The sequence below is a fragment of the Brienomyrus brachyistius genome, chromosome 13 (genome assembly GCF_023856365.1).
Source record: "Brienomyrus brachyistius isolate T26 chromosome 13, BBRACH_0.4, whole genome shotgun sequence".
NCBI lineage: Eukaryota > Metazoa > Chordata > Actinopteri > Osteoglossiformes > Mormyridae > Brienomyrus > Brienomyrus brachyistius.
The window spans coordinates 5490235-5601046 of NC_064545.1; the positions used below are offsets into that span (position 1 = coordinate 5490235).

General features: G+C 45.5%; 5 protein-coding genes across 8 annotated transcripts; 1 reads left to right on the plus strand and 4 right to left on the minus strand.

Moving 5' to 3' along the window:
- Positions 1-2142: 2142 nt before the first annotated feature.
- LOC125706504 (ras-related protein R-Ras2-like) lies at positions 2143-24862 on the minus strand. Of its 2 annotated transcripts, none has more exons than XM_048973228.1 (7): positions 24758-24862; positions 24471-24649; positions 5354-5441; positions 4658-4760; positions 3693-3801; positions 2407-2525; positions 2143-2265 (listed from the first exon to the last, which is right to left on the minus strand). In XM_048973228.1, exons 2-7 carry the CDS (start codon positions 24570-24572, stop codon positions 2178-2180), a joined length of 609 nt encoding a protein of 202 aa, XP_048829185.1. In that variant the 5' UTR covers positions 24573-24649; positions 24758-24862; the 3' UTR covers positions 2143-2177. The 2 variants fall into 2 exon arrangements, with proteins under 2 accessions (XP_048829185.1, XP_048829184.1); XM_048973227.1 differs by having other exon boundaries at positions 24471-24652; positions 24758-24856.
- A 5313-nt stretch (positions 24863-30175) lies between these two features.
- Positions 30176-42585, minus strand: LOC125706257 (coatomer subunit beta-like). Of its 2 annotated transcripts, none has more exons than XM_048972853.1 (22): positions 42431-42585; positions 40520-40669; positions 39925-40154; positions 39682-39851; positions 39395-39509; positions 39159-39251; positions 38721-38858; positions 38278-38397; positions 37155-37262; positions 36775-36921; positions 36516-36661; positions 35613-35709; positions 35291-35451; positions 35057-35177; positions 34731-34958; positions 34085-34264; positions 33356-33500; positions 32786-32905; positions 32254-32399; positions 32084-32173; positions 31224-31379; positions 30176-30834 (listed from the first exon to the last, which is right to left on the minus strand). In XM_048972853.1, the coding sequence occupies exons 2-22, from the start codon at positions 40608-40610 to the stop codon at positions 30775-30777; spliced, it is 2862 nt and encodes a 953-aa protein (XP_048828810.1). In that variant the 5' UTR covers positions 40611-40669; positions 42431-42585; the 3' UTR covers positions 30176-30774. The 2 variants fall into 2 exon arrangements, with proteins under 2 accessions (XP_048828810.1, XP_048828811.1); XM_048972854.1 differs by having other exon boundaries at positions 42441-42549.
- A 2625-nt stretch (positions 42586-45210) lies between these two features.
- psma1 (proteasome 20S subunit alpha 1) lies at positions 45211-51079 on the minus strand. The gene is made up of 10 exons (XM_048972968.1): positions 50944-51079; positions 49498-49542; positions 48863-48964; positions 47980-48083; positions 47797-47885; positions 47556-47626; positions 47229-47358; positions 47066-47145; positions 46867-46971; positions 45211-45511 (listed from the first exon to the last, which is right to left on the minus strand). Exons 1-10 carry the CDS (start codon positions 50944-50946, stop codon positions 45452-45454), a joined length of 789 nt encoding a protein of 262 aa, XP_048828925.1. The 5' UTR covers positions 50947-51079; the 3' UTR covers positions 45211-45451.
- Positions 51080-53322: 2243 nt separating this feature from the next.
- Positions 53323-100026, plus strand: LOC125706143 (cGMP-inhibited 3',5'-cyclic phosphodiesterase B-like). Its single transcript, XM_048972700.1, has 16 exons — positions 53323-54377; positions 84246-84296; positions 86279-86527; positions 86850-86998; positions 88284-88387; positions 88798-89011; positions 90331-90422; positions 90872-91026; positions 91160-91294; positions 92239-92350; positions 92599-92712; positions 94243-94442; positions 95144-95347; positions 95531-95692; positions 96034-96277; positions 97229-100026. Exons 1-16 carry the CDS (start codon positions 53496-53498, stop codon positions 97432-97434), a joined length of 3273 nt encoding a protein of 1090 aa, XP_048828657.1. The 5' UTR covers positions 53323-53495; the 3' UTR covers positions 97435-100026.
- Positions 100027-102172: 2146 nt separating this feature from the next.
- Positions 102173-107084, minus strand: LOC125706144 (vitamin D 25-hydroxylase). 2 transcript variants are annotated; one of them, XM_048972702.1, is made up of 5 exons: positions 106727-107084; positions 105921-106062; positions 104860-105492; positions 103663-103992; positions 102173-103206 (listed from the first exon to the last, which is right to left on the minus strand). In XM_048972702.1, the coding sequence occupies exons 1-5, from the start codon at positions 106964-106966 to the stop codon at positions 103025-103027; spliced, it is 1527 nt and encodes a 508-aa protein (XP_048828659.1). In that variant the 5' UTR covers positions 106967-107084; the 3' UTR covers positions 102173-103024. The 2 variants fall into 2 exon arrangements, with proteins under 2 accessions (XP_048828659.1, XP_048828658.1); XM_048972701.1 differs by having other exon boundaries at positions 102173-103202; positions 103659-103992.
- Positions 107085-110812: the final 3728 nt, after the last annotated feature.

A 110812-nucleotide genomic window follows, 5' to 3' on the forward strand; every position in this document is an offset into this window, starting at 1 on the left:
TTGTAAGCTCCAGACGCATCAACAAGCCCGCACCACCAACGGCGCTAAGGGGAACCGGAGATGGTCCAGAAATTCATCGTGTGCATAAAGAAGGAAAAACAATGTTTTAAATAAACCGGGAAGGTGAGAAAGAGTATCATCTCTGCAGTGTCACATGGGAGGAATCTTTCACAAGCAGCTGACGAAGATATTAACTACTGGAACAACCAAATTCCTGACTGCAGAAGGAAAAACACATAGGCGTACAAAAAAACTTTAATCAGTGAAGTTTTAATTGGCTTAGTCATGTCATTTTATTATAGCACTGGAAACTATAAGGGAAGTAAGAGTTATTTCCCCCCACGAGAAAACACCATATGTACTGGAGGTACATTAATTCTGTAAAAAACTGGGCAGCATGCACTATTCTGTTGATAGGGGAACAAGTGTGCCCATCACCCCAACACAGCCTACGGAACACTTAGCTGGTGTCCATTCACCGTCCAATCAGGCAGGACAAGCCATACGGTCAACAGTCCCCATGGGAGGAGATCAGAGAGGGACAGGGAGCCGCAGCTAGTCTCCAACACACCAGTGGATGCTTGCTGACTGGATGGAAGTGTGCCAAGCGTCTGTCTCCAGCTTCAAACCACTAGGGGCAGTATACATCACAGCTTTACAAAATGGGCCTGCAATTTTTTTTAGTCAAAGCAAACAGTTTTAAATACTCTTCTGTACATATACACAGTTTTGCCTTGAAAGTGTATTCGATTACAAACATATAAAAATACTTGTTAACTAGTCTGATAAGAAAATAATGTATAAAAGTATATAGCAAACACAAACATTCAATTATCATTCAACATTTTCTTTATATATTACACAATGGTCGAATGCACCATTACATAAGGTCTTTATGGTTTAATACTTCAGAGGAAGACTAAACCAATGGTGAAACCTAGCCAAAAGAAAAGCACGGTGAAAACAGGCCCAGAGGCACAAAGTGTGCAGCCACAAATGAGCCCAAAACAATAAGGTTCTTCTTTTGGCCAAACCAAAATCCTCTTTGATAGTTCAGTTGGGATCGTTTCCCATTGAACTAAGTATGACATGGAGGTACCAAAACTTCCCGGATATTTCTTAAAGGGAGTCGGATTTTAGCGATGTTGAATCCCTACATGGATACCGAACCAACATGGCCGCCTTTAAAGTTTCTAAAAGTAAATAACAGACATGTGTTCTCCTAATTATGCTTCTCAGCAGTTGTGTTTGTTTCAGCATAAATACTCAGCTTCTACCTTAAACAGTAGTTTAAGTATAAATAATAAGTAGAACCTTCTATAGAGAAAATAGAATTAAGGAATAAAGGATCGACTTCGGGTGTCAGTCATTACAACAAATGAATGAAATAGGCAATATCCTTCATTCGAGATACGGAGTAGCAGAAGGGCAGGAATCTCTGCATCTTGGTCACGTCTTGGTAACGAAGCGGCCTGCTGGAACACACAAACACTGTGGAGTTCACGGTTCATGGTGTAGGACCAGGTGGATCTGGCCGAGCGGCTGCGTCAGTGTCAGGGCCAATTCACGTAAATCACAAGGGATCTTTACTTATGTACAGTAGTCGAGTAACACGCGCACGTACACGCGAAAACGTCGTGACCTACACGTCTGATCAGCACACCTCACTGCAGACGGCAGCTGTAAGCTACCTTCAGCTAAAAACAATTCTTCTAAAATCAACATCCCAGATATCTAGTCACATGGTCGTCAGTCGTTGTGTTGAGAAGTACAAACGTGCCGCCAGGGTAGAAAAATGTCAAACTGTAGAGCAGTTTTAAAAAGCAGCGATTAGTGTCGCGAGGTCTCTGTGCCTACTGGCAGGCAGGCGGTTGGGCGCCGCCCCTCCGCCCCCCCGCCCATCCATGCTCGCTGGTTTGCTTCTTGGAGGTTGGGGGGTCCCAAGTTAAGGCTGTCATGGGAGCCTCGGCCTTCCGGCCACCAGGTGCCAGAGCGCAGCGAGGATCCACGTGGGAAGTGATGTCAGACGGGAAGCCGGCGGAGACAGTGGAAGAGTGAGGCGTGGATGTGGGGTGGGGGGCGTGGATGTGGGGTGGGGGGCGTGGATGTGGGGTGGGGGGCGGGGCAGGGGATGTGGGCGGGGCAGGGGATGTGGGCGGGGTAGAGCATGTGCCCAGTCAGACAATCACGCAGTGGCAGCCGCTGTTGTCCTTTTCTTTGCGGGTAGGTTCTGGCGAAGGCGGGCATTCCTGTTCCTGGAACTTCCTGTGTTGAGAGAGGATGCCATGCATGACAAACATTTCATTTATGGTGTTTTACTTTGTATGCATTAGGGATGGTTCCTCAATCTCCAGACAGATGACACTGAGCTTCAAGCAGACTGAGGAGCAGCCGAAACTCACTCACCTTATTACTCTAACCAGCTCATGAAAAGCTTGGTCCACGTTCATTCGGATCTTAGCAGAGGCCTCCATATACGTGACTTTGAGCTGCCTGGCCAGTTGCTGACCTTCCTCCTGAGTCACCTGAGAATGAAACACTTGACATTAGGCTCACTGTGTTTAACCGGGAACACGAAGGGAAGGTATTCTGTTTAACAGAGTGGGGAACGGGTGATTAATACCCTCTCCTGGCATGGTTAGAATATTTCACTTCAGAGTCTTTACTCCAGAACATTTTGAGCCAATGCAACACAAATGAGGCTTTGTGAGCCACAGGAGGCAGGCGGCAGGTGTCTGCAGGAGAACCGCTTACCTTTTAAGGTCTAATACGCTGAACTGAACGATCCGATCTCTATTAATATATCTGGTGGCACCTGAAGGTGAAAACGTCCATCTAACCTTGTTTAAAGGGATTTTTAAAAACCCTTTGAGGCCTTTGCAGGTGCGTTACAGAAGCCTTCTCAAAGCACAGCAAACAGAACTTGACATTACTGCTCTTAATACATCCATCCATCCATCCATCACTACTTCTCCATTACAGGTTAGGGTCACAGTGATCCAGTAGCCAATTCCCAGACGCACCCTACACGGAACCCCGGTCCGTCACCCGTTACCACACTTAATACTGCACATGTGTACATTTAGTTGCTTACAGTCTACTTTTATGCAAGGTCACACCTGCCCATTTTCTGTGCTGCATATTTCCACTGAGCGCAAGTGCTTAAAAGCCCCATACAGCAGTAGCACATTGCGTCTCAGACCTTGGATCAGCAGATATATTTATGCACTTTATTTCCACAAGGTGGCAGTACAGTGTCACCCTCTGGCCCCATTGATGCATGGTTGCCATAGCGAACAGGAACATTTCCTTTTCTCCATTCCTCTAGGGACCAGTTCTTACTTCCGCAGTTTTTCCTTTAACGATTTCCTAATCTAACAATTCCCATCTGTGCTTAGAGTACCAGAACAAACTCACTAAACTCGTCAGCTCTTACGGATAGGGCCGGTTTACCTCTAGATACTGTATCTCACTAACTTTCAGATAAATGCAAAAATAAGAGTCATTTTTGTTAACCAGTGCCAGGTTAACATTTTCAGGACAATCCCAGGAAACCCCTTTGAAATCCAGTTTTCATGAGCAGAAGTGCATTCGTTTGCACATTCAGCCCTCTCTGTCTCTACATTGAAATGTCAGGCAGATACACGAGAGCCGTGAGAGCAAAGCCCAAAGAAGCATGCCACACCACTCACCTGCCTCTGCAGCTCCAGGTCGGCCTTGTTGCCCACGAGGATCATGGGAAACTCGTCGCGGTCTTTTACTCTGAGGATCTGCCTCTGGAATTTATAAATTTCCTCAAAGCTGTGGAGCAACAGAAAACGGCGTCCCCGTGGATTAGCGTGACACCCCAGTGACACATACACACGGTGAGAGGCCTTTGTTCCAAGGCGGTTTTCCCTCCTTTTCTCTGAGCCGTTACACAGGGAATACTGGGTAAACACCAGCATACCGTCACAGCCCACGTTTGCAAGAGGGTGAAGAAAGCCATGTTATCGTCTGACGGGCCCCTATAAAACTCACTTCCTGCTCAATGAGGGCTGTTTAAACACCAAAGCTCAGCTTCTACCCAGCAGCAGGGTAAACACAGTGTTCCGGTCAACACCGGAATGAAATCCAGCACAAAGGCCTCGCAGAGGACCTGAACGGCGAGTAACATAAACGGAGGAAGGGACGTCTGTTTATGGTGGTACAGTGGGGTTGGGGACCCGTCCTGGGCCGCCGCTTTCTAAAGGGCAGCTCAGTAAGTTTGGTCCTGTTATCCAAAATAGCTTGTAGGTCACTCAATGTGACAGTTTTCATGAACTTGCATGGTATTTAGGATGACGTGTCCCACGAGGGGGGGCATACAAAGCACAACAGGATCTCTTTTTTTTTTTTAACATTAATGGTGGCTGACCTTGACCTGGGCGGGGAGGTAACTGCCAGTTCAGTCATGGTGCCAACCCAGGGTGGATGTCTGATGCACCCTGGTTTATACAAACCAGTAAGGTGGGGTAGGGTGGTGTGTGAAGGAAAGCCAGAGAAGGGCTGAGATATGTCCAGAGCAGAAGTGAGTGGGGGGTACGATTAAGGAGAGGGGTAAGGGGGCAGGGAGGGCAAAATGGAAGCAGCCAGACCGGGAGAGGGGTGTTTGGTCAGGGCGGGTGGGGTCACTCACCTTCCCCTGTCTGTGACGGAGAACACCAGCAGGAAGCCCTCTCCCGTCCGCATGTACTGCTCTCTCATGGCTCCGAACTCTTCCTGCCCCGCCGTGTCCAGGACTGACAAGGAAACACAGGGGCAGTCATGCCGGTCACTGCCAGAGCAAAGACAGCCCCACGGCATTCTGGGTAGCTACAACAACATGCGACTGGGTCTAATTACAGCCCCAAAAACTACGTCCAAAAACTATGGGGGATTCTTTAAAAAAAAAAGACAAAGAATATTAAGAGGATGGGTGCTATTAATTAAGTTTCTCAGGCAACATTCAATAGAACATAATAAAATAGTGATATTCTATTAATCCCCTTGGGGAAATTCTCTTGTTGCCTGTCCCATCTTGCTCTCCATGAAACACACAGACATATATACAGGTGAGAGCAAGCTTGGGGGTCACAGCGCAGGGATAGTCAGCCTCTGGAATTGTGGGTTACTCATTGGGTTAACTGTGGTTGATTAACCATTGTAATATAAAATATACATCTGTGACTGATCGTGGTGTGACTCAGGAGAATCAGAGACAAGCAGTAAACCTTTAATATATGAAGGGGCGGAGTTTAAACAGCAGAGCGACTGCCCACCCAAGTGCCCATGTTCCTGTGAGTGTGTCATGTGATCTGGCCACACCCCCTCAGGTCACAGTCGATTCACTTACTGTCCAGGCGGGCCGCTCTCTCGTCAATCACACACTGCTTGGTGTAGGAGTCTTCGATCGTGGGGTCGTAATCAGTGACGAAGTAGGACTGTAGAGAAATGAAAATATTGCTGTCAGCATGGAATCCTCGAAGGAGTCACCAGTGGCCCCAAGCGGCTTCTGTACCGTGAACTTCAAATCTTAAGGAAAACTAACACAATGACGGATTGGTTCTCGATTTCTTTCAAAACTGCAGCTCAATCTGGTGAAAGGAAGTGAGCAAGAACAAGAACAAGTGGGTTTGTTTTGGAGGGGGCCAGACATACGGCAAACACTGCCGTCCACGGGGAGAAAAACAAGGTCGAGTCATATGTTTGCTGTCAAAACAACACATATGTGCCCAAACTCTGCTAATTAGTCGCAGACCTTGGCGGACAGCTGGCTGGAGAGATTCCCCAGAAATATCCAAATTCGGCAGCCAGTTGAATTCATGGGAGACATTCCATCGATGCATTTCTTGCATTTTTTGCATGGTTTCTAGACCTTTCCCAGTCTGCTGGCTGCTGCCGGTGACGTGCAACAATTATTAACAGAGCGAGTGGTTTACCCAAGACAGTCTACCATGCTTGAAACAAGCCATCCCTGCTCGGCAAGCGTTTCTGAATAACATTGCAATTAGCTTGTCTGCGGTGATCATGGTAACACAAATGACCACATTGCATTTTGGTGACGTCTGTCCTGACCCTCATACCACGTTTCACTGTATTATTCTGGTTTGAAACACAGAGTTGATGAGTTGGGGGGGGGGGGAAGCCAAACCTTTTCAAAGCATGGGTCTCAGAGCCATGTGCTTTGTCACAGGCCAAATACCTAGACCTCCTACTCAAACTGACAGGGCAAATCTGCCCACCTCTTCACATCTGTATGCAATACATGCAAGTCTACATCACCCAGACTGGCCACTCTGATGTATTATTCAGCAGCACCCCCAGGACGTGTGTGTATGTCTGTCTGAGTGTGTGTGGGTGGGTGGGTGTGGGTGGGTGGATGGGTGGGGGCTGTGAGGATTATGGTTTTGGCAGAAAAGCATGACACCCCCATGTTTTAGTGCACAACATGTGTTTTTGCACATGCCTTGTCTAGACAAAAAATGGCCATTTCGCATTTAAACAAATCCTGCTAAAATCACTCTATCAGAAAAGATCAGTTACAAAAATGCAAATGGAGACCTCAAACACAGACTTCCTAATTATAATCTAGAGCAAGCAAGACACAAATTAAGTCAGCGTGTAAAGATCACTATGCTGGATTGCACAAAGAGCAGCAAACCGATGTGAGTTCTCAGTGTGCTGCGTTAGTCCTTCCAGGCAGGAGTGTGGCGGAGTGAATTAGGCTGGCACCCAATCCCATCCCAGTGCACAAACACCACCCCCAGCTTCCTCCCATTTCATGCCACGGTGCAGTCTAGGAAACGGATGCGAACCAATGGGGGCCCATTCACGGTGCATGCACATAACCTCTGTCAGGAGGTGCATTAACAACAGACAGTCTCCCAGCGAGGCTTGGGGGGAGGGGTAGCTTCACCACTTCCTGAATCTGTTGAGGTTATCAAATGAAAGGGGGGGGCACAAAGGGGTCACAAATGCTGAAATGCAGCTTCTGTAAAAATCGTTCCTACACTTTCAAAGAAAAATCGACAGCTGACAGTTTCCACAAAACTTCTTTTGTCTGAGAAAATGTGTGTTATACCTTTGGTGCAAATTCATTGCAGCCCTAGAGGGGGAGATGCTGTCCTTAATTAAATACCTGAATCAATTACCTGCTTGATTAGCTGCACGGCTCATACTGACATCCATCGCGAGAGCACAGCCGAGCTGCGGATATCGCACTCTGTGGCAACGTTTTCTTTCGTAAAATGGGGCCGTTGCATAAATGGTGCTTCATTTTTAGAGCGTGTAACATGAGTTGCTTTGCGCACGTGTGTGGCCATGCGCATGTCTGCGTTACTGAGAAACAGGGTCCTCATCAGCCCACAGATGGCTTCTGGGTAATGACATCACAAAGAGATCATTCGATCTCAGCCATGGCATCCGCTGTAACCAGGGCTCCCTCACCCCCCAAAGCCCCTGTCCCCCACTCTCACCCCCCCCCTTTCTGTTTTGGTGATCCACGTCTGCCCCGCCCCCCACCGCCCGCTGCCCTCACACCGAAACCTGGGTTTTAGTCAACGTCCCGCGACCACATTAGCCGTTCTAAACCACTGCCACAGACCGGAGGCGGAATATGACGGTGCCGCGCTCTGCCGTGAAGGGGAGCGAGGATGCGTGTGGGCGGGCGGCGCGCGACATGCTCAGCGCTCACATTGCATGCCCACCTCCTCACGACGTGACCGTCGCCCGTATATGTTGGCATGACATCAGAGACGCTACATGCTGCATGCATTGTGGAACTCGAGATCTAGTCTAACAATAAAATCTGTGCCTAGCACACATGCACAACTGTACAGTTAGCGGTTGAATAAGCCCTTTTGATGGGGGGGGGGGGGGGGACTGGACGTTTCTTACATTAACAACCCAGGAGTGTGAAACAAACAGATACCCTGAGCTTTGAAGATGCTTTAACGATCTGCAGCTCATTCCTGCAGGCTTGGCGGCCGTGTCGCCTAAATCCGAGGCGATGTGAGGGGCCTCGCCGGGAAAATCGCACATCCGAGGAAAAAGAAAGTATCCACACAATGATCAGTTCAGCTGGTCCCTCCAAAAGGAGCATTGGAAGACTGACTCCCGATCCTGCCCACTGGCCTTACGAGTCATATGACAGGTGTGCAGTGCTTTCAGACGGCCTTCCTGTTATGACATCAAAGAGGAAACAATGACTCAGATATGACCCACCCCCCCCCCACACACACACACACACACACACACACACACACCATAATACTAGATATCAGTAGACTAAAACGACAGCGAAACTTTTCCTTAATGCATCACGCTGACACTGTGTGAGATGGCATCTTGAATCAGGACAGCTAACAAAGCCACATTCCACGGTGGTCAACATTTCTGCTGGAATGTTTTCCCATGTCCGGAACAGACAGGGGCGGCCTGGGGATGAGCTGCGGATGGATGTCATGCAAACGTAAACACTGACATTCAAGGAGACGGGCTGTCGTGCTTATTGGACTGTAGTCTAGGTTTTTGGGGCCAAAGCTAAAGAGACCAGCAATACTAACAAGCTGCTGGGAATGAGGGACATACCGAGGCAATTAAACTGGGTAATCCTTCTCACCAGCCCCCCCCCCCCCCCCCCCCCCCCCAGGTCAGCCAAAGGCCACCCCCCCCCCCCCCCCCACACACACACACACACACATCCATCATATGTCTCGTACATTTTCTCTTTCGGTTACCCATGACTCACGAAAATAACACAACTCGCGTTATTACACTATCTTTGCAAAAGCAGCCTTTGTACCTGCACTGAACATTGTTATACTAGTTATTGGCTGCCCCATTGCCTAGTCCTGGTGGGCAGATTTCCCCGTTTGAGCACATCTACTAACCCCGGTAACTGACTGATTAAGATGTGTTTGAACGAGGAAATGTACGAAGCGAGTAGGATTCTGGCCCTCCAAGACTGGAACTTGGGAGCTCATCCAGAGAGGCATGCAAACTCGATGTACAACAGCACTGACCGCACTGCACAAACTGAGGCTTAGCGACAGGACAGGCAAAGTAGGCAACTGCCTGGAGCCCCAAGCTGGGAGGGAGGGCAACGGCAACGACAAATCTGCTTTATTGCTCAAAAGTGGAATTTCCATACTGATATTATTTAGAATTCACGCAAAAATAATGCCAATAAATAAGTTGGGGGAGAGTGAGCTGGAGGTCACCATTGAGTGTTTTTTTTTGTTTGTTTTTTTGCTGAAGATCCCCAGATGCTGTACAATTGCCTCTGTGCACAAAAACTGGCAACAGCTCCCCAAATACACCTGCATACACCTGTACCCACACAGAAGCTCACCTGACTGGTGCCGCCCTCTGCAAACCACCCAATGGGATCCCGGCTGCCAATCCAACCACTCCAATCTGCGTGTCTATTTGCAAACATCACATTTACATTCATCTAAGGCCTTTATCCAAAGTGACTGACAGTAGAATGAAGGGTTACAATTTGCGTGTGATCCTTGGGATTTGAACCCACAACCCTGTTCAGCTAGAGGGACTATTTGAGAAGAAAATGAGAAACAGGGCACCTTCACCCCTCTCTGCAACCTGGGCTGGTCCTCAGCAGGAAATCGAAACCAGTCAATAATGGTATTCAGTACACACAATCCCTCAAATACCAGTATTAAGTTGCCCACCAAGCACACATGCAAATTTTACATTCTGTAGAATAGACCTAAAGGTTTCTAAAAGCTACATATGGATTCTTCATAACATCTGCAGGCTTCCTGCTTGTCTGTAACAGTTTAAAACCCCAGTAAAGCTGAACAGATGGACGGGATTTGAAAGTCATGATTGGTGAAGCTGTTGTTCATAGAAACAGCTGTAATTAGGGGCTTGGCTTGGAATCACGGTTATCATACAGGCGGCAATTACTCCAGACCAACACTGCTCTGATCTGCTGAGGATTTCCACCGAGCAGCACTGCCTACTAAATATTTCCTTCGGGCCCCTTCCATCGTCCCACAGGCTAAAAGCGGAGTCAGATTATGTAAGATTTCCAATATGAGCTAACAATGAGCTAAACCTCCTGGACGGTGGGGGGACGTAAGTTAGAGGTGGGGCGTCAGGAGGCAGCAAAACCACCCCTCTCTGGTTTTCCTTTCCAGGTTGGCATTCCTCCTTAAAGAATCATGGTTTGATGTCTCTTCCCATTTTGACAGATAATCGAAGTCGATCACTGCATAGACAAATGCCCAGCTCAGTACCAAACACCCCGTACACTCCAAAGTCTTGGAGATTGTCCTTCTGTAAGTTAAGTCCAACATCTCACTCCATCAGCAGGAATGCTCAGGCCTTCCAGCTACATTGTACAAAGAGCATCAAACCGATGTGAGTTCTCAGTGTGCTGCGTTAGTCCTTCCAGGCAGGATGGTCTATGCAGTGATCTATCCACTAAAGTTATAAAGTTATAAGTGTTAGTATTATTTAAAACCTAATATGCTTTGTTTGCATTTTTTCCCTGGTTTGTCCCGGCTGTACAGAAACACACTGCAGTCCGAAAAGCTGCTGGAAGGAGCTTCATGTTGAGGATCATCATCAATAAAGCAGGGCAGCCAAAGGCTCCTCACTGCTACGTATTCATTGAACATCTCCATCCAGACAAGAGTTTTCACATTGCTTACAAAAGTATTTCCACACACACTAAAACCACCAAAAATGTATATAACAGAAAAAATGTGGATCATCTGAGGGTCCCCAAAGACCAAGTTGAGAAATACTGTATTAACCTGCATTGGGCATGTGCGGAACAACACAGTGACCGGTAAACTAGTTTGCAGCAGTCACATTGTGTAACTCAATCATTTAGCTCCATAAGATCAGTAACAGGGAAACTGCTATTGAAAGCAGCTCCTCCACACCCACCTTTGGCGATACTGTTTACTTCCATGTAGGGCAGGGTTTCCTAATTCCATTTTTGGAGGTCCACAATCCACAGTTTGCAGATTTCCCCGCTCAAACACACCTACTAAACCTGATAAGCAGCTGATTAAGATGTGTTTTAGCAGGACCTGAACTGGGGAACACTGGTGTAAGGTAACCAGGTGATCAATCAGATAATGACTAGTGTAACTAGTGGGATCAAATCAGAGAAGGACCATGTGAGAAGTAGGGACCAATTAGGGCACTTTCAGAGTTTTCAAATCTCTATTTTTCAATCATCCTCACTGCAACTCTGAGTTTTCAGTATCATATGCCTGTGAGGGCATTTACAAACATCTCCTCTTTTGGAGGTTGAAAACTCTGAGGTAGTGTGAATAAAAGGCGGAAACAGAGACTAATGACTTTGTTTTTTAATGAAAACGTGACTATTTGGATAGAGACTAAGAGTATATCGTCCTCGAATGCTGATACAGCTGCACTCTGGTAGAGAACACTTCCTGAAAAAGCCTTTTGAGGGTATTACCTATTACCATAGGCTTGGTCGTGAAGGACCTCTGCTCAGAAAGAGCCTGTAGGCTGTCGGAGTATGAAGAATCAACAGCAATATCCACATTGAGCCAAGAAGGTTGAATGCCCCATCTCCAAGCCCCAAGACATCGCTTCCCATTGAGGTTTGATGGAGTGAAATTTCAAGCTTTCCGTGAACAAAGGAGACTCTGGAGATAACCAGCCCCTACATCGACTCAATTTGAAGCATCAAACATTTGGCCAAAGATCACCCCTTGCGCATGTGCACTGAAATCCTTGCCCTCTTTGAACTCAGTCAGGGGTACGCATCAATGACCGGCCATGAAATATCCAGCCATTCGCGGACTTGACCTTCACCCTGTTTGTATCCACGGTTCCTGCTCTCCTTTCACTCACAAAGAGAATGGCAAAGAGGGTTATATTTGTATACCTCCATTGCTCATTCTCTCTCTGCTTCCCGAGCAAAGAAGGACAGTTTGATGTCACTCTACAGGGTACCTGAAATCTGCGTGCGCGCGATCCAGAGTTTAAAAATAAATTCATAGAGCGCCATATGTTGACAAATGCCTCGTTCTTAGTTCCACAGACGTATTTATATGGAATTTGGCAGCCGCTACACAGTGAATCAAGGCTGGAGCACTTCGCAGAAATAGCGATGATTTAAAAATAATCCGGTTTGGCTGTAAAGTGCGGATTTCGTAACACTGATTTCGTAACGATTTGATATGATATTAATAGTAGCGATCCGAGTGATGTGAAGCAAAGAATCATTTGTTACAAAAATAATGTAGAATGTAGCACACAGGGTTTGTGTCAGTCATCATGCAGGGGAAGCCCCCCACCCATCACAAAAATTTGATTTTGGCTACCCCCCCCCCTCGACCTCCCATTGACAGAATATGCAATCCACCTTTATAGTCATTTCTACCTCAGTTCCCTCACAAAAAAAAATCAGGGTGCCATCCTTTCCCCCTTTGATCAGAGTGTGCACATGCCCCCAACTAAAATTTTGTTCGTGCTTATTTCTCAGCTTTTTGACTTTTAGTTATCGGTTTTGCCAGGAGGGTCGGTAAAACGGAACAGTTCTTCATCTGACGTCTCAGAGGCCACCAGAGGCTGGACAAGGATTGTGTAGCCCTGAGATTTTGGGTGCCTTCTATTGTGTTTAGGACACAAAATGACCCACCTGGCTCCTTAAAAAAATAAACATAAAAAGAAAAGAAGCGAAAAGGAAAGTTATCCCGGCATCGGCACCCCACAGGCCCTCTTACTCTCCACAAGTGAAAGCGAATCTGAGATGCATCGTGTTATATTTGGACAGCTTCCATTTAAAAGGAAGAGCTTGAGCAGGATGGCAGCTGGGGAAGAGGATGTCGCATTCTCATATGCAGGCCTGCTATAAAACACCGTTTTGATAAGGCTTTATGTACCCCGGCTGACACAGCCCCGGCCTTTTCAGACACTACAGGAAGAGGTCTGTGAGGTCATAATCAGACGACCCGCTTTCATAAAAGGAATGGAATGTCGAGCGAGTCCGGCACGACCTCAGCGAGAGCCACCAGCCTGACACATAGTCTCCTCTCCTCTTCCATCTTCCTGGGGCTCCGCTATGCTTCCCGACCTCTGGACGCTCGTGTACCAGTAGTCTCTCCCAGATGCGCCTGAGGGGCTGTCACTGCCCATCACTGCATTGGAGCCCTTTATTAGGCGGCCGTGCCGTCCAAGGTGCGGGGCCCTTTCCTGGCGCCGTGTCCGGGTACCGGCACGAATGCCATTTTAGGCCAGAGTCCCTTCGTCACAGACAGCAGAAATGTTATTACGGCAGGGACAGGACGTTCACAAATAAGGCCCGAAGTGTGCCAACCTGTCTGGCCTGCTTTTGAAGGCTGCTACGCAACCTAATATGAGAAATAACAGAGAAGGTGAGGAGACTATCCCTAATCAAAGAGTTCTGCTACATGAAATGCCAGCTACATACAGATTAAAAAAAAACATATTTAACTGGGGGGGGAAGCGGCACGGTAGTGCAGTGGTTAGCACGGCTGACCAGAGTTGCCACCATGGTCTACCCATGTCATCCTGGGGTCACGATCACTGGAGTCAGCAAATTGCCCCTAGGCGTGCTCATGCGTGTGAATAACCTCTGGGATAGGATTCCGGACCCCCCCGCAACCCTAAACAGGACAAGCAGTCACAGAAAATGTATGGATAGATATTCAACTAGGACGCCATCCACGATCATCCAGGCATTTTTTTTTCCAGCAGCACAAAGCTCACGTAGCATGATGCCGCGGAGGAGAAGGACGATGTTCCTACCGGATGATCGAAACTGCAGAGGCCTGAACCGTCACACCTCAGATTAATGGGGAAGAACGCAGCATCCGCTTGACCACTGCAGAAGCATTCCATATTCCCTCATCCATACTGGACTGCACATTAGACGGGATTCCTCATCACATCAGAGAGACATGACAAGCATAGGAAACATCTGCAGCCTGTTTTGTCAAGGTGATGGACTCCCATGTCCAGCCTTGTGCACTTTCTGGGACAGATACCAAGCTCTCCATGATACTAGATACACGGTTATAGAAGAAAGACAGATGACTGATGTGTCAAGCTCAGCCTCTTTAGGGATGACGGCCAGATTTAGCGTCACCCAGGCCTATAGCAGCTGCTTGGCCATGGAGGAGGCTTGGGAAGATGGAAAATGACCACCCTCCTTTCCACCATGTGCAGTAACCCTTCTCCCCATCTCTACATCTCAGCTTCTCAAAGTGGTATTACCTCACAGTTCCCTGCTACATTCCTAATCAGAGGTACACTACTGATCACTTAAAACTTTTGAACAGCTCTGCCCAAAAACTGATCAAGTAGTTTATTTCGGAGCAATCTCAGAATTCTCAGATTCCACAGAATCCAGCATAACACAACATAAGTCTCTAGACAATTCTTCAATGCATGCACATTTGCAATGAAAACAGTTATTCGATGGACGCCTCAGCTTCCCCCAATGACATAATCAAGATCAATATCTCATATCTTTCTTCAATAATCACCCACTTTTAAGTGACTCATCTTGCTAACAAAAATGAAGTGGAAGGAAAAAAAACAGAATTTCCTCATTTTTTCAGACCCAATGACTTGCATCAGCCTACGCTGAATAAAAATCATCACTCCATCCTTCTGGTTATCCAGTTCAGTCCCAGTCACTCAACAAAATCTAAAAGATAATACACTGTACAAAAAGGTCCCATTACGTATTACTAACCCCTAATTTTCCATCTTGAACATGTCCAATAAACACCCCATACACTCCTTTGCCTCTTCATTACTTCGCAGCAATAGTACATCCAAACAAACTTACACGTCACATGCTCAAAAAAAAAAGTATTTCGGCAGATATATATTATTAACTGGTCTGGAGTGAAAAACACCTTCAATCAAGTCTCTCTGTAAACAGAGCCAGGGATGCTGACTGCATAGAAAAAGATGCTTCTGAACACAGATAATAAAAATGATTCAACACATTGAATATTGCCACTTTTACCAATTGTAAATGGTATTAACTCATGAATAAAAAGACACTGTTATAACTTGTCCAAAATTGTCTATTTATAATTTACAACCCAATTAATAACCCTTTACATGGGTAGCCTTATTGTAAAGTGGCACCCACTGAACAGAAGAAAAATATGTATTAATTAATATTCTATATTTGGTTAGGCTGCATTTTTATAGCATAAGAATCTGAAATGAAGCATTCCGCACCACAATATTTTGTGGAAACGATGATGCTACATCAGCAGATTATAGATGATTAAAATCGATGAACATCACAGCAATAAATGAGTCACGCAATGGCGTTTCGAGTGTTACGTTCTTACTATTATTTATTGCTATAAAACAAACGCAGAAGCTTTTAGTCAATTAATATAGGAATATATGAATAACATGCATATTAAGTATGAATGCTGCCCCCTGGCCTTAATGATCTGAAGACTGAAGGGGTCTGATTTCAGGAATCAGGGATGGGGGGGGGGGTGGTCAGGAATACAGTGTGCTGGTAATAAAACGCGGTGTGAAAGTCTGCTAGCTGCCCACACAGAATTGCCAGAGAAATGAGGCAGTGAGTATAAACAGCTATGACTCATTTCCAACCCTATCTTGTTTTTTCTGAAACAGAGATGCGGGTCACGATACCAGCTCATTCTGAAACGGGACCCAACAGCTTGGTGGGGTATCAACATCACACATTTCCCGCCACCCCCCAACCCCCCCACACCTGCAGGGACGGATTATGGGTTGTGTGGGCCCCTGGGCAAAACGTTCGCGAGGGCCCCAACCCACCACCAGCACCACCACCACAACCACCACAATTCTAGGGCCCTTGGCAGCCAAACGCCCTCCCTATAGGGTCATGGGCCCTTGTAGGCAGAGGATCAAAGAATGTAGGCCCTCTAAAATAGACAAACGAAAATACATTGTTGATAAGCGTTGCAAATTGTTTTGGGCTAGGGGCCCCAAGGGCCCCTGGGCAGCGGCCCCGCTGGCCCGGTCCGTAATCCGTCCCTGCACACCTGCAGCGGACACAGAAGGGGAGACACAGGTTTGGCCCAACCCACATGTTTGGATCAGAACCACGGAGTGGAAGTCCCCCACTCCCCTGGGTCAAGATTAAGGTATTACAACGCTGCTGAAAAGTGGATTATTGAAATAGGCATTTTTGACAACATGCATGCAAATAATCTGCAGACAATCATTCCAATTCATCTGGAAGCTAAACATGACACGATGCTTACTATCCAGATCTCCATGTTATCTTCACTCACTGGTTGGTTACGTTCTATTATTAATCACACACTATCAAAATACATTCTTGCCTGAATAACATAATATTTTCTCAAAGGTATTCAGGGCCAGTAAAAAAAAAAAAAAAACTCACCATATATGGCAAAAGATTGATGTTCAGAGATTATGCATAATCTGTGTGATATGCTTCAATGAAATCATATTTAATAAGCAGAAAGTATAATCAGCAAAATTAAAGGTAGAAAATAAATTGATAAAATCCACAAAGGTGTTTAACTTCAGCAAAGTATCTCACCAAGGACATCCTACTTCTGAAAAATAAGTACAGAAAAGGCTGAAACAAAACTTTCCCTTTATCTGCCTGGCCGTAATACAGCCATCGATAAAGGGCGAGGAAATGTGGAGATTACAAAACCGTGACAGGTCAGGAACATATGGGGGCTGGGAGAAACCCTCCGTGACACCCGGGGCTCGGATTGTTGTTGGGACTCGTGTGTCACACATTCTCTCCAGGAATCATCACCCCGGTCTCTCCCGGGTGACTTTCAAATCCGGTGGCTTGCCGTTTTTTTTTTTTCATTTCTTCTTCTCAAACATAAAGGAAACTCCAGGACGGGAGGCGAGTGCCCTTTGGTCATTCCCGACCAGAGGCAGTTCGCTGAGAAACCACAAGCTCAATGCGTCGCCAGGCCACATGTGGGCTCAGCTGGGATCCTTCCCAGAGCTACGGGAGTCTTCGTGTGCTGCCTGCGGTCAGGTTTTTAATTTGCGAGTAGATTCACACGCTGACATGTTACATAAACACATCCGCCAGTTATAAATCTACCCGTGGCCGGTGCTGAGGAGTACTGGGGGCACAGCAGTGTCCGGAAGGCAGGCACCTTAATCCATCACAGGGGGCTCTTTCGGGGACAACTAACACACCACACCGTCTTACATATAGATGCCATATAACAGCACCTCTGCAATGATTGAAAAGTATTCACCTAATCGTGATACTATCTAACCACCAACAGTAACTGTTTAAATACTGTGAATGTCTTCACATGACTGACAGCAGGCAGCAATAAGCTGAAATGAGTCCTTTTAGGTGCACGGCTCCTCACTGCCCGTAAATACGACAGGTAAGGTTGGTTATGCCCCCCCCCACTTCAGAAATGCCAAAACATCCTTAATGCAGCAAAGCCAAATGCCAGCAGAGAATGCCACCGGCAGAATTTTGCATTCAGTGAGCAGTTAAGCAGAATGCAGACTGTTTCTAACATCAGTTTCCTGTTTTTTTTTTTGTTTTAAATAAGTCACATCTATCAAAATGATGTGTTCTTTCTCACATACTTAATACTCAGAGTCAATAAATTGTCAATAAATAAAGTCTGGGGTTTGATAAAACCAAAGAACACGGGACCTTCTGATGGTTACCTAAAATCAGAGCTAATGCTTTTCTAAAACATGGACTCTGAGGTAATTTTGAGGTGATACAGGTTTGTGCGTCTGTCAGCCAAAGATGCAGTGACAGGCTCCTTCCTGAGCTACTGTTTTGGGGCCTAACGGCCTCATATCTCTTCCAGCTCACATCAGCCGGCCTGGTCACACGTCAGCTCCTCATCACGTGCATTCCGCAGTCAGTGAGAGTCCGCTTGAGTGACTTCTGCAGAGATAATGCACAGGCTATCCCCAAGACACGCTGAGCACCGAGGTGATGTTCTTCAAGAACAGAACGTGCTGCGGGAACGCTGGGTCACTCACTGGCTCGTCAAGAAGTACAAGCGTGCTGGTCGAGAGTTCGCTGTGAAGCAGGTCACGTTCGGGAGAAAAATGACTCTCTCGCATGCTTGGTGGTCATTTCAGAGCAGTACTGACAGAGATTGATTGCGGAGAATGGAATGGGGCTGGGGCTTCCGTCAGGCCCCAGAGTCTGGCTCTGCAGACCCAGCCTTGGCCTGGAGGGACACGTGACCAGGGAACCATTGGTAATTATGGGTGGCACTCCTGGAGCTGAGGGGGCCAATGATGAACATGAGAGAATTTCAGGGCACATCTGCAAAGCCTTTACACGGCTGTCAGGCTGTGGAGTCTGAACGAGGCTCCTCTGCAATTGGCACCTTCCGGAAATGAATGAAAGCAGGGTAGGTGGAAACAAACAACACCCCAGCACGCCCCCATTCCAACTTACAAACATACGTGCCCTCAAGGAGGTAGGTAGGTAAGTGCGGCTAGGCTGAGCTTCCAAAGAACATTCAGATAAACACGTAAAAAACAACCAAAATCTCTCCCCCAGTGGTTTGTTTTTTTATCATAAAGCAGTTAACCTGAAGTTTAACTGCGTGGTTCACGCGGTTCAATCAGCCGCCTCGACTCGCCAATGCAGTCAGGTGCTTATGAGCGGGTGTTTTCAAGATGAAGGCGACGCCACCTCTTATTGTCCTCTGTAAGGTCGCGATAAAGAAACCGCAGAGAACTATGGTTATTTCCCCACTATATGGGTCACTGCTGATCACAACTGAGAAACCGTCAGGGTGACACCCAACAGCTCCCATGGGAGACATTTCTGCTCTTCGTGGGACCTTTCAGCTAGGCCATCTGAAAGACAACAGGACCCAGTCCGGCTTCCATCCACTCACTATACTACCTGATGTATCGGCAGAGCGTTATCCAAGCTGAAAAGGGCGAGTCGATGTGTTAATTTCACATCTCGCAGACGTGAAATTAACCAACAAAAATTCCCCAAACCGAAGCTCAGACGTTCTTTCTCAAAACAATCTTTGAAGTGTTAGTTTGCGTCAGCCAAGTGCGAGCCGCACATTTTCTGCGTTACTTTCTTTTTACGGTACGTTTTGATGTCACTTCAGAACAAAAGCAGTTGCAAAAAAAACACAATGCATAAAGCCCAAGTTCAGTATCTTCTCGTCTAGTCTCCATTTTCCTACCAAGACAACAGCGAAGCGGTTAAAGTGCAGTAAATATTCCACCTCGTCCACATTCAAAAAGCTTATTTCTATACTTTCTCATTACGTTACCTTATTTTCAGCAGTCTGTTGCTGATATGAGTGGGTGTGTGTCAAGCTAATTACATTTGAATAGCCTTTGAAAGAGCAGAAAATTACAAATCAAACAAAAAGCATATTTAAACACTCACTCTAAAAGTGACGTATCAGACGAAAGGTTAAACGAAATGAACGAACACTCCCTCCCCAGACGAAATCAGTCTGTGAATCAGTTAAATCTACACTCCTGACAAAACACTGCAGAAAGAGCTTCTCCGGTCTCCAAGCAGATATACTGAAACCTGACCTATGCGCTGAGAGGCATCTGAAGGTCACCACAGGCAACTTCTTCCTGACCTTCTGGTACCCACAGCGTTCCCATGTTGGAAGATGGTGAGGGTCCCTTTCTGCCCTCTTCTTTAAGTCTGGGTTGGTGGTGGATTTGAGGAGGACAGTGACACAGTAAGGAGTGGGCTGCCTGTTGACATATCAGCGCCGGGGTTCCGATGACAGGCGCTCCCCCCCGGGGCTCCGCTTCTGCTGCCTTGCCTCCCGGCGGCTTTTAGAACTTTGAAAATCGCTCGGGGGCTTTTATTTGTATTCTAACACACTACCTCTAAAGGACCAGAGGCATGAACCTCTGGCCTAAAAGCAACTCATGCAGGTACCATTACAGGACATGAAGCCCAAGTCCATTTTACAGTATTTATGCAAGGGGTTTTAGACATGTTAGCTAGCTTACCATGACATGACTGGCCAAATTAATTTGCAATTTTATTTTATGGACTGTTTGTACATAACAGCAGGGAGCAGAGAAGAACCATCCGGAAAGAACATATCTAACAGGAATCATTCCAAAACTCACCGAAATGTGGACATAACCAGCAACCAGACCACATGAGCAATGTTTACCCCAAAGCCAGTTCCCCAGAGCACATCGTGTCATTAAACTGTGCATGGCCATGCAGGCTGGCGCCGACACTGCCGCTTAATGATTGGCTCCTTTCCGTCGTGTGACCCAAGTTCCCTCCTCAAAGCACAGATTCTGCTTGAGCTGCCGACTAGCTAGCTGCAGTAGGTATGAAATCGACAAAGTCATAATCTGTTCCCTAGTTCCTTAAGGAGAAATAGCTTAAAAAACAGCTAGTTAGACCCGCCTACCCCTCCCTAGACTGACTAAATGCATTGCAGTGATGGTACGTAATCAAGGCCCGCCTACACTGTAACCAGTGTGAGAAATCCACAGGTGACCCCCCCCCCCCACACACACACACACACGCACAAACACTCCTCAAAGCTAAATTCGGCAATAATTTCCATACACAACCACTCACATGTTGGGAAAATCCGGACAGCAAATTTAAGCTGTACAGCTTTCAAAATGTATTTATTCCATGTGTCAAGCATTAAAAATAACAATGAATGATGGATGTTGTTGTTATATACTGAACATCACTCTGTTTAACATGAGGGTATTAAGAGTATTCCTCTATATATAAATCACTTTATAAAAAAAAAAAAAAAAACATGCGTTAATGAAATTGCCTGCAAATTCTGTCAAACTGAAAACAACATCTTCTCATACATAAAATGCAGTGTGAGATTCATCAGTTTCTGATAAATGGCCGAAACCCAAGGCCTCGTAGAAACAACAGCTTGGAAATTGATGGGGTTTCTATTAAAGGCTTCTAGTGCATCGGCAGCTCATTACTTGGAATGTGATCAACCCCTCCCCTCCCCTCCCCTCCCCCCCCCACCCCCCACCACCACCTCCGCCACACTCACAAGCTGCATCTTTCCACATTCATCGCATGGGGGATACGCCTGCACCTCTCAGTAGCTTCCGTCGCTCACAGCTGATCTATATTTATTCAATTTACTGACCAGAGTCGCATGCTTGGAGAATGACCTCACATCTCCGTAATCACAACCAGCCCCAGTGGGGGCCAGAGAACAAGGGGCCAAAGGCCGAGGGCCAACCCCTCTTGAGACCCTATTCAAGAGACAGATAACCCAGGACACTTCCAGGATATCTGCCACTGGATTCAGATGTCTGCAACACAACAAGAACAGCTGCAGACCAAAGATTTAAAAAAAGTTCATCCTCTCCACTAAAGACAAACAGAAGCCTTCCTTGGATTCACTCTAAAAATCTTTGTCCGTTAAGTAGGTAACCACTTTACTTAATCAAGATAAATATTGATTCGCTCTCTTTCAGTGGCGTAGCGACATCGAAAAATCGTCATGAAACTCTCCACTGCTGAGTAATCTCATTGATCTTCCAATCACAATGAAGAATCGGGGGACCTAACATGCAGGGATATTCACTCTGGCTTCAAGAATCCAAAACTTCCTGTCCTGGTCAGATTTTAAACACATTCCCATGAGGGCAAACATTAAGCGGGAACAGGAAATGAGGAGGAAAAAGTTAAACTTGACTGTATTTTCAACATGACAAAACTCGTCCTGGCTTCCCCACGAGAACGGCTGACATACTAAGGTTTAACTGCCTTCACGTCCAATGAACTGATGTCAAAACTCACCAACACGCTCCGGACCCACTGATGTAAACAGTGTCTCATGATTTCCCACACTTATTGGAGAGGTCTGTAGGGACTACCCAGGCCTGCACAGTGACAGCCTTATCCAGTGCTTGGATTTCAGCTGTTCCACGGTCATTAACTGAACAAGGATCAAATATAAACACCATTTCTGAAACCACAGGACTTGTGTAACAGTGAGCTAGAGTACTTGAACTAGAAATGGCATGAACACCATCAGAATTACTCAAATAATGCTACTGCCGCTGGGTATTTTTTACTTATGGTAACACCAATTACAATTTTGCCGTCGAATAACTATCAAAACAAAATTAAAAAAAAAACAACTGTTATTGCACCATTTCGTTTCGCAGCATCCTAACGTTTTATCCTGTGCTGTAAATCCAGACCCCTTTTATTCATTTCTTATATTCACAGTTCAAGGAAGTCCGCTAATAAAAAGACAAGCTTTTTTTTAAAAAAAAAAAAGTTCAATGCATGCATGATATTTCCAAACTCAATAAATAATCATGTTAAATAATCATGATCTCAATACTGACCAAAATGATCGTGGTTTTAATTTATTAAAACCACAATGGCTAGGAGTTCATTGTTCAGCTGCAGACCTCATGCTCTGGCTGCCCAGGTTATAAAATGACTAAGGGGACAAATCAGCAGCAAACAACCTGAGGGTATTAGTGTGTGTGTGTGTTTGTGTGTGTGTGTGTGTGTGTGTGTGTCCCAAACATCATAATTTTAGTAGTAAGGTATGTGAGACACTGAGATCATTTCAGAGCAAAACAAAATGCTTATCATTCATATTAGTGCTTTTTCTAGATTTTAAGCTTTGAATAATAAAGTCCATTCTGGTCAATTTTAGCCATGAGAACCAAAAACTTTGGTGATATTAATAAATTTAATACGATTGAACGGTTTAACATGTGTATGTGTGTAATCCCAAATTGCACATTTTTGCTGCCTATACAAATTAGCTTTAATTAAACTTATTATACAACAAAACCTGGGGAAAAAAGACCATGCACGCTCCTCACTACTCAAAGAAGTACATTATGTCCAAGTATGCAGCACATTTTTCAAACAGTCAATTACCTTGAGAAACACAGCTAAGCAGCTACATTAACAATGTTACAATTTCACCAGCAGTTCGGGTGTATTGGATTCATCAGCCGGGGGCATCGAGTGGAGCATAGAGCTGGACACTGCCGCTTTAAACACTGGACGGAATCCACAAGTAAAATAAAAATTAAGTGACTGCTTGCCTTTTTAACTCTGCACAGCCATATAGCAAAGTGCTTGGTGGCCGTTGCCTGGAATGTCTCTGTGACAGGGTGACTCGGGACAGCTGGGATGCACCGTACAGCTGTTAGGGAGTACAGCTGCTTCAGACAAAAGGACTGCTAGCTGAAGTCGCAAAACGCACTTTTCTATTAGTAAAAATCATACCAAAAATACAATCACAACGTGACATCTACGAAAGCCTTTCATTTATTCGCAAACCACTGGGTTATGTTAAACGGACACAGAACTTTACATCTTTATAACATGCATATTTTCACCACATAAAGTAATTTGCGCGCATGTAATTATATTTATTGCGTCATTGAGGCACAAAAGTATCATATACCGAATTATAGTGGATACAATGTCCAAGCGTTGGAAGTGGGTGTGGCACGTTATATTTTTCATTGGGATTTACTTATGGTACGGGAAAATATTTAAATTTTTGTGCCAAAGAAGAAAGCTGCAAGATCCCTTTTCAAGACATTTCGGATATAAGTCGACGTCGACAAACATTCTCCTAGTTGGTGGGTTGGAAACTTTTCCATTAAAGAGCATCACGTTATTGATTGAATTGGACCTTAAGGTTATATTTCGCCATAACGTGTCCGTAAACGCAACCGGAGGGCAAAAACAAAACTCAGTTTTCCCTTCTTTTAAAAAAAAAAAAAACTATGTTTAAATGTGTATAACGCTTTGCGAGTGAGGACAAAAAAACGCCATCGGGAAGTTAGACAATTTCTGAGAATGATTAATGATTACAAAACTGTTTTAACAAATCATTTAATCTGGGGCCGTAATCCAACCTTTCACACTCTCATACATCATTCAGACACCGTTTATCACTCCTTAGTCCCTTGAATATCAGAAAATAACCCATAAATAATCCATAAATATGTATGCATCTAGGCTATGTATACATGTATGGATGTACTGTGCGTAGCCTAGATACATGTGTCACATTCGGTCTTATAAAGAAACTAAAGATAACTGATTTATCGTTCAAGCATTTAAATAGTAAAACTCATCCTGTATTTAAGTCGAACAACCTGGTGAACAATGTGCCATACGAGTTGAAAGCGTGAAAGTCTTTGTAAATGTGTCAAAACTCTGCATTTCTTCCCCGCCTATATGGTTAATGTGTTGTAACGGTAAATGACTCGGCTTACTTTCAAGATCGGAAACTTTTCTATTTCTGAAACAATTTCTCGTTTTTTTAAAACCGAACCTTAACTGTGGTACAGGCCCAATCTACCGTAGAAAATAAGCCCCCTTACTGGGGACCCCTTTTCCCAGCAAGATCCACCCCTTTAAACCCCGACTCGCACAGACGCAGCTCAACGACCGTGCAAAGCGGCCAGCGTTTACTGACCTGGATGAATTGGATAGTTAAAGCGGACTTTCCGACGCCGCCGCCTCCCACCACGACCAGCCGATACTTCTCCTGCACCGATCCGTCTTTCCACCCTGCCATCGGGGACACGCTGCCGCACTCGCCGCTGTCTTCAACAACCGATGAACGCACACCTTTATACTGCACGATCAGGCCTTCTGCTTAAAGACCGCAAAAGAATAAACCCCGTGTAAATAATGGAAGAAAAACCGAAATCCGCTTGTAAAGAGCACGCAGTGATGATGGTTTCCCTATTCGAAGCGCACCGAGAGATTGCGCCCGTCTCAGTCCATAGGCGCTGCTATGAAGACGCTCCGCAGCAGTGAGATGTGGGGCGGAGAGGCTCCCTCACTACAAATGGCCGTCGCTAGAGGCCCTTCTCTCGGCTCGGAGCACTTTATGAATATACATGAGGCTATGACAATATCTGAGAGAGAACTTTGATTCATTTTCGGTTTTGAAAAAACGGTGCCGCTGCCAGTTTTTCGCTTTACACAAATTTCACAGAAAAAAAGTTGCTGTGGTCGTATGGATTCTGCACTCACATACTGGTTTGTTGATCTTTCAAGATAAAAAAAACAAAAACAATTAGGCCTATATATAATTTTGATAGTGATTTTGTTTTTTTTTTTAAATCTACGAAATCAACATCCTACTTTTATTAAACGGCAGATTACAGGGTACACATTTGTTTCATGAGACTAAAAGTCATAGGAGATTAGAACATAAGAAATTGACAAACGAGAGGAGGCAATTCAGCCCATCAAGTTCGTTTGGGGAGAACTTAACTAATAGCTCAGAGTTGTTAAAATCTTATCTAGCTCTGATTTAAAGGAACCCAGGGTTTTAGCTTGTGCTACACTAGCAGGAAGACTATTCCATACTCTAACTACATGCTGTGTAAAGAAGTGCTTCCTCAAATTCATTTTAAAATGTTCTCCCGCTAATTTCCACAAGTTCTAGTATTTAAACTAATATTGAAGTAGCCATTTGGCTGAACAGCATCCAGACCTGTTAGAATCTTATATACCTGGATCATGTCCCCCCTTAGTCTCCTTTGCTCTAGGCTAAACAGATTCAGCTCAGCTAACCTCTCCTCATAAGACATTCCTCTAAGACCAGGAATCATTCTCGTAGCCCTGCGTTGCACCTTTTCCAGATGTAACTTTTATATTTGAAAGCATCATTATATATTTTATGTGTGCAGATAGGATCCTTCAATTTGTACCCTTGCTTGTTATTGGCGCTGTACCCTCAAGAGTCTGCCAATTGTACCCTAGCTGTAGGTAATTGTACCTTTCAAGGTACAGAAATGGACTCTGAGGTACATTAATGCTGTTTGTACCTTTGGGATGCTCCTTAAAGTCCATTTCTGTACCGTATAAGGTCCAATTACAAGGGTACATTTTTTTTTTTACCATTTTTTTTCTTAGTGTACTTTTGGAGTAATTAAGATGTGTAAATGATGTGCTGTTTTTTAAGGTGTCTTTCTTTTCATGCTTAGTTCTGGCAGTCTAAGCGTCCCACTTAGAATGCCCGATCTCCATGCACCACGCCGGCATGTTGTGGGGGCTGACGTGAGCCGCGTCACAGTCTGCCTGGCATGCCACGTGTAGGACCAACTATTCAAATGAACTGGGTTGCCAGTTCAGGCTTTTCGTTAATGGCTCTTATTAGGCTTGGCACCGCGCAGTGTTACCTGTGTGGCGAGGCGCTGCGAAAGATCCTGAATACATTAACCAACATCAATGACATTGGTGGCGTTCATATCATCATCGGTCTTTTATTAGAGCGTGTTTTTAGCCATGCATTTACATCTCACATGGGCAACTTTGAATTCTCTAATACTGTTTTATACAGCTTGCTGATGCCGTTACGTAAGGATATTGCAATCTTAAGGCCTGGGCGCTAAAAGTGAATAAAATTACAGTATTATAGAAAATAGGAAAAGCCTTACTCACTGAAGTGAGAATGATCTTAAAATTATATTTTGACATAGTGTTTATTTTGGCTTCTCGAGTATTTATGGCTTGTTCCTGAATCTTGCCATGTAATGCGTGCTGTGAAATCACTCACAATAAGGGTGAATAGTCATAAATCATTTGCCTGGCTCAGGTATCTCAGCCCTCCACTGTACTGTTGGTAACAATGTGACAAACAGCCATCGACTGACACCATCATGGGTCATCATGGGGGTGGGGGGGGACACGTGCTTCCTGCCAGTGGCTTGGGGAGGATCTCAGCTGTTGTCACTGAGGATCATATCTAAATTTGTTGTTTTATGTGGCTTGCGTCGAAATACTGCTAATATTTAACGCAATGCTCCCTGTAGGGCAAAATCCTATAAATACCCATTGAACAGGAAGCGCCCAGCTGAGTCTGACTGACAATGAGTGCACATGCATCAAAGCCAAGATGCTGAGGAACAAAGGAAGGACGGCTCCTTGTTTGCACACAGGGACACTGACATCACACTTACCATCAGCAGGTATTTTAGAGCAGAACGTAAAAATTGACTGCTAGAGGTTAGTAGGGCGGCTGATGCTCCCACACTTCTCGCTAGGGGCTCAGCCAGGGGAGTAAATCCTTGGCAAAGCCCTTGGAAAACCCTGGCTCTGCTGGAGATGTATTTTCTCCTGGCCTGGTGCCATCTGAGAACATTATTGCCATGTAGCTTGTCTCTGCTCCTTTGCATTTGCCCATTTATTATCATTTTTTCGATGCCCTCATTTTCACTTTCCAGAAGGTTCTGAACGATCCAGCTTTTGCCATTAGATGACCGGCCGAATTCCGAAACACTCCTACAACGGTGACACGGCCTCCTCAGGAATCTGAGGAATTTCATTTAATTCCCAATCCCTCGTTACCTTTCGGAATGCCTGAGCTCACAACAACAGAAGCAGTTAACAACCCACCTCCCTCTGGGGGCTTGGGTGGGGGGTAGGGCTGTTGGTTTGAAAAATGTTGGATCATATAGGAAGAGAAGTGTAGTCATAGGAAGTGAATTAAAAGTAAAAGAAGCTGACATAAGATACTCAGTCTGGGCTTCAAGTGTCTTTCAAGAATCCTAATACTGGAGTTACTCAAATGCCCTATCGGACATACTCCCATGCAACAACATACAAACATACTTTATTTGCATAACTACATTGGAATGCTTCTCTTTGCTGATCACATCTTGATCTCCATAGTTTGGTAGGGTCACAACACAAGGTTAGCTATAATGTTGAACCCTTGAAGCTGGGGGGGGGGGGGGGGGTTAAGGGCCCACAGACATGGGACTGTCCTGTCAAGGCCAGGGCTTGAACCAGAAACCTTCCGATTACGAGCCCATCAACTTAGCCCAAGAAGCCACTCACCTTTTTCAGCGAAGCATACACTCCACCAATGAGGCAAAATCAGCATCTAAGCAGAGCAAAATGAGAAGAGAGCCTTCTCATGTACCCATGAATTTTGGGAACATCTACAGTCTCTGGCCTGTTCCAACAGCAGAAACATCTGAACGTGGAATGGGGAGTGCAATCTGATCTGTGCGGCCTCTTTCCTGAGAATGCATATTTATTCCATTTAGAAAGGTACCATGTCCTCCATCCAAAAGCATTCATTTTTTAAAAATCAAAAGTAATTTCACAGGAATAAAGCAGCATTTAAAACACATGGCACTGTAATTTAAAACCCAGCAAGTAAACGTGCACTTCAAATTTGGGGAAGGGGACTGAACTGGAAAATTTAATCTACACCCAGGAAAAGGAGCATGCATTTCCATATACAGGGCAGGGAGTCGGCGTCTCGCGTCCGTTGTTCCTGACAAAGTTCATAAACTGGTGAGAAAGAGGGGGATTGGAGAGGTTTAAGCTAAACACGTGTGAAAGAGCTTAGTAATCGAGTAAAGATTTCCAATCAGTCACAGCTTCCTGGAGTTAATGCTCTCTCTGCGTGTGATGAATATAACTTTGATTATGCTTCTTCTTAATCAAATTATTTAGGGGGTGGGACAAATAGATCCAAGGCTGTACTTTAAGGTTCAAAACCCAGGAAGAATACTGATATTGTAAGAAAAAAATTAAGCCGAATTCAAAACAATCCTTAAGAGTGAAAGAATCAATTATTAAAATGACAGGGAAGATTGAATATGGGTCATGTGACCTAAAGCACCGGCAACGCGCTGGCTGTCCTGAGTGAGGAGACACTGGCGTTCGATCTGCGGGTGGTCAGTGGAACGTGGGGGGTGCAGTGCAGAGGTTAATGCTCAGGGCCTAGAGAGCACAGCTGTCAACCGGAGCCATAAATCAACCCTTAAACAGGCAACACGGGCGGAATCAAAGCAGAGTCTGTTAGCCTTTTAGACTTAATCGCTAACCACACCAATCCAATGGAATAGCAGATGCATTTCTGACTACTAGCCCAAATTCTGATCCCTGAAGTTAGCTGTGGATTTACGAGGATTGGAGGGATCAGTCCTGAAAGTTGTGGCCAGTGCAGATTTCAGTGTCAGGAAATAAGAACACTGGCACGTGGGCCATTGCCACCAGACTTCAGCACAAGCACTTGGCTGAATGTCAGATCGTAACTAAGGCTTTAAAAAAGTGAACAGACCTTAAAAATTAGAATGCCCACCCATTTTACACTCACTTACCCTGTATGGGCTTACTATGAGCCAAGACTCTAGCTCATAAAACTTATGGCACAAGATAAGGGTGCACACGTAACCACACACACAAACATTCTCTCTGGGTAATTTAGAGGCACAGTTTGCCTAACAGCGTGTTTTGGGAATGTGGAAGGAAACGTGCATCATAGAAATTCCACATAAACAGACCAGAGAGGATTCAAACCCTGATGAGAGGCAGTGGTGCTACCCACCAGTACTACCATAAATAAATCTTTATGAAACCCTTATTTTTATTAGCTTAGCAAACATTCGTAACCAGAGACTAGCATACACAGACCAGTGCCAGTATGGACATAACTAACTGGGAGGAAAGTGAAAGATTTTATTGTTGAAAAAAAAAACCAGGTGCGTCCAAAATTGCATAGTTGTGTAGTATGTAGTAGGCAAAATATAGTGTGCGATGTGTAGTATGGATAAGTAAGCAAACAGTACCCGGATGACATACTACATTCTGAAAAGGGTGCAACCAGTAGATGCCACACTATCCCACAAGGCAACCGGAGCTGCGACGAGACCAAGAACACTGCTTGTTCAGAAATTTTTGTGAAGGTGGTGGAGGACGTTCCACCGCTGTGGAAATTATAGTGGAAAACAACAGTCAGTTACATGTTAACTTGATTATGTGTGCATACGTTTTTTCCATTGATACTTTTTCACAGAGGCCAAGCTACATTACTGGCAAACATTCAGGTCAGGTAGTATGCAAGATGGCGACTGCCAGGCGTCCGAATGCATGCATACTGTTCTCATGCATACATTCTGCACACACTACGTTAATAATGGAGTTCAGGCAGCTGAAGAAATTCAGTACTTACTGTGTAAGTATGCGTTTTTGGACACACCCATTCCTCCTCTCCTTATCACGGTACTGAAGTTGATACCATTCATGCTTTTAATGAGTGGAACTCCAGAGATGATGCGGATGCTGCCGCGAACCTTCATGAAGTGCAACATTAGCCACCTCAGTGGTTTCGATCATATTTCTCCCACAAAGGCACTAGGCACCAACTGCTGAGATCCCCTTTAGCATTTATTAGCATTTGCAATGCCTATGTTTTGCTCCCCTTGCATCAGGCACTGTGACCACTCTCTGGAGGTCTGTATACGTTGGCAATACCATACAGACCACAATGGTACCTTCAGCAAGATGTTGTCAGTCTACACCTAAAAAGTGTGGCCACAGCCATGCCCACAAACAGCAACTTTCAAATTTTCTCTGGGTAAACAAAAAGGACAAAATGTGAAATAATCGACAGGAAAAATTTCTATTGTGAGAATATAAATCATAGCAGATGAATAACAATGGTTGAGAATGTGTGACCTTTAAAGGAAGAATGACCTTGTGCTCATATCCACGTACTGCAAGCACACATCAGGCTGTAACAGGATGAGGGACACAACAACGATGCGATCAAATCAGATGTCTTTATCGCGAGGCACACGGTTAAGCTAGTTACAGAATCGTAGCCATCCATACTTCTGCACACCAAGGAAGTTGGACGGCTGGAAAGGGACAGTAAAGTGCATCGGCACTGACACGAGTAACAGAAACATGAAGGGGAAATGTCCGCATAAGGCGAGGGTCATCTACCAACAGCCTCCCTGGTCCATTCATATGCTGGTCTTCTTCTGGGATAGGTTAATCTTGTCTCCAAGGCTCAATGCCATGCCCTGTGAAGAACAGGAGAGCCACGTTTAAAAATGCCTTTCCTTTCAAACACTGCTCTAGAGGTTTATGTCTTCCAGATGGATCGGATTTCGTCCCATCGACAGAGCAATATCTCTGAGGTTTGCCCCCCTCCCCACCCCTGGTTTAGAAGGCTCACTTAATTCTGTACCCTGCCCCCACTCTGCAATTAATATCAAGGACAGCTCAGTTGGGAAGATGGAAGTGCTGGAGGAGATGTGTACAGGGAAGGCCTCTTCTGTCCTCAAGCAAACATAAGCATTAAGCAATCTCATCGTGATGGGGGTGTAACTCAGCGCTAAATCAAAGTCAGTGAGGCTGAGCACCAAATGGCTGAGCTGGGACCGCTGGCTCGGGGGGGGGGGTCGCCTACCTGACTCTTGGCACGGATCCGGATGTGGCCGCTCACTGGAGCATCAGGGCCCAGGTGCACGGGCTTCTCGATGCTGACGTTGGCGAGGGCATCTTCCCCGAAGATGGAGCGGGCGTACAGGTTGGCCGCCATGAAGCCGCAGAACCCCGATAGAGCCTGTTATTTGGGGGCGGTGTTGGAGTGTATTAGCTTCCAGTTTGCAGCAGAAGTGCTCAAAAACAAAAGTGACAGGACATCAATGAAAGCTTATTTAGCAATGATAACGATGCTGGAGAACAGGGAACCTATTCAGGAGTCACATGGCACCAGAGCCACGCACCATGTTTGAGGTTCCTGTCTGCTACAAGAAGGTCCCCTTTTCTGCTATTAGTGTCTCACATATGCAAATATCTGTCACAAGGGGGCTCAGTGGTTACTGGCTGTGTATTTATCAGCCAGCAGACTGAAAGCATTATCAACCAGTGAGACAGAGAGTGAGATTACAACAGAAAGCTCTGCTGTTTCTCCAAATGCGTACTGGACCGTACTTGTGTTCTTATGTACCCATTTCACGTCATCTTCCATTGCTGAAGACCAGTTCCAATTCTCAAGAACAGAAGTAGTACAGAGGATGGGTAAAAATACCCAGATGTCCTTCTTGTCCTGCCCCAAGTATAAAGGATGCATCGCTTGCATCCTTCCGGAACGAGACCAATTCTATGACTCGCTGCACCTCAAGTTTGTTTTTGGAAGGCGAGTTAGCAAAACCGGTCTTACCAAAACACAGATACGATCTTTGCATTCTTGGTATTGAGAAATGCTCCATGATTTACTCCGGATGTATCATTAGCAAAAATAGGGGGGGGGGGGGGGGACAGTACCTTCTCTGGAGTCAGACACTTCATGTTGGTGGAGGAGAGGATGTGCTGCAGGTAGTCATACAGGTCCATGATGTTCGTGTTCACCGTGACCTGGAGAGGCAGGACATGTGTCGGTATTCGCCAAACTTTCGATTGTGTGACCCTGGGACTTTTGGCGGACAACGTCCTACCTTGTTCTCCCACTCAAACTCGGCCCACATTTGTCTGAACTCGACATCAGTGCAGGAGGCTGGCTGGATGTAGTCCATGATGTCTATGTGGATATCGCTCAGCACCACACAGTTCCTGTCGCTGGCCGCGCCTGACACGTCATAGACTGGGACGCAAAGACACCCAGTTATGACAGCAATCTGCCCACCCATTCTAAGTTACTCAGAATGGGCATTTATAATGTGAAGGTTCCTTAACCTCAATTGCTCCAACAAGTAACAAAAAAATCTCTCACTGAATAAATGCAATAAGTATCATCTGCTGCTTTGGATAAAAGAACCAGCCAACAAATCGAAATACAACCGCAAGTTGAAATCCCAACAGGGGTTCTGCTACAATTAGCCAGGAGCTAAACCCTTTAGTTAAATAACAAAATACCTAACTGGGTAATTTAGTGAGCAATGGGCTCATTATCCCTGTTAACATCCCTGACTTAATACAGAAAGAGTTGGAACAGCTCTCTTCTCTAAGAGGGGGATAATGAGGTCTAACCTATGTTTCCAAAGATGATGCCATTTTCTGTGGACGCCACTTTGACGTTGGCCTTGATGTTGGTGAAGTCGTGGGGAGCCAGTGTGAGGGGGGAGGGCTTCTCCACTAGCTTCAGGTCACCTGTCGGGGGTCACACACATCACACTCCATCTACAGCACAGTGATTTCATATCCATATTTGTTTAGATTACATTAGATTCAGACAATGAAATGCAGGTTTGGTGACTAATTCATTGTGATTCGGTTGAAAAATATTAAGAAGAATACATAAAGCAAAAAAATATATAGTATATAATAACTGTGTGTTCATTGTGTAACATGCCTCATTTTAAGTTGACGATTCCACTGCTTTTAGTTTGACAAACGACAAAAAAATCATAGCTCAATTTTGTGCAAGTAAGTTTTTACAACACACACTTAACATTTCCAAAACATTGTAAAGCACAGAAACAAATATGTGGGTGTTCTGTGATCACTGAGGTGAGCGTACACACACACACACACACACACACACACACACACACACACACACACACACACAGATGAAGACCCCCATGGAAAGGAGCATACCCAGAGTGGCCAGCTCCAGTGTACAATTCTGCAGGGTGTCACTGGTCTGGTTGACGACCAGCACATCCAGCACAATGTCATACTGGTTGACGTGGACGTAGGCCTCTGCGTACACTGGGTCAGAGAACCCAGTCAGCTGGGTGACCTGCAACAGAATGACTCCAAGTGGGTTCATTTGTGCAAGGTCCAATGATGATGCCTCAAACGTACAATCACCCACGGAATAACAGCGCTAACCAGAATGTGAAATTATGTTGAAGGACAGAGCCTGGAAACAGGTACAGCACAAGGACTGAAGGACCAACAACACTGCTACACTGTCAGCACTGAAGGTAACCCCGGGAATCACATCTACTATTGGGCACAAGTGCCACCTACTGGAAAAATACAGGAACAAACACCATACACTGATGAGGCAGTAACACCTAGAGATTTAGCAACCATACAGATATCCTTCAAATTTACAAATTGAACAGGTGTCTTGAATACTTAAATACTTACTTTAATCCAAAGAAAAGATATCCATTGTTAGTTACCAGTTTTAATAGAGATGCAAAATTCTGGGCATTTTCCATTATTTCCCATATATTCCCAGCAATTCCCATGGAAAGTTTCTAACTTGGAATACATCCGAAATTCCCCAACTTAATTTCCCACGAAATGGAAAGTTTCTGGAAATGTGCCACCCCTATTTAATAATACTTTCTGACACAAGGGACATGCAGGTACCTTGTTGAGCTTAGAGGCTGATGGGTCGGCGGCCTCCTTCCTCTGTGTGTTGCCCATAGCCGCAAGCAGGCTGAGCTGGAACTGGTCCTCCTTGGAGGCCGTCTCACTCTTGGCAGTGAGCTGCATGAAGGTGAGGGGGTCGTCGGCCTGCACTGTCACGCTGCGCTTCTCTGACTCTTTCTGGGGGGAGAGACAGAGGGAGTTTTATAGACGCTTAGAAACCTTTGAACCAAGCCCGTTAGAGTTGAATTGTGCCACAGGTTAAGAATTTCACTAGTCTAGAAATGTTACACACTAACGGAAGTATCTTATACTTATATTTCTAACTTTGGAATTCCAGTGTCATGTTTACAAACCAAGATGAGCTGAAGCATTTTGTTGCTAATTAGCACCCAAGGGAGCATCCATCTCATAGCGACGGATAAAATAAATAGGGCATTCCTCATAAACTTCCTGGCTGGGGGGGGGTTAACAGTTGCATTAAAACAAACCAGTTTATTCACTAGTGACTCTACTAGTCCACAAGTTCACAGAGAAAGGCACAAGCATAAAAGTTTGATGTACAATAAAGATGGATGGAGCACATAAAACTAACAAAAAAAAAAAACAAAATCAAAATGGACAAGAAGTCCTGATCCTGCCCCACCTTCTGCGAGAGCTTCTCCTCCTCCAGCTTGACGGCCAGCATATGCGACAGTGACCTGCGGCACTCCTTGTTGAAGATGTCGTCCATGAGCGGCGAGCACTCAGACAGCACCTTGATGCACAGCGACATGCGGTCCACATCGTCGTCCGTGATCGGCTTCTTGGGCAGCGACGACTTGCCCAGGTGGAGCACGGAGGCCATGATCAGCATGGCCTCGGCCATAAAGGACTGTGGGTAAAATGGGGGGAGGAACCACGCGGAGAGTGAGATGGCAGTGTGAAGCCATAGACATGGACAGCAACATAAGGGTTTCCTCCAGAGCTCACATTTTGCTTCCTTTTATCTGGGATGATGGACACATAGCGAAGGGCAAGTTTGGTCAGGGTGGTCGCCAAGGCAGCAGCAACGTAGAAATCTCCATCCATCAGGAAGCCCCTTAGGGGAGGTCTACAACAAATTCATTCTCTGTTACCATTTAGGGAACAAAATTACAATCATTAAGAAAGGGATTCTGGAGTTCAAAAGTTCACTCTACATCTTCACTAAATTGTCTCTTCTACCTGTCCTCATCCTTCTTAGTGGGCCTTGTGGAGACCAAGGCGCTCTGAGTCACGTAGGTGCCCATCTCCGTCACCAGTTTCTGTGCGGGGGTCACCGTCGCCTCATCCTCAGGCTTGATCTCACCCAGCTCTCTCTTTAACTCATTCTCCACGATCGGGATCTGCGCGTGACACAAAGCGGGGGTAAACGACTCATGAAGCATAAGAAATTAAGCATCTTAATCCGTGTAGTAACATTACGTCAGTAGTATGGCATATTGTGTGGCTATATGTCACAAACGGGCGGCACTCTGAATTTTACAGCCTTGTTGAAAGTCCCCACCTCTCCTAGGGACCTTCGGATTTCTGTCATCACGCTCTGGATGTCCTCCTTGGTGCAGCAGTACTCGCCCAAAATCCACAGTGCTCCTCTGAAAATCCTGGCACAACATCGACACAGTCACACAGTGTCCATACTGCCAACAGTGGAGATCTAGGCCATGTGGACTTGTCCGGAATTGTGGGGGGGGGGGGGGGGGGGGGGGACTGAACAAACCACCGTTTCTGTAATAACACTCTATTTCGAGTTCATGGCTGGCTACAAACCTCAAACCCAATCCAGCAACAAGCTAAATACAAAAATTACGGTCGCTATGGTTTACGGTTTAAAATTAAACCGCTTATCTTACTGGGTCACGGGTATTTGTACAAACAATACAATTCAAATATCTGGTCGCAGACACTCAGAAGAGTCGTCCATGGTACACAGAGGATCAACCGAAAGTAGGGGTGTGAATTGCTGGCCCCAAGGCGATTTGCTTCAATTACAATTTTTTTAGGGAACGATTCGATGCATCGGAAATCTTTCATTTCTACAAGGATTCAATTCCATTAATCGATTATTCAATCATTCTGATAACCTAAATGCAAACCTCACTGAAGAAAATTCACAAACATGGCCATAGGAACTCCATTACACTCTATTAATGGCATACAAAGAAAGATCGATGCAGCTGATTTACCACCTTAATAACCGACTCATCAACATGCATGATGCGTCTCTACATCCCCAACTGAAAGTAATATTTTGAGGCTCAGCATTCAGATTTCATGGTAACGCCCAATAAAATCTAACTAGGGCTGAGTGGCTGTGTGTCTTCATGTATTTCACGGTATGGTTTCTTTCTGCTTAACCGCTCAGAGACAAAAACGGCCACGAGCTTGTGTCTGAATGTGGCCAGCTTACTTGACGGCCTTGATGGAGTGGAACACCTCCAGCAGCTTCTCGAAGACGAGGGGCCGCAGGCCGTCGAACCTCTGGATGGCCTCCCTGATGAACTCCAGCACGTTGGCGGCGGCCGCCTCGTTGGTGTCGCTCAGGAACTCCATCAACTGACGAGGAGCACAGACAGCACCGATTCGTAACAAGGGTGGAGGAAAGCAGCCGTGCAGGTCCGGCGGAGGGGGACCCCCGCTGGAGCAAATGGGGCGGGGGGCGGACTCACCACGGGGATGACGTTGGCCGCCATGTCGGGGAAGCGCACGCTGCAGGAGTGCAGCGTCCGTACCAGCAGCTGCCTGTATTTATCCGTGTCCTCATGTTCGGTCACATTATTGGTCTTAATCACCTCTTTCTTCAGTACGATCACGAGCTGTGAGGTACACGGCATCGTGGGTAAAAAGGCTTGCCGTGTGACTCGGGATGGCAGCAGGGCTCAAACAAACAGAATCTTCAGAACCACCGTCATCGAGCAAGAGAGGACATCTTTTATGACTTTGCACAATTACCAGAGCAGAACAGTAAAACGTAGATCATTTAAAAAACAGAGGGGACACGCATGTACGTGAGCGGATGCGCAGACGCCCAGGGAAAACACACACATACCTCCTCCACGTTGCGAGATGAAACCAGGTCCAGAGCCAAGTGCAGGGTCTTTTTCCGGACTTCCAGGTCAGGCGTGGCCAAGACGCGCAGGACGTCCATGACCAGATCCTGCACAGCACAGGTGAGAACGACACTGCTGGGGTTTGTGCTGATTTATACCCCTCTGCCGCACCTGCGGCCAAGCCAGTGTATAAACATTAATACATACATATCACACTGTAGGGACACAAATGGTTTGAACTATAGTGTGAAAAGGGGAAAATACACAGATAATTCCTGTGACTGAATAAGGGACTCTGGGATTAGGAGGAAGCCAGGCGGGTTTTAGACACTTTAGAGATTATTTCAAAGACACTTGGGATGAGAACTCAGGCATTATAGAGTCTCGTATCTTCAGTTTCAATAGTGTTCTGTGTGCAATAACATTTTGCTTTGTGAGATAAACATAAAACACTGTCTCCCATAGGTCACATTAATGTATAAATGTCTGAAGTAAATGTTTCACGTGTTCCTCCCATGTGATGGGATGGCATGCCTGTCCATCGAAGGCCACACACTAAGGGTAACTAAGAGACAGAAATTCATGGAGAGGAGAGTATATAGCGGTCACTGCTAAGCCAATCCTTGCTTTAAATCACATTAGTCACAGTATACAAATAAGCAATACCATCTCTAATGAAGAGATTATACAGCCTAAAAGCACACAGACTAAAAATACACACTTCCTGTTTTTGAAGCCCCAGTGAAATCCAGCCATATACATGCGGGTGTGGGTGGGGTTAGGGGTAGTGCAGCGGTGCCTGGAGCACACGGTCGTGGGTGGGGTTAGGGGTAGTGCAGCGGTGCCTGGAGCACACGGTCGTGGGTGGGGTTAGGGGTAGTGCAGCGGTGCCTGGAGCACACGGTCGTGGGTGGGGTTAGGGGTAGTGCAGCGGTGCCTGGAGCACACGGTCGTGGGTGGGGTTAGGGGTAGTGCAGCGGTGCCTGGAGCACATGGTCGTGGGTGGGGTTAGGGGTAGTGCAGCGGTGCCTGGAGCACATGGTCGTGGGTGGGGTTAGGGGTAGTGCAGCGGTGCCTGGAGCACATGGTCATGGGCGGGGTTAGGGGTGGGGGCAGCAGTACCTGGAGCACACGGTCATGGGTGGGGTTCTCCTTCAGCTCAACCAGGCGATCCAGGACAATGAGTTTGACGTTATTATCGCTCTCCTTGATGATTAGGTCAATGTAGCACTGAGCGGCTGCCTGGAACCCGGGGAGACACAAGGTACAGCCAAAACCATCGCTACTAAACTCCCTCTTAAAACACTAAAACATATTCACAGAGAATAAACATTACTAGCATTCAAATCCTATAGATACCATATAAATAAAAATTGACAAACCCAGCTTGTTAATACACAACAGAAAATAGAAAAATAAAAAAAAATCTGAAATCAATATTTCATACATAACATACATAAAATTCAAAACACTTTGGGAATTCCTGGATGCATATGATTTCTGTTTACTGAACATATAAAGGAGAACCGCGAGTCTCAGCAGGGCCCATTAGAGCCCAGCGCTACCTTGATGGCCGTAGGTGCGCTGGAGAGGGTCACCAGTGTTCCCGCTGCTTCATACTTGACGGCGGGGCTGGAGGACTGCAGCAGGTTGTAGATGCAACGGATGAAGCGGGCACGCTCCAACGGGTTGGCGTGACACACCTGCGTGGGTGGGTGGGCGTTTGATGAGCGACTGCCGGTCACCATAGAGATGTAACCGTCGGTGGGGGGGGGGGGGGGATCACAGCCAGCAAAAGTGCCTGACTTAAGCCCTCCTCTGGATGTAGTTTACAAGAGCATGTGTGATTCCATTTACCCAATATGATCAGACTTTATAGTTTCTGACCATCAGGTACGTAACGTTATTCATACCGCCCCCCTTTGTTTTGTCGTTCTGGACTGTTCTATCCAGACACTGTGATCACAGGTACCAAATTACAAGATCCGCACCCGCTCTCTCACCTTGTAAATTAGCTCCACGATGACCAGCTGCAGAATGTCCCCGAAGGTATGGACCTGGTCAATGCAGGTGCTCAGGTAGTCCAGTGCTCGGTCCTGCAGCACCAAGGGAAGAGAAACAAGTAGATCTCCCCTGACGTGGAAGGACACGCCGTGACACATGGAAGGGGAAAACGTCAAACCAGGGATACGGGGATGCCGACGCCCCCCCCACCCCCATTCCCCATCTCCCATTTTACCTGGTCTGCATGAATTAGCATCATGAAGGCATTCCTCTTACAGCTAGCGTCTTTCTCATTCACCAGAAAATCGTGGATGAGCTCTGGGGCGTCAGGAATCAAATTCTCAAAATTCCTGCAAAAGAAAAAAAAACAAAAAAAAAACACTCAGTTACACATTCCTAACACAAGGGGCACTGGACTACCGTAGCCCAATGTCTGTCCAAATGCACACAGTTGAGAGCTATGTTCTCATCAGTTTTAAGAAGTGGTCCATCACACAGGCTCAAGCACAGACTGTTGCGCACCTGTATATGGTGTAGACAGCCAGCACGGCATTCCGCCGCACGTAACTATGGCGATGCTCTAAGCAGGCACGGATGGCTGGCATCAGGGGCTCCAACAGCTCTGCCTCCTTCAGTTTGCACAGGAAGCGCAGCGTGGAGCCGCGGATGAACTCGTTGGGGTGCTGTAGGTCCTGGAAGGGGCAGACTGTGTCTCAGCAAGCCGCCGCAATGCAGTTCCCACCTCACCGCCCAGTCCCTGGGTACCTTCCGATAGGCATCGCAGACCAGGATCATCTCCTGGAGCAGCTTGCCATCTGGTGTGGTCTTGGGCACAATCTCCCAAAAGACCAGGAGAAGCTTCTTGATGGTGTGGTCTTGCAGAGGAAGGACGAAGCGGATGATGGTCATCAGCAGTCCAGGCAGCTTCTCCCCATTCAGGATCATGATGATCACCTTCTTCAAAGCTTCGGTCTTGGCCTTGATTTCACCCTTTTCTGTATTTGAAGCAATCAGAGGTAGATTTCAGGCCCAGAAAGTATAAATCCAGACCAAGATTTACAAATTCAGGGCAAAATTTTGTTTCAACCATCCAGTGGAAGTCATAGAGTATTGAAGAGGTTGTTTGGTTGTTTGTACTCTATGACTTCCACTGGATGGTTGAAACAAAATTTTGCCCTGAATTTGTACTTTCTAGACCTAAATTTAAATCTACCTCTGGAAGCAAACATGCAAATAAAGTATGAATAATTCTGGGCATTACACTTTTAGGAGTGGGAGGTTAGGATTCAGATTTTTTCCTAATTATGTGATCAGATCAGGAAACCTGCAAATCGCAGATGTCAACTTATCAGATACTTACCTAAATCTGCTTTCAGGCTGATTTCTGACGGAGGTTCTGAGTCCGACTGCACGTTTATAAGGGTATAACACACATTTTCCGCGGCTGTCATTGTGCCGATTGGGATGTCTTCTTAGAAGACTCCAGTCGATATTCCCCTCTGATGATTCTCTGCAGAAATCCATTGAAATGGACAGAATGAATCTAGTTTTAATGGAGCTGAGCTGAGATGTTTAAGGTTATAGTTCAGACTTATTTCATCCGGAGAACAATCCCCTGTCCTACAACCGGTGGGATAATTATTTCACGTGTAATCAAAACCGCTCAAGTGGTTTTAAGTACGGTGTTCACCGTTTTACCACCCTCAGCATTGTCACTTTGTTCTTGTCCGCCAACCTGCTATTTTGGCTATGTATACTTCGTAATAATTTCACACACTACTTTTTCTAAAAGCACACCCCCCTCAATTTTTGAACAACCTTCCACCGTCACAGAATCTGCATCTCTGGAACAGTTAAAAGATATGTATTAAAAATGAATATGTAAGCGTTAAGCATCATAACGGAGGGCCTCTCCGGTGCCGAAGGCTACGCTGCACATAAAAACAAGCAAGCAAGCAAGCAAAGGTCATTCAGACGGGGTAACTCGTTAATGCCCAGTTACCTAGTTAATGTTCGTACAGTCGAACCTCGTTACTACGTACCCCGGATACAACGTTTTCACCTTTTCAACGTACAGGTTTCTAATTCCCGTTTTTAGCCTATGTATTATTCCAATGGCAGCCATTGTTTACAGCGTACACCCTTACAGCGTAAACTTCGATACAACATCCAAATTTCTAGAGAAAAGACTAAAACTAACCATCGTTACAACGTACAGCGCTCTCCCCGCCCACCACAACTTGTGTCCCTACATCTACCTGTATCTACCTGATCTTCGCCAGACAATGCACATTTGTATATTGCGTTGTAACTTCCCTCGTTAAATGAGTTGCCTTGACCGACAGTTACTGGACTGCGTAGTAATGGCTTGTTAAGTGTTGTGTGCGTATTCTTTGTTTATTAAACCTCGTGAAATACCGGTCATGCCGGTAATTGTGAATTCAGAATAATAATGGAAGTAAAGGACTTTATGATTTAATTTGACCAATATTTCATTAATATTTTCAGGCTAAATGCCAATTTGGATGCGAATGTGTATTTTAAATCCATTTTGACCAGCCGTTGTATATTTTCGTTGCCGTTTATCGCCGGCCGGCACTAAGTAATCGTGAGTAATTTAAGGAAAATTTCAAGGATCCAAATGAGCTTTGTCGAATTATTTAACAATTAATAATGTGTTCGTTTGTTTTGTATTCAATTTAAGGGTCTGCTCTATTAAAGTTTTACCATTTACATGGATATTTCGTGAGTTCTTTCATCCATCTTGCACTAAGTGGTTACAACGTTCTATGCTTATAACGTACATGTTTTTGATATCCGGTCTTGTACGTAGTAACGAGGTTCGACTGTGCATTACTTCGCATTTTTTATTGGCCGTATTTTATTACAGCCTAAAATAATACTCCAAGGTCAGGTAAACTATCTGACATTAAATACCATCTCACACAAGTCACGGAAAGTGTCATCAAACTATTTCGCTATTAGATTCGCGTCCACTACGGTGGCTAAATGACACAAAACCTGCAAAAATGTCCAGAATACTGTACTGTAGCCCAGCAGGCAAAATATTACTGCTTTGCAGGTTGCATGACCTTTTTTAACTCGGACAACAAGTTAGCAGGTAACACCTGGTTTAGTTATCCTATCTACTCCGCTAATCACCTTTAACGAATTTAACACCAAGACAATAAGAAACACGATACAGAATGTATTTCAAACGCTTCTTACGATTAATGTACGATTTTATAACAGTGCTTGTTTCATTCCTTACCTGTTTTTACCTTCTTAGCCCCTTCTACTCACATCGACTGTTTCCCTATGACGTGGAGGTTCCGCATTCCGGGCCGCCTCGTTGAATGGGTAGCGAAGAAGGACAAACAGTACAAACGCCATATCGCCATCGCTTTTCAGCCCGTAAATCTTTATAGTGTGTTAAACCTGACATAACTTGAGTCAGAGATGGACTGGCATACCGTCCAGAGTGTACCCAAACTTTGTGTTATGTGCTACCTGGGATATGCTCTAGTCAGTCGTAGGTCACATACACACAGTTTATACACACCTGTCATTCCCAGAATCAGTGGTGGTTACTGGTCTATCAAATAGGGGAAGCTCATTCTCGGCCTACGTCATAAAATTGTCTATTTATTTAAAAGTAAATTCTGCCCTACGTTCCTTTTCAAGAAAATGGTCCGTGACCCTGTCGTACCAACTAGGCGTCTTTTCCAGTGACTTGACCAGTGTCCTCTCAATGGCCAGCAGAGCTAGGCTGCTTAAACGGCCTTGGCCCATTGTGTTTCGGGTGTAGGACTTGAGCTGCTTTAAACAGGAGAAGCTCCTTTCTACACCTGCAGATGTAGCTCCAATTGTTGCCACTAATGAGAACAGTTTGTAAAGCTGAGGCATTGCACTGTCCAACTCCATGTCTTTAAGGAACACCAAGTAATCACACAGCTTTCCCCTGTTACCCTGCAAGTCCTGATCTGACCTCAGTCTCCCTGAATCAAAGTCATGGCCATAACTTTTCAGGACACTTTGGAAGGCCTCCTCTGGAAATACTTGTCTCACGTCATCAAATTTCTCTGGCTAATTCGACTCGACAATATTAGCACTGTCTGCCATCGTGTGCAGTTTCACCCACGACGCTAGCCTAGCCTAAGCCTACTATATGAATGAATGAACGATCTAAAAAAAATATTAAACTCTGTAAAAGTGAAACAAGGAATGTGGTGTATAATTGTGTGAAATGTATGGTGAATATCAAGCAATTTCGCCAAGCAAATATAAAGAAATAGGTTGCAGCAGTTTTTATTTCGACTGAACTTGAGAAATCCGCGATGGGACTGAGCGCGAATAGTTTCAGCGATTCCTTATAGTACAAAATCGCTGTCAGTCAAAAGGAGATGCAATCTTTCGACAGACCCTCCAATCATCACGCAGAAGCTCGGAGTCCAGGCCAGCCCACTCCTCATTTTCTCCTCATTCACCCCCAGAGATGGTGAGCGTCCGTGGGCGGGACATAATCGCAGCATTTATCCAATGACCGTCTAGTTTCAAAGCACTGAAAAAAAACGTTCAAAGCAGCCGCATTGAAGTCAATGGACGCTGGGCTTCAACGGGGTAATGTACTGTGACGCTACGGGAATGTATGAGAAGAAAATCAAGTCAGCCGACCTGCTATATCTAACTGATTCTGAACGAACTCGTCTTTGAGATGAACGTTTTCTAACGCATTTTTACTCAATAAAATGTTAATACAATAGTACATAATTCGACCATTAATTTCGTGACATTATAGGGGAAGCTGAGCTTCCCTTGCAGTCTTAAAGAAATCTCCACTGCCCAGAATATAGCAACCAACTTGAGCACTTGAAGCATGCACGACGTCGCTAGAGGCATGACCACCGCGTCACATTTCTGTGGTCACATCATTTTTTCAATTTAAAACATAACTTGATACATCTTATTACCACATCTGCTGCAAATCATACCTTTAACAGCAAATACTAAAGCAATGGACCAGGCACACATTAATTTTTGAACAACCTTTTTTTTTAAAAATAAAAAATAGTTTGGACTAATTAATATATCACTAATCACATATTTTGACTTTTTTAGTGCTTTGTTTTCCTTTTTTTGGTTTGTTAAAAAGAAAAAAAAAACCTTTTCATATTCTTGTCTTATATACGTGAATGGAAACAGGACTTTCTACTGATTAAAAAAATCATTCTGCAGTTTAATTTTCCATCCTTCCCTTGTCGTATTCTGCCTTCCTAGTATGTCATTACCTATAACACTATTTGAATTATGGCTATATAGCGTATTTCAAAAGAAGCAAGCCGATAAAAATTTTTCATTCCTGAGCACTTCACAAGTAACCCACTAGACGCTCCTCTACTTACGAATGAGATATGTTCCAAACGGACATTCGTAACTTGAAATGTTTGTAAGCCATTATTCATCATTTTAAGGGCATACGCGAGTACAAAGAGATAGGATGCTGGGAGTACGCACGCTACCCTGCTGCGCGGCGGGAGTAGCAGCCAGGAGTCGTACTAGGCGGAACTGGTACACAGAAAAAACAATTGATGTTGCAGACAGGAAACGGGAGCCCAAGGAACACAATTTGGACTCAGTCCCCTTCGTTCATATGTCTGAAAGTTCGTAAGTCGAAAGTTCGTAAGCAGAGGAGCGTCTGTATATGTTTGCATTGCTGTGAGTTCCCTCAGCCAGGTCTTGAATCATCCTCATTAAATACGTGAACTAATTCTAGTCACGCTAATGTAGTGTCATTTTACTGAAATCATCAAGCTACTTCATAGATCCATATGCATAATAAGTGATACCACTCTGTATTTTTCAATATGAACTATATTTAAAGTCGTTAACTGTGGGGTATGGCAAAAGATCGCTACTACACCTGCAGGATACCTTAATGCATTCCCTGACAAAACAGGTCAATCAGACAACGCAGTGTCTTAATTCATTTTGGGAAGCAGTGCCCTTTGAACGCTCAGGCGGAAAGCAAAAAGAAACATGACACCAGAGGCATTTTCAAAAACAAACGTGAATTCCTGCTCTTGTTGTAATTGAAACTGCATTTTGCACAATACATTTCTCAGTACAAAACAAATTAACTGCCATGGGATTTCTGTGCAATGTTTCCAGATTTTCCCATGCAACCCGATTGACAGGCAGACTATATCTCCGTGGACATGGCCGCTAAGTGACAGAGGTGGGTGGCTGGGGAAAGAGCTCTATGACGACGGTCTGAGAGGAGGAGTGGGCCGGCTTAGTGCTCCATGGGCTCCTCAGCCTTCTCCGCTGCTGGCTCCTCTGGAGGTGGGGCAACCTACAGCACATGGGTAAGGGGAGCAGCACTTATGAACCCAACAGCATCATTACCGAGCATTCATGCTCCCCAGCAGCAATGACAATCTTCAGTCCCGCAATTCATACAGATGTCCTGAATGTCCTGAATTTTGCGACCCTAGAGGACTGATGATGATACATCATCAGTCCTCTAGGGTCGCAAAATTCAGGACATTTCCAAAGTTGGGAACTCTCCATGGGAATTAACGGGAATATATGGGGATTAATGGGAATTAACTGAAAATTTGCAAAACTGCAGGTTAGCCTACAAGAGGGAATTTAAATGTAGTTGGAAAAAATGACATCTTGATACAATATCACAATAGTAATATTGCATAACCAAGTGCTTCTGAGTAATTGTGTGCGTAAAACATTCCAAAATGAGCATCTGCATCAAAATGTACTGCTTATAAGTCATATTCTGTTTCATTATTCGTATAGTTTGCTTTCTTTATTGTATCTGACAGCTCATGCTGTTTTGCGGAGTTCAATATTTCCAAAATTCCCCAGCTTAGCTTCCCATGGAAAGTTTCTGGAAAGTTGACACTGCATTTCCTAGATAGACCCTGGACAATCATGGCCGGTATTTACAACCTTACAACACCCCAAGAATCTCACACCACTGCTTCCCCACCTTAAAGTTCCCATTGTATCTCACACTGTCTGCTTGGCCTGTCTTTTCTACTTCGTTGAACTATGAGGGAAAGTATCTAACAAGAGTCCAGTCCACCCTCACCATTAGTAAAACACATTTTACACCAGAAAGTGTGTTGAAAACACACGTTCCAACATGTTTTATCAGACTTACTGCTGGTTTGCTACTTCATCCTGAGTATTAGTTTCTCTTAAAAACCCTGAAGATGTATCCATTACAGACGCAGACTTAGCAATCATCATTGAGTTGTTCCAACTTGTAACAGTTAAGTTTCAAAGGGGACTAAAATTTAAAATTCTCTGCAAATAATCAGTTGTACATAATCAGTATTGCAATTTTGTTTACCTCCACAAAAAGTTTGACTAAAATCGAGTGGTAGGAAAAGGGATCTTGCTTGAAAAATGTGTAAAAGAGCAATACTATCGTTGATATAACCAAGTACATGTTTTTTTGCATTCTGCAACTAGTTATTACATTCTGCATGCATAAATTCATGGGCTTCTTGTTTTAATTATACAGTGCAGCACAATCTTCATTCCCAATCAATAAGCACATGGCAACAAAACCCTTAAAGGCAAGCTACTGCAATGTAAAATCGCAACATTATTTTGGAACATTCCTTCCAAAGTGACAAGGAAATCACAAACACCATTTTTACCATCTGCATGCATCATCCATACCTTTCTCTGGGGTCTCTCTTCAAGGCCTTCCAGGAACTGGGCCACATCATCATCATCGTAGATGGTGAACTCCATTTCCTTTCCAACAATCCCGACAGACACGTTCTAGAATAAACAGAAGCACCAGGTGATTCCTTTATTTCCAGGTAGGATGCTGTTTGTGCTGTTAAGCAGCCATTTCACCACCAGGTGTCCTTACTTTGGTGGTGAGATCCTGCTCTGTGGGGAGGGTCTCCCTCAAGGCAAGCAGACCGTGCTGGACCAGTTCATTAAGGCTGCCTGGAAGACAACCGTGGGAACCTTTGGATGAAACACTCCATCATCAGCAGCAACAACAACAACAACAACGGTGTTTTACTCACTGTCAGGGAAACGTTCCATTTTCTGTTCCAAGTAAGTGCGAGCAGACTGAGAGCGGGCACCGATGGACATGGCCTTGCAGTCAAAGTAGTTAGCTGAGGGACACGTCTGGAAGATGTGCGGCCCCATGTCCTGAGAGCAATACGGATGAATCCATTCAGGGTTCTTCAATTAAAATGCTACTTATTATCAAGAAGCTTGTTAGTGACAGATCAGAGGAACGCACCAGATACAAGTGGTAGAGTGGATGTACTTAACCCACCACACTTCATGATGAAGAGTAAGCTGCAGCACAGTCAATGTTTTAATCTCCTTTTAAATCTACTTACATCATAGCCGGCAATGAGCAGGCCGACACCGTATGGCCGCCTTCCATATCTCTGCGTTGGAATTTGGGTTTCTGAAGAAGCAGTCAAGGGCAAAGCTTTGTACTGCAATAGTACAGCATTAGAAGAACACTTAACTGCTTCAGAGAGAAGGGATCCTCAAAACAGCATTCACATTACTGAATCTCAAAAGCAAGCTGAATTTGAGGTGATATGATAATGAAAGTGAAATTCTGAAGGATACTGCTTCCGATTAGGGCGACCAGGCGGGACACGGGGAGCGGTCGGTCAAACACAAACCGGGAGTCAAGGCACTCCTGACGCATGAAGTTACTGTTGATAAGCGAGAGAACAGAAGATGCATCACAAGTGGTGTGGCTGCCTTGGTAACGCCCACCAATGGTGCTGAACATGCAATTCTGCTGACCAGAGGAGCCGGGCGTCCGCTGTCAGGCCTGCAATGGAGATGCCCACGTGGTCGTCCACATGAAGAATCTTCTTCTGGTGAGCAGCCAACTCTGACTGGGCCCTCTTGGAAAGAGAAGTACCAAACAGCATTAATTACAACAACATGCTTTTGTTATTTGCCCCCAAAAAAGAACAACTTTCACTTATAATGCAAAGTGATTATGACCAACAGAACAAGTAGATTGATTTCTAACTTCAATTACAACATTGTCCAGTCCAGGCAATGTCAATATGAATCCATTACAGACAGAAGTAGAATGTTCTGGTCCAGAAAGGAAAAATCCAAACCAAGGTTTTGTTTCAACCAACCAGTTCAGTACTCTGTGACTCCTCATCCTCAGCTAGCTGGCTGAAGAAAAAAAACTTGGGTCTGGATTTGTACTTGCTGGACCTGAACGTTTCACCTCTGTTTGGAATGAATTACTTTTCTAACATCCCCAACATTGATGAGTCCTATGCAGGATACGGAACAAAGCAGCAGAAAGCTTTCTATTGAAAACAGACATAAATCAAGCAGCAAACCATTAACCCAGCGTTTCCCAGCCCAGTACCCAGGGACTCCCAAACAGTCCATATTTTTGCTCCCTCCCAGCTTTCAGCCAATCAAGAACACCGAACACCTGGAAAGAATGTGCGTGGAGATGGAGGAGAACAAAAAGGAGGACTGTCTGGGGTTCCCAGAGGACTGGGTTGGGAAACACTATACTGCTTGGTCCACCGCAAAAAAATAATATAATCTTTGAAAGAGACCATATCTTGGATAAATACACAACTCAGATATTAAAGTAGTGTATTTAAGATGAACATTTGAAACATGGAAAAGCAGAGAAAGAGGCCCATACCTTAAGAGCCACGAGCACAGCATGGGTTCGAGACTTAAGCCCCACAGTAGCTGATCCCTGCTTCACTGCTTCCATGGCGTATTCAATCTGATGAATACGCCCCTGAAACGCATACAACACCATTTATTTGTATTCTCTAAACTGTTTAACACAAATCTTATATTACATTTAAAAGAATATCTGAATTAGTGTTGGGCGATATGTCGATAAAATATCGTGTCGTGATTATGAACATGCATATTGTCATACATTTGAATATCATGAATGTTGTGATATAGCCTAAAGGCTCATTGTCTTGCATAATTAACAGTTATACTATATATAAACAAATTCCATCAAGGCGCGAGTCTGTTGTTGGCCTCATTTATCATTATACCTGTCACAGGCGCCATAATCATTAAAACAATTTGGTCATTATAATCAGAAAAAGTCTAAAACACCTATATATTTTACTGTTTTCTACATATTCATTTTAAAACACAGTAATAAACATCGAACATCGTGAACATCTCTGAAAATATATCGCCCAGCCCTATTCTGAATACAGTTTTGTCATAACCTAACAGCATTAGGTGTTAATGACTAATTTTTGCTGAATTATGGGATTATGAAACGTAGCAAAATTTCCTACTTACCTGAGGACTCCAAACTGTAACATCGTTGTCATACTGGTTACGAAACTAGATAGATTTTTTTTTTTAAAAAAAAAAAAGAGGAAACAATAGGAATTGTGAGCTTAATTTTAAATATACCGATATTTTTGTCCCATACATACTTACTGAATTGTCTTGATATTGTATCCTGGAGGACTATAGCCACACAACGAACATCCTCTCCTACATCCTTATATAGCACAACATATAAAATGTCCAACTTGTGAATAATTAACAGGGCTGTTTTACACATACCATCTGTTCTGTAGTCTCACTTGACATCACTTCTTACCTTGACAGGAAAACTGGCTGCTCTACATCTCACTACCTGTTACTAGCAATGTTTTTACAATGGGATTAGTATATATTTACGCCTAATCAAAATTGGCAAGAATCACATTACCGATAAGGATGTGACTGCAGCACAGAAATATGACAGTTCATATAATAGGTTTCACAACTATAAATGTATTTAAATGATTACATCGATTCCTTTCAATGAGGTGTAGTGAAATACATGTGTATCATTCTTGCATGTATGCTTGCCCAGTTTCATGTTAGTTACAAGTCTAACATGACTGGGTCGACCATATTGTGCTTTGCAAAAAATGCACACGAATTTTTTTATTACGTTGTAAAAAGTCTGCAGGGTTTGCAAACTGCCCCAATGCTTCCGATGCAGCTAATTTTAGGTTTATAATAGAATAAGATTTTCTACGTGAGTCTGAAAGCGCGAGTGTCGCGCCAGACGCGTGAGAGTTGGCAACAATGACGTATGGTCACTCTAACATAAGCACACGCAATTAACATCGTTCGGATTTTCGTTCCCCTCTTCTCTGAATGAAAGGCATAGTGTGCAGTTTCTCCACGTACCCGCCATTAATTCTAGATTCCAATGAACAAACTTGAAACCGAAAGTAAAATTTATTTCCCAGAGAAAAGTCTGTATGTTCATAGTTTTATTACATTTTTTTTACTGAACGTCGCGTCTATGCGAGCATTTCAATTATTTCCAGGCTAGAGAACAAAAATATTGATGTTGATTGTAAATCACAAAGACGCCTAGTCAAGGCCTCCCTACTTGCAAAGCCTGGCTAAAAAATGTCAAATTAACGTTGAATTCCCCTTAAAAAGAGAAAGCCATTGCAATTTGTAAGATGCATAAAGTCAGTGTATGGGTTTCCTCTTGTTAAACAGTAACTGAAATCTTTCTACCAGCTTATATGATACAGTAGCTTAGCAGGCCGGCAACGCAGGAAAGTAAACGCTTACTCACTGCCCTGTGCGTTCGAGTAAACATTCTCTAAATCAGACTTGTTTTCATCGCTCACTAGCATTATTCTTAGAAATGAGCATGAAACATCAACTTTGGAGTAGCTTATTACGGATGCAAAATAAAACACATTATGTACGTTTATTCATCCTCACCATTCTGTTCTCCCTGCGACAGGCACTACTTCCCTTCGGTGATCGACGATCTGTTGCTTTTCCTGGATCTTTCGAACGTTCAGGCAAGAGCAATAGATCGTAGATCTGTAAGAAAAACTGATTACAATTTACGATGTATGGAGGTTTACCCCAGAGGATGAAAATATTTTTCTCAGAATACAAACACACAAGGAAATGATCAATATTTATATACATTTTTGTATGGTGCTATCATTTTACATGGACACAAAATATCTTAATAAAGGTTTGATCTAGAATTATAGTCTTCTAGATATTATTAACAATTTAACTGTGTTTCATTCATAATCTAGCCACTGCCTGATCAGGCTCGCGAGAAGCTGGAGACTTTACCAGAAAGCATAGAATATAAGGCTGGGCAACAAGCTGCGTGTCTTTGGACTTTGTGACACAGGAAAAACATTCAAACCCCACATGTGGTGCAGGTGGAATTCGATCCAATAACTTTGGAGGAGATGCAGCACTGGTGGAACTATAGGCAATGCAGCCTGGGCCCACAGAAACGGGGGGCCAGATCCCCTTTACGGGGAAGATCTTGAGACTATTGATCAGCATATTATATATGCTATTTTATATATATATATATATATATATATATATATATATATATATATATATAAAAGATACATAGTACACCTGTAACATTTAACGGTTAAGGGCCAGAGGCTTTGTTTGTGTGTATGGACATGAGGAGGGGGAGACATAACAAGAAGTTTAGGCCCCTGGGGGGAAGCGACACGGCTAACCTCTGACCAGCCCTAATCTAAATGCGTTCTTTTGGATTAATGTGACTCCATTCATTTGCTTTTACATTTAAATTTTACACCATGTAATGGCACAATTAAATATTGTTCAATGTGTGCTTTCTAATGTAGAATATAAATATATTTTATAGATCCATGGATTTTGACTGTATGCCTTGCTAGATGTTTATTTTGGTTGTTATTATTGTTCAGTTCTTAATTGTCCTTGATTGTGGTGCTGTGTGGGTGGAATGTATTAAATTAGAAACTGGAGCTTCATATTTTTTAAGAGTCATACTGACTCTGTGAATGAGTTATGACTATAAGAACATTGGATGAACACTATTGCCTCGTGCCTCCTGAGTTGTTTTTGTATGACATCCATCCATCCATCCATCCATCCATCCATCCATCCATCCATCCATTCATCCATCTTCTAGACCAACTTGTACTATGCAGGGTTTCAGTGGCCCAGAGCCTATTATGACCACAATGCGGGGAAAAACTCAGGATGAGGTGCCATCATATTGGAGAGCACACACACACACACACACACACACACACACACACACACACACACACACACACACACACGCAAACACACACCATTTGTGCCCTGTGAAGAAATGGCATCCCATTCGGTTTATGAATGAGCTTTGTGCGCTGCACTCCCCAGGATAGGCTCTGGCCCATGACCCTGATCAGGACAAGTCCATGGAAGCCAAATGGATGAATGATCGTTGTTAGATTTCTTTATATTTTGTCACGTCTAGGGGGCGACATAGAGTCTTTTTTAACGCACGTAATGCAGTACACTACTGTAACGGTGGCAGTGGTTCGGGATTGTTGTTAAGCAATAGCAATTAGCCAGTAGGTAAAGTAGTATTTAAAGACAGTGGCTCATAATCTTACTGTAGCCAGTTCTGAGTAAGGACACTGCAGTTGTTCTATGAATTTCTCCAACATAATATCCATGGATATTATTTTGTCACTTTGGACAATAGCCCCATGCCACTAAATGAAAACGTCAATTGATCAATGGCCACTTAATCAGTAGCCCTTTAAAAGTTAAGTGACCAAATGGCTTATTTGATTAGAGGGTAACTTGTTCTGTTTCTTTTTTGTGGTTCCAAATGATCAATGAATAATTCAATTTAGTTGCACAAAACGTCCTTGTATCCATACTATACGTATTTTCATCACTTTAGCCCTGGGCTGGAATGCCCAGACAGGCCCACCAGACATACATACCCAAGGTACATTTTTTCCGATCGGGGGGCACTAACCCATTGGCCCACCAGGAAAATGCCGGTTATGCTAGATGGCCAGTCCAGGCCTGCTTTAGTTTACGAGATTCAAATTCAGTTTATCATATCTTTAGATATGACGTGAATTTTAATTAGACAATATCCAAATAAATGAAAATTAACAGAGAATCTACCAGGAGGAAAAACAGTATGCAGGGCAAGGCATGGAAATATGTGTTTTAGTGCAGGACGCAGGCAGTCAGCGTTCAGGCTGTCCGCGCATCCCTCGTGTCAAACGCGAAGTCGATATAACATCATGTCGCCTCTAGGGGGCGCCATAGAGACCATCTTCGGGGGAAAAAAAACAACAGTTCACCTTCTTTTCCTTTTACCCAAAATGCTCGAGTTACAGTGGCCATGGAGCGCGTACGCTGTCATGCAATAACACAATAATACGGCGAGGGGGAAAAAACGGGGGGCAAGGAAACTTTTAACGGGAATTTAAGGGTACGCCTTGCGAAACATGGCTGTGAGAGAAGAAGGAGATGTTGTGCACAGTAAAAGCAAGCACCACGACGGGATTGGCAGTGTAAACAGCACAGAAAGCTTCAGGAACGGCTATGCGAAGGGCTGCGTCACCCCTTTAAAACAAGATCACCGGAGGGGCTTTTTATTTAACTTGTGCAGATTTTGCAATCCGGATCGGCTGGGCACCCGATTGCGGGCTTCGGCTCTGTATCTCGGCGCATTTGCGGTCCTTGTCGCCTCGCTGCTTAATTCCCGGAGCTTGCAGAGTGGACTTTGCTTTCTGGATCTGCGGACTTTGCTGGGCTTTTCGCAATCCGTCAGTCCCTTGTTCAGCATCGGCTGCGCGTTTTTCTTCCTGACGTTTTACCTGCGGAGGAAGAAGCAGGAAAGTTGCAGATGCTGGCTGGCGTCGCTGCCGGCGTCCTGCTTCTTCGGGGATTTCTTGGTCGTGCAGTTCTTGCAATGGGGGGACGATCGGCAAATGCAAATGGTGGGCAGGTTGCTCTTCGTCCTGGGCTGCGTCGGCTTGCTGACCCTGATCCCGGCTCTGAAGCTCAGACACAGTGTCCTCATCCTGGTCTTCGCCAGCTCCGTGTGGCTGGTTTCCTTCACCAGTCTGGACTCCCTGCCCCCGTCCCTGAGACCCCTCTCAGCGTGTCTCGCAGGGGTTGCCGGCTCCCTCCTGGCTCTCTGCTTCGAGAACTGCTACCCATGGAGGGACGCCTCTCACAGGATCCCAAACCTGGAGGAGAAGGTGCCCGTGATCAGACCCAGGCGACGCTCCAGTTGCGTTTCCCTCGGAGAAACGTCCACCAGTTACTATGGCAGTTGTAAGATGCCCCGGAGACCTTCGCTGCCCTGTATTTCCAAAGAGCAGGTATGTGCTCGCAATTAAACACGGATGGCCGTTTAAATATCAGCGACTGTCATGCTAAATAATACATTACACAAAATATTAATAAACAGCCAGTACAGTCTTGAACTTATAGGAAACAATGCGAAGATGCATATTGTCATTCCATTTGCTGCACGGAGTTATTAATGGCATCTCAGTGGTTCATAGGGAGTGTGCATTTATTATTACATGTCTTTCTGTTTTTAATCTAATTATTAGGCTCCTATTATTATTATTATTATTCAAGTAGAAGGTGTTTACCACTGGAATTCCTCACCTCAAAATATGTAGTTCTATGTAGGCCAAACAGTAAAAGTTTCAACATCGAAAACAAGTTTACAGAAAAGCAAATACATAATAATAAACACAAACAGTTTTTTTTAATAAACCAACTACTGTTAATAACTTACCCCGTATGCAGAAAAACATATTCATTACTCTTTTTGAAAAGTTTTGAATACAGTTAAATACAGTGTGCTACTTTTGAATAATTCAAAATTTGTGTAATATATTCAGATGAATTCTCAAACTTAAAATATAAAATATAGTGAGACAGGATGATGAAACTATTCGCTGTTTGTCTTTTCATATACGTTTTTCATGTTGTATAAGGCAAGCAAATGTATATTAAACATAGTATATAAAATATTTTTAAGTATATATATTAAATATACCGGTTAATCGGTTTAGCATCCGGATGCAGAAATCGAAAATTAAAACCCTATTAGTCATCATAAAAGTGAATTTAATTTTCATTTAATTGCATTTTTTCACCTGTTTATCTTTCTTCCATTTGGTGCAATTCTGAATGGATATCCTTCAAAAATAATTCAAAAGAACAAGATTTTTAAACTTAAAAAAATACCGGGTGATGTATAATATGTAGTGTACAGCACGTACCCCAAGTACAATTTTATCGCTTTTTGCCAGTTGCCAGTGAGAGATGTTGTACAGGCACTCTGAGGCCTCAGTGTTGTGTGACAGGGAAGCGTAACTTCATACATCCTGTTAACATTGTCATAGCCATGGTCTTAAACTGAAGCTGCTTGTTTTAATAATTTACAGCACTTTGTGCAGCTTTACTGTGGTTTTTTTACAGATTGCCCTGGGAATGGTTCATTGCTTTTGCAAAAGAAGGTCTTTCTAGACACAAAACTAACTGTGAAACATTTATTGTTTAATTCCAAAGATAGACATTTTGGTGCCAATGACAAGAGTCGGTATTTAATCACGTGTTTTTGCATGACTGTGTACATGCAAATACACACACACATGCACGAGCAACACTGGTAAAAATATCTCGAGTAAAAGGAGAAAAGGGATTTTATTTGATTTTAGTCCATTGCAAAAATTTTGGGGGTGTACAGTTGCTTTGGCTAGTACGCATGTACGTCGGTAGCTACTCACAGATACATTCATACATTTCTGCAGTCATCTTTCTGTAGTTGTCTGCTATAAGTCAGGCCTTTGTATAAATCTGATGTCTCTTTCAAGCTAAATGTCTGCATTCACTGAATGTCACATTTCCAGGCTTTGTAATAAAGCAGAAAAAATATTTTGTCTGTGTAAATGCTGCACGTTTTGAAACATGAGGGTCTGCATGTCATTTCGAAGTGGATTGTCTTGAGTTTTCAATCAAAGGCTGGTGATTAAAATAACAATGCTGAAATTTGGCTTTCATTTCTGGGCAGTCCTATCATGGTTACCGCTGTTCTTTTCAGCAGACTGAATAACTTTCTCTTTAAATGCAAGGTTGGTTTCACTTTTGGCATTGGATTGTTATAGACAAAATGGATTTATTGCGACCACTGATATGCGTTAAAACAATCTGTGAGAAGGCGAACTTGCGGAAGTGTCCGTGTTCTTTAGGCACCAGAAAGTCCTGTAAGCGCATTTGGTGTCTTGTTTTCCACTTACGGTTATTATTTCACGCTTAAGTAATTTTTAGTTACATGGCGCAGAGGCTCCTACACCCTGCTGTGAAATACCCCCCTCAGTTTGCCCCACTGCCCCGCATGCCGAGGTGAAATACCTCTCTCTCTTTGAAATACCCCCCACCCCAATGCGAAAAACGCTTTTCTCTGTGCCATACTGTAATAAGGTTCCCTCCCTTTCTGATGTGATTGCCCTACTTTTGAGCTCCCAACCACCAATTAAAATCGATGTCTTAGATCTGAAGATGAATCCAGATGGTATCACGGCACAAATACCCATATTGGTGGTTAGTAAATTACTTATTGTTCAAAAAAAACAATCGTGGGGCTCAAAAAAATGGCTGGGCTGAAGTTTTGGTATTATTGCTTTTTGACTTGACCTGCATTTATTGTGTGGTTTTCTAACATGGTCAGATTTAGGCCACAACTGGGACTTTAGGTTTTTGTGAATACTTCATATTGCAGTAATGTGTTTTTTTTTTCTCTAATAATCTTTATAAAATCTAGCTTCAGATCTTGTGGTTCATCAAATGTGATGTGACCGCTGTGTTTTACTCCACGTCAGGAGAACCGCGTTTGCATTCTCACCTCTGGGCTGGTTATCTGTGTCAGGAGGCGTGTTGCTGCCTGTTGTCGGACTCCGTCGTCGAGACGCCGCGGTTTTGGCGGTGCCACCGGAACCCTCGACACCTAGCGTGTGTGTCTGCCCCTCCCCGACTCGGTTTGGGATAGAAGAGAGCAACAGATGCCTGTGTCACCTATGGTGTGCGGGGGGCACCAGCTAGGGCCGTGGATCAGACGCATGCGGGTGCTGGTGGGGGCTTGTGTCGGATGAGCAGCATGGCGAAACATCCCATCGGATGTAGTTATTTACTGTGGAAACGTACCTGCTGATGGTATAACAACTAGCCCTGTTCTATTTACAGTTGATACATCCAATCTGACATCATTAATAGCTATGCGTTACCGTCATGCACTTTTATATATGTGGTTGCGAGGTTTGTGGCCTTTTTCCAGAATGATTTGATCCATAGGTAACTGATGACCGTAACAGGAAAGAGCAGCTCTGTATTAATGCCCCTCTCTCCGTCACACACACACACACACCTGTAACCATATATTTGTGTGGACTGTGCATTCATTTCTTTTGGGGAAGAATGCTAATGCTAGCCATGCTAACATTTAGTCCCCACAAGGTAGGGTATAATTGGACTACACACACACACACGTACACAACAGTGGTTACTGGGATGTGGGGTCTGTCACATGAGAGACAGTAAATACCCTAAGTACTACCCCTTCTTTTCTGCCATTGTGTCTTGATATGCATATTGCCAGTAAACATAGACCCAGGCAAATTACAGAACAAAGCCGTGTTCAGTTCGGTGAGCAGTAAAGATTTAAATTTAAAAGATACAAGACCCAGGTATTCATGCATTGTATTGTAGCATTTACTTATTTGGTTTTACACAGCTGGCTGTGATAAAATATTATAGTAGAGTTGCCCCGTAATGAAGTTCTGGCTTTGGGGGGGCTTTATTTCTCTGAGTCCCCCCTCTGTCCTGTGTGTTCAGGAGGTCACATGCTGACGCTGTGGAACTCGGGGCTCCTCCAGGTACGTCCGTTTTCTCCAGAGACGTCCAGTTCTGCTCATTGGGGTTTTTAAATTGCCCAGAGCTGTATGTGCGCATGCTTGTGTGTCTGTGTGTGTGGATCATGTTTATATGACATTGTGGTTGACCAAATGTTCCACACAATGTAATGAAAACCTGTTATTTTAACATTGTGGGGACCATTTTTTAAGTCCCCACAAAGATCTGTGAATACAATCAGAAAACTAGTCTCGTTTTTTGTTTGGCCACTTAGGAGTTAAGGTTAGGGGTGGGTTGGGGTTAAGGTCCTCATGTTGGGATTAGAGTTTTGCCCATAGAAATGAATGGAGAGTCCCCACAAAGATATAATTTACAAATCTGCGTGTGTGTGTGTGCGTGTTGCGCACGCAAGCGCACGTCCCCTGTGATGGACTTTTTTTCCACCTAGGCTGTTCCCCAGGCCCCCTATGACCCTGACTGGGATAGGTAATGGATGGATGGATGGATGGATGGATGGATGTTCTTTGCTGTGCCGGTAAGGTGCTTGATGAGCTGCTGCTTTCTGGGGCTGCCTGCTGTAGTGCCCATTGAGGGTGTGAGTAATAGAGTCTGTTGCATGGTGCTCCCGGCTCTCCTCTATCTCTCAGGCTGTGCACCTCCTCCACTGTGACCAAGCGGGGGGGGGGGGGGGGGCACTGTGCATCGTGGGCAACTTGGCCAGGCATAAGAGTGCGCTGCCATTTAGCATAAATAGCATTACAGTGTTCAGACGCTGAGCAACTCGGTTTTTTAAATAATTCGGGTATTTGGGTCTTTGTTTTCTCATATGTTCTGTATTTTGGGGGAAGTGGCTGTCATCCATGAAAGTGTTACTATGCATTACATTTGTACTTTATTTATCCGACACTTCTATCCAAAGTGATGTACATTTTTGAGAGAGCGGGGTCAGTCCCCGGAGCAAGTGGGGGTTAGGGTCCTTGCTCAGGAGCCAATAGGCCATGCAGCACCCCCATTTATGGTGGTGGTATTATTATTATTTATTATTAACAGCAGCTTAGCCATAATTTATGATTGTTCAATACTGTGCAATTTGGGAACAGAAGTTATTAAAAAGTCAGAAGTTTTATTTTCTGAAAAGGTTTTGGTTGTCATCGATTATACCTTTAGAAACGTAAGGTTGAGATCAACCCAGATGCTGGAATGGAGGCGTACGGGGCCGGGAGGAGGGGGGGTTACTGGGCAGGGGGTGTGTGGGGCGGGGGGGGGGGGTTACTCTGCCCTGCAGAGTTTCCCTCCTTCATTCATAAGATACGCCTTCGGACAATAGAGGCGTTTTGTAATGTGAAGGCTAATGCGCTGTAGAGGAACAGTAATAAAACACTGTCACGCCGGAACAAGCTTATTTTCCATTAATAAAACATATGGCATTAAAATCAGTGACAAGACAGCTACAGCAGTTCTTAATTCCAAGATATGCAGGAATGAACTGTCATCAGCACAGCAGTCTATTTTATTTATGTTGCGCAGGTGGGACAAAACTAGGATTTTTGGATAAATACAGTGTGATAAATCATTTCCACCATCCAAGGCTCTTCAGCCTATCAGTCAGGTCTTTCCGTGTCGCTCAGTGTGATCCAGAATTTGGGGGCCTTTGCACTGTCCAAGGAATCTTCCATTGTCAGTGAGTCCTCACAGCTTTTATTTAGAATGAAAGCACGTTTTTGTTTAAGATGAAAGCAGGACAGTCTTGCCATATGCACTGAACGGGTGGGGAGAAAGTCCCTGGGTGTTGTGTCGATTGTTGGCTGTTCTTAATGACTTCTGATTGCTGGACGTTCGGACTGGGAACTGTCACCGTTAGTGTCCTGCCTAGATGATGGTGACCACACACCCCCATCAGTCCACATGTCCAGGGAGCCAAGTCTCCCCACACCGTCTCGCAGCGTCCCTCATTCCAGAAGATGACGGACAGCTGGGTGTGTCCTCTGCATCTCGGTAACTCGTTCAGCTTCTGACATTTCACCATCGTTCGCTGTTGCTGGGTTGATTTGCGGAAGCTGAGCCCGGTTAAAAGTCAGCTGAGAAATTGAAATGTTTATGGACTTGATATGTGTTGTTATTCCGAAACAAAGCAAACTGACCTTTAGCCGGGTGTGTGTGTGGGGGGGGGGGGATTGTCAGTGGATTGGGTAGGGACATTGAAGGGCCATTTAGAACAGAACCTGTCTGCTCCGAGAGGTAATTTCTTTAATGAGCTACACCCCGTGTCCCCTAGCACTCTGCTGCGATATCATGGACTGGAAATCATGCAGGGAAGGACGTGTGTTAGATGAGCCAAAGGTGGGCCATCTGTACACAGAAAGCGCGCAGGTTATGAAGCAGCTGGGCTTGCTGGATCCTAGCAACTGCAGCCAAACAGTCGCTCCTACGTCAGCATCGCGGTGATGTCAGGACCTGGCCACCAGCGCTTGCGGTGTCCCTCTTTCAGATGCTTTTTTTAAAATGGTTGCTCTGTTGGACGTGACGTCAACTCGCAACGCTCTGTTCTGGCAGGGTTTTTGCAGGCAGCTTACACACACGCACACACACACATCATGGGCAATTTAGAGACACCAGCTAACCTAAATGCATGTCTTTGGACTGCAGAAGGAAACCAGCGGACCTGTAGGAGATCTATGGGATGCAGAGAGTATGCAAATTCCACACCCCTATCCCTGGGGGGTGTGAGGCAATGGTGCTAGCCACCGCACCACCCCCCAGATTGGATTCTTTCTTTCTTTCTTTCTTTCTTTCTTTCTTTCTTTCTTTCTTTCTTTCTGTCTGTCTGTCTGTCTGTCTGTCTGTCTGTCTGTCTGTCTGTCTGTCTGTCTGTCTGTCTGTCTGTCTGTCTGTCTGTCTGTCTGTCTGTCTGTCTGTCTGTCTGTCTGTCTGTGTAGTAGACATTACAGAATTTTGAACACATTTTGGAAGCTGTGGTCTGCTGGGATGCGGCCGTTTTTTTTGTTGTCGTGGCCAGGCCATGCACATCCTCAGTCAGGTAATCCGAGCTTTTATGTCAGGCTTGTAGGCTTTGGGGAGGTGAGGAAGAATCTGAGGATGCCCGTTTAATCGGCCATCCGAAGGAGGACAGCGTTTTCAGCGTGCCTCCTGGGCTATTCATTAGCTTTCTTTGTCTAGTCGCCGGTTTCCACACCTCCGTGCCTGCAGGTTATGCCCAGCCTGGTGGAGAAGCAGAGCGAGCGGCTTTGCTTTTATTGCATGGTGACATCAGGAGGCTTGATGGGCCCCCAGCAGACATGGGGGAGCCGGCAAGGGGCAGCTTCGCCGAAACTGGGAGCACGTGGACAGACGGGGTCTCGCGTAAGGAGACATACATTCCAGAAATGGGGATATTGGTGTTGTGGGCAGAGTTACAGCAGAGTTGGAAAGAAGTGTCTGAATATTAGGAAAGTGTCGAATCTCTGGCCAGGAGGAGCATCGCTTTGCCTTATATTCACTGTGTGCTGAACGGTTCGTCTTAAGCATCCAAACACGCGATGTTTACCGGCGATCATCCCGTTTTAAAAGGACCGGCTGGCGGCAACAACACTGTCGTTTTCACAAAATCCACAATAGCTTTCTAACCATTAGCTTAAACGTTGAAGCTTCGGAGTAGTTAATCATTTGCCTTCTAATATCTGTATGGTTGTCAGCTTTTTGCCCTTTAGGTTGCGCCTTTTTACATGTGGAAAAATGAAAATACAACACTAACACTTCAGGAAATGTCCACAATGATTTTATTTTTATATATTGCTTTCTGACTAATCACACTCGCATGATGCAAACTGGCTCATATAAGCATATAATGTATTATCATGCACGTGGATTGGTGTAAGCTGTGTGTCGTACATCATGGTTCTGCCCTGAGCGATTGTTTTTACACCTTATCTGCTTTTAATTGACGTGTGTTTCTCCTGATCAGCTTGGCTAAATGCTCACTGTTCACACTGACAAGCAAATTGCTTTGGTCTGCATCGTAGGTTATTGCCTTTAAAGCATCCGCGTAAATTTTTTTTTTCTTTGACTGCCAGTTGCTTTTAGTTTAGAAGCGATTGTTTTACTGATAATAAAAGCCGAATTAAACTAAATGGACAGGGGGTGCAGTATAGTTCAACAGGACTGTGTTGGCTTTGTCCCCAGCTCGAGTCTGTCACAGCTTACCGGGAGAAACATTGTTTAATGGTAAAACCTGTAAAAGATGAATCTCCAAAGTGCGCATAACAGTCACTGCAAAGTTGTTCCTCACTGGCGGAAAAAAATACATTTAGGTCATGGCTTGAACCTGTAAACGGCCTCTTTTTCATGCATCTCGCAACAGGAAGCATGGGACAGGCAAAGATTAATGGGGAGCCGATAATCAAAAGATATACCCGGCCGAGAGCCGGCAGGAAACGGCGGAGGAATTAAAGAGCTGAAGCACAAGCTGAGGATGTTATGGAAGAACAATTATTTACTGGAAAAACAAGCATAAATATTTTTGCAGTTTTTTTTATGCACCATTCTTTCATTCTCCCATGATGTAAAGTCTGGCAAACTCGCATCGTACTGCTTGCTGCTCATCCACGCGAGGCAGAACTTTGCATGTTATAATTCACGAAACAACATTTGTGGGGTTGGGGGTGGGTTGGGGCTGGGAGGTAATGACTTATCAGAGTGTAAAATTATTGCATCGAGTGAGATGAGTAGCCTGCAATGAAAAAGGCGGCTACAGCCACTCGGTTTTTGCCAACCTTTAGGTGAAACTGCCCAAGATACGAAGAGCCGCATGATTTCATAATTCACACCAAAGAACATTTTATTTCTTGTAAATCTGTTTATGTTTTGTGCATTTAATTGATGGAGTTTAAGCTAATGTAACGGGGAGGGCAACACATTATTAAATTGCAACTGCAATAATACAAAGGTTTCTTATACGGTCCATGTCACAGAAATAACCCCTAATTAAAGGGATGACGTGGGTGAACCCTGGGGATGTTTTTTTATCTGCGTGGTAAAAAAAAATAAAAAAATCAGGAATTGTTGGCCCCTCTGCTTTGCCAAGTGCCATTGTGCTTGTTATTATATTTAAAAAGAGTCTGAAGAGCGTCCAAAGTATGCCTGCAGTTATTACAGCGTGCCCTGGTTTGATAACTCCGCCCTCCAGCACAGTGGGGTTCTGTGTGTCTGTGGATGGGGGGGCTATGGGTGTTATGGCAGTTACAGTATCCATAGACAAAAAGACGGTGTTCTTTTGGTCGCATGCCTTCTTCAGGTTTAGTTTGACCCCGAACAGGAAGCTACAGGAAGTAAGTCATGCGTTCAAGAGAAACGCCCACAGGTTAAACCTAGAAGTCGTCAAGTGGCTTTCAGTGTTGAAACAATGAGAGGGATAGATAGATGGATGGATGGAAAGAGAAAGAATGAAGGGACTTTATTGATATCGGGGTGTAGTTATTTTGTCGGGCTGCCCACAAACAGTTACTTTTGAATTTTATACCAGCTGTTTCATTTTGATCGGGCATTCACTTGGTCAGCAACTTAAGAGTTGAGAAGCGGGTCCTCATCAAAGCTGCAGCAGGGTCACGCATGTCACGGATGTCTTTAGCTGAGTAGAAGCAGGTGAAGAGACTAATATCTGTTCTCTGTGTATGTTACACCGATCCTCTTCTTCTCCTATCCATCACATTTCTGGCACGTGTCCCTTGATGTGGCATGTACTTTGGTTCCCGGTGTATTGATGCGGCTCACTGCCTTAGGGGTCAAGATTAGTTTTGGATGGCATGTTGTGATTGGAGTTGAATGAATTTTTTTTTTTCCCACACAAATTTGAGAGGTTGAATTGTTCACTGTAAATTTGGAATTTTCAAGTGCTCTGTCTTGTCTGTCTATCTATCTGAAAGCTTTCCTCTGACTCTTCTGTTCCTGTAAAGACTGTTACTGAATGTTTCTGGCCCCTACAAAATGCTTCTTGCTCACTATCTTCTTACACTTTGTAAAAGTGATGGTGCCAACATGTCTGTATCAGATCAGCTTGTGCTTAATGACCTATAGGTCTGCAGGGTTTCGTTGCTTTCAATCTGAGAAAAAAAAGAAAAAATATATTAAAAAATATATATATAATTTTTTGAGGGAGGAGTCTATAGACTCATGTGGGGGCAGGAGGGAGCTTTTTTGTGTCAGTCTGTCCTTTGTCTAATCTCTCCTGCTCCTTGCTTATAAGGTGGTTACATCATTAGCGTTGCTTCTAGCCTAAGACCCCTCCCACTGACAGGGTGTTGGTGCCAGACTGGCCCATTTTACTGTTACAACCGTTCACAGTGAATCGTCAATCAGTAAATAACCTTGCGGAAGCTGCACTATTGAACAAATTAAAGCACAGATTTGCATATGCACGAAACCTCAAATTGCACCAACGTGTCATTGAAAATGTGGCATAACCTATAAAAGGTGGATGTCTTCATGGGCTGGTGGCTTGTTTTTAGCTTGGGATCTTTGCTTGGCGGCTAACCCCATTTATTAAGGAAAAAATGTAACGAGATGTTTAATGACCTCAGGTAGGCCTGAAAGACCCTTTTATCTTATCTGTGGAACATACTCTGCACTCAGGTGTGCTCAGGGGTTAAACCCCACTAGAGTTCACCCCCACCCATCCACACACGCACACACACACGCACACTGCAGCATAGGTTTTGCCCTCCCTGATATTTTCGCCGGGCGGGTAGCACTGTTAACTAACTCACAGACATGTCGCCAGAGCCGTGGGCTGCAGCGAGGTGGTGGTGGTGGGGGGGGGGGGGGGTAGCGGAGAGGTCTGCTGCTGTCACGTTCTCTCGCTGTGAAGCCATGTGGAATGATGTAACATTGGCGTCACCAGCCAGTGACGTAGCAAGTGCCACAGCAACACACACAAAAAAGGACGTACAGGTTTAACTTTCTGCCATGTAGAAATCGGGCTATCAGCTCTGCCGCAAAGAGGAGGAGGGAAACGAGAAACATCCCACCTTGTAAATAATGACATATCATGTGCCAATGTGAGCATAATTAAAATGGGCATGTTTTACAAAATATGTACACAGCAAAATCACACTTGTGTTCCATCTTTACATTGTGCATCCATTTATTCAGAAGTCTGTCCTCTGTAGCTTGGAGATGGGATGCTACTCCATCCCAGGGCACATACAATCAATATAGGCAATTAATTAAAATTTTTGGATTGCAGGAGAAAACCACACACACACATACACGCACATGTTGGATTTGAACCCCCAATCCTGGAGATGTGAGTGCTAGCCACTGAACCACTGTGTTAGCTAAATAATCGCCACTCCACATCAGGTGAATACTTAAAAATGTACTCTTCAATTTAATGATTTTTTTTTATTTAATGATCTGTTGACAAAAATAGTGGATTAGAGAGTTTTCTGTAAGATTTGATTTATCTAATTGATGTGTAGTGTGAAAATGAAATGACCGCACAGTTTATATTTTTAAAATATTCTTTCGTGTGAATATGAAGTATGCCATTTAATAGTGACTAGTAGCAATCTGATTTTTAGATGTTAGTGTACTTATCAAATGGCTGGATTTATCAGATAAGAACCCTCCTTTTTAACTAAGACGGACTTTTCACTATTTAGCATTCACCTTTAAGGCTTTGGAAATAAGGTTTTTAATGTAAAACAACTATAGGAATCTGCCCCAGTTTGCAACAGCACCTTTATTTTCACATCCTGTTTGCGCTGCCTTCTAGTCAGATGAATATTACAATTAAATCGTAGCATCAGCTTAACTGTCACTTAATTCTATACGTTATAAAGTAATCTATAGGATAAAATAAGTGTTTGCCTAATTAAATGTTTTATATTGATGAATGCACTCTTGAGAATTTGCATTGATATATAGTTTTTTTGGTGTAAGGAATTCATTTGAAATGTCATTAGGTGTGATTCATGTGTCAGTACAAAGCGACCAGTACACGGGGAACATGGTGTGCTGTGTGCTAAAAGGCACGCGGGCAGGGTCCTCTTTTCGCGCGGCGTCACGTCAGCGAGCCGGTGCTTCTCCCCTTTTCCCCACCTGTCATTCTGTCCCGCTTCCCCGCCTGCACAGGTGGCGGCCCTGGGCGTCGTTTCACTGGCCCGTCTGGCTGTACCGCGCTGATGCTCGTCGTCTGCGTTTTAACGCGGTTGGCTGCCAAATGAACGAATGTAAACGTAAATCCTGTTTCTCTGTAGGCATTTTCTAGGCTTACCGAGGATGTAAGTAGCTTATGTTGTCATAGAGAGGAAGGTATGTGTTTTTAAGGAGATAGTTGGATGGAGCGGGTATCGTGCGGTCGTGAGTTGTTTTTGGTTTGTGCTAAGTGGCGTCCTGCGCGGTCCAAATCTGGAACGAAAACGGAAGCAGAAGAACACAGGCAGAATCATTCATCTTTTGTTTTGATGGGCAGATTTGCATCGTGGCTCACAGCAGCCTGCTGCGTTTCCTGCTGGGGAGACGGCAGGTGTGTGTGTCGGGCAGGGGGGCTTGGTTAACAGGGGTGCTGCACTGTGGTCTGAGTTGGTCCGTGTGCAGGGCTGGGAGGGGGAGTTAACCTGCTCCGTATGCTCCGATCGAGGTTTTGGGTGACGGCTGAACCGGACGGGGGCTTCGGTGACGGCATTGGAAATGCTAGAGTGGCCACTCTCCACAACTCCGGCTGTTACCCAGGCAACCGCCTGCGTCACTATCGCCGGCAATTAGCTTGTAGCTCTTTAGTTCCGACGACTGCTTTACGGGGCCGAGCTGAGCTGGGGCAGCTGGCGAGCAGAGAAGCGCCGACTCGGGGCACGGCCCTCACAGTCCGGCTGCAGGGCGCGTATAAAGGCCAACGAGATCCGCCCAGCTCCCTTTCAGCTGCTGCGTATTCCTTCTGGTTCTTCATATTCTTTGTCGCTTTGATTTAATTAATTCCCAAGTTCGTACATATCCTTTTTGCACTTATACTTCTGAATATTGATACAAGTTGCAAAATGAAGCATTAAAACGTACACCATCTTTACAAAACTTTCACGTGTGAATTTTTATTAAATACACTGCTGCTTGGAAAATTAGGCATTTTTATGGTCGTGCACAAGGAATGCGATCTCCATTTTGGAGTAGCTTTTATGCTATAGATAGAAAGTGATGCATGTGCACTGAATTAATGCCATGCTTGTATTGCTCCATAGGTGGTTCAGTGCTGGACTGGATTATATGTAGTTATGTGACCCATCCTGTGGGCCGTTGGGCTGTTTCCAAGTTTTTTTTTTGTTTTTTTATTATGTTTATGGCGCTGACTCTCAGAGCAGTTAGACTCAGTGGGGAGTCAGAGGAGTCCATGTCTGTACGTTTTAAAATGCAACAGGGGACCGACTTCAGCGGTACGAACAGAGATACTGATCTGCTTTGTTTTGTGCGTCTTAAAGTCATGACTAAATTGATACAAAATTAGTAGTTTTTGTCATAGATTATGCTATGGGCTGAATTTCTGTTGATGTTATGACTTCTGGTTATTATATTGATGGGAGATCTTTTAATCGAAATCATATCTTAAAAAATTCAGTAATGAGCGCAGAAGTGCAAGGGTGTAAATACTGAATTAAGATGTTTCATAATTTAGAACATTTATAAAGGCAAAACACTAGCTGTGTTAGTAAGCAGCTTGCTGAATCAGTACACACGTTCCATCTTCTAAGGTGTCTTGTCTCAAAAGCACTTGGTAAAAAATTAGTACGTATATGCTACCTTTTTTATTTACATATTACAGTGGTAGGTTAGGCTTATTGTGCCAACCCTGTGTGATGTGAAATGAGTGGTATGTGTTTCTAACAAATCTTGAGAGCTTAAATTTAGCTTGGATTGTTCCTGTGTACCGTAGTCATGAGACGACTGCGTATTAGAGCCGATATGTACATAGCAGATGTGAAAGTCTAACCTTCCCGATTCCTGTTACATTCACAGTTACTTCTGCCTGCTGCCCCATCAAAGCTTTTTTTTTTTATTGCTAAAAAAAAACCCCAAAACTTTTTATTCATGCTTCGTGGTCCATCTTTATGAATGAACGTTTTTGCCATTCTGTCATGCATTGGAAAGTTTTCATATAACATTGTTAAATGTTTTATGTTAACATAACCCTGCAATAGGCCAGTTTTGCATTGCTGTAAGTCCTGCCTTTCGCACTTATATTTCAATTTGCTGTTTCACGTGTCATTTTCATCTTATCTTCCCGGCGTTGCAACGGGCTTGTTCTTATGTGTGTGTGTGTGTGTTTGTGTGTGTGTGTGTGTGTGTGTGTGTGTGTGTGTATGCGTATAAATATAAATATAAATATATATATATATATATATATATATATATGCACACATATGTATAATGTGTGTGCATATATATACGTGTGTGTGTGTGTGTGTATATATATTTTTTTTTCGAGGTCACTGCTGAAATGTGTACCAGGTTCTGCTCGGACTCCTGTTCCTTTAAAGTTCTCCAGCCCTGCTGCTTACTGTCTTTCTCTCTCAATTGAAAACAGTGTCAGCACCGGCGCTTCTACACCAAAAGGCCGTTGCTAGGCTACGGCTGACGTCAGTCCCCGCTACAGAGGAAGGTTTGTGTGTTTAGCTGCTGAGGGCAGACCCCAAAGCAAAGGGCAAACCTATGAAGTGCTGTTAGTCATTGCAGTGAAAAAACCTGAGCCCTCGTGTCCAAGGATAGCTGCTCTCTAAATAATCGAGCGCATTGCCACCCATAGAAGTCCGATTGAGATTTACCGCATTTAAAATTTTTGCAGTACCTTCTTTGTCGGCGAGCCCGTAACTATGCTACCCTCTTTGTGACGCACGCGCACACACACACACACACACACACACACACACCCCAGTCCTGATCCCCCTTCTCTCTGAAAAAACTATGACGTTAGTAGGATTTTTTTCTCAGATGGGGGAAGGAACAAAAATGAAAAAAAAAAAATCAATCTCTCATCTAAGGAAGGGCTCTGAATCGTCCTCTCTGTTACTTTCACACGTCCAACTCAACCTTGTCTGTGCTGGAGTCTTCACACCGTCGTTTCCAGTAATCTCTTCACGTTAGGCATCTCTGCAGAGCCGGAAAATCTGTCCCCTGTCTCAACTGAAAAAGTGTCACAAAATGCAGGATGTTTTACTGGATTTGACGGAAAATCCGATTTTTTTAGGTTACACCCACTGTTTTGTTTTTCTGTGTTGTCCTGTTTTTACTGATGTTCGTACTGATTTCCTTAAGGAAAATTTTACTGATTAATTCCCAGATAATGTGTCTGATTTCTCTTGATTGTTAGAGTTTGCTTGCTGTTAAATGAATCATAATGTGATTTTTTTTTTTTTGGCGTAGATAAACGTGATGTATTAGGATAGAAATGCATGATATCATACTTGTTGAACTCTGCTATATGGTACATTTTCTGGAGGATGATTTAATTTATTACACCAATGCTTGAAGATTTTGTAGTTTTCCCCACATTTTCCTTGTGAATTTTAGACATTTGTATTTCAGCTTTTGTGGGTGTAAAATTAATAATAATAACTGTTGCGAGGATGAGATTCCTTACACTTTACACAAAATGCTTATAGTGTGTCTGATTACTCAGAATAAATGCAAATGAATTTTCAGATTGGTATAGATATGAGGTGGATGGCTTCTGGTTTTAGTTTTAATATGTAGATTTGTTTTACTTTTTATATTAACTAATGCATTTTTTAAAATTATTTTATACTTTCAGAAACACGACCTCTAGCCTGGGATGTTTTAATGAGCGTTGAATTACCTATCGTACATGTATCTCTGTACAGGAGGGACCTGTACAGAGTGTTTCTGTACTTTGAGAGGGCTGTACACCTCCTAATCAATGCTTGTAATTAAGCATAACGTTTGCCGTGTGAAGTGACTCGATTATAGGGCTGTAGGCTGTTCCGTGTGGATCCAGGAACCCCTGAGCTGCATTGATTTGTGACTGAAAGAAGGCTTCTGCTAACAGTACATGGCACGCTGTTCGGGACGGAGCCCATCAGTTGAGCGGGCCTTTTAAAAACGCACTGGAGCCACCACCTGACTGAGCGCCCCCCCCCCCCCCCCCCCCCACACACGCACAAACACCGTCATGAACATGTCATGACAGCAAGGCCACGCCTCCCTGAGAAATCTCGTGTCGGAATGGTGCACGGAGGTTGACAGCATTCTCCCTTCACAAGCTTGTCCTGCCTTTAATGTGATTTAACCTAGCGCTACCTGCTGGGGGGACAGTTTAAAGGGAGGGGCCCCCAAGGACCCCAAACCAGCCACAGCGAAACGCATCGACCGGCAATCGATCCCGCTGACCTGGGCTACTTCGGCCGACGCGTGTCAGACGCAAAGGGGGCTTCCGGGATGGAAGAGGCAGTGTGCTTTTTTTCACCGTGCTCCGACTTCGATCCGCGTTGACAGGCACTTAAGTTTAAAGGCGCCCTGCCCGGGCAGTGGATGGACGGATTAACGGGCTGTGACGTCTGCTTAATGCCACGGGAAGAAGCCGCGGGTTAACGGCGCTCGCAGGCCGAATAGGGAGGGGGTCAGCGGGCAGCCGGTGACCAGGATTTCTGCAGAGGTTTAGGTAGTCATGACCTCTTACTCGCTTCAGCCTGATGTCTGCAGGTCGGTTCTTTCCGAGCAGCATAGCACAGTGAGCAGCATACCACAGTGAGCAGCATACCAAAGTGAGCAGCATACCACAGTGAGCATCATACCACAGTGAGCAGCATACCAAAGTGAGCAGCATACCAAAGTGAGCAGCATACCAAAGTGAGCAGCATACCACAGTGAGCAGCATACCAAAGTGAGCAGCATACCAAAGTGAGCAGCATACCAAAGTGAGCAGCATATCACAGCTCCCACCAAAAACCACTTTTAGTTCTGTCAGTGTCACATCTCTCACCTGCTCCATTTACCCTCTGCTATCTAACGATCCACTGTACCCACTCGTCCTATTCATGGTTGCGGGGATCCCAGAGCCTCTTTCAGAAAGCAATAGGAACAAGGCAGGGAATAACCCAAGATGGGGGCGCCAACCCATCACAGGGCACTCACACCATTCACACCTACGGGCAATTTCGCATATTACCAGACTGTCAGGGGTGGGGGGGACTGGAGAACCCAGAGGGAACCCCATAGTAACACGAGATGCTAACAGTGCTAACCACTGCACTATCGAGCTAATTATTCTTATTTTTCATTATTAGATTTTCCCTCTCTGGCTTTTTCAGTTTCGCTGCCTCAGATCGACATGCATGTATCACTTCGTGTTTCCTGAAGACCCACACGAAGCGGCTTAATTATGATCATACTGGAGACTCTCAGATAACATTTATTATTGAAAATCAGTATACATATTTAGACGTGCTCTCTTTATTGGATAAGACTGTCTTGCTTTGTTTCTGTATGGTTTTCATTATTTTAATTGAAAGCAATTTCAGTTTAATGAAAATCAATGGTTTCCATGACCCCAGGCGATCCCGCGTGCAGCGCCAGGGCCGCGCATTCCTGGCATCCTTCCTCCGTAGATGCTGGACGAGTGCAAATTGCCAGCACATGTTTATCCCAAGAGCAGAAGATAAGATGAAGGGGCCTCATGCCTGTGAGAATCCGGGTGGGGATAGGTGGAAAACAGGGATTCGTGAAATCATTCGCAAAGCCCGGTCGGTCACGCTTTGGCGCAAGCGTCTTTGGACGTTTTTTTTTAAATTTTTGTATTTTCCTTCCTGTCACTGTGGGATGCATATTTTTGTGTCTCAACCCGTGAACACAACCCGATATCAGTCTGCTATTTCCCCAGCTCTAATTTGTAAGCCAGTGTCTTCTTAACGAGATAAAATTTGTCGACATTTGTAGCCTTTCCGGTGGTGTCCCAGGGGTGGAGTGCGAGGCGACCAAACACGGAAAAGGCTGGTATAATTCAGCCTCCGGGGGGGTCAGCCACTTCAGAATCGGGGAACCTCCATCGCATGCGGCCCTGCAGCATCACTGCTCCGATTTCGGTGCCTTTTCCATTTCTTCCCAGGCATCTGTCCCACAAACATGCGCACCTGTGAAAGCGTCAAAGCAGGACTTAGTGGAGTGCGTTTGGTCGCTTTAGATTATGGAGTAAAATCACGGCGGCATTTCTGCCGTGATGAATAATTTGATAGTGAAGTGTAGGTTCGATTAGCTGAGAGACTGCTTTACGCCCGAATGTCCAGCTGCTTTTACTCGTTAATTTTTTGCTTATGTGTTGATGGGATCTTCCACCCTATGTCCTGAAGTGACAAGAGGCTCCTGTCTCCCTCCAAGGTGTCAGATGGTTTATTCTGCGTTTAAGATGATCCCACCAGTGTTTGCTTTCCTACAGTTAGTGTTTTTTTTTTCTTGTTGCCAGGGTTTGTAGCTGCTGACCTGTTGCAACATAAAGATATTGAAAGTGGCCAGTTGGGCCAGGTTAGCGAAAGAGTGAAGAGTGTTCGGGTGGCAAATCGGATCTCCTCCTTTCTCTTCGCTTTTGCAGATGCTTTCTCCTCCTCTGACTACGATGGAGGCTGCGACCTTCTCTCACTGTTTGTAAAAGTAAAGATGATGCGACAGTTTGCGGGTTGGTACAGTGTCCTGCAGACGTGAGTCTGTGTCTGTAGGGGGCGCCGGCGAGCGATGTGGCCACCATGCTCACTCGGCCCGCCGCTGACCCGGCGAGGCATGTGCGTCGTGGTCGGCCAGTCCCCCCCCCCCTCCCCCCCAAAGTTGAAAGAAAGCTCCCGTTGTTCCCTAAGAGTCGCGCCTTTTATTCCCTGACAGTTGCGTATTCAATTGACCCAGCATTTGGATGGGGGGTGGGGGAGTGATAGAAAACAGCACTAGAGCTGAAGGCATTTCAAGTGTTTGACTGTGTAAAATTTCAGCCTTGGGGGGGCAGGCTGCAGCTAAAATAACAGCGCGAGAGAGCATTCTGGATCGGGCTGGGACTGTTTGAAAACCGTTTGCTTGTCAACAGTCTGATTTCTTGTCGTCATTGCTTCTCTCTCTCCATCCCTCCCTTTCTCTGCTGGCTGCCGTTCCACGCCTCCTGTGTCCCCTGTTTACGCCAAGAGGCTGCCACGATTCGCCCCGATAACAGCAGACGTTCCCTTACAAGGTCTCCTGCCCCGCGGGTTGTACTGCTCTGCCCATATTAGGCGCCGGTTTCCTGTTTGCTGCCGTCACTGGGATGCGGCCGAGGGCCGGCTGGGGGCCCCAGAGTGGGCCAGGTACTGGGGATGCCTTTTACCGCTTTGCAGCCTGGCCAAGAGCAGATCAGGCACCGCTGACCTTCTTGTGGTGATGTCTGTGGTTTTGACAGTAGATTTTGATGTGAACTATCTATAGTATGTTAACATCTAAGATCTAATATTATTAATAAAAATTCCTTCTTCAGTGTGCAGCTCCTTTCTCACCAGAATTGACCAGGTGCTTAGCACATCTCTCAACGCATGTGTCGGTGCAGCCTGTCTTGGTCCATTTTTGCTCTGCTGTTTTTCGGTACAGAGTATCTCACAGGGTGTCTCTCGGCGCAGCATGTTTCGGCACATTTTTCAGTGCGGCACATCTCTCAGGGGGTCTCAGTGAGGTCTTCCACTGCAATCTCTTGTAGGGTCTCAGGGCAGCTCATATCTTGCTGCATCTGTTGGTGGATCTTAGTGCAGTGCATCTCTTCACGCATCTCTCATAGGTTCTCGCTTTAGCGTGTCTTTTCGATGCAGCTTGTTTCTCACTGCATCTCTCGTAGGTTCTTGGTGCACCGCGTCTCTAACCACATTATTTGGTGGGTCTCAGTGAGGCGTCTCTCGCTGCATCTATTGGTGGGTCTCGGTGCAGCATGTCTCTCACAGCATCTCTCAGCAGGTCTCAGTGCAGTAGGTCTCTTGGTACGTCTCTCGGTGAAACCCACGTCGAAGCGTCTCCGCACTGAGCTTCCCTCAGCGTCTCGAAGTGCAGCTTGCTGTGTCACTTCATGGAGCATGTTGCTTGGTGCCTCTCCTGGGATCTCTTGGTGCACCACATCTCTTGGGGTGGCGCATGTCTTGCCGCAACATATCTCTTAGCATGTCTTAGCATGTCTCTTTGTGCATTTCGCTGCAGTGCATTTCTTGCTGTGTCTCTTAGTTCATCTCGATGCAGTGCGTCTTGGTCTGGCACATTCCCCAGCACAACACGTCTCCAGGCATGTCTCTCTGCACATCTCGGTGCAGTGTGTCTCTCAGCTCTGCACGTCTCTCGGCACAGCACGTCTCCAGGCATGTCTCTCTGCACATCTCGGTGCAGTACGTCTCTCAGCTCTGCACGTCTCTCGGCACAGCACGTCTCCAGGCATGTCTCTCTGCACATCTCGGTGCAGTACGTCTCTCAGCTTTGCACGTCTCTCGGCACAGCACGTCTCCAGGCATGTCTCTCTGCACATCTCGGTGCAGTACGTCTCTCAGCTCTGCACGTCTCTCGGCACAGCACGTCTCCAGGCATGTCTCTCTGCACATCTCGGTGCAGTACGTCTCTCAGCTCTGCACGTCTCTCGGCACAGCACGTCTCCAGGCATGTCTCTCTGCACATCTCGGTGCAGTGTGTCTCTCAGCTCTGCACGTCTCTCGGCACAGCACGTCTCCAGGCATGTCTCTCTGCACATCTCGGTGCAGTGTGTCTCTCAGCTCTGCACGTCTCTCGGCACAGCACGTCTCTAGGCATGTCTCTCTGCACATCTCGGTGCAGTACGTCTCTCAGCTCTTCACGTCTCTCGGCACAGCACGTCTCCAGGCATGTCTCTCTGCACATCTCGGTGCAGTACGTCTCTCAGCTCTGCACGTCTCTCGGCACAGCACGTCTATTGGCATATCTTTCAGCGCATCTCGTTGCAGTGCATCTCTTGTCTCTGCACGTCTCTAGGTGCAGCCCATTTATCGGCGTGTCTCTAGGTGAATCTCTCAGTACAGCGCGTCTCTCAGTTCGGCACATCTCTCGACACGGCGCATTTCTCGGTGCAGCATGTCACCCGGCATGTCTCTTGGCGCATTTCCAGTTTGGACTGAGTGGGGAGGGGGGCTTTACTCCTGATGGTGAGAAGGCGGCCTGGAATGTGCCTTGTTTACACGTCTGTGTTTCCGCACCCGCCGGACACCATGACAGAGTCACTCCGCTCCCTGCTGGCCGTTTGTGCGCCCCTGTCACTCCCCCTCTCACCACAGCGTTAAGATCGGCTTCTTGCTTCCTGCTTTTCTGTAACCACTCTGTATCCCTTCATTGCATTTTTTCTTGAGCGGCTTAAACTGCGTGATGACTTCATGAGTCCGGATCGTGACCTTAAACTGCAATTGCAAAGAACATCTTTTTTTTTTTTAACGTTATGGGCTGGAATTGTTTTACACCTGTCCTCATCCCGGAAGCCTTTAAAATATGACATTTCTTTTAAGATTTTTTTAAGTAGAACAGCAGCTGTAAAATCCTTATGAGGATCCACCTTAGAAAACAAAAGGGCTCATTGCACATTTATCGTCAATCTTTTCAACTTTCCGTCGTTTTGTCTCGCACTTTTCATCACTTTCAGTGACAAGAACACTTCTTGTGCTTTCGTGGCCTTTCTGGGTCTTTCTAGTAAAGCCAGGGATGGGTCTACTACACATCTGGCTTCTGAACCTGTAGTAGGTGGGGCTTCTTGGGTCCTGGTCATAGGAGCCAGTTAAGTAACCAATAGGAAAAGCTGTAGACCAGTCGGCCCTCTACCAGTATCTTTTGGCTGCATACAAGTTATTCTGCGTTTCTTTTATTTAAATCTATCTTATTCTGTCTTTTTTGTTTTTTTTCTTAAACCCGGTTGGTCACTTTCTGAAATGCCCCCAAGACACGGTCACAGCCGTATCTCTTGTGTCCTCCCGCCGTGACACCAGCCTGTCCCCCTTTTTCCGGAAGGAATCTTTGCTAGACGGAGCTGAAAGGAGTGTGACAGTTCTGGGACTCTGGTTGGCTGGGGTCGTAAACGTAAGCATGTCATCACCCTGCCACCCCCCCCCACACAAACAGTCCCATGGTGCTGCTTCTGTCCAGGCGGCAGAGGTGCAGGTCTCAGTGACAGAAACGCCCCCCCCCCATCATAAACATGCTCTGTCTCTCAGGATGTCGGTACCTCCCGGCTCCCCTTTTGCTACGTAGCCTTGTTTGCATCCTTTCCGTTTCTGTCGGCATATTGGTTACTTCCCGTGTTCCTGTGCCTTCTGTAGTTTTAAACCTCGTCGCCGCTCATCCCCTTCCGAGTGCCCTGGTTAAACGTCACGAGTCACAGGCCTCGTCGTCGCCGGTGTTCAGCACTCAGTAAGCGGCTTTGAGTCTGAGCTGTCCGTCGCTAGAAAGCGCCGACCACATGCTGTGCCCTGCGTTTAGGTCCAGTTACAGAGGTCACCAGGCAGGTTATGGTTCGGGTTAACCGCTTGGTTAGATTTGGTGACTGCTAGTTAGGGATGTTTTCGAAGCAATGGCTGCCCCCACTCTATTTGCTTACAACCCCCCCCCCTTCATTCCATCTGTGTTTCCTGTGGTGTTGGTCTTTCTTTCTGTCTTTCTTTCTGTCTTTCTGTCTTGTCTTGTCTCCCCCCCCCCCGCAGGCCCACTACAGTCCCCTTGCACAGAGATTTGGTGGGGGGGGGCTACTGCTGCTGTCAGTGAATACCTCTGCGCAGAGGGGCCAGCTGCATGTCTGCCTGCGTGCGTCTGCCTGCGTGCGTCTGCCTGTTTGTTGTGGGCTCCTGCGCTCACCTTAGCTGCCTTCTGTTTCGCTCATGTAGGCGCTGTTTGTGGCGTATTGCTTCAGCGCTGTCACACACTGATAGAATCAGAGACACAGTGATGCCGGGGCCTATGCTCCCCCCCCCTGCGTTCTTGCTGAGAGGAAGGGGTCAGCCAGGACTTGACGGTGTGTGCGTGTCGGCACGCGCATGCCTTCCTCCTCTCCGGCACACGGTCTCTCACGCCAAACAGGCCCGTGGTCGTCCAGGCACCACACCGGGCCGCCCACGCATCCGGTAACCTGAAGAGAAGTGCTGCTCTTCCCAAATCACGTGGGTCACTGCAGTCACCCCCAGGCGAGTACAGGATGGCCATCAGCTGTCCGCTCACACGTTCCCTTCGTGCCGAATGCCGCCTCTCGCTTTGTAATTGGTCCGGCAGCCGTGGCCTCGACCTGCTAGCTTTTTTTGTCCAGGTGCTGTGTTCCCGATCAGAGGGGGGTCCTGGTGGAGAGCTGCTTTCGATTTCGGGGGAGTCTCTCACACGCACATCTGCATGTACCTTCTTTCCAGAACACAGTCATGGCTTTATTATGTAGGGGAATTTGTAAGGTTGCCTGTTGGGCTCCTGTAGCTGAGCACAGAACACAGAAGGTCGTGGGTTCGGATCCTAGGGAGCGCACGCAAAATGTAAATGTAAAAAGAAATAAATGTGAATGTCTAGGTTTTCCTGCCCAGAGGGCTGTGCTGCTTACAGGCTCCGCTCTGCGGAGAAAAGTGCAGCACAGGCGTGAAAAGACGCACGGACCTACCAGCACTGCCGGGCGCCGCCCCTCCGCCCCCAGGAATGTGACATGCATCCTCCAGCCCCCCCATCCCCTCACAGCCGACTCCTCGCACATAAAGTCCAGTGTGGGGCCTGAGACCAGCTTGAGCTGCCTGTTCCTGGGTGCACGCCACTGTCTTGCTGGGCCCAGTTCAGGCCCCCGGCTTGGGTGGCGTGTTCAAGTTTCATATTTTCATGTTTTTATTTGTCACATAAGCGATCAAACACTGTACTACTGCATAGTGAGATGCTTTGCCACCTGATTCCTGCATTGTGCTTGAAGGGAATAAAAGGAAAACAAAATGTTATAAGAAGAGTAACTAAGAATAAAATAACAATAAAGGTAACAGACGCAGGGGCGTGGTTAGGCATATTTAAGGGGGGCTTTAGACCTCCTAAAATACTTCTCAGTCCCCCAAAATAAATGTGTATTTATTGGCTTGAAGTCATGAATAATTTGCCATCAGCCCCCCAGTAGAGACTCAGCTCCTCATCCATTCATCTGCAACTATGCTTCTGAAAAGGCCTACAAAATTAAAATGAGTATATCAACAGCAGTAAAAGATATGCAGTGACAGTGTGGTATGATAGAAGTGCAGTGGTTTGTTAGCTTTGGGGGTCCTCGAAGGGGAGACAATGGCCTGAGGGCAGAAGATTTTCCTTTCCTTTCTTGTTTTGGCCTTCAGGCTGGCCACAGCAGTGAGAGGAGGCCGTTGTTGGGGTAGGTGGGGGCTTTTATTATTATTTTATTATTTGTATTGCTCTCTTTGGGGGAGGTACATGAACCGGAACCTGTAGATAAAGTGCTTCGCTTCCTGTTTGGTGTGCATCCCCCACCCCGTCATGGAGCCAAGGACCAGGCTCTCCTATGCCACACCTGAGGGCAGTTTTGATCCACTGGTCCGGCTCCGGCGTTATCTGGCTGCTACCACTGATTCAGCACCCCAGCCCTGCTGACGGGGGGTGGCTTACTGTGGAAAGCGGGTTTCCTCTTATCTCTTGTTCTTCAATCTCCTGCCGTCTGTCGGGGGGGGGGGGGTGTCGGGCGAGTCCCAGCTGGATGGACGCGTGTGCCGGGTTTGTCCTGGCTGGACTGGGGGTGCCGGGTGAGTTCTGGCTGCCAGGTTTGAATTTGCATCCCAACGAGTTGTTGTCTGCTGTCTGTACGTGGGGCTGCGGGATGCTTGTAAGAGTTTTACTTACACAAAAATGTTCTGAGGATGAAAAATTATTGGTTCCAAGTAGGGCTGCAACGATTCATCGAGTAACTCGAATAACAAGATTACAAAAAATCCATCCATGCAAATTCTTTGCTTCGATGCTTCGTGTAATCCGCACGACTATGTACTGCTTAGTGATCACCCTGTGTCACTCGGTGGATTATTACTGTCGCACAGTGTGCTTACGCTGCATTACGTGTAGCAGGTTTGATTTAATGGCGCGATGGAGGAAGACTAAGAAAATCGCTAGGAAAGTCAGAGAAAAGGACAAAAAATGTCTGACGTTTGGGGCCATTTCAAACAAAAGAAAAGCGAAAATAGTGTACAATGTGTCCATTGTAAAACCGAATTAGCTTACCACAGAGCGGAACCAGTACAAGGTAAGCGCGAGCGTGTCACTCACCTCTGCGGCTAGGCATAGCCATGCGATAGAAACGTATTTATGGGCACATGTCTGAATAAAATAGTATAACGCGATTCAGGCCAAGCAGCTCATATTTCTCCTCAATAAAAACACCGATAACACAACAACAGTGAAAATGAAGCTATAGTTAATTAACGCGGAGCTGGAGTTTGTCTATACACTAACAGCAAAGAGTAAAAAGACGGTTCCGTTACAGAGGTGGTGAACTCAGGTGGAGTGACGGAAAAGAACAGCAGTGCTTGTAATCGCTACTAAACCTTTACTGGTAAAGAGCTGGCGAGAGTCCTTAACCAAACCAGCTGTTCTACAAGCTGAAAGGTGAAGAAAAGCGATGTTTTCAGCTGCTCCCATCCACCGCCGTTTGTCTTCCATAGCAGCAAAGCTACAGTAAAGCTGTACAAATTAAAATAGAAGCTATTTGTATACAGATAAACTGTTAGCTTAGTTCGAGTATTTAAATTTGGCAACTTGCAGCAGGCTGACAGCAGCCGTAGGTCACACTTTGTCACAGTGATACCTGCAGCATGCAGGGGTGAGTCTAAAGGGGAGCATGGGGTGTACTCAACTACATCTATTTCAAGGCTTTAGTAATATTATTCTGCAGATTTAGATTAATATGAATAATGTTGCATAATTATAATAATATAAATAATATATTAGAAATATAACATAAAAATTACCCCCCCCTTTCCCAACAGCCTTGGGCCAGTGAAACTCAGACACTGAATTATCCAACCGCCACATATGCTCCTTTAAAGGCTTACGCACACACACTCATTCTCTAACACACTTAAACACAGACTCTCACTCACATTCACTTACACACACACATGAACACAGCATTCTCTCATCCAGGAGATACAATCCTGTCAGAACTTTTTTTATGCCTCCTATAAATGTACAAGAACACAGAGAGTAAAGGCCATTTTAATTTATGCCTTAGTTTAAGATATATGTATACCTTTTCAGTAATTTTATTTGACATTTTATTTTTGCATTTAAGAAAGTGTTTTGTTTTAAAAAGCAAAACAAATATCTACATAAATGCACTAAAAGGGTTTAGTTCTTTTGTCAGTTGTATGGAGTTCAGTCATTAAAAATGTTACTAAAACAGAAACACATGAGTTATTCATTTTAAGAATAGTTACGATTGCTCTTTAATAAGAAAAAAGTATTTCTTATCCGATTACTTGATTAATCGATGGAATAATCGATAGATTACTCGATTACTAAAATAATCGATAGCTGCAGCCCTAGTTCCAAGACATAACCAATCAGATTGTAGAGGAGGTGGGTCCAAGCAACTAGTGGAGGCGGGACCAAGACATCTGATTGACAAGGACGTTAGAACGTCATGAGCAGCCAAACTTACCACTATTCAACCCAAGTAGTTGTGTGTATGTTGATGTATGCGTTAATCGTGACCTTGAGCTTCCAGAGGAGCTACTGAAATCAGGCGGTACGTGGTCTCGTTGTAGCATGTGGTAGTGAGATGCTCCCACAGTCTGATAAGATGCTATCAGGTTTCATTTGTGATATTTAATTGAAAACTTGTTTGATAGAAATCAATATGAAAGCATTTCAAAGGCAGAAAAAACAGGAATTTCTGACATGCTTTACTTAAATTGCTTGTTAAATTAGGCAGTAAACAGGTTAAATAAAAAGTGTACCCTTCACTGATAAACTTTTTGTTAATTCTTGTTTTTAAAGATATTCTCTGTTGTTTATTTGTCATATTTTTCTAGGCTTTTTCTTAAGTGCTTGGTGTGTTTTTTGCTGCCCACTGACAGCTCAGGAACATGTGGACCGCAGCAGAATGGGGGCACTTGCTCCCATTGGCCCACGTAACCTACCTTCTCTCTCATTGGCTGTTTCTTGTGACCTGACTCACCACTCCTATGACATCATGTAGCCCCTGCTGACTGTGCCCTATACTCCTGTGTCCAGGTGTCCTGTTTGGGGCAAATGGATATGGGAAGCACAGGTATGTCCTAGGGCAGCCGAAGTAAGTTCCAGAGAAAGATTCTCATCTTTTCTTTGGGAAACGCAGTGTACAAATTAGACAACAACTAAGTTCCTTCATATTGAAGATAGAACTGGGTCACTGCTCTAATATTGGTAATAACAATTTTCAAGAAAGAATCCCTTTGTTGTGCTATCGTAACTATGGGTGAGGGAGTGTTTAACCAGATTGATCATCCATAAATCTTTCCGAACGGTTAACCTGTACATGGCAGCACAAGGCACAAGGGGATGTTCCCCCAGGAAGGGTGCCAGTCCATCACTACTGCCAGAACTGTAATCGAACAACAAGTGGCTATGGCTTTCACTCATTTGCGTGTAACCTTCAGACTTTAAAAACCTGTAACATGTTACCTTTTTCCAGTCCCCACAAGGGGAAATTCAATTTTATAAAAATCTGTGACTGCAATCAAAAAATTAAAAATGCCAAAAGTCTTTTATTTTGTTTGATTACTTAAGTTATGTTGAAGGTTAGGGCTGAGGAGGGGTGAAGGTTGTCATCCCTGGGGTCATGCCTATAGAAATGAATGGATGGTCCCCACAAAAGTTATAAATGCAAACGTGTGTGTGTGTGTGTGTGTGTGTGTGTGTGTGTGTGTGTATTTACCTGTGTGTTTTGCACGTCTTCCCACATTTCTCTCATTTTGACTTTTCTGCCATGACGTGGAAGCCATTCTGTTGTACCGCATGCACACAAACTCACACGGACGCACAAACACAAACACACACACACACAGACGTCCGCCCGCTGACCTCTCATTTGTGCTTTCTCCGCTTTCTTATTGTTTGGGGACAGGCACCAAGCGAAGCTGGCGAGAGACGCAGATATAACGTTTCCGCGTCGTTCGCATTGCTCTGCCAGCTCGTCCCATCGCCGCTGCGTCACCATGCCAGCCCACCGCAAACAAACCCGGCTCCAGCCCTGCTCCTTCCCCATCTCTCTCGTCCGCCATCCAGTTGCCATGGCGTTTGTATCATTGTTTGCTTACTGTGCCTCTGGGTTGCCACGGCAACACTTATTTGCTGAACTAATGTCTGGCGAGTGTTAAGCAGATGCTGATGGCGGACACGGATCATTTCCATTTTGTTCAATGAGACGTCTTGTGTTGTAAGAGCGCAGGGTCCCAGGACCGGCGTGATGACAGATCAGAGAAACGCACGTGATTGAGTTGGGTCATTCATGCACCTTATTCATGGTACCATCCATTCCCGGCACCAGACGTGCTTTAATAGAGGCTTTGCTGATGAATCTTGGTTATATTGGCATTTTGTTAGCGAAGTCTCTATGCTGGTTGGCTAGAAGTGACATTGTAGGGATGCATTGTGCCTTAGCGTAAATTATGAAGGCCGGTCTTGCTTTCTCATCGCTTGGGATCTCCACCGCTACCCCTTGCAGAGTTAAGAACAAATAAACCACTTTAACTAGGTAGATGCTCCCTGTGACAGAAGGGCTGCACCACTTCAAAAGTCCTCTCCTACCTTCCGCCATCCTGCCACCTTGTGCTTGACCCTGACCTGGATGGACGGATGGATGGACACAGGCTCAAACCGCCTTTCGTGCTTTGCAGCGAGACACTTTGCACAGGATGTTCTGAATCGCAAGTACAAAAAGTACAAGGAATTTCTATTGTTTCCGGTGGTGCCCTCACATAAACGGACAAGCATGCAATAAAACTTATAATCGGGACAAAAATGCAGAAGAACAATAAATAGAGTGAAAGTAAAACAGTCGTTTTCAGTCTTTTTTCCCAGGAGTAGCTGCCAAACTGAAGCGGAGTTCAGACTAGCCATTAAAAAAGGGCGTTAGGAACTCGTCCTTCTTTAGCCTGGCGGGTTTCTGAAACTACCGGCCTCGTCACGATCGGCATTCTGCCACGATCGCGGCTGTCCGGGTGCATCTTCCATGTGGATCCGATTGAGTCAGTCCACTTTCCCTGTCCACCTTACAGCCACCATCTTGGCTGCTAACCCCCCTCACCTGCCCCACATATGCTGCTTTTTTAACCCTAAAGTAACAGTGTACTTTTTAAGTGGTGTGCGGTGCGGCCTGAAGGAAACGTTACCCCCCCTCACCCCCCCCCCCCCCCACTCCTCCAACCCCCCAAGGAGGTTGAAGCACTCTGTCATTCTTTGGCGGGGGACAATGCAGGAGCTGCATGCGGCCTTCTCCTCTGTGTGGTTTTTCTTTTTTCTGTCTGCACAGATAACATGAAAATCCACCCAATTGACGTAATTAGGCCAGATAGGATCTGAGAAGCTCGTTGTTGACGTTTCTCTGTGGTTTCAGTGGCTTGCAGCTCTCTTTCGTTCGCTCTTTCGCTCTCTCCCTCTCTTTCATTCTCTCTCTCTCACCCTCTCTTTTGCTCTCCCCTTCTGGCTCTCCCTCTCTCTGCGAATCTGTTGTGCTATTCGACCTGAGACACAATATAAACGTTAAGAAATGTGGAATATAATTTGGGTCCTCCTCCACAACATGCCGTCGTATGAGGCTGTCTCTCTTTGCCCTGAAATGCAGTCTGCATATAAGTGGTAGTATGCAGCAATAGTTGAGTGTCTGAATTCCTTGTGTGTGTGTGTGTGTGTGTGTGTGTGTGTGTGTGTGTGTGTGTGTGTGTGTGTGTGTGTTTTTGACCAATGTTATCCTGCCACTGAATGGATGTCATCTTGTGGGGCTGGTTCCCTCGTCACTGTGACGTCTGAGCCTCTGGGGTCACCTGAGGATTCGGCGCTGAGTGTGTGCGAGTTGGGAAGAGCTGTCAGGGGTGAGGTTCCCAAAACGCCGTACCACACACCGCGACGGATGTGTTCACACTCATGCAAACGTGCAGTCGCTGCAGCTGTGGTGTCCTGAGAAAGTGTTACGGTGTGACGTGAGGAGTGATAGTGTTGGGGGTCAGGTGTGTCTCCCCCAGGCGTACAGACTGTTTCCCACAGCCGGCCCTGGCTGTCTCTGCAGTCTTGCCCCCCCCCCCCCCCCCCCCCCAACCCTCCAGCTAACCTGTGTTTCTCTTCTCCTCTTCTAGATGATTCTTTGGGACTGGGACTTGAAGCAGTGGTACAAGCCACAGTATCAGGTCAGTGTGTGTGTGTGTGTGTGTGTGTGTGTGTGTGTGTGTTTTTGGGGGGGGGGACTTCATGGCCTCCACACCTATGATGTCATCATTCTCGCCGCATACGGCTGCACGTGGTTAGCCTGGAGTTATGGTGTGGACAGCGCTCTCTACGGGGACCATCATCTGAGAGGGACACTGGGGGTGGATTTGACCCGGAAGTACGAAACCAGATACCCAGGCTGGTCCTAAAGATCCTGCTGATATTTTCTCACCACATGGGAAATTCTAAGATTGAAGGTGATAAGAAAATAAATAAATACCCCCCCCCGCCCCCCCCCGGCGCTTATCTGCGCTAATCTTTATCCTCCATCCCCTTCTGTGTGAAGGTGGTACGTCCTGCAGTAATGTCGGTCCGCTCACCTCTATGTGTGGCTCTTGGCCGTCGAGCGTCACAGAGGCACCCCAGCGAGTTTCTGTTTCAGGCCCATAGACACTAATTTCCTGAAATAAACTGCCCCCCCCCCCCCCCCACCATGGTGACAACCACACAGGTAGATGAAAAAACCAGCTGACGTCAGTCTAACTGAAGGCCCACTTTTTCTGCTGCTCAGTCACCTTAAGCAAAGGTAACCAGGTCATTGATTGGCTGGGCGTCTCCCTTTGGTGGGGGGGGGGGAGAGCATGCCGCCACACTGCAGCAGTCCCACTCCTGCCAGCCCCTGATAAATCTCCATTCTGGCATGGCTGCGGCAAGATTATTGCTGGTGTTATTTATGTGCGCGCCCCCCTCCTCCCCTTCCTGCCCCACACTTTTGACGTCACCGAGTCAGTGGGGCGGTGTTTGTGTGGTGGCAGACGGGGGGGAGTGTGGGCCCACTTTCTTTTATTACTTTCACGGCTGCCCAAAATGTCCGACCATCTTTTAGCCACGCAAAATCGATAGGATTGGCCCAGCTTGGCTCTGTGTAGGCAGCCCCCCAGCTGGCACGGCCTTGTGGGGTTGGGGGGGGGGGGGGGGTGCTTTATAGCTTTATGATAATAATTCATCACCACCTCAGTGTAGTCGGCTGTGTTTAAGGGAGCATGTACATGCGTGTTAACTTTGCGCATCCTTCTGTGTGTCTGTGTGTCTCCTGCAAGGACTGCAGCGAACATCGGCCTGCAGGCCTTTTGTGAGCTGGCCTGACGGTCTCCAGTCTCACGGCTTCTGTTGTCACGCGTCCCGCCAGCTTTGGCCACGAGGGGGCACCAAGGCGCAGCTGCGGCATGCTAGCCGTTCATATGGTCCATGACTCCTGGCCTCGGGGTTATGTCCACTAAACCTAAAATTAGATTGTTTTATTATGAATTTGAAGCTATTTTATAACTTCCTGTTCACATTATCTAGTAATAAGAAAGCAGCCAAGCATTTCTTACTTTGAGAAAAAGTGTACTTTCGAAGATAACAGGACATTAATGCTCGAAGTCATGGGGCCATTCCGTTGAAGAATTTTCAGCAAAAAAAGTACTTTTTTTTTCCTTGGTATTTTTTTGCATAATATTTTTATGACAATAATATCCCCTTTATCTTCTTGCAAACAAAATTAAAAAAGAAAAACTCCTGGCCTCTTTTGCTGATGGAACACAGCACATTGAAAAGGCGAACTCTGCAGAAAATCACTTGAAAGATACAGGAAATGCACGTTTTTTTTTTTTTTTTATTTACATTTTTTTTGTTAGATTAATAAAGCATAAAGGGCGGAAAACGTTCTCAACGGATAAAACTTGTTAGACGATGCTTAGAAAATTCACAGCAGCTTTAAAAAAATGCCCAGAACCAGTAAAATAAACACCAGGGACCGATGTTGGGAAGCAAGTCAGTGCGTTTTATCGTTTCCTTGTAAATGACAAGAAATCGGCCCCATAAAGTTTTATCCGGTTTAACAAAAGCACCAGGCTTAACCTTGAGAACTGGGCCAGAAGCGTCTTGATGTGAACAGTTTGCCTCCCCCTCCTGTCGCTAGGGGGCCTTGGCCGGGAATGTGGTGGACCTGTCCATGATCAACGAGGCGCGTAACCTGGTAACGGAGCTGCTGGCGGACCCGGCTGTGCCGGCGCAGGTCGCCTCCTCGCTGCGCTCCGTCAGCAGCCTCATGGGCACCTTCTCGGGCTCCTGCCGGCCTCGCGTCAACCCTTTCACACCCTTCCCTGGCTTCTACCCCTGCACCGGGGCCGAGGACCCCGTTGACAAGGGCGACAGGAAGCCGCACAAGGTAGGACCCGGATTCTGGAATCGTGCCCGTGTTTGGAGACCCTGCGGAGAATGAACATGGGCTGGTGTTTGATTCCCAGAAGTTGTACTGTTTTATATCTGATCACTAATGACTGGCAAACGGGTGTCTTGTCATATATGACGATTATATTCTTATCTAGTCATGGACTCTAATTGCTGGATGCCAGTGATATTCCTTAGAGTTTATTTCAATTTTTTAAAAAAATATTTTCTATTTAGCGCTAAATGAATGATGAGATCCTGACTAAAAGGGGCCGACCACAATTGTAGTCGCCATCGTGTCCCTCTGTCTCCCCCTACAGGTCATGAGCAGCAGGAACAGCCTGCCGACTCCACAGCCGCGGCGCAGCTCCACCACCTCCACCCTCCCGCCGCTGGAGTTGGCAGCGGCGGCGACACGCTGGGAGCGCAGTAACGGCAAGAGGCCCCACGCGGAGCTCTCGCTGACCAGGTGAGGGCGCTCTGCCTTCCAATGTGTTCATGTCGTTTTTAAGGAACCACGATATTAACATTGTCTTTTAATTTTACCTTTTTGTTTTTTGGCCGCTGTGGGGCTGATTCGGAAGGGTATTTAAAAGTAAACCTAGTTTACAATGATGATTGGATGAGTGTTTGATTTGGAAGGTATGATTTTAATGCATAATCTCACCATCCATTACCCTGGGGCCTCGAGCCTGTTCCACCTGGCAGAGATATACCCTGAACAGGATGCATGTTTACAGCAGAGCACAGATACATGCATGTTCACTTACAAACACACACAGTGGGCAATAACAAGTTGATAAGGCACATAAATATATGTGTTTGGATTGTGGGAGGGACCTGGAGTGACACGAGGAGAACATTCAAACTACACGCAGAGCAGACACTGGATTCAAACCACACATGATTAGAATAATAGGTAATGCTTTACATTAACTTCACCCTGATAATGAACTCATTTAGCATTGATAGAACATCGTAAGCTGCATGTAAGTATACCTACACATCCTAACATACCTTAACAGCTTTAATATACATATAATATATAATCTTTGCTACTATCATATAATATTTGGTAGTATATTTAAGCTGTTAAAGTATGCTAGAATGTTAAGGTATACTTACATGCTGCTTATGAATGCTCTATGAATGCTTTATAAATGCATTATGAAGGTGCACTGAATGTTGGAAAGCGAAAACCCACAAACAGAACTGCTGGATAAGATTACCTACCCTGTTCTATAGCCAAGTGCCTTGTTATGGGTAATAGTGTAGCATTGTTTAAATGTGTTTCAAATTACACATGCAAGGTAAGAAATTGTCATTTATCTGTCATTTAAGGCGTTTTGGATTTTTTGAAGGTAAATTTTATTCTGATATAAGACATGGACTGGGTTGCATTGTCTTTAATTTTCCACTAGATGGCAGTAAACAGCTGAGATGCTGTGTATGGTTTTGTCTGCAAAATATTCATGAAACTTGGTTCTTTTATGAAGTGGTCTTTTCTGGAAGCCCTGTTTTTTTGCAGTTTTTTTTATTGTCTTACTTAAGCGGAACCACGATATTAACATTGCTGTTGACAAGTCATGCTTGATATTAGTTGGATATATTTTGCACACAGCCGCTTGGGTGTGTATCGATATGTGTGCAGTGTAATTTCTCCGGATGAGGATCGTACAGGCCTGGCTCGGGGGTCATGTGATCTGCCAAGGCCTTGACCCGTATGACTGACACGACGACCTTTTGTTTCAAAGCCAGGGTTCCCCACCCAATGGACCGAATGCCAGCCTGCTGACCATCCCCAAACCGCGGTCCTCCTCGGTGTCCCTCACTTACCACGCAGCACCCAGGAGGGCAGGTGAGTTGGGAGGTCGGGGGGGGAGGTGCTGTATTTCCCATATGCTACATATTTCAGCTGTGAATAGGATAGACAGGGACTTGCCCAGGGGACATTCTGGATGGGATGCCAGTCCATCACAGGATGTAAAACATTCAGGCTGATTTACAGGCCCAGTCCATCTGCAGTGTGAAACCACAAAGCACACAAATGCAGGAGAAATATTCAGGCTCCAAGTGCACTTCTGGTTAGAGCCTCGAACCCGTGACCACCTGAGCCACCGAGCACCTTCAGCTGTCTTGTGTGTAATACGCTGAAATAGAGGTGCTGCCTGATAGTATTTCCATTTTTTTAGATAAGTGTTGCCTATAGAAATGGAGAGTCCCCACAAAGATATGAATGCAAACGTGTCTGCGTGTGTGTGTCCGCAGGCACGTCCCCCAGCTTGAGCCCGCTCAGCTCCCCCAGTCACAGCCCTCCGTCTGCCAGCCTAGGCCCAGTGAAGCGCTCCCCCGTCGAGTTCCCAGACACAGCGGACTTCCTCACCAAACCCAGCGTCAGCCTGCACAAGCCACTGGGGTACACCCTCAGCTCACCTGACTTCCATCCCCAGTTCCGGGTGTCCGGTGCGCTCATCTGCGCCAGGTATGGCCCATGCACCGCCCACCACCCTTAAGCCCCGCCCACCACCCTTCCAAGCCCCCGCCAAGCCCCTCCACCCAGGGTACAAAGTCGGGGGAGTTTTCAGGATATACATGCGCCACGGCTGGGTGAGCCTGAGAGCAGCGTGGGCAGCTAACTGTCAAAATCTTAACATGATCTGTATCATGGCTGGCCAGTACTACGGAAGCATTAATAAACATCCACTGAGTGTTCAGGCTCCTTAGACATGCTGCCATCATGTGGTTCTGGGTGGCCTTACTGACCCAAAATAGTTTATGGTTACGTCTGACTGAGGTATTCAGCAGTACAACTGTGTATTCAGCCTGGTTATGCCGGATCTAAGCTGTGGATTGTTTTGATATTTGACTTCTCTATGAAAATGGGGGGGCTTCACTTTGAGATATAAAACGGTGACTAAGGACAGTAAAAAGCCTTTATTAGCTGGGGTCACATGCAAGTAATAATTTCTCTGTTCTTGGTATCTGTGTCCATATGGAGGTGAAACCTAGTCTGATGCAGGGATACTTTTAGGCCATACAAGCTGAGCAATTTTATTACAGAAGCCTTGAACTGTCCTCATGGGAAATGGTCTTATCTCTGAGAAGACTAATATAAATGCATATACAAGGCATATTGTAGAAAAAGGGCTTCTTTGCATGACAAAACGACGGCACTGAAATAGAGCTTATTGAGCAAAAAATAAGTATTACATATGAAAGCTTAATGTGAGCTACTCCACGGCACGTTTCAGACCCCCGTCCTGCACGCCATGCCGCGCCACTTAATTTGTGCGTATTTCACACCCTCATGACCGCCTCCCACCTGTGTGGAAAAATGCCGAACCTCTCACTGATTTTCTTTCCCTTCCTCTGCCATTTTTGTAATTCCCTAATTTGTGGAAGTTAACCATTATACATTATCTGAATGCATGTTTTTCTACGTGAACCTTATTGGTTAGCGTCCAAATCAGATCTGAACTGGCTTTAAATCGGTATTTCTCACCAGGTGAGTGGGCCGTGAAATTATTCTCAGTGGGTTGTGGAGTGCACGGTGAAAACACACACACACACACACATATACCAGCCCCACCCCCAAGTTGACAACTTTTATTGGGAATTTTGGTTGTGCGCTACACAAAGGAACAATGTTAGTTCTGAGCCGTGTGTACATACATCTGTTGATTGTCGCTTGTGTGCGTGCTTGTGTGTTTGTGTGTGTGTGTGTGTGTGTACGTGCATGTGTCTGCATGTGCGTGTGTGTATGTGTGCATGTGTGCGCGCGTGTGTATCCGGTCCCCCCAGCTGCGGCCGGCAGGTGCTGAAGAGTGTGCACAGTGTGGACGTGGGCGACATGCACCCGCAGTCTGTTGCAGATCCTCAGCGGCGCCGTTCAGGTAATGCCCCTGGCTGGGTGTGTCGTGGAGGGGGGAGGCGGAGTCTGCATTACTGTGAGGTCCACTTTCCTCACTGCGGCTCGCTTTGGCACATGGGTGACCATGTGATCTGCTCTCTTTCTTTCATATCTTTAAACTTACTCTCAACCCTTACTTCCATTCTACTTCCGCTCATTTTAATCCTGCAGCATTGATCAACTCTTCATTTCCATCCCACTGAAGTTACTTGACCACACCCTTTATGTTGACCACACCCTTTATGTTGACCACACCCTTTATGTTGACCACACCCTTTATGTTGACCACACCCATTCTGACGAGCATGCACTTGTGTACCATCTGATTTAGAACAGACGTCCTTGTAACCATGTCATTTATATCGATAAATGTTGGAACTGCAGTTACTGTCTTGCATTAGGATGACTTGTGGACCTGGTCTGCTTTTACAGAGGGTGAAGGCACAGACTGCCCAGGCGATGCCTTGTCCAGGGTGGAGGACCCCGAAACAGAGACACAGGGAGAGAGCGGACCCAGCTCAGCCAGCGGGGTCCAGGGGAGCAAGGAGCAGCAGCTCACGCAAGAGCGGCAGGACCTGGATGTGGAGGTGCAGTGGTGGTCACACTAACACCAGGGCAACATCATCAACCTGCCCTGCCTCTAATGCAGTCAAGCTGACACAGCGCTCTAACCTAACTGGTGTCTGCGAAAGTAACCAGTCCTGATCTCCCCCTCCCTAGAGCGAAGAGGACTTTGTGCTCGACCCTCTGCTGCAGGAGCAAGAGGCCCTCATGGAGGCCATCAACAACTGGAACTTCCAGATATTCGACCTGGTGGAGCGGACGGGAGGGAAGACAGGCCGCATCCTCAGCTATGTCAGTACTGCGTCGTGTCAGGCTGGGGCTGATGTGTGGCAGGCCGTAGGCCTGGGCATTACCCAGTAGAAAGTTACATGCTGTGTATGTATACATTCACAATATAGACTAGCTGCATGACCTGTACACTTCAATCTTTATGCTTCAATTTGCTTTATGTATCTTGTGTAGTATATAACCTGAATTATAAGTATTGGTGATATGCAGGCAGCCCTCAGCCTATGTAAAGCTGAAGTGTAAATCCAGACTTTTGCAAAAAAATATCCCAGATATATAGAGTTTACAGGAGCGTTAATGAAAAAAGGCAACAAACGCCTGTAAGGAAATTTACAGGTTATTTATTTGAATATGCGATCTTTAGTACTGATCATTAGTATACTTTTATCTTTCTTTTTCTTGCTTATAAGCTGTCTTTAGTGGTTATGGGACAGTCTGTCTGATTGCATGAAGTTCGACTTATATAAGGGTTTATGGGACAAATTAGTTGAGAACTGCCTGTATTATTATTTTTACATTTTCAGTGTATGTGGTACCAGTATATTGATTTCATTTGCCTCAATGACCAAATAATAAACAGTTTTTGCCGCGTTGATCTGTTATTCCAGGTTTCTGCAGCCGTGATACGTAACTGGATGTGTTCAGTGATTAGCATCAGTGCATAACCTCTGAACATTTTTATTTAAAAACTTATTTCAATGGTTGTATTTATTTTTCATCATTACTTTATGCTTGCGTAATAAAAAAAAAAATCTTATGAAATCAGCAAAGTTTGGATATTTGTGCTTTTATGTTAGTGTAAACTTAAAAGCTGACCTTTAAGCCTATATCTAACCATGGAATGGTTCCGTATTGGAATATGATATATGCTTTGAACGTGTTAGTTATGGTTCGTGTTCGGCTGTCTGACGGAGTTCTGGCTTTCCTTCTTTCTGCTTCCTCTCCAGGTGACCTACACGCTGTTCCAGGATACTGGCCTCTTTGAGATCTTCAAAATTCCCACCCGGGAGTTCATGATGTACTTCTGTGCACTAGAGAACGGCTATCGGGATATTCCCTGTAAGTGGGGAGCCCTTGTCTTCACGTGTGATTCTTGTGCTGTAAAGAGAAGTTTAAAAACGTTATGATTCATGGGGGAGGTGGGATTTACCGCCTTTGGGGAAAAAGTGTGTGAATTTTCTTGAACGGCTTTTCTCGATTTTAGGGGGCGACTGAAGGAACAAATGCTGCTGCTTGCTGTGCTGGAAATGTGGGCTAGACCAGCGCCTCCTTTCTCATGTACGGTGACCTTCTCGATCTCTCTTCAGATCACAACCGCGTCCACGCCACAGACGTCTTGCACGCCGTATGGTACCTGACCACCAGACCCATCCCCGGCTTCCAGCAGGCCTCCAGCGAGAATGTGACAGGAAGTGACACAGGTCAATATCGCCTCTTCCCCCTCAGACGTCAGTGTCCCTTGTTTCGCTCTGTCTCACTCAACCCCACACATGGGAGGGTCTTTCCTCTCTGCATTCTTCATTCTTCTCAAGATGTCATTAACAGAGACGTACAACCATCCTTCACACAAGCCTAACTCTAGACTTATTTCTGTTAGGTAGCATCACAGCAATACAATCTGCTCGGTTTATCCCATGCCACTGGAATGAAATGTCATCTCAGTCAAAAAGCAAAACACAACTTTTTACAAATCTCCTTGAACTTGCATTACAATAATTAACCTATAAAAAAACTATTTTGTATACTGGATACAATTGTTGTGTGCCGTGCTAGTTTTATATGCCAAGGAAAACTGTTTACAGAGGTTTCTGTCCTGGAGGTTATTTATTAAGTCCTTTGTGTCTGTCAGTGTCAGAGCCTAGTCTGCATTCAGTTTGGGTTTTGATGCATTTGGGGCATATTTTGGCTCCTCGGCCTGGTTCTTTTGCATGATCCAGGCCAATCTGACCGATTAAAATGATGATGTAATATAACTTGCATGCGTGTGACTCAGTGGGCTAAGCCTCTGTGTCTGTGATCAGAAGGTTGCTGGCTCAAGCCGGCATGTCTGCAAGTCCTTGAGCCAAGCTCTTAACCTCCAGCTCCCTGGGAACCGCAACGGGTGGCTGCCCTTCATGGCCAAGCTTGCTCTCATAGGGAGCAAAATGGGGCAGGTGAAAAAAGAATTTCCCCACAGGGATCAATAAAGTATTAATTAATATTATGTACACGCTCTCTTATGCTGTACTTGCATAGCCAGTGACTGAATGGGGAACAGGAGGGTACTGGTGCTTTTCCACTGGCATACAGAAACCAGGCTGTACCCACAAAGACACTTCGGTTTTACACTGCAGAGGGGGCAGCTTGGTAAAGGCATTGCTGGTTTTGGTGAGCAATAGTGAGGTGAAACCGAGGAAACGATTATTTACTATTTATATGACGTACATCATAATTTACTATGTACTAATTTCAGATAGCACGTCTGTGATAATTACCATTTTATGTTAGCATAAAACGTACCTGGAACTAGCATTCGCTTGCGTAAATTTGGATTACCATTCAATTCCATTGAGCTGTTCAATAGTACTTTTGTTAAGTAGGAGGTTGGAAATTTTCATGTTCCAAGGTATTGGGAATGCATCAATACATCGAAATGTGCGACACTACTAATAATGACTATTATAGAGAATATGCCCTGTTTTCCCTCAGATTATTCATGTGTATCGACACAGGTCACTGGCATCGCTGTGCATTTTTACCACAGAGGTGACAACCACCTCGCTTTAGGAACACTTTCAGCCCTGCCAGTACCATGTCAGTGCAGATACGGCTCGGTTCTCGGCAGCAGTGGAAATACGCCATGTGTTTGGCCCTGCCCATGCCTCCTCAATGCGGATGCTGTTCACCTAACAGCAGATGAGCAGTACCAAGGCTCCCCTCCTCTGATGCCGGGCGGCCTCTGTTTCTCCCAGACTCGGACAGCGGGATCTCTCCGGGAAGGGTGGCCTACACTTCCTCCAGAAGCTGCACCATACCCGACGACAGCTACGGCTGCCTTTCATGGAACGTTCCTGCGCTGGAGCTTATGGCACTATATGTAGCAGCAGCAATGCACGACTACGACCACCCCGGTCGCACGAACGCCTTCCTCGTAGCCACTAACGCACCTCAGGTGGGTACCCCTCCTCCCGGTCATCGCCAAGCAAAGACACGGATTACTGACCATGTTAAAGCCCTGCTTCAAGTGCCAGAGGAGGCACATTAGCACGGGACGGTAGCACTTGGGAAATGGATTGAAGAGCCGGCTTTTAGCGAATTGCTGGTTAAGACATGGGAGCCATGCCCAGGAAACGGCAGGTACAGATACCCAGGCGGACAATAGGGCGTCTGATTCAAAGCACTTAACTGACATTTAACCGTGGTAAGGGGTTAAGTCCGACAATTCTGAGGCTGCTTCACTAAGGAGTGTCTATCAAGCAGGCGAAAATTGTAATACAGTAATATTCCATGTCATAAAAGAGTACAGTTATTGAAAGGTATTCAGGACATTGGCTCTGGATGGGTTCGCGGTGCTATATCCCAGACTGGCTGGAGCCTGGAGAGATTATGGTATATCAGGACACCAGTTTGTACAGACAGACCGGAACTGGTTGTGGTTCATGGCAAACATGAAATGCCGGACAACATACTTTGTAGAAACCCTTCACGGTACAATTAGTAAGCAAAGAAACACAACAGAAGTCACAAACGTACAGGAAGCACGGTGCAAAGATGTCTTCAAACAAATGTTTGCATATATGGAGGGGGCATTACAGATACTTGTGCTAATTTTTATGTTCCTCTCTCCTCTGCTTTCTGTTCCTTTGTCCAAAGGCGGTCTTGTACAATGACCGCTCGGTCTTGGAGAATCACCACGCTGCCTCCGCTTGGAGCCTCTACCTGTCCCAGCCCGAGTACAACTTCCTGGCCAACCTGGACCACGTAGAGTTCAAGCGTTTTCGCTTCCTGGTCATCGAGGCCATCCTCGCCACCGACCTGAAGAAGCATTTCGATTTCCTGGCCGAGTTCAATTCAAAGGTCGGTGATAGAGAGGGGCTCTAATTATCTCAGGCAAGACGTAGCGGGATGTCTGTGCGTATCGTGGGTTTCTCTTTGTTCATCTCTTGTTGCGAGACGTCAATTTCCCTTCGTAAGGTCAGCAACTGAATTTGTATGAAATTAAATAACTAAGGGCATCTTTCTTATGGTCCCTTAAATCAGGTTAACGATGTGAACAGCCCAGGAATTGACTGGTCAAATGAAAATGACCGGCTGTTAGTTTGCCAAGTGTGTATCAAGTTGGCGGACATCAACGGGCCGGCGAAAGATGGCGACCTCCACCTCAAGTGGACAGAGGGCATCGTGAATGAGTTTTATGAGCAGGTGCGAGTGCCGTTGATATCTGTCCCTTCCAATTTGTCAGAGGCTCACGTCCAGAAAGTACAAATCCAGACAAATACCAAATCAGTTTCATTTCAACCAACCAGGATTTTACACTTTTACTCTGAGAGAACCTGTTCCTACTCGCTCTTACTTATTTTTGAGCTGCAGACTTTCTTTAAATTTGTACCTGAAGGTTTGTTTGCGGAAATCCACATGTGCTGTGTTTCAGTTGTGGAGGCGTGCCACATTTCACACAAAGGTCTTTAGTGCCATTGTGGTTTCTCAGTGCCCAGTCCCTCCTGAATTGTCCAGACCCAGATGCGTTGGTGGTATTCCCTCAGGGTGACGAGGAGGCCAGCCTGGGCCTTCCCATCAGCCCCTTTATGGACCGCTCCTCCCCCCAGCTGGCCAAGCTCCAGGAATCCTTCATCACGCACATCGTGGGTCCACTCTGCAACTCCTACGACGCGGCTGGACTGCTTCCTGGTTACTGGATTGACCAGGAGTGCTCGGAGGATGAGGAGGAGGAAGAGGGCGCGGACACGGAGACAGAGGACGATGAGCTGGAGGAGGAACTTGAACCAAGTGAGATTTTATGTTCTGTCAAGACTGAAAGATTTTCGATGGTTATCAACCAGGTTTCCAGCCAGGCATCTTCAGCCTGCTTATCCAGTTCAGTCATAGTGAACCAAGAGAAGGTCCCTTTAAGCACAGGGTTCAAGGTGGGGGACTAGAGGCATATACCTAGAGATTCTGTACCCTCTGACACACAATATTGCCTTGGGCTCCCTATCCAATTTTTACATATAATTTTATGCATTCAAGGGCCTTTATCAAATGCTGTCCCCCCCCCCCCCCCCCACCCAAATCTGCATGTCCCTCCAATGCCTTGGCTTGGGAGGCTCTGAGTGAGATGCCAGGTTATTACATTACCTGGCATGTGCTAACACACACAATCAAAAACTGTGTGATTTTCAGGCATCAGTTCACCTAACAGCATCTTTTTGTGTGTGAGAGCATACAAACTGCCACACACACACACACATCAAACCCATAGCCTTGGGTGTGCAGAGCAACAGTGCTACAGTTATCATTACACAGCATTATAATGTCCAAGTTGGAAGCTTTGGCTATAAATCAGGTGGTTAGCTCAAATAACCTCACTGTTGTAATGAAAATGAAACCATTTATCTGGCTGTGTTAATTGCTATTGCTTCTTTTCATCGTGTTGGGTTTTGTCCAACCGCATCTTGTGTAGAGCCGAGGATTCATTTAGGAGGCCGAGGGAAAGTCGATTCAATTACCTCCTGCTCATCCGTTAATCTTAGCATGATTCTAATTGGCCGCTAGCGTCACTAGATCAGGAGGGCGGGACTACATGGCTGCCGTCCAGCGCATCTCTCGCTCATTCAGACCATTAGCATTCTTGGAGCCGACGAGTCCCGGCGAACGTGTCCCGTCACGACGGCGGGCGTTTTCAGGAGGCCCCAGGGGTATTCTCGTTCTTAACCCTACCCCCCCGTTCCCCACACGCAGAAAGAAGAAAGGGCCGACGCCGGCTCTTCTGTAACATCATGCAGCACCTGGCGGAGAACCACAAGGTGTGGAAGAAGACCATCGAGGAGGAGGAGAAGAGCAAGCAGGCGCAGACGCAGCAGACTGACAGCCGGCCACCCACACCTCCCACCTCTGATGACATCCAGGTCATCCAGGAGGAGGCTGAGGAGGACGAACGGCAATAGCCGGGGTTTTTTTTTTTGGGGGGGGGGGGGGGCGGGTGTAACGCTAAACCTCCCCCCCCCCCCCCCAACCGGCTGGGAAGCCCTCCGCACACCGAACCGTCACTGTGCCGTGTCAAGGGGGGAAAACAAAAGGCCTTATTACTGTGAGCAGACTCTCACTGCGACAGTGGGAGCCCCAGTCCTATGCACTTTCACCCCGTGGGTTTAAAGAAAAAAAAGAAAAAAAACAAACACACGCACTTCAGCCGAGGGGGAAGCTGCGAGCGGGACGCAGTGAGGACGCAGTGAGGACGCAGTGAGGACGCAGGGACCTCCGCTCCTTGGTGTAAAGTTTTATCTAGCTGTGATGCTGCCTTGTTGAACGTCGAGCGCTTAAATCTCCATTAGGTACTAATAAGACAGTAAGAATTATTATAAAGAACATCCACCCTCCTCCCCCCACCCAACCCTCTGAAGCAACTGACACCATTTACCAAAGTAAACCGTGAAAAAGAGGAAGAGGGTGAATCTGAGGGTTATTCGGCCAAGCAGACGGGGACAAAGAAAACAAAAATAAAAACGTGAAAAAATTGACATACATGTAGGAATACATTTCAAATGTGCCTGTCTGAACTGGACGTGCAGGTCAGACCCTGTATACCATGAAGAGCATATGGACCATCTCCGCACTCTCTGCAGTCTCCCAATGCTGGTGACACTCACTGTATCAGACTCCACCGGAGCTGACATTTTAACTGAATGCAGGCTTTCCTTTCCTGTTTAACACCCCTTCATTCTTGTGTGTGGCCTGTGAGATTCATTTTACTTGACTTTTTTTTTTTTTTTTGCTTTCATTTCAGGAATTCACACAGGCCAGCCAGCTAACCCCATAATCCCACTGTTTACCATATGGGGTGGAGAAATGGAACATGTTCCAGCTAAGGGATTTTTTTTTTTTTTTTAATTTTGATAAGTGTATTTTTTCACAGTTACTCAGGATTCACCAATAGATCAGTAGCTTTTTTTCTCCCAGGATTTCAGCACATGAAGTCATAATTTCTCATGCTGTATATTATATAATATATATGTATATATATTATATAAAAACAGTAATTGTAACCCTTTTTATTCCTTGTACGAACAACTTGTTACAAACTCATTTTAGCCATTTGAAGACTTCAGTCCAGTGTGTGGGACCCAGGACAATCAGGCCCAGCCTGTCCTAACCAGGAAAAGCTTCCCCGAAGCTTGTGTGTACGCGCGGACCGCGTCGGATGCAGACAAGAATCGTACATCGAATAAACAAGGTTATTTTTGTATCTGAATGGGATTAGCCGTTTGTTGGTCATTCTGCTGTCGGCATTATTTTAACGTTTCGTTCTTGTAAACTCACAGACAGTTTTGTTTGTATTTTTTTTATTTTAGGTTTTATTTAAGTAATTCTGCTTAAAGCTGTTTTAATGCAATATATCATTTGCCAAACGTACAGCTGGCTGGTGCGCGGATTAGCTGGTCGAGCAGCAGCGTCCCCCCCCCCGTTCAGGCTCTTCGCATCTAGCGGTCGGTCGCGGAACGACGTCCGAATGTCGCGTGCCGAAGCGCGGACTCGAGTCATCCCGCCGGCGACGCAGCGCCTCCCGGTGGCCGAGGCTGCTCGCGCGCGCCCAGCTTGTTCGACACCTTTCGGAATCCCTCGGTATGGGAAAGAAAGTTCTCAAGTAGGCATTGTAAATCAGTCGAGTATATTTAAAACAAAAAAGGAAAGAAGAAAAATGCACCTTTTACTACCAAACAAGTGTTTAACCTCTGCACAGAAAGAGTATCTGCATATATATTTTTTTTAGATAATCAATCGTATCAGAGTGCATCTGTTTTATATTTGCAGCTGACATATTGTACATAGGGAATCTGTAATTACCATCCTGTTTCCAGAGTTTTTATCTAATACTATTTTATGGATGTGAAATCGGCTTTCACCAGTCTGGGGCATCCGACATTTTTCTTTGCACGGTGCACCACCTCCCGTGTCCCTAACCATAACCACTCTCGTCCCAGCTGCCTATTTTTTTTATACCCCGTGACTCGACGACGTCGGTGCCAAACTCTCTCCGTCCCGCCACTGATCCGTGATGCAACTGAACCCGAATTCCCACAATGCATTGCGATTAACGTGAGCCGTCCTAAGCGAGGAATTCTATCGAGAAGTCTGACAGATACGCGCTGGTCACGGGTGCATCACCTGAATGTTGGGTCAAAGTAACATAGAAATAACATCAACAATAATAGTAATACTAATTTATTTCCAGTTGCTTTGTTTCCCCAGATGGAGCACAGCTCAGTTGTAATGCCTCAGCTTGCTCCTACCCCTTCTTCAGTTCCAGCTCCGTATGTCATGAAAGCTAAGTGTTTATTGACTTCTTACTGTCTCATGAGCCATAGTCCTCTGATGTTCTTTCCATGCATACATTTATGAATGGCTGTCACATCTATGTAGCACCTAGATATGTATGTCTGATGTAACCATTCAGTCTTCTGGAATATGTGGGGGGGGGGGGGGGTCATTTTTATTGTTATTTATAGCTGTCATAAAACACATCCCTAAATACCCCCTGAGCTGTCAAGTAATGTTTATTTGTCAAACGCCTGTTTCTTTCTTTTCCAGTTAGTTGGTTTTCTTTTGGGATTCGTTTTGGGAGTGTTTGTGTGTGTGTGTGTGTGTGTGTGTGTTGTTCTCCTGTCATTGAGTGATGCTTAGCCATGCAGAATAAATGGATCCTCCTCACTTAGCCAGCAGTAAAGAACAGAGATGAAGGGAAGGCCCCTGACCTTCTTAAATATCCCAGCGATGAATTCCAGTTATTTCTGCATGGTCACAAGACCCAGGGAGCCAAGGAGCTCGACTTGGAACTTGGTAAAGTAAGTGTCAGGGGAGTGCAAAAAAAAAAGCTATGAGTTTTTCAGCTGTGGCTTTCAGTGCATTACCATGGGAACTCCAGCCCTCCAGTGACAGTCTGATGGGCATGTATCCGTGAGCGGGTGGTGACCCTTCTGCTTCAGCCGGCTGCGTTGGGACTGCTGTGACAGCTTGATGCTGCTGTCAGAGATGTGGCTTATCTGTGGTCTCAAGACTATGTTGTCCTCAGAGCTGTGTTTCCCTACCAGTCCCTTGTGGTCCATCAGACCACAAGATAAAGAAATCGGTGAGAGCTAAATTGCTTTAAAGGAGGTAAGTGGCCATGAAGAGATGTTGTCATGTCCTAGCCTTGAAGTCTAGATGAGAGCTCAATCCATGCTCCTTGGTACTGAGATCTATCCACTTATGACTGTTGTGTTTGCATTGGAAGTCCCTGTATGTATTGTTGGAGGTTTGGTTACAACAAACTGGTCAATCAGCAAGACATTTCTAGTCGATGGCGAGACAACTTCCATCCTGTTCAGTAACTCGCCTCGATCTTTTTGTTGCAGAATGCTAGTCTAAAGTCACAGAAAGAGAATTCTGTTCTCGGCCGCACAGAGAAGAAGATTATCACAATAATAAAATCAAGGCAGCAGTAATGCCTTGAACGCCATGAAGAGCACTTGTATTGCAGGTATCTCAGTTCCTCTGAATATCATGACACACCTTCATGTTGATTCCCGTCCAGCATCTGTTCTGTTGAGGGTAAATCTGACAGTACTTTTTTATATACCCATTTTCTCTAATTCAGAAATTGGGTGGAGTTTGAAAAAGCACATTTAATATCCCAGCAAATCAGTTTGCAGGCCGGACTCAGAATGAAGATTCTTTTATTAGAAACCAGGGTACGACTCAGACTTGGGGTTACAAGGTTGCCCTCAAACCAATAATGTGCACCCTTAGGTGGATGCCAGCCAGTCTATGGCCAGTCCCTGTAGTCTCCCGATGGGGAGGAGCAGTGGGGACTGTATGTCTCCTCACTAATTTCAGATGCACCCCTAGTAATTTTGTTCTGCACCCAATATTGGGCAGCGCAATGTTCATCGAAATCAATAATATGTAATTGGCCTTTAGGTATGTGATTATTTTGTATATGGTAAAAATACATAAAGTAAAATTGCGGCATAGTGTGTTTGCGCTGTGCTGCATGGCTCGCCGTGCCGCCGTGACTCAGCCCCGGGCTCGGAGCCCCTCGCGTGGCCTGGGGCCCAGAGGAAACCCGGCGGGAGTTGCCACATCACCACAGTACTTCCAGCCAGTGAAAAGTATGCAGATCAGATGGTGACTGCGGGTGACAGCCAGGTTCTTGGCAGAGCGGAATTCCCGGAACTAGACCAGTACCGGGTTCCCGCGGCGATGACGCACCCATGCGACTTACACAGTGATGCCATTTGGTTCTGATCAATGGGTCAGATCGAATTACAAATCGGGGTGTTTTGTAAAACGTTTCCTCACGGACGCAGTGAGAAAAGCCAAGCTATGCACTTATAGAGTGGGGTGTTTGCCAGACCTGTTACTCCTGTGACATTTTTAGTTGTGGTCCATTGCCAAACACAGCCCTCACTATCAGATCGATAGAGGATATTGACTGAATGTGCAGGGTTAGGGGTATTGGCTTCTTTTGTGATCACTCCATGTTTAAAAATAGAAAACGCTCAGTCTGAGGTTACTGCTGGTTCTGACGTTGTTAACCCTTATAGGCCTATGGGCCAGTTTGAATGTGTTTATTACAGATTTATCACGTTGTGTCCAAGTGCTTAAGTATAGTTGAATGCTTTTATTTTTAAAATAAAATCGATACCCTTTGGAGAAATTTATATTTATTAATAAAGGCAAATATAATTTAATATTATATCAAAATTTTACAGTGCAAGGGTTTTTACTTGTGATAGAGACAAATGGCAGAGTGGGTTGGGAAAATCAAGATAACTACCAGATATTTCTATTTGTATCATTTTTGCTGGAATTACTACTGTAATCCTTAATTTCTTACCTCAGTGTGTGTTGTTTGTTTTAATATACGCAGCCAACTTTGAAACACATATCAGTAGCTACGTGATACTAACCCTGCCCGGCCAGAATCGCAGGTATTGAAATGTACCCGCTTTCTGGTTACTCGCGGTCCCATGGCAAAGTCCTAGGAACAGGATCCCTGTGTACACAGAGCCCACCAGGGTGAGCCAAAGGGGAGGGGGCAACTTGCACAACACGCAGGGCGCGGGAATGTAGAAAGTTCCGGGAAAAGCAGATGTGCACCTGACGCAGCAGGACTGAGTGTTCCAGTTTATCAGCGCGGACAGCTACTCGGTCCAGAGACACAGAGGGAGGTGGACCCTGCGCTGATGGACTCTCCTCTGACTCCTGCCTGTGTGAACAGGTGTGTGTCACTGCATTTCTAGGGTTATATACTTTGTGGTGTGGAGAGGACAGAGAGGGTACACATACACACTGCTCTTCACCATGCATGCTTACTGTTCGCAGTTGCATGGCCTTGAGTTTTCTGTGGCTTTCTACAGAGCTGATGGGATTTTCCCGGAGAATTTCTACCGGGAACCAGCACTGCGTTTCGAGGGATGTATTCAAATGCTGTCTGAGCTCACAAGCCCAGAGTCCAGCCTCACTGGCAGGCAGGTCAGTGTGGCCATGGGTCTCTGCTCACTGCTGCCTCCGGACTGCACAGATGTTGTAGGGCAGAGGCTGTAAGGTCATGCCCAGTTTGGGCGTGAGGCTGGGAGCAAAGCCTGCTGGAAACTGCAGGCAAAATCTCTGCAGCAAGGTGGTGAAGAAGAGGAACAGCTCCATTCTGGCCAGCTGCTCGCCCAAGCAGTGTCTCCTTCCTGGAGGGGAGGAGCAAAGACATGAGACAAGACAACAATGGTGGGAGCGAACATTACCCAGCATGCTTCAGTACATATCAACCTCTCAACACTAACCATAAACGCAACTGAAGAGCAAATTTCCAGCACTTACTCAGTCCAGTTTTTCTTGGTTTTGAAACAACTAATGATCTAAAATCAGGCTTCCTTATGATACATTACAGTTTTGGTAACCAAGACTCAACTCAGTCCTCATGGAATCTGATGAAGAACTTACATTAATTTCCAAAATTCAGAGAAATTTTCTTAAATCATATCCTGTTGAATTTTGGAAATTTGCTCTGCAATTATATACACTAAAACCTAAGTGTATGGTGTGTGCTTTGATGATTTACATCGCACAGACCGTTAACTAGGAAAGTAGTTCAGTGCTGTTTACAGTATGGTGTGTGTAAGATGTTACGGAGGGGGACTTGCCCAGTGAGAACGGCAGGAATGCCTCTCGCCGCACGAAATTGCCCTGGCTGTCCAGGAAGCGCTCTGGCGAGAAGATATCCGGGTTGCTCCAGTGCTTCTCATCAAAGTGTACAGAGTAGAGATTGGTGATCACAGTGGTGCCCCGTGGGATGGTGTAGCCCCTCACCAGCGCGTTCTCTGAGGTGGCCCGGAAGATGCCCAGGGGCACCACATTGCAGAAGCGCAGCACCTCGTGCAGCACGGCCTCCACGTACGGCATCCTCAGCTTGTCCTCCAAGCAAGGCGGCCTGCAGTTCCCCACCACCATGTCGATCTCCCTCTGCACTTTGTCTGCCAGAGGAGAAAAACCACAGGGTCACTTGAAGCGATACTAACAGCTTGCAAATACAGGTGACAGCTGTTGTGCTTTGAATTTCAGGTAGACCTGGCAGTGAGGTATGTAATATCAAATGCTTTCCTTCTATTGCTGTCCTTTTTAAATGGTCCGCTTTTCTTTATCTGATAGGAAAAACAATAACTTCCTAATCCACTCTCGTGCCTCTGATTAGTAATTAAAGTAATTTTTTCCAGTCGTCTAACAGTCTGGCAAACACCCTTCTCAACAGTGCTGCCTGCCTCCTGCCTCTGACTGGAGATGGAAGACATCAGACTTCAAAGCCTATGGTGGATGGGAGGTACCTGCCTTGTCAAAAACTGACAGGTTTAACCAGACGTGGACAGTTCAGGTCCAGAAACTGAAAATCCAGACCAAGATTTTGTTTTAACCAACCAGTTCAGTTTAGAGTCCAAATACGCATTATGGCTGGTTGAAACAAAACCTTAGTCTGGATGTTTTATTTTCTGGGCCCAAACTATCCACCTCTGGGTTTAACCACATCCCAGGGTTTTTGTTTTTGGTTCCCCTTCAGTTGAACCACAAAGTGTTTGACAGATACGAGACCTAGTCCTCCCATCTGCTATTAACAAGCCACCAAACTGGGCACATCACTATGGACTCAGCTAAAGGGATTACAGGTTAAATAATGTCCTGGAAAGCAGACCTTGATAATCATTTCCTCTTTCTAATTTAATGTAAAATGACATCTGTAGTAATTATAGGAATGATGCCCAGTGAGTGAAGAGCGGTATGGCAATATGGGCTGAGACATTATATAACATGCATTATAAGGTAATAAAGCCTCATGGAGGCATTCTTGCCCTGCACGCTGGGGTAGAGCGTCATGTAGAGCATGGCCCAGCGAATGGCGTTCGTCGTGGTCTCTGTGCCCGCAATGATAAGCTCGCCCACAGAGAAGATCATGTTCTCCAGGGAGTAGGAAGCACCCAGGTCCCCTGTGCTCTGCTCCATCTCATCGTGGTAGGCGTCGATGTAATGCCGCGGCGACTGCTGCGTGCGACCCTGCGAGAAGCGCTGGATGAGCTTCAGCAGGAAGTCGTACACTTCGACCGCGTTCCGGAACAGTCTCTGGTGCTTGCCGAATGGCAGGATCTCGATCCAGGGGAAGGCATTGTAGAGGAAGGCCCAGCCGCTGGCGGCCAGTTCCACGTTCTCGCTGAATATCTCGATCATGTGCTGGAAGTCCGTGTCATCGTAGGTGAAGCGCTCCCCGAAGACGATGAGGTTGGTGATGTTGGACACTGCGTTGGTCACCAGGTGTTTGGGGTTGAAGGGCTTCCCCTTGTGCTCGTCGATGGCGTCCACGAAAAACATGCACTCTTCGGAGATCTTGTTCTCGAACGTTTTTTGGCCCGTGCCAAAGTAACGGAAGCTGTTGACAGCAAGCTTGCGATGTTCGATCCATCCTCGTCCATACCTGCTGTTCAGAAGCCCTTTTGCACAGAAGATGACAGAACTGAACAAAATATACCCTTTATATATTTATATTATGATACTTATACCTTCTTCAGCAGGCTCTAGAACATTTAACATATATTAAGGTACCACTTTACAATAAGGCTTCCTTTTGCCACTTATAAATGGTAATAACTCAAAAAAAAACCTGCTATAACTTGTACATTAATGATTTACAAAATGTTACAACCTAAACGCTTTATAAAAGTCTGATTGTAAAGTGATACTCATATTAAAATGCAACTATGCATGCAATATAAAGACTAACTGGTGAGATATGTATGTTTTGTAGTGAATTCAAAGCAAGATGACCTTTGATTAGCCGGAAGCACCAAACAAACCAGTTTCTTACAAGTTTCTTGAGGCAAACAGTAAAAGCTAAAGAAAAGATGAGAATCGCTTGTACCTCCCATCTTGGTCATCTTCTGGAACAATGGCAGTGAGGGTCGGTCTGCGAAGACGTCTCCTTGGTGCACAAGGCACTCTTTGATAGCGTCGTACCCATTCAGCACCACGGTAGAGATACCGCCAAGGTCAAGACTGAAGATCTAAAAAAACAAAGATAGGTAAATAAATAACGAAAACGAATATCAGTACTGAAACTACTGTACGAGGAAGTGTATTTGGGGTTTAACTCGTTCTTTCATATAAAACATGCATTTTGTGACTAAACCGGGCACATCTAACGATTCTTGTATCTACAAGTTAATTTCTCCAACATGGTTCTTGGGTAAAAAGGAAAAAAAAGACGAAAACCGGTCGGACCGGTAATTACTCTTCTCAAAGCACAGAAGAGCGGATGATGTAACCCGACTGAAAAACGAGCTCAGCATTTCTGCGATCTGCTCGGGGTCTCGCCGGCTGCCCAAACGCAGCCGCGCTTCTCCCGAAAGCTGCTCCCTGCTGCCTTAACACTTCTCTAACTTGTGTGCGAGTCCGTAATCATACATCCAGAAAAAGCAGAATAGCTAAAATGCGATGCATTTCTTTACTGACCAGGCCCAGACTTCCATACCTGCCAACTCCCCATCAGTATAGATAAATGTGCAGCAAAACATTTAAATATAATGCATTAAGTTAATTTTCGATGAATGTTAGTGCATTAAACGTCCTGCTGCCATTGTTACAAGATGCACCGCCTTTTACACCGTGGACATTACTTGAAGTTGCAAATGAATAAAACGCCCGCTGACGAGGGTTGAAGTACCGTACCGGTCCGTGGATTTCACTCTGCTTCTTCATATATACGTGCGGTTCCGAGGCAAGAGACCATATATTCCCAATAATAGGCAGAGATGTAGGTCCGGGGGGAAAGCCCCGCGGTCTCCTCTGCTTTACGAGCTGACGGATGAATAAGAACAAAAGAAAGCAAATTAATAAGCTGCCTAAAACTAAGAAGGTCTGTCCATAGGACACGGTCCAGGGGCTCGGCAGTCTGCTGCTGGATACCATTTTTGAGCCGCGCTGACGTTTCCATAGGAAGCAAAGTTTTCTTCTAAGGATTATATTATCACTTTGCACATGGTGCTATCCCCGCCTCCAGCACACTAACATTGGCCAGACATCGTAGCCGCGATATTTGCAATTGACGAACTTTGATTAAAGTTGCGACTGAGACTCCCAGCGCTTTCGCCGCCAAATAACCGGGAAGCGCTTCTGCTTCGTGTCATTCCGCAAAGGATCTTTCTCAGAATCTCGATTTCGCCCTTATTAGAAAGTGCGCAGATATGGTAGCGCGTATTCCGTGTTTGACTTTTCCAAGTTGTTATTATAATTTATTTTTATTTTTTAACTCGCTTTTTTCCCCCAAAGCCTAACAGGACACATATGCGGGGGTGGCCGCACGGTAGGCATCCGACCGCACATATATCCGGCGTAAATTTGTAATTCTGTAATTCTTCTAAAATTGTAGTTCTCTTTAAAACTCGAATAATTGCACTAATACTATATACAATACAAGAAACTGGAAATAAGAAGGATTAAAAAAAAAAAGCTCAGTACTTCATCCTTACCTTATCGCAAAAATCACACAAATAAATTACCCGGAGACATCTTCCTCCAAACTGGTGACCATAAATTAAGTTATTAGGTGATGAGGAGAAAAAATGATTATGGACATTTCTGGTAGGGCCTGAATGTGAACTGGCCTAAGGGAAAGACCATTCCCTATTCTTCCAATGGCACCACATCTAGAGCCCAACCTTAAAGTTATAACCAAACCTAACTATGTTTAGCTTTAACTGTTTGACAAGCAAACCTGATCGGTGGTTATAGTTAGTGAGCGGATATAGCAAGTCACTGGGGTGGATGTTGCCGAGAAAGTCTCAATGCAAACAATGTTTTTTGTGATATATGTTTATATTTATATAATGCACAGATAATGCTTTACTGGGCTAATGTCCCTCGCTGCACCCCGTGTGAGGGATCTTCCACATGAATGTGACTCTTGCCCTTTAGGGATTTTGATGATGCACACAGTGAACCTTTGACCCAGTGAGCTGGACACCTCAACACAGTTCAAGGGTCAGGTGGGAGACAACCCCACCTCCCCACCCACACTGATTTGCTTGCATCTGGTTTCATCCAGATTGTAAATCTTCATTGCTGTTCCCCAAATGCAGTCTGTTCTGTGTGAAAGTTAGAACAACCTCCACAGAGTATTACTGGGATTTCTAACCTCTGTCCTCAAAATACAAGCCAATTACTTGGCTCCTTCTAGGGTTTTATCTTGCTCGCTTCTCTGTGGACGTTTCAAGCTGCTTGCTGGATGGATCTGTCTTAATTAGAGCCCCCTGTTTTTCCAGAATGTGTGTTTGCTAAATTCTCCGCTTGCACAAACACTGCTGGTGATATGAGTCCATCCTAGATCCGTATTAATGGCCAGTCACTTAATGCACCAGGGCCTTAATGTAAACCTGCAGTTTCTCAAATCTTAATTTCTCAAAGCATTGCTGGCAGAGTCATGAATGAAAGTAGCATCTGGATAAGAGCCAAGTTCTTTAATTGCATTTCTAAAAATACTGCAGATCAGGGAGTCCAACCTGAACAACATCAACTAAACTGTAGAACTGGCCTGAGAATGAGGAAGCTGGGGTTCTTTAAGGACCCGCTGCCACTCTTCTTGTATCTGTTCACATATTGGCTGCTTCTTTGTTGGGTAACAGCTGTCATGGAGCATGAACAGAAAGGCCGTCCCTCATCCCAGCAGCTACTGCCCCTTCTACCACAGCACCTGGTAGATGTTCTCCATTGAAAGACACCTTCTTGTGCCCCATCCTCCAGCAACGTCGTCTTTTTTTTTTTAACTCGTCCTAAGACAGTAACAAGGCCTGTCCCACTTCCATGGTTGATTTTCTAGCGAGTTCCTCGTGCTGTGTTACTTTTCCAGTTCACATATGTTTCTACATTTGCAGCGGCATCCCAGGACGTAATGAGTCATGTCATTATGGAATCTGAACAATCCAAGGGGATGACCAATACATTTCCAGGGTCATAGCAGGATACTTTGGCGTTTTTGTTTTTTATCAGTTTAACAAGAGGCTTTTAATGGAGCGAAGAGATCTGCAACATAGATAGGAGCAGTTAAACCATCGCTTCCTTAGAATCAGATATCTTAAGGGTGGTCAGTGTGACAATGCTTCTGCCTTAAACATTTTTAGCTTGTAGCACAGGCTGTTGGTATATTTAGCATATAGCACTGGCTACAGGCATGCATGCTTCCATCTTCCAACCATCGGTCCAGTGCAGTGTCACGGAGGACTCTGGAGCGTATCTCAAGCAGAACAGGTCAAAGTAGGGGGACACCCTGGACGGGATGCCAGTGCATCACAGGGCACAGACTCAGAGTTACACACGCTGGGAAGTCCACCGAACCGCATATCGCTATCAGTCTGACTTCCTCTCTACAGAATGGGGATCCTTTTGTATTTGTTTGAGGGTGACACGCAGGGGACATATCAGCCACTGGCTTTTTTTAGCGGCTCATTGTCAGTCGATCCCCCAGAGTTCCCGTCCCCCTGCCGCTGTGACGTAGAACCAGTCTTGTCCCAAGCCGACGGAAAATCTGACACCCAGCAGAAATCCCATCGAGTCCAAGACTCTGGACTGTAAACAATGAAACCAGAACCAATTTATTTAAATATCTTCAGAAAAAAGTAGTCAGTGAAATACACATTTATCTCTATGTCCCAGATCAGGGTAAGCATGTAAAAGAGGGATGGATGGATATTAATGTATCCTTGCATGGTCTAATTGTGTCATTTGGGAATGTGTTTCACATTTTTAATTTTTCATATTTGCCGAATGACTCTACACCCACATTTGAAAATGTCCAAATCACTCCTCCACGTTTCACTGGTCTTGTCAGAACACAAACTCGGGTTTAGCTGAGACTGGGTTTATTGCGGATGGCACAGCAGGCAATGCTGCTGTTTACAGGTGGTTTCGAATGCGGCCTCCACTCGGTGTCACTTATAACCTGGTCCTCTGTTTTTCTCTCTCAGACATGCAGGCTAATTGGTGTTTCTGAATAGCCTGCAGTGTACGACTGTATGTGCCCCGTTATGGACGTGCATCCTGTCCATGGGAATGGCTCCAGCCAGACTCCTCCCTCCATGACCCTACCCCATATACCTGGTTGGAAGATGGATGGATTTAATGTTGCAATACTGTAGAACAGAAGTACAGCACCCTGAACCTGTCTGTCCCACTGTTACTGTGGGGGGGGGGGGTGCTGGAGAAGTGCGGTGGTCAGTGCCCCCTGAGGGGGAGAGGGAGAGACAAGACCCAAAGCACCTCAGTAAAAGAGCAGAACTAAAATAATAGAAAATTCAAATACAAATAAGATATTCCAGTCTGGCATTACAGGTACAACAAGACTGAGCCCTGAGTAAAGTTACTGTAGTCCATTAACACAGGAAGGATTCTCATTTGTCCTGTTTTATCGAACCGCTGATTTTAATCAGTGTACAAGGCTTTTTTCCCGGAGTGGAGAACAAACTGATGCATAACACTCAACTTCAAACTACAGACGTAAATGTACATTAAGAAGGTCATCGTTCACTTGACATTACGCTCTCGTCAATCCTTCTCTCTTCTTTCTTCATATACCTAATGGGGCACTTTGGGTAAATCTCCGTAGCCGCAGCCTACAAGCGTTCAAATGTTTTCCTTGCGGGATGTGTACCGTATAACCGTCGAAGTCGGTGTGCAAACTTGATTGATCAGCGCGCAGTTTGTTGGCGCAAAATGTTCCGTTTAAATTTTCGAGCCATTACATAATATATGTTAGTAATCATT

Bases quoted from the DNA above. Each gene is read 5' to 3' on its own strand.
- LOC125706257 (XM_048972853.1), bottom strand. From the start codon at position 40,610: ATGACAGCCGCGGAAAATGTGTGTTATACCCTTATAAACGTGCAGTCG. The intron at 39,510-39,681 runs GTGCGCAACAGT...TTTCTTTTGCAG, and splicing joins GCTGTCTACACCATATACAG to GAATTTTGAGAATTTGATTC. The intron at 33,501-34,084 runs GTACCTGCATGT...ATTCTGTTGCAG, and splicing joins CAGCCTCTAAGCTCAACAAG to GTCACCCAGCTGACTGGGTT.
- LOC125706504 (XM_048973228.1), bottom strand. From the start codon at position 24,572: ATGGCAGGGTGGAAAGACGGATCGGTGCAGGAGAAGTATCGGCTGGTC. The intron at 4,761-5,353 runs GTAAGTGAATCG...TTTCCTTGTCAG, and splicing joins GAGAGCGGCCCGCCTGGACA to TCCTGGACACGGCGGGGCAG. The intron at 2,526-3,692 runs GTGAGTGGTGTG...TTTCATTCTCAG, and splicing joins ACCTGGAGCTGCAGAGGCAG to GTGACTCAGGAGGAAGGTCA.
- psma1 (XM_048972968.1), bottom strand. The intron at 47,627-47,796 runs GTATCCTTCAGA...CTGCTTCTTCAG, and splicing joins GGTCGCCCTAATCGGAAGCA to AAACCCAAATTCCAACGCAG. The intron at 47,146-47,228 runs GTGAGTAAAACA...GTTGTCTTCCAG, and splicing joins AATGGAACGTTTCCCTGACA to GCAGCCTTAATGAACTGGTC.
- LOC125706144 (XM_048972702.1), bottom strand. From the start codon at position 106,966: ATGGTATCCAGCAGCAGACTGCCGAGCCCCTGGACCGTGTCCTATGGA. The intron at 106,063-106,726 runs GTACGGTACTTC...TTGTTTTTTTAG, and splicing joins AGAGTGAAATCCACGGACCG to ATCTTCAGTCTTGACCTTGG. The intron at 103,207-103,662 runs GCAAGTCCCCCT...CCTCCCCTCCAG, and splicing joins ATTCCTGCCGTTCTCACTGG to GAAGGAGACACTGCTTGGGC.
- LOC125706143 (XM_048972700.1), top strand. From the start codon at position 53,496: ATGGCTGTGAGAGAAGAAGGAGATGTTGTGCACAGTAAAAGCAAGCAC. The intron at 94,443-95,143 runs GTGGGTACCCCT...CTTTGTCCAAAG, and splicing joins TAGCCACTAACGCACCTCAG to GCGGTCTTGTACAATGACCG. The intron at 95,348-95,530 runs GTCGGTGATAGA...CCCTTAAATCAG, and splicing joins TGGCCGAGTTCAATTCAAAG to GTTAACGATGTGAACAGCCC.